A 141,713-nucleotide genomic window follows, 5' to 3' on the forward strand; every position below is an offset into this window, starting at 1 on the left:
GACTCGGGAAATCTGAAAATTAAAATACGCGTTTTATGAGGTGAAAATTAGGTGTTAACAAATACCGTACTCAGTCCCCGAATCCACTCAATCGAATACCGCATAATAATAAGTTTTTCAAGCTAGCGAAATCAAATCGGGAGATAGGATCATACTACACACTCTGTACATTAGAGTTTTTCTTAACGCTTACAACTCGAAATTAAACGCTCTCTAAACCCAGCGTGTCACACCGAAGCATCCTTGCCCGAATTGCTTACTCAATTCCTGAAATGTACACCGAACCTAACTCAGTTAACCCATCATTGTCCATTCTATCATTTCAAGTATCCATGTTTACTAACCCCTTACTCAAATCCTTAACATCACTAGTCCTCGAAGAATCATCTCTTACCTTAATTATCGAATCTGAACATCTCTAACCACTCGCACGCCAATCCTTTTTATTCAATCACATAAGCCGAGTAATAACACCATTAGTAGCGGGATCTAGCCAATTCTTTCACACAATGAATACAAGGTTCCCAACCTTAGTCCACCACTAATCTCTATTAGTCTATGATATAACTGAACATTGCAACTCATCCATAACCCTCCAGCCCACTCTACACAATACAATCACAATCGAACGTTCACATCACTAACACTTGTTTCAACGATTTCCTTTTTGCTCTTAATCTCGAAGACATCAATCAACCAACAAATGCTTAAATCCACTCGATCCTCCAAACTAATCATCCATTTAAGCTCGACAAACCACAAGCAATATCAATGCTTCTCCTCCAACCTAAGTGAACAACCTGTAACTCCTCAAGTCATTAACTTATCGCATATGCTCATAATTGAAGTCATTTCCCTCAGTCGATTACTAACTCCTCAAAGTCTACAACCCAATCAGATTTACCGACCAAATGATGTGCCCATAGCATTCACTTAATAACCAAGTAGTCCTTTAACATCAACTAACTTATATCAGGAATAACCCTAGCACTAGTCACAAACTTATCCTGGCGACCATGTCAGATACCCGTTTTTCCCTTCCCAATATCTCGAAAAATGTTCATGCCCAAGATATCCAACGAAGTCTCACTTCGCTATGCGCTTTCCACCAAAGTCTTCCTTCATGTCCTTATTGTCAACTTCTTTTCTCTATTACACGCGATCATAATATGCTGTCCACGTTCGATTTCATCACCGAGCTTACACTTGTACTCACATACCGAAGTCTAATACTCTAACGTTGCTGAATCGTCGACCTACCATTGGTCCACCAGCGTCACGCACACCGTCATAAAGCCCTAACGAAGCTGAAGTCAAACCGATCATATCATCGAGCAACCCACTATTGTCAACCCTGTAACCCTCTGAACTATCTTCTAATTTCTCACAAACTTCCATAATAAATGAGTCTAATCACGACTCCATACAACAACCGAGTCAAGTCGTGACTCCACACAGCAATCGAGTCTAGTCGCGACTCTATACAATCGGCCTTATGCCATAACTAGTGACAGAACTGAATCATGCGTCTGAATTAGGATAACACGTCTCACACCATTCCACAACACATCGTAGATCGATCGTTCGCGTAAGAATTTAAGGACGGATTTTCATCTTCTGAGGATGATCAAGATAAGAAGGTCCAGATACTAATCGGAATCGACTAGATACCAATTTGAATGAAGTCGCACGAGAGAATGAAGAATTTGAAGTTTCCTAAATGTCTTATAGCCTCTCGCAGATAAGTACGGAGCTCATCGTACCAATCCACAAGACTCTACTAGACACGCTCTTGTATTATAGACCAGGTAACCTAGCGCTCTGATACCAACTTGTCACGACCCATTTTACTAGGACGTACGGGCACCTATCGTTCCCACCGCGATAGGCGAACCCTTATCCCAATATAACCAATTTAAGTAAAGCCGGAAGAAATAAAAATAGAATAAGTCTCAAATTATTCATATAAGATAAAGTGCGGAAATACTAAATACAACCCCATAGATCTGGTCTAATTCATACAAGAGCACTAACTAAATATTACAAGTCTGAAGGATGATAAAGTCTCATAATACAACTGTCTCGAAATAAGAGTAAGCCAAGTATGTAAAGGAAAGAACATCCGGGCAGCGGCCGTCATGGTGCTCACCCTGGAATGACTCTACAACAGCCTCGCCAACCAATCATGAGGGAAAAGAGTGGAACCTGTCTAATACTCTGCATTCATAAAAGAATGCAACAAGCGTAAGTCAGTACAAAATAACGGTACTGGTAGGTATCATAGGCTGACTAAGTATAGCTAACATAATTCAGACAATAAAGCAAATAAGCAGGTAAATCAACAATTATAAGTCAAACATAATCGAAACAAAGTACACGTCATCGCCTAAATAGAACATCTAAACCCAAATGTGCCAAGTCTCAATATGTCCAATCCGAAACCAACATCACAAGTAAAACACCAAAATATCTCAATGTAATCCATGATGCAATGCAATGCAATTGCTGTGTACACATGTACTCCGGACGGAAATATCGACATCTCGGTAGCACAACCCAAGGTGACTCGCGAAGTCTAAGTGCCACCCGTCCCGAATCTTTACCCAATAGACAGACGGGACCCCGGATCTTTGCCTACGGGGGGTTCTCACCGGCACCACCCTGGGGGACCTGCGGAGTCCATGCACTCACTTAATCCACGATTCCGGAATGAACATCGGATATCAGACTCTCACGTCACTCAAGTAAAAAGAGTTTTCATCAAGTGTCAATTCACTCTATCCACGATTCCGAGACGAACATCGGATATTGGACTCTTACGTCACTCAAAATCGAGCCCACCTCATCACAGTGTTTTATCAAGTATCATCAAGGTATCAAAAGTGTATCATGAATGGATGAGAATGCGTGCAATGCATGTGTCAACATCAATAATCTAATCAATATCACAAGTACAAACATGGGTACGCCAACAATATAACCAATGTCATAAGTACCAACATGGGTACGCCAATAACATATCAAAGTCACCAGTACCAATATGGGTACGCCAATAATATATGGGTCACAAGTACCAACATGGGTACGCCAACAATATCAGTGAAGACTACACAAGTCATATAGAACTCTATCCTCGTATCGTCATCAAGCCGTAAGATACTACAATATCACAATCAAGATGGACAATAGATTCCAATATCTACTAACAACACATGGCATCAACCCAACACAATAGAACAATCAAGTCATAACACAACGGGGTGGCTAGCCCCAATCGCTCAACAAGGCCCAACCTAAGATATTATCCAACCCAACTTCACACCTGAAGGTTTACATGCTATCTCCGACAATATAATCTAAATATATGCTTCGCTATATGAAGTCTCACCAAGGGTAAGCCATAGCCTACTTGGATGGTCAACCGTAACACCAACAAATCACTCTTTTGCCTTGCCCTTCCGCTGAGCCTCAGAACCAAAGAAGTCTAGGCATAATCGAAATCTAGATTAGAAATCATGAAGAACGATGTTAATATTGCTATCATTCAATTTAGGTCAAATCCAACCCTAGAATTTGGGAAAGCGACGCCCACAAGGTCTAAACAGGGAACTCGAGGGGTAAAATATCAAATTAAACACTAAGTGATCAAAACCCATCAACCAATTGCTAAATTAAGTCAAAGATTCACCCAATTTCAAAATTTTAGTAAAACCCCCAATTTTAGGTGTAATCCCTAACTCTTAGATTCAATGATTCAATACTAATAATGGAAGATATATGATTAACAGCCTTAGATTCATCATAATCTAGCATAAACTCCATCAATTTCATCATTAATCAGCCTAGATATAAAATCTATCAAAACCCACTTTTAATCTTCCATTTCTAAGGGCTAACAAGGAAAGAAGAATCATTAAGATGATTAGAAACAATAAAATATTAAGAAGGTTAGGAAAGCTTACCACCAAGAATCTTCACCAATAATCCTCTAGAAATGCGCCCAATATGAACCACTTTCGGAATAACAATGAATGAAAAGATTTGGGGTTTTATATCATTTAAATACCCCAGTCACTGCCCGATCACTGCTTCCGCGGTCGCTCAGACCGCTTTAGCGGTCAAGCCCAATTAGCTTGGACCGCTCCAGCGGTACTGCTGCCGCGGCGCTGGTGCCGCCAAAGCGGGCACCAGACACCCGAATTCCACCCAAGTTTCACAATCCAATTCGATTTTTCAACTAATTCCCGAGGCCATCTGCTCACATACCACACACAAAAAAATACTGTACGAATGCGCCCGTGGCCTCTGAATTCCCAACGGAGGTCTCGTTGACCCCCGATACCTTAATTCCAATTTCCTAACCCAAGTCCCAAAATATATCCGAGTGCATTGGGAACCGAACTGAATATACACACAAGTTCTAAACAACCATCCGGACCTCTCGAAATAGACGGAATTCCGAAAAAGGTCTGTTTACCCAGAAGTCAACTTTGGGTCAACTCCTTTTTTCACATTAAGCTCATATTTCACAAAAAGTTGCCCGAATCCGATCTAGACACCTCGAGAAGTGTGCCAACTGTTCCATCGGGTCAAAAGTAAGCTAACCAAGCTCGAACAAAGGGCGAAAATGCCGGAAAGACTATGACGACCAAACGGGTTGTTACAACCAGCATATTGATGTCATTTCTTACTACTTGTGGAAGAAAGACAACTACGACAAGGATAGCAGTTAAAAATTCACAACCGTTAACTGTATGTTCTTCTCCAAAATTGACGAAATTCACCGTGCATATGCAAATCCGGAGGGGACCAGTAGTGTTGCCAGTTTGGAGAACGAAACATACGAGTACATTAACGGGTACAGGATACTGGCTAATGTGCCATGGCATACAGTTGATTGTGTATTCATCCCTATCAACATCAAAGAGTAAAATCACTGGATCTTGGTTGTAATGCCATTCACTGACATGTATTCTTATTTATTTATTTTGAATTCATTAAAAAACCTGTTAACCGGGCTTATGTACTATTCTTTTACGTGCAGGCATCTGTACATCTACAACTCATACCGAGCTACAGGTCATGATGCTGTTGTTAGAAGAGAAATACACAAGCTATCTACCCTATTGCCACATCATCTACATCTGTCTGGGTTTTACGAGGAAAAAAAAGCATCGCTTGGATTAACCACCCATCATACAAAGGCAAACAACAGACTGATGACTTTGAGATCATGTATGTGAACGATCTGCCACAACAAGCCTCTGGGAGCATGTATGTATTTCTCAATCATTGTTCCAATTTTTTTCAAATTTCTCAACAAATAATCAATATTTTTCATTTTTCAGGGATTGTGGTGTGTATGTGGCAGCATTTGCTGAATATTGTTATTCTGGTCGAGGCGTTCCAGGTAAAATTGATGCAAAATTACTACGTAATAGATACGGTGCATTACTATGGGAATACGGATGGCAAAAGGCTGATTTGAATGCCTTCAGTGATAATGAACTGCCGCCAAGACCAGTTAGGCCTACCATACATTACAATGTAGTTGACACAGTAGTTGTTAATTAGCCTATTAGGTTTTAATGTTGAATTGTTATTCACAGTACTGTTTGTTGACAAATTTGTACATTTTGCTGTGTTGTTTTGTTAAGAATTGACAAATAGCACTGTTTTTTCATCAATGACTTAACTAATTTCTATTACGACTATTTTTTGCCTAAGCCTGCCATGTTTATATTTATTGTTTAATGAAACAACTTCTGATGTATTTCAATGTATGTACTCAGTCTGTATTTTTGTATTTCTAATTTTATGAAACAGTTTCTGATATATTTCATTGTATTTCTGTGTATATACGCATACTGCAATTTCATATTTCTTAAACATTTCACTCATATTTCATTGTATTGTTTTAAGTTAATACGTATTTATTCCTTTAAACATCCATTAACACGGAATGGTATGCACTATTATTATGAAAATAAAGGACAAAAAATGCAGAATACAACGATTAACCAATAATTTCTTTATTTAAGATTTTTGGGAATAAGTGTTTTTAACAAATAAACGCACTTACAAACTAAACATCTACTTCTTACGGGTCTCATTAGAACGAGAACGCCTATTGTGACCAAGACGTCCACAAGGACTACAAGCATTCCTACTTTTAGCAATCACCGTCTCCATTAATGGTTTATCTCGCTTTTTCTTTGGCCTTCCTGGGGGTCTTTTGTATCTTGGTGGCAAAACAACTTCATCGCATATGTGTGTGGGAATATTCCACTCACTCTCGTCAGGGAGAGGATCCACTGGCACATCATACATCTTAATCACTGTCTTTGGTTTGAATAGGTCTGAGCAATATTCATCAGGCATAAGACTTTTACTCTTCAATACAGCCCATGCATGTAGACATGGTATCTCGTCCATTTGGAACATCCAACAACTGTATGTTTTCTTTTTAAGATCAATTATGAAACGCCTTGCCTCATCATTTATGGTGTACACATATTCAGTTGATGGTTCAACCTAATCAACAAGAAATGTGTCAGACCATAATACATTGAATATTAACAACAATAAACATATGAAATACATGGAAATATACAATTCAAACAGAATTACTTAAGTACCTTAAAAAATATACTAAAATACATTGAAATATATGTAGGCAGACTTCAACAAATAAACAGTAACATACCGTCATACGCAGAGATTTACACTCATTTATTGATAATAATTGCTGGAATGATTTTCCAAGTGTTGTGAATGTGTATGTACCATTTCTCCTATTAGTGCAATTCCAACTCCCAAACATCTTCCTCACATCTTCAAGAAAATTGAAAACAGGCAACTCTCTTTCTGCTACCATTTTTCCATTAATACATTCGGCTATATTTGAGGTCATTGTCCCTCTATTAACGGGTGAATACAGTCGAGCCCACTTTTCCCTTCCAGCATCCTCCAAGTACTCTTTTACCCGAAAATCAACCTTCTCAAGCTTCTCCATAAGCTTATCAAGCTCATCCTTTGTGTATGCTTTTGCAAGTGCATAGAATACAGGACTCAATACTTCATCATTCGACTTGTATTTCTTTGTCACATTTTTCCATAAATGCCATATGCACGCCAAATGTGGCATAGTTGGATATACTCTAGACACTGCCTTAATGATGCTCTCATGTGTCCGATACAACACACATGTTATCCCTATTCCCATAAGCTTGCTTGAACTGCTCAAAGAACCACGTCTAAGACTTATCGTTCTCTGAATATATCACATCATATGCCAATGGTAGAATGTATTTACAGTGAAATATAGCATAAAGCAATTTGAAATACATTTGTAATACAATGAAATATACCATGAAGAAGAAAAAATTGTATTTATACATGTTGGCACCTACATGCACCATCCAACGTGTTGGCTGATACGAATGTACCGTTATATATAGTTTTAAGGTGGGAACCATCTACTACCACTATTAGTCTACAACGCTCTAAGCCTTTTATGAACGCTTTAAGTGCTACAAACAAATACAAGAACTCATTTTGTTGTGATTTGTGCATTCTGACATGCGATCCAGGATATGTTTTATCCAATATGTACACATATCCCGGTAACTTCTTGTATGATTCTGCTGGTTCCCCTCTTAATTCATTCATTGCCTTTTCTGTAGCCCTCCAGGCCGTCATATAAGAAACATCAACGCCATACTCTTACCAGGTGTATATTTCCTCTTGTGGTTTGCTATTTTTGGCTTAACAACTGATGCCCCAATCAACCAACTTGTTTCTTGCCTTTGGAAATACACCTTTTCCTTCAATGGACACGTATGTTCGTCATGGAAAGATCTCACTCTAAACATTTCAGAGTTCGCAATACTTGAAGCTCAGAATTTTCAATGACAATCAGTTGACCAGCATACCAGGGTGTAACTACAAAAACCAATACAAAAATAGAACAATTAGATTGAAGTTTCAATCACATATATGATGCTAAATACATTGCCTTTATATACTAAAATGTTACATAATGGAATTAAATCATACAAATAGCGCATATTTCAATGTATTTAATCCAATACCACTGAAATATAATGTCACTAAAACAGTGTATTTCAAAGTATTTCAATGTATTTCATAGTATATTTCAATGTATTTCATAGTATTTTCAGTCTAACATACCTTATGGCATTCGACCTCTCTGTCCTGAAATTGAATCTTTTCCGAATTGCATAATTCGCCATAACATTCTTCAGAGTATCCTTATCCTGGTAAATTTGATCAACAAAAACTTCCTTCTGTTCCTTGTTCAAAATTATCAAGTTATCGTTGTTTTCAAATAAAACAACAGCCTTAGCACAATCCGACATATCCAAATCATTTGAATCAACTACATCCATAGCATGCATATAATCATTAAATCCAAGTTGAAACATATCGTATCCAACTACAGATTCACCGGATACAAAATTCTCACGATCATTATTAGTTATGCTAACACAAATCGGATACATTTCAAATCTCTTGTTTTCTCTCTTAAGCTCAACATACATCCTAACTCCCATATCATTGTGTATTTCCATTGGCATATTGTCTCCTTCAACAGCATATTTTATTGATACCGTTTTCCTGCTAATATCAACTCCTAACTGAATCTCAATAGTTTCAACCAACTCAACGTATAAACAATAATCTTTGAAGACAACTGCGTCTATTTTGTAATTAACAAAGCAATTCTGGTCGTTCCAAAAACCGGAGTGTCTGATCACAGCTATTATGCTTGACATTTTTCGTTTTGAAATAGAACAAATCTAGAAGAACAACGACTGCATTGGAAAAAAAAATCATCGTTTCAAACACAAAATATAGAATAAAAAAACAATCTCAAACAAATCATTGAAAATTTGAAACATACCTTTGTAGAATCTGAAATACAAATCTGATCGCCACTAAAATTCTACATATAAACTCGTTCGTATGTTATCGAGTGTGTGTCAACTTGCTTTTTGAATGATTTGAATGTAGAAAACAGAGCTCACAAAGATTCTTCTGTATTTGGAAGTTTTCAGATCTTCAGTGATTTTTTAATTCAAAAAGTTTTAATTGTGATAAAAGTGGAGATAGATACGTAAGTTGTTATGGAAGAACAGCCGTTACACGTGATTTATGGGAAGATTTAAATTGAATCCCAAAATCTTAAAAAAAAAAAAAATCTATTCCATAAACAGGACTTGATTTTACTCATCAGTGTCTTGCGTTTCTTGTATTTCACTATATTTCATAAAAATGAAATACACGCGTTTTAGGATAAAAACTAGCTACGCTTGGTAAATAACAATTTTGTAGCTATTTCAAGTTACAAGCTAATAAATAGTTATTTATGTAAGTTTTACGGTCATCCTCGTTTAAACATTTAAACAATTCATAATCACGTGAAGCATAATAATTAAAATCTTAACATCTGCATAAAAACATAGATCACGCGTAACTAATTATACCCCACAATTATACACTATCATATTAGAAGCCATTTAGTCATTCCATAACATTTTTAGAAGACATGAAATTTTGAAGAAACGGTTCAATGGAAGGGTTCATCTCAACATATCTTGAGTGATCCAAAGCTAGCGTAGCTCCTTGATTTCAATTGATTTTTCACGAATTTAATCTACAAGCAATTTGCCATGCCTGTGTTTCAGAATGAATCACACTCGCTATTGGAGACGAATCTAGAATTTAAACTTTATGAGTTCATATTCATATTCTATCGCCTCCATTATATTTACTAAGTTCAGAATCTATTATTTATATATATTTAATGATTTTTTAAAGGATAAAATACGCTAAACACCCCTATAATATCACTTAGTTGTAAATACACTATGCTCTTCTAAATCGAACACTTAACACCCTTATACTATGGAAATCCTACACATTCTTATTTTCTTCCTATAATAGTTAATATATGGAAAAAGTTACCCCTATCTTGATTATCATTTTCTCCTTTTAGAACAATTTCCTTTATCAGACTTTGTTCTCATAGAAAACAAAGATTTGAAATTTTCCCTCTGCTGTTACGAACTATCCTTAAAAGAGGTTGCAGTGAAGAATACGAATTTTATGAAATGGGATCTGTCTCGAAAAAGGAATAAACAAAGTTGATCAAGTGTATGCATTTAAGAGTGACAATATAAGATATATGCATTCAGAAATTACACACAAATACAGTAAGATACATTTTTTACTATAAAATACATATTCAATAATATATAAATCCACAATTAAAAAACTATACTATTTGATTTTCTCTATATAGTAACCGTTCGTTCCAATTGTTTTTCCTTTTCAAAGAGAAGTGGCATGTCTATATATCTTTTTTTTCCAAGCAAATTTATCAGGCGGCATGGCCCCTGATGTTTTATTAATAATGATCAAGTTCAACAGCAAAAATAGAAAAGAAAAAATAAAAGATGCTAACCATCTTTGAGTAAGCACACTCAAAGATAGTTTTAGACTTTGCAACCAGAAAATAACAAGTAAACTGCTCCATATCTTGAATCAAGCTGGCTGAATCTTTCTTGTCTTGATCATCAGTGATGGAATTTGTGCTTTGTCAATATTTAGTATCTTCCATCCCAAAACTGGCAGTGATTCAAAGCTAGTGTACTCAAGCTGATCCTCTATTTCAAGTGCTGCATTTGCTAGGGAATCTGGCAGTTGGTTTCCTTCTCTAACTGCGTGTCTATATATCGAATTTTAGTTGCAAGGAAAAATATTTCCCTTCTAAGATAGGTTGTGTGTTATGTCGATATCAGATAGTTGGACATCATCTGTCATTATAGAGTTTAGGGTTTAGATGGGAATGAGGATAAGGGCAATATTGTCCATATCTTGACTCTTATATGAAAGAAATAGGAATGAGTAGAATTTTCATTGTATAAGGGTGTTAAGTGTTTGATTTAAAAATACAAGTGATATATCTAAAACTGAGTGGATTGCACGGGTGTTTAATATAACTTATCCTTTTTTAACACATAATATTTAATGTAAAGCAAATTCATGGTTCAAATGAACCCATACCTTATTCATTGTCTAAGCCCTGCTAGCTACCGTTATTAAGTTACTAATGAATTTGGCCGCGCTTCGTGCAGTCCTAAATTTTTTTTCTTATTTTATGAAATAGTGTTCTTCTAATACTCGAATCTTAAATATTCAAAAAAATTTTTTTACAAATATTAAAAGTATTTTTAAATTTCTCTAAGAAGATGATCTAAGCACTGGTTTATAAAATTCATGTCAAAGGTAATTTATAAAACTTGAAGTTTCAAAAACTAAACTAAAAAGTCGAATCAAAACATAACCTAAGAAAATAAAAAATAAAAAGTTGCCTCGACAAAATAATAGCGACAGCCTAAAGAAAAAGTGTCACAACCATTTTATATTAAAAAAAGTTTCACAATAATCAAATTATAATAATAATAAAAAAAACTAAACATATGTTCCCACATAAAAACATGTTTTATCGACTAAACTCATAGTTATATATGAACTTTCTATTATATATTTTAACTCCAATAAAATGTAGGCATATCTAAAAATAAAAATTTAGTATTTAAATTCTGAAAGTGTTGTAGTAGCTCTTATATTGTAGTAATATTTGTTTTTCAATATATGTAAGTACAATACTTCTGAATCACATGCAGTGGCGGACCCAGGATTTTACACAAGCGGGTTCAATTACGACGTAATAAATGAGGATTGATAACCAATAGTTTAAGCAGCGTTAAGCAGAACAATCCTCACCCCCCCCCCCCCCCCCCCGCCACCCTTTTTTGGTTAATAATGTAATCTCAAAATAGACTTATTTTAAACTCAACCCTCAATTTTTTTTAAAACAACTTGAGAAAAAAAATTACAAAGAACCTATTACTTTTTTTTTTTTAAGAAAAACTATCTAATTAAAAGAGTTTTACTTCAACAAGAATTAAAAAATCTATTAACTCTATGTAATTTAACAAAATTCATTCATAATGACCAATTTTGTTATTTACGAACAAAAGACGATACAAAAAAGTTGTAAACTAAAAAACTAATATAAACTGATTAACTATATTAAAATAAACTATATATAATTTCAACAAATATAGTTGCATCTTTTAGCAAAAAAACTATAAAAGAGAGTATCAAAATTCATTTTATAAAATTTTAATTTCTTTAAGGTAAAATAGATTTTATATAATTATTTTTTATTGAATTTGAGTAAGAAAACAAAATATAAAAGGTGACATTGGAAAAAAAAAAGACAATATAAAGGCTAGCTAGTTGACCACCAATCAACATTAACTGACTTTTGTTGGCCAATACTTTGATCTTTGTAGCATAGCAGGAAAATTGGCCAAAAGTAACAAAATACAACATGCAGCGTGTCTAAAGAGGTTCGATCCCGCATTCTGAAGGTGTTTTTGAACCCACTTGACCGCTGCGCCAGAGCCAAGCTTTGTGTCAAGTGGATTCAAAAGGTTTCATATATTAAAATGTGATGATGATTTTCCCTACATAAACAGTAGATTTACAGACCAAGTGGGTTCAATTGAATCCACTTGGCAACACGTGGGTCCGCCCCTGATCACATGATGTACTTGTAATTTGTAAATATTATATATGTATTTATATTTTTTCCATAAACTTCTGGTTAAGAAGTGTTATGGAACAACTCTATGTTTTGGCAATATCAATAAAAAAAACCCATCTAAGTTTCAGTCATGAAACTTAGAGGCCCTTTGGAAAAAAACAAATATATGTATTTATATCAGTAGATGATATAAAAATATTCGTAGCACTTACATTACATACATAGACATTAAATTAGTCTTAAACCATGATTAGAAATCGGCATTTCAGATCTACAATGCCATTTTTCCACTTTGGTCCTAATACCTTTAGATTATATGTTGACGGTAGTATTACCACTTAAATATATCTCTATAAATTTGTGAAACGAAAAATATTAATTCAAGAAATCACATAAACATTTTCTAAGTTGATCAACATATTTATATCAATTTGAACGACTAAAATCCATAAAGAAGGAAAAACAAATGGAAGAGTAAATTTATAATAAAAAAATAGTAAAATATAAATGAAAAAAAATATCAAAATTTTAATTTCCTATATATACATATGATAGATGTAAAAATAAAATGATGCGGATTAGTATCATTAAAGGAATTTAGGGTTATAATAAGGGATATGAAAAGTTGAAGCAATAACAATTGTTTTGTTTGAGAGCATGTAGACATAATTATGCTTTCTCAATTCTCTCTCTCATTTTAATTGTTTAAAAGCAATGAAAAAAATAACTAAAATATAATGTAAATTTAGTACAACTACTCCTATAATTCAAAATAAGAATTTTCCGCCTAACAAAAGTCAGGGTTTATATTTAAATTAGCACTGTAATTACAAGCTCGTAACAAATTAAAAGAATAACAATATATACATCTATCGACTACAAAAAAAAAAAAAAAAAAAAGATACACATAATTTTTTTCTTTTTGAGCTCTTTAAGAGTTAATTCCTTTCCGTCTAATGGTGTCGCCATGCATCAGAAACTTATAGTCATTTTAAAATCAAACACAATAAGAAAATAAAAGAATTTCTACCACAATATGCCTAAAAAAAAAATCACCTTGAAAGATTCTAATTTTCAATGTCTCGTGTGATTTTCCTCAGGCTAAACCTACAACCATTTTCGCTTTGTTAAGATCAAACACAATAAGAAAATAAGAAAAATTCTACCACAATGTGCCTCGAGAAAGAAATTACCTCGAGACATTCTTATTTCCTTTTTGCAAATTTTCACTATCTCGTGTGATTTACCCGTCCGGCTGAACCTACAATTATTATCATTCACATAAAAAAGTACACAAAAATTGGATTTTCAAAAACGAAATCAATCAAATAATACATGAAAAAGCTAACTATAATATTTGTTATAGAATAATTGAAGATAGATGTGCTAAAAAGAAAATGATGTGATATGGCAAGAAAACCAATAACGGGAAAAGGGCAAAGGGCAAAGGAAATAAGAAAAGAAAACTTTCTATGCAGAGATTTTACGGTCCCAGAATTTAGGATGAGAAGAGGAGAAGAGGAAAAGTAACGTTAGTATGTAATGAGAAAATGTGCCCTAATATTGATAGTTAGCAATACAATGTGTAAATTATGAAGTAATACAAAAGAAAGAGTATTAGGTGCATTAATTATCACAAACGTATAAGATATGAAGATGGAAAGACTCCATTCTGCAATGGAAAAGCAACTTATGCAACTGAAAAGGAATTTATACAATATAATGGCCCATCATAATGTCATCGGAAAAGGGCCAAAAATACCCTCAAACTATTGAAAATTGAGTAAAAATACCCTTCATCCACCTGTCAGCCCCCAAATACCCTTATCATCCACCTATTGGGTCTAAAATACCCTTATCACCACCTATTGGGTCTAAAATACCCTTATCACTAACAGAATCTTTTCATTAAACACGTGTCATTTTTCTATTGGTTGGCTTATAAAATTAATTAAACTAATTAACTTTTGCAATATTGACCAGATATTGCCCCCCACCCCCGACCCGACCCCCCCCCCCCCCCCCCCCCCGTGAAAAAAAAAAAAAATTGAAAAAAAAGTTGACTTTTTTTTTGCATCCCACTCCGCACCCTACCCCTGCCCCGCACCCCTATCCCCTATCCCCCCCCCCCCCCGCCGCAAAAAAAAATTAATATTTTTGAAAAAAAAAGTTTTGACGTTTTTTTTTTGGGTTTTTTTAGCTGGGTGGGGAGGGGGGCGTAGGGTACGGGGTTTGAGGGGGGGGGGGGGTGCAAAAAACCCAAAAAAAACATCAAAACTTTGATTTTCAAAAATATTAATTTTTTTTGCGTCGGGGGGGGGGGGGGGGGTTAGGGGTGCGGGGGAGGTGTAGGGTGCGGGGTGGGGTGCAATTACATTAGACATTTTAATTTATCAAGACATTTCCTACGCCCCCCTCCCGTCCCAGCTGGAAAAAAAAAGTTGATTTTTTTTTTCCATCCCGCACCCTCCCCCTCCCCCCAACCCCCAAACCCCACACCCTACGCCCCCATCCCCTCCCAGCTAAAACAACCCAAAAAAAAACGTCAAAACTTTTTTTTTCAAAAATATTAATTTTTTTTTGCGTCGGGGGGGGGGGGGGTAGGGGTAGGGTGCGGGGGTGGGGGTGCAAAAAAAAGTCAATTTTTTTTTCAAATTTTTTTTTTCACGGAGGGGGGGGGGGGGTCGGGTCGGGGGGTGAGGGGCAATATCTGGTCAATATTGCAAAAGTTAATTAGTTTAATTAATTTTATAAGCCAACCAATAAAAACATGTCACGTGTTTAATGAGAATATTCTGTTAGCAATAAGGGTATTTTAGACCCAATAGGTGGATGGTAAGGGTATTTGGGGGCTGAAAGGTGGATGGAGGGTATTTTTGCTCCATATTCAATAATTTGAGGGTATTTTTGGCCCTTTTCGGTAATGTCATTTAAACTTTGTAAGCACACGCTCATTAGATGATTTTTTCATTATAATAATAATTGTGAAAAAAGAAAGAAAAAGCCAAACAAAAGGAGAAAAAGATTCTTGACCTATGAGAGGTGTCACCTCACCTCTTTTATGCCTAGTTTTATATTATAAATAGATATAAATGGATTGTGTCTCTTTTGGCTTTTCAACTTTTCCTTTTTTTCTTTTTTTTCTTTTGCCTCTAATTAATGTGTAACATGAGAAGGATATTACTTTTATTGATGATGCTACAAAATCATATCATTATGTTTTTAAAATAGAAATGTGTTCTAATATAATTAAAGTATCACAATAGTAAATCGAGTCTGAGATCTAATACTTACTCGAACAGTCTGATCCAATTTTCAAGATCCATTCAGTTAGACGCTACGTTATAATATTTGCAATTTGCTACGTGTCCAAATAGACTTGGGGTGTTTTTTTATGTCCAAGCTGTGAAGTGTCAGTACCATGTTGAGGTGTTGACCAAGTAGCTTGTCGTATTGTTGAAACGCACGTGAGTTGCATGTTTAACTCATATGGACCCCTATCCTTTTACATTGTCGAGTTTCAAATTAAACAAATTCTGACTAATAGCTGTCAAATTAGGCATTGGGTTAACTCACATCCCAAAAATTAGATAAAAGAGAGCATGATTGTCTAAATCTTATAAGGAGCCCTAGATTCTCGTCTGTTATTTATGTGGTCCGGATATTCTTTTTATCCGGAATCTCCTGTCCGGTCTGGCGCTTGCACATTCATGGACTAGGGGCATTTTTACCCCGCATCGGCCCAGGACCAATCAATTGTTCAGGGAGCATACCCCCACCCACCCCCTTTTTTTCTAAGGGACCAAATCGGATCGGGCCTGAGTCTAGATGCCCCCATTTTTTTCGGAGCCCACATCGGACCGGGCCTAGGCCTGAATATGATATCATGTCAAATTAGGCATTGGGCCTAACTCACACCCCAAAAGCTATCTCAAAAGGAGAATAATGAGCTCAGAGTTTTTGTTTGTCACTGATGTGGTATTTTCCTCTTTAATATTTAGAGATATTTTTTCTCATCATACTGATATGAAAAGAGTTGCAACTTACAATATTTTTCGTCTATTTATCAACAACATACCCAGTAAAATCCCACCAAGTGTGGTCTAGGGAGGGTAGAGTGTACGCAGACCTTATTCCTCCTACCTTTTCGTATATTTATCGAATATTAAATTTTTAATTGTAAAATATCGAATTATTTTAATCCATTTAGCTTTAAAGATTAGTGAATTGATTCTCGAGAAGCAAAAAATAACAAGTATTTTGGAACAGAAGAAGTATTTGACTGTGCATCCTTCCTGCTAATACTTCCTTTTATTTCCGTGAACAAGAGGTAAAAACTTTTGTCACCATTTGAGCCTGCACTTGATCAGTGTTTAAGGATGAAGAAGGAAGTTAACAGATACTAAATCTTTAGATGAATCATTTCTTCACCTATACTCCGCTACTCATCTCGTTTTTCTTAAAGGTAAATTCTTCCAGGATAATATAACCAAATGAAGAAGAAAGTTATCGATACATACTAGGAAAACATTAAAAACCTTTAAGCAAATGTAAATTTTTTAGCTTCGTTTTTGTTTCTAGAACAAAAAATTTGGTTTCGAATAAAACAAACGTACCTTGTCATGAAATAATACATCTATTCAGAGTAATCCTAGGCTGAACTCTATAATTTTGATCTTTTCTGAGAATTTAGCTGCTAGGAAAATTTGCACTACACAAATATCAAAGATTGTGATGGAGTGACAAGTACTCGTTCATCCCTTAATTAGAGATTTCAGGTTCGATCCTTGTTGGGTGCGGAGTTGCCTTTGTTAGAAAACGCTTTACCACCTCTTAATATGAAATTTCTCAACGCAAATCCGTATTTAGTGTCGCCAATGCCTGTACCGGACACCGGTGAAAACTAAAAAAATTCAAGTCGCAAACCGTTTCTTCTTACTTTTTGTATTTTATAATAGAATTAAAGGTAAGATTTAGAGGTAAGCCACAACCCTACATGGGCTGGTAGCATTAAATTTTTATTTTTAAAAAAAGAAAAAATAAAAGTAAGTTTTATAGAGTGGTTGTTAGATTGGCTATGTTGTATGAGGCGAAGTGTTGGGTGGTCAAGAACTCGCAGGTCTAGAAGATGAAAGTAGCTACAATGAGGATGTTGAGACGATGTTTGGGCTTACTAGGAGTGATAGGATTAGGAACGAAGATATTCGGGATAAGCTACAAGTGGCCTCCGTGGTGGACAAGATTAGGAGGCGAAACTGAGATGGTTCGGGCATGTAAAGAGGACATGCACAGATGCCCTAGTGAGGAGGTGTGAGGGTTGGCTATGATGGGTTTGAGGAGAGTCAGAGGTCGGCCAAAGAAGTATTGAGGAGAGGTGACTAGACGGGACATGGCACACCTGCGACTTACCGAAGACATGACCCTAGATGGGAGAATATGGAGGTCGAGCATTAGGTTAGAAGGTTAGTAAGTAGCCAAGCGGTGTCTAGTTTCTCTTATTAGTATTATTATTATTAGTCTCCTACTATTTTATTCTTCGATTTTATTATTACATGTTTCCTTTGATTCGAATATCGTATTATTTGTTGTTGCTACTGTTCTTTTCTCCATTATTTGCGACATGGCTTCTTCACTATAACATTTCCTTTTCTTACTGATTTTGATGTGCTTTACTTGAGACGAAGGTCTATCAGGAACAACCTCTCTATCTTCACAAGGTAGAAGTAAGACTGCATACACACCACCCTTCCCATTCCCCACTTGTGAGATTATATTGGGTATGTTATTGTTGTTGTATTAATTGAATTATTAAAGGAAAGTTTATAGTGCTAACTAAGATTAGGTAAGTGTCAACAACTTTTTGTGGCCTTAGTGAAAAAAAAAGGACTTATAGATGATTTGCTTACTATAAAAGGAGTATATTGTCAAGCTTACAATCACCTTTCAAAAACATACCCCCATAACCATATTCAAGAAGATCTCATCATCCTTTCATTATGTCTTCAACCCCAAATTCTCCAACTTCTAAGGGAAAAACTTTTAGCAATAAAATATTTGCTAGACTTCGTGTAACCATTGAATCTGATGTTCCACACATCTACAAACTTAGGCAACGTTTAGCTGCTCATCACAACATTGGTCATCTACTAAAATCCACTGAGGCCTCTATTGCCTCGGGTATATTTAACCCCAAATTTAATCCTGTTACTGCACTCATAGTCGATGTTTCACCTATTTTTTCCCCTCCTCCTCATTTTAACATTAAGACCCTCGGAGTTAAGGAAATTAACCTTAATTCTTCGTTCAAAGACGATGAATCGGACGAGTTTAAAGTTGATCACAATGGTGATATTTTTATTGCTGGATACATATTGTATTATCCGTGTTTTTCGAGTTTTTACGAGAAACCTGTCTTTAATTTCGAGAACCTTTATGTAAGAGAGTGTTATAGAGGGAAAAAGTTGGGAAAATGGATGTTTTCCGCTATGGCATTTGAGGCTACAAGAACGGGGATTTCTGCTATTAATTGGTACACTTCAGAGTGGAATAAAAGTGCTATTGAGTTTTACACTAATTTGGGTGCTAAAGTTTGTGATGATTTTAGGATGTTGACTTTGACCGGTAAGGGTCTTAAAGCATTTGATGATGATAGTAATATTTAAGTATTAATGCTTGAAAAGGAATTGTATTGCTTAGTTGAATAAGTTTTTTAATAGTGTGCCTAGCCCTTTCAGGTCCTGGTGGAATTATACTAGCTATGATGTTGTTGTAGTGTTTCTAGCCTTGATTTTACCCTAAAATAAAATGTTAGCATTTCGTTCTTTAATCCTCAACTTGCAATATGCGAGTTTGATTTATTCAAGTTGTCTTGTTACTTCTCTTTTCTTGATGTAATAGGAGTGTTTGAAAATAAGAGGCCATTTGGTTAAGCTTATAAATAACTTAAGCTGGTTTATAAGTATTTTTTAGTTTGTTTACGCATTTGGTTAGTATTTTAAATCAATCAAAAGTCATATGTTGGTCATCTAGCATATTCTTTTTTAGTTTATAAGCATTTTTTGTTTGATCCTATTTTTTACTATTTTATCCTTAATATTTATTCTAACTGTCTAGGTACCTTTCCCGAAATAAAACATTTAACTTCACTTTCTATTAGTCGTTCCTCCTTTTCATATAAGGATATTTAGATTATTTTTTTATAAAAAAAAAGGGGATATTTTTATCATTTTAACAAAATAAAAAAATAGTTCATCAATACTTTTTAACAAACACATCAATTGTTTATTATCTATTTCTGTAATTTTATCTAAACGCATAATTGCTTATTTATAAAATTAATTTCAACACTTACAAATATTTTTCAATACTTAAAACTTATAAGGTATTTATAATTAACTATCCAAAGCGACTCTTATAACTCACTATCCAAAGCGACTCTAATTTCTTTCTTTAAACAAGGAAATAGTCAATGGCTCTATTATCACGTGGAAAAGTTGTCTATTCTCATGATTATGAACGTTTCGAAGTTTTAAATGATATTGAGTTATGATGTTGAGATTCTCATAGTATTCGTATATGATGTTATGACTTCTAAATATTAAATGATAGACGATTATGCAAGGTAAAGAACGAATTGCGGCTATTGAACCTAACTTAAAAGTTAATGATTTATGGTCAAAAGTGTCAAACGGAAGGAAATATTTTTTGAATATTTTGGAAGTATTCTTAATCAACAGAGAAGATTCTTGCAAAAAAGGGGTCAAATACCCGAAGCTACACGTATCAGTATAGATCTATATATGATCGCACCCATTGATTTGGGCGATTAGATAGTCACCCTTGAATTTTCCTTGGTTGCGATTATGTAATTGCTAAGCAAATTTATCAACATTCATACAACATTGGTGTGAGAAGCTCAATCCGTCTCCAAAGGCGGAGTAAAGATTTTACGTTTATGGATTCGGAATTTTTGTTTTTAAAAGAACAGAGCACCGTGAGGTAATAACAAAAAATAGGATAAGAACATATAGAAAAATAGGAAAGGATAAACATGCAATTTTAAATAATAACCATTTCATTTTATTTTGTAAAGCATGTAATAGTTTGAGATTTAAACAAACTAAACTTATTACCTCACGGTGCTCTGTTCTTTTATTTACATATGGTTGCTTATGTTTAGGTCAGTGATTAGGATTCCCACCAGAGATAATAAGTTTAGTTTGTTTAAATCTCAAACTATTACATGCTTTACAAAATAAAATGAAATGGTTATTATTTAAAATTGCATGTTTATCCTTTCCTATTTTTCTATGTGTTCTTATCCTATTTTTTGTGAGGGAGCTTATCTTGTCCTATTTTATGTGAGGGAGCTTACAAGATGTGTACTCTTCATTATGGCATGACATTGGGAGAAAAATATTGTAAGTGTTGGGCGAAGCCATGAGGCAGAATTCGGGCTAGGCACGCGCACGACACAGGCGCAGAAGCCATGCGCACGACACATGGGCGCAGCATGAGCGCGGCATATGCACCAGGGTCATGCGCGCGACACATGCGACGGTTACGCAGTGTGTGCGGCATGTGCGACGGTTGAGGCCAATTTCTGAAGGCTTTTCCCACATGGGCGAAGTGCTCCCTTAGAATCTGTATAATGCTCCCAATGTAACTGCTGGCACATGCCAAGCACGCCCCTCCCCCTATAACTGCTTGTAACTAATGGCAGGTTTCTTTATGTAGTCTGAATTTGGCTAAGCCATGAATCAGTTTTGTAATCCTCCAAATTCGTGAGTCCTTTGTAATATCTGAGAGATAATAAAAGGTTGCCATTTGCCTGTAAACGTGTGTGTCTATTTCATTTTGTGCTAACCCAAAATTGAATCTAAGCGTCAAACGCGTGTGCGCGCGCGAAGGCTGAAGTTGGTTGTGACGCTGACTGCCGAGCAGTGGTGACATTGAAAAAATATCACCTCTGTTTCAACTGGTGTCAAAGCATGGCTAAGGTTCGCGGAACAATGGCTGGTGGAAGTAGTACGTACAATGAACAGAGGGAAAAAGTGGCAGCTTTGGAGGCGCTGGTGGGGATGGCTGAAACGCAGAGGATATGACTTCTATAATCAGTCGTATTCATGGCTTAATGACGGAACTTGCTAAGTTTCGTGAGTTGATGGTTGTACAGATGACAGGAATGGATGAATTTTGTGAAAATGCTTTGGTTCAGATCAAGGATTTCAGGAAGGCAAACGAAAATATGAACTTGGAAGTGGTGGTGCTGCAAAGGGCGTTGGCTAGTTCTGGCCTGGGCCATGATGACCACTCCAAGGTAAAAATTCTTGAGCCTGAGGCCTTTACTGGTTCAAGATCTGCAAACAAATTAGAAAATTTCTTGTGGGACATGGAACAATATTTCTCAAGTGCCCGTATTTCTGAAAATGATAAGTTAAACATCACAACCATATATTTTGCTGGTGATGCGAGATTGTGGTGGAGAACAAGGGATGCAGATGATGTGAGTGCTGGCAGTCCAAGGGTTGATACTTTCGCTAAATTAAATATGGAAATGTGTCACTAGTTCCTTCCTAGTAATGCATCTTGGATTGCTAGGGATCGGTTGAAAAGGTTGAGGTAAACGGGTTATGTTCATGACTATATCAAGGAATTCACTTCTTTGATGCTGGACATCCAAAATATGTTGGATGAAGATAAGTTGCACAACTTTATTTCAGGAATGCAAGCATGGGCCCAAAGAGAACTTAGGAGACAGAACGTGAAAAATTTCCCAAGTGCTATTGCGGCGGCATATTCGTTAGTGGATTATCGCTCAACACGAATTCCTTTTGAAACTCCTACTTCTTCTAAGTCTAAGAAGAAGGCTGAAAAGAAAGGGGAGTGGAGGAAGGAAGGGTGGAAAGATGGTGCTGACAAAGGAAAGGCTGTTGTGGATGCTGGAAATTCAAAGAACAAGAAGAATTCAGCAAATAAAGGTTGTTGGACTTGTGGTGGGCCTCACGTGACCAAGAGTTGTCCAAATCGTGAACGGGTGAATGTTATGCTTACAGGGAATTCAAACACAAATGAGGAGGGTGTTGTGGTTGCTGCTTTGGCAAACCCGCTGGGTTTACTCTTGAACAACCAGATTTCATTAGTGAACACGGCGGGGGAGTCATCAACAAATCCTCATGCTTCGTTGTTGCACATAGAAATGAACGTTGATGATAAAGTGTTAGTGGTGATGGTGGATACTAGAGCTACTCACACTTTTATTGATATCAAACATGCTACAAAATTCGGATTGAAGTTGACAAAAACTATGTCTTATATGAAAACTGTGAATCAAGTGGCCCAACTGATTGAAGGTATAGTGTATGATGTGAAGGTACTTGCTGGACCTTGGCCTGGAAAACATAGTTTGATGGTAATTTCGTTGGGAGATTTCGACATGATACTCGGAATCGACTTCTTGAAGAAAATCTGTTTCGTTCCAATGCCCCACTTGAACGGAGTTATGGTGATGTAAGACAAGATGGCGGGATTCATAAAGGTCGTTCATCCATAAGGCGAGGCAAAAAAATTAAGTAAGCACAAGAGCCCCATTATTTTTGCTATTTCTGTTGAAAAAGGCTTGAAAAAAGGTGAAGAAACCTTTCTTGCTGCTTTGGCTGAGATCAAACCGGATGTGAAAGTGGAAGTGCCTGATTGTGTGGCACAACTGTTGGGAGAGTTTAAGGATGTTATGCCGCCTGAACTACCTAAAACGTTGCCACCAAGGAGGGATATTGATCATAGGATTGAGTTGCTGCTGGCTTCTGTTGCCCCTGCACAAGCTCCTTATCGTATGGCTCCTATGGAGTTGGTTGAGTTGCGGAAACAATTGAATGATTTGCTAGAAGCGGGACTGATTTAGCCGTCAAAGGCTCCTGATGGTGCACCTATTTATTTAAAAAAAAATAGGATGGGTTAATGAGAATGTGTGCAGACTACCATGCGCTGAACAAAGTAGCTGTGCAGAACAAGTATCATGTCCCATTGGTGCAGAATCTCATGGACAGATTATGCAAGGCAAGCTGGTTCGCTAAACTGGATCTCAGGTCTGGTTATTGGCAAGTAAGGATAGCGGAGGATGATGAGTCAAAAACTATGTGTGTCACTAGATATGACTCATATGAGTTTCTTGTAATGCCGTTTGAGCTAACTAACGCCACGACTACTTTCTGTAATTTGATGAACAATATTTTATGTAACATCCCATACGTTTACATTAAGATGCGTCACGAGTTGATCAATACGGATTCAGAGGATTAACGTCGTACATGAGGTTATAGATGTAAGACCCCATAAGTTTGATGAATTTTGAAACTATTATATATAGCCTTGACGTTGTATTGTATTTTAAGTGAAACCTTTTTGTGAAAAATTGATAAATATGATTTTTTATAGCTATAATTGCTACTACTTTTTGGATATGATTTAAATCATATACATGATATTAGGTAGTTTATAAATGATATTTTATTTATTATAAGAATAGAAATTACTTTCTTATAAGAAAAATATCTTTTCCCGTTTTGAGAATAAATAGTACAAAAAATTTGTACTCTTGATATTAATTTTAAAAAATTAGCATTTGATAAACTATATTTTTTAGATGTCATAATTTTTATGAAATATTAGTGTGTGTTTATAATTTATAAGTTATTTTGTGATTTATTAATATTATATTATAAGAAGATAAGACTTTGAATAGTTTATCATTAATTTAATTATTATATTACCAGATGAGCCTTCATTTAATGTCTATGTTGCTGACACCTATTAGTAGTGGTGTCAAGCAATTGGCAAGCCCGTGAGTTTAATTTAATGATTCATCTTAAGTTATATTATTATAGTCATTAGATGTGTATATGAAAATTCTATGTTTTTCAACTTTTTTTTAATTCACGTACAGAATAAAATGGTTACCTTCTCAAAAGTTTGTTCAATTAATTCACAGAAAAAAGTTATATATTATACTCTTCCTAACTAGTTTGCTTTTTCGAGTTGTTCAATAGCCCCTTCACGCAGTTCTTCTGACTATTAGTACCATTCCTAAAGGCAAATATATTTTTCTTGTTTTTCAATCTTTTCCGCATTGAGTTTTCAGTTCGTTATTCCATTTTTGTGGTGGTACTGAATAGGTCTTTATGAAAATAGATATACTATCTATTATACAGAGATGGAGATTTAAGTGATGTATGTTTTCTCCCTCTTCAACCCAAGTACAATGCTTCGTCTACAATTTTCTACGAGCTCGCATGAGAATATAAGGTTAAACGTTTATCGGAGGGATTGACTCGTCGTAGTATTCAAAGGTTAAATCAAGGTATGTAAAGGCTATTTCTTTTTTCGCCACTACGGCACGACTTCCAATTTATTATTTCGTATGCATAAGTTGTAAAGTCTAAAAACTATACGAGCATGTCAATTCTGTGTTATTGGTTTCACAAGTCGAATAAGGGTTGTGTCATGTACGTACACAATTCTTGGACAGAGGGAGTACATCATCCTAACAATACTGAAAATTGAGCGGGGTATTTCTCAATATATACTATTGCATTTGCAAGTGTGTTGTTTGTCAGTGATCTTTTCACCATCTTTTCAAATTCTTTGGGCATCGATAATCTAGGTACCTGGATGCACATTTCGGTGAAGCCATAAAGAAAAACATAAATTTAGCAAATCTGAGGTCGGTGTGTATATATATACATATATATTCTTATCAAAAGAGAGATTAGAAGGGGTGACGCGGACACTTGAAGTGATAAAGCCGTCCTTATCCACTGTTTAGTTATCACATCTCAGTGTCATTTATGGGTGTCAAGTGGGCCGGGTCATTTTAACGTGGGCCACAGGAGGTCGGGTCGGGGCCGGGTCGGGCCGTAAGTTAAGGGCCGGGCTGGGGGCTGGGCTTGGAGAGGAAAAGGGTGTCCGACCCAGCCCACCTCGGATAGGGGCTACACCTCGGGCTAACCGGGCCCGTTAGTGGGCCGGGCCGAGTTTTAGTTAGTGAGCCGGACCGGATTTTAGTTAGTGGGCCGAGCCGGATTTTAATTATTTTAAAAAAAAATTCTAATACTAAAATTTATTAAGTTTGATACTTTAAAATCTAGTTGTTGTCAACTTTATTTTAACCATCAAGTTCCTTAAATTATATTGAAGCCGTATTTTCAATCTATAAATACCATTCATTCCTCTCCATATTATCTCACAATTCCCTACTCTCCTCTTTCTCTAAATTTCCTACTCATCTAAATGGGAACTAAATGAGAAAAATGCACATGAGTTTTGATACTAAACCAAAGTTCTTAATTTAATTATCTCATCTGATCATAAGTCCTAATGTCATGTGCAGATTGTCACACCTCCATCATCGGCGGAGACATTTGAATACGCTAAAAAATATTTAATTATTATTATATATAAAATATTTGAAACTAATAAGATTTTATTAATATTATATATATATATATATATATATATATATATATATATAACTAATAGTTTATATTATTATATATTGTATAACCTATTGAAATATTTTTGAACTTGTGTAAGCCAACAGCAAGATAGTAACTTAAAAGGGGTATTTGATTTATTTCACGCATCAGCAATTTCAGAGGCTTGTCATTTCACTAATTTTGTCAGCCTCTTATTAAGTTATAATGTCTTGTTGCTTTTGGGCACTGATCAATGTTTGTCCCTCCTTGCAGAAATTTATCTTGGAGTTGCTGCTTGTGTAGGATTAGTTTTACACAATTACATTTATAGTTGTATTTTGACTGCGTACATATTATTATTCTTGTAAATAAAATTATGACACAAATTTGAAAAGAAATTCAAAGGCTCAGTGAGCCTTTAGTTTTATTAATCGATAATTGCAAAGTCGAATTTAAACTTTTAAGCTTACAAACTTACATTTACTTTTCTTTGATTTCGTAAACTTAAACTAGAAAAAGAAATTCAATTTGACAACTCTTCAAATTTAAATCTACATATTTTTCCACCATTTTATTCAATTCTTCCATATTAACATTAGGAGGAATTGACTCAAAATTTTCATAATCGACATCTCCATACATTGGAGATGTTTGTACCGATGGATCTCCAAGTGACATTATATCTTCAAGTTGTTGGTCTTCTCTTGGATCTTGTTCTCTTCCTTGATTTCTTCGCTCTGATCTAATCCAATCTCTGAAACATACTAGAACATTCGTTGCGTTGCTGCCCAATGAGTGTCGGTTGTCTCCGAGCTGCTGTCTTCCTTGGCTAAATGCACTTTCTGATGCAACAGTTGACATTGAAACATTTAGCACATCTCTAGCCATTGTTGAAAGAACGGGAAATTGTCTTCTATTGTTCCTCCACCAATCCAGTGCATTAACTCCATCTTCGAAAGGCTCCAATGGCTGTCTCAAAACAATTGAAGCTCATCAAAGTTTGTATTACTTTGTTGAGGTGCTATTTGAGACCAAATAGATAATCTAGGACCACCCATGATAGGCACACTTTGTGCCTATCTTTTAGAAGATGAAGTTTCGTTAGAAGGACCACATGGGATAGAAGTCGGTGTAGTAATGTAGAATAATGGTTATATAATTGTTGAGCGTAATCATTTGCATCACACATAGCCTTAAGAAGGGATGGTTCCTCAGTAGTTTTAATATCTAAAGAAGTATATATAATACGGGTCAATTCTGACATATTAATATATTTAATACACGGATTTAATATAGCACCAACTAAGTAAATAGGAGGAATAGGAAAGAAATACTTTTTGAATTTAATTATCATTACAGTAACAGCATCTGTGTAACCTTCTTTAAACTTATATTCTTTAAGCAAATAAGAGATATCAGCTAGATAAGCTAAAATGTTACAAACAGTAGGATAATAAGCACCGGAAAATTCCAGAGTAGCGAAATAAAAATTTTCTAAAAAATCTACAACATTCTTAATTTTGATCCAATCAAAATCACTTAACATTAACTCGGGATATCCAGTAGAAAATTGGTTAAAAGTTGCAGTTATAGAAACTTTATATTCAACACAAGTTTTTAAGAAATCATAAGTAGAATTCCACCTAGTGTCTATTTCTTCAGGCATAAATCTTGGTCTAAGATTATTTTGCCTGCATTTATTTTTAAATTCAGCAAGTCGTTTCCTATTATTATTTCCTTGAATAAAACCAACTGCATGTCTAATTTTCTCAATCACAGGCTCAAAGAAAGAAAGACAATCTTGAACAATTTAATTTTAAATATGACAAGCACACCGGATATGAAATATTTCAGGTAAAGGTGGAGACAACTCTGATTTTAAATTGTCGATAGCAGATGTGTTGTTAGAAGCATTATCAAAGGCCATACATAAAACTTTGCTTGTAAGACCATAATATTTTGCAATGACAGTGACAGTATCAGATATGAATTGTGCAGTATGTCTACGGTCTTCGTCATATTGAAAAGCTAAAATACGTTTTTGCATATTAAAATTATCATCTATCCAATGACAAGTAACTGTTAAATAATCATTTCTATTGATAGCACGACCAAGATCCGATGTGAGAGAAACTCTACAAGGGAGATATGTTAATAAATAACGTAGATAAAACATATATTGTCCATGAAGTCTAAAAATATCAGATCTACAAGTAGTTCTAGGAATACCGCTAAACATAGGATTATAAATTTTTTGTATATAATGAATAAAAGCATCAGAAGAAGCAAAGGTGAAAGGCAAACAACCCACATCTATCATTTTCGCTAATTCTTCACAATCCTTCATTTTATTATATGATCCACTTAATTTACCGGTCTTTAGGTTCAGTTTTGTTTGGGTTAATCCCCCGGTGGCACCCTGAGCTTCTGCTATCTCTTCTTTTCAATTTGGGTGATTGTTATCCAAATGTCTAGTCAATTGACCCGTCCCCCCTTTACTACCCCCGGTGCTATGCTTATAAGGTATCTCACAAATTTTACATGCAACATAATCCGGATTATTTTCTAATCGGGCAAAATAATTCCACACTAAGCTAGTTTTTTTTCGGGCGCTAGTTTTTTTTCGGGATCCTTCAGGCAGTGGAGGACGACCCTGAGCCTCAGTTCGAGACTGAGAAATATCATTAGCGGGACTAGTGGGTGTATTATTGTCATTATCATCATCGTCTACTTGTATCTCAACTTCATTCTCATCTTCTATACCGTACGTTTCTTGTAATTCTATATAATTCATATCATGTGCACCCACACCTATGTCGCCTATTTCACTAGGTGGTGCTTGCGGAACACGAGTATAATTTCTAGCGCTAGTACTACCCCTACCGGATTTTTTCTTACCGCTACTACTACCACCGGGACATAAAGTTTTACCGATTCTTTTTAGTGGTTCCATTATGCAAATTAAACTAACGAAAATTAAAATTAAAATGCAAGAATTAAAGTACTAAATAAAGTAAGAGATGGAACGAAGGTACCAAATTCTCGGAGATAACGAAATAACAATGTGATCGTAAATTGATGAATTGAATACTTGAAGCCTTCCACTTGATCTTGTTAATTGCAAGTTTGCAAAAACAATTAAAGTAGAATACTAAAATTATAGAAATTGCTGAAAATTAAGAGGGAAAGTGAGATAAAATGAGAGGATTGTAGTAAAAAATGATGAAATGTATGAGGTATTTATAGGTGAAAAATGGGTTAAAATGTAATTTTTTAAACTTAAAGGTCAAAAATAGTTTTAAGGGGTTGAGGGGTCCTTTTTTGGGCCAACAGTTGAATTGCCAATCTTTCCGTTGGCAACGATCACTTGGCCACTTTGTTAATTCTTTGGGGGCCACCTGCCCATTATTAATTGAAAAAAAAACAAAGGAAGAGCAAACTAGTTTGAAAAAAAAATAAAGGAAGAGCTAACTAGTTTTCAAACGTTGGAAAAGGTCACTGCCCACTTTATTAATTCTGTGGGGCTCAGCTGACCAGTGACCACTTTTCATTGTCTCCATTTTCCCCAAGTTCTTACTTGAATAAGAGACACATTACATGAGTTAAAATTAAGGGTTAAGTTTTAATTAACTAAAGTAAGATTCTAACTATGGTTTGAATAATTAATAAATATTTCATATATTTGCTTCCAAAATTTTAAGAATCCCACAATTATAGCTACAGCTATTTTATTGGGATACAATGTTTTTAAAATACTTATTATTAGTAATAAATGTAGTACTTAGCTTCTTCTTTTTTATTTGAAGTGGGCCGGGCCGGGCCGGTGCCCCGGTGGGCCATCACCCGAGTTGTTGGTGAGCCGGGCTGGTGGGCTGTCCACCTTGTCCGGCCCAGCCCCCTAATAAAACCCACGTAGCCTAGCCCCTTACACCTCTTAGTGGTCTTTCCCGGCCCACTTGACACCATTGGTGTCATTGTAGTATTTTATATCGTTGATTACGTCCTCTCTAGTTACCACTAAAAAGATTATACTTGCTACTTGTAATATTATCCTTTTGAATTCTTAAAATGTGGAGGAAATCTTTAACTTATTGTTGTTGACTGATACTCATGTGATTGTTATGAATCTTGATATTGTTGCACACATGCATTCATTCGAACCTATATATTATGGATTGGGTTGCACGCCACAACATATATACATATTTGGATCGGGTTGCACACCGCAACATATATATACATATTTGGATTGGGTTGCATGCCGCAACAAGGTATATGGGCATTGTGAATCCCCCATGGGTCACGACTAGGTGGAAAGACCACTAGCGTGTGTGTGCCAAGTTAGACATATGACCATTGCATAGCATCGCATAGTATGCATTCATAATCCTTTACATTTGTCTTTAGGGCTATGCATTGTCTTCGGACCATTCATGTTGCCTTCGGGGCTATGTATTTATCGATGGGTCCTATGGACAGTCTATGAAACGAATAGTTACCATCACGAGCATTTCATATATAAATCATTGCATTGATATCACATGTTGCATCTCGTTAGCTAGGAATAGCTTACAAGTTTACAGAACATAAAGAAAGACAGGAAGTACAGAAAGAAAAAATCTAATGAATAATGATCCCAAGTACTATAGTGAATGATTCCAGAACGTCGCTCCACATAGTGACCCAAAAGATATCACCAGAAAGACAACAAAAGATTCAGGAAGACGGAAGTACAATAAGATTTATGATAAGTCCCCATAGAGAGTTACAGAGTCATCAGTTACGATTTGGTTTGATTATCTTTCAGTTACTCTTTCTCGGCTTCAGCTTTATTGTATACAATTTATGTATGACTTTCGTACTCGGTATAATCTTTCGGTACTGAATTCCCTTAGCCGGGGGCGCTGCATTTTTTTATGTTTCACATTGCAGGTTCAGGTATACCGAGTAGCAGACATGCATTCTAGATTGTACAGATGTTCAGCGAGATGGTGTAAGCACCACTTCTTTCTGGAGTTGATTCAGGTCTTGTACTTATATGTATAGAGATTATGTGTAGGTCGGGGCCCTGTCCGGACTAGGTTATGTCAGTCAGAGGTTCTTAGGGGTTTCATAAAAGTCTGTGGTTGGGTTCAGTCATGTACCGGTTTGGTATTCTGATCATATGGATAAAGCATCTTACAGTTCATGTTAAGAGATTTACAGGTCTACTACGAGATGTAGACGATTAAATGTTTACAGTAGATGACTATAGTATGTGTTACACCCCATTTTAACTGGGTTGAAGCGGAGTACAACATATTGGTGATTCCTAAATTGCTTGTTTTAAGGAGTCGCCACCTAATTAATTTTAACGGTGAATTAGGACACCTAGATATTAGCTAAGGTAAAGTTAAAACTAAACCTCCGTTAGTAGTCTGCTTAATCAGTGTGATTCTAGGTAAGGGTTCTATATTATCCTAAAGGGAAGGGGTTAGGCATCCTCTAGAATCCGTTAATTACGGTTATCCGGCCAAACTTAGGTTAATTAATTAGGGCTAAAGATGCAAATATAATATTTAAAATTCAAGAAAATAGCTTGTAAATATTGCTAAAGTTTTAAAGAAAAATATAAGAACGTTGCTTAAGATAAGAGTTAGAGAAAATATAATAATTTGCATAAAGAAAATTTTAAATGCCGTTTCGAATAAAACTTATAAAAATTGCTAAAGCTTTAAATAATAATGCTATTTAAAAATAAGACTTGCATAGAATATATAAGTAAAAAAAAACGCGAGTTTTGTGCAGTGTTTTAATAAATATTTGAAACAACTCAAAGGGTGAGATATTAATGATTCTTTTTGCGATTTAAGAGCATAAGCAAAATAAAAAATAGCTAATGTGAATTTTAAATGAAACTTATATTGTATCAATATGATGATATAGAAATGCCAAGACTTATTTTCTTTAAATATGATGGAAAAAGGATTTCCTTTCTTTTTATTAACTTTGTTAATCATGCTTAGCTAAAATGATGTGTGATTGATTCCAAATTTGAAGAGTTATTTATAAAATATACTTGAATTCATTTTTTGGCATATCCACCACATTTCTAATTTTAAGATAATAAAGAGACAAAAGGAGTCCTTTAATTTAAAACATGTGCTCGTGCTATTTGAAAAGTTAATTATTCTAATGAAAATAAATATTATAAATACTATGAAAAATTTAACAAAAAGAGAAGAAATCTTAGGTAATTAACTATTGATTTTCCTTAAGTTAACTACCATTATCCCAAAACTAAACCCACTAATTTACTAGAATTCCTCTAAGTCGAGAAACAAAAGAAAAACAAAATAGAGAGTTAGTTGCATAATACAAATTAAATGCACAAAATGAAATGAAGGAGCAAAAGGTATTAAAATGGGCCCAGCCCACTTTAGGGCTGCTGATTGGGCTACTGGTGGCAGTGGGCTCAACCCACGTTTTTTGAAAAAATGCTACATTCAAGGGGACTGCTGTTGGTGAGTTGGACACGGAGTGAGCACGTTGGGCTTTTAGCCCAACACCGAACGCGGAAGGAGGCGAGTCTCTCGGACTCGTATGCGATGGTCATGCACGAAAAATGGAAAGAAGGAGGTTAGTATACGATCAATAAGATTAAACATATAAACATACAAAATTCAAAGCAGCTCCATAAATTATATATATGTTATGTATTCCTAGGTATATTTATGGAACGAAAGAAATTCCTGTTAAGGCTCATCTAAAACAACAACGTTATAAGGATGGAAACCTACCCAAGCATGTTACAGCGGTAAAGAGAATAGAATATGCCCAGTCGAAGTGACAAAAGGCCAAACGCAATCCAAACAAAGTCAATTGAACACAGATGCAAAGGAAGCCCAATATGGCGAAAATAAGGAGACAATGCTCAAATCAAAAGATTTTACGATATAGAGGTTTGCAATTCTGAGCCCTTACGAGTGGTATTTATGTTTATACTGAATATACCGATTTTATATATATCAGGTATACAGAAAGACACAACGGGATCACAAGGGTACAACAATGAGCAATTTTGACAACGCCAAACTGACTGGATAGACAGCAGTTCAGAAACAAGGCTTCAAAAGTCATTTGACAGGTAGACATGCACACTAGATATTCTGTTACTTATTTGCAGTTTTATTATGACTACGAGGAATCAAAATAAGCATGAATTTTCCACATAAAGGGGGGCTAACAGACTAATAGGATACTAACATTTTATGGGTTTAGATCAGATTTCAAAAAGGAAACAATGCACTTCCAATCCACATGGGACAATCAAGATGAAACACCAATATTCATAGAAAGGGAAAGACATGGTCAAGTGTAAAGAAACACCATCTAAACAAACATTCAGCCAAAGATGGCACATTCAAACATATATGAGATTATCAGAGGACATGGAGTATTAGCAACTATCAAGTTTAAAACTTATCTTGGCACAGACCACTTCATGAGAATACATACAGGATTCTGGTGAGCTTTTAACACATTCAAGTACTTCATTTATTTGCAGGTTGTTTATACAGAGGTACATCCACTAAGTCTAGCATGCTTCAGGCTTCAAGTCATGAATAACCCTTTAAAGTAGACTGGACTTTAAGCTTAAACAAGATTCATGGCAAGACTACACCATCACAATGGGATTTGGGCAAGGTGTGTAGACTTCTTAATCACATACTTTCCAAAACAAATCTAACCTTTACCATAAACGTAACATACTTGAGTGCAGTGTGCTTAAGCTATTCATCAAACCATGGACATTAAAGGACAAAGATGATCAGAGATTTCAACAAGTTTCACAGGTTACCCAGTGAGTTCATAGGTGCCATGCTTTTATTATCAACTTCTAGTTTAACAGACAACAAACAGAAGCAAGCAAACATACAATTGATGAGAGCAAGCATGCAGAGTTCCATACAGGGTCATACAGATTCAGATTCCCAGGAAACACAGGTGTTTTACAGTCATGATTGAGAAAAGAGGAAAAAGTTGATACATACACACTGATTCAGAAAAGGATAAGCTGGACAATCCCAGTTTCAGTTTCAAGAAAAAAACAAACCTTCACACACAACTTAGACCAAACATCACTATTGTGATAACACATTTATTATCTTCCTAGGGAAATGAATCTCTAAACACAGGCCTGGACCAACAACCAATCCTACACTTAATATAACAGGCTGTAACAGGGAATAGGCTAGGCATTATATGAACAGCATATCAAACTGGACGATATTAATATCAACAAGTAACTAACCCCCCCCCCCCCCCAAAAAAAAACCAGTAGCTAAAAATAACTACTCATGCTGAACTACTAACATTCGTAAGTCTATTAATAACAATAGCTAATGTCTGTTAATCGTACTTAAATCATTGCTAACAGAAGATGACTAGAAATAGCAACTAATGCTCATTAATTATGCTTAAACCAATACTAAATGGAAATTAAATCAAACAAGCAACCAAACATACAACAACTACGGCATGACAGAAATTAGCAATTAAGACTAAAATAGGAGGAGAAACAACTAAAGGAAGATTTACCGACCTTCTTCAGGGGCAGCGAAGTGTGGCGAAGGTTTCGATCTAGCCTCGAACACTTCAAATATACTTCGAAATACTAAAATCCCGAATTTTATACACCCCTGAACCCAAACAGATGTCAAGGGAAGAACAGAACACAGCGATATGGATTTTGACTCGATATCGAACAATACAACGAAAAAGAATTAATATTATCTATGGGGAATTCCTGCGATTTTCCGAATTTGAAACCTAATTTCTAGGGGGTTTTTGCGGCTGAAACAAGTTGTTCTTGGGATTTCACCAATCAATAAGAAAAAACGGTTCTAGGGGGATTTCATGAATCGAAAGACCTCGTTCTTGGGGGGTTCTCCCTGATCCGAAAAAAAAATCCTCCCTTAACATGGATGATGAAACCAATATTTATAGACTAATTTTCGTTTGAATTTGAGAGGAGCGGGGACAAGAAGGAGTGGAGTGGCAGAGGAGCGTGGGGGGGGACAAGGTGTGGTGTGGTGACAGAGCGTGGGTGTAGCAGAGGGGTGGTGTCAGAGTGTCGGAGAAGGGTGCGAAACGTGGGGGTAAAGTGGGTGTGACAGAGATGTTGGGTGTGAGAGGTGAAGTGGAAGTCACGTGGTGAATGGGGGTGTTGATGACGTCGGCGACGATGGGTGGAGACGGCAGAGGTGGGGGACAGGTGAGTGGAGTGGCGACGGAGTGGATTAGCGGAGGTGGTTGGTGCGGAGGTTGGAGGCGGTGATGGACGAGGATGGTGGAGACGAAGGTGTGGTGGCGATGGGGAGGTGGAGAAGACGGCGGAGATGAAGAGGAAAGAGGGGAAGGGATGGTGGTGTAGAGGTGACGATGGAGGCGGAGAAGAGGCGACGATGAAAAATGAGAGGAAACCTAAAAGGTTTCCCCTTTTTTGGACGAAATGGGTCGGACCCAGTCCGTAAATGGACTGGGTCAAATTTTTTAGACCGGGTATTAAGAGAATGGACTAGTGAATTGAACCATGGACTAGTCTAAAATTTAAGATAAGCGATATGGGTTAATCAAAAAAATATTAGGAGTTAATCGGACCTTGATTTGGGGTCCGGTAAGTCAAAAATGCGGACCGAGTGCAAGAAATAATTTGGCTTCTAAATTTGAATAAAAGACCTATCTTGATTAGCGATGTACCAAGGGTGCTAGAATATCACTTGGTACGAAAATATGCAATTGTAAAAGACCCGGATAATAAAAATTTATGTTGTTGCAATGACCGTGTAATAATGTTTCAGCAATAAATAAAGCTATCATTTAAAGATGCACGAAAATAAAATGCGATGTGTATGCAGGGGTGGATAAAATACCGAGAAACGCGAGTCTCAATAATATTAAATAACTGTAACGAATGACTAGTGGTAATAATACTGCTAATAATAATAATACTAATAATTAACAACAACGATAATGATAAATGATGACGGTAATACTGATAATGCTGATGATAACGGTGATAAACATAATAATAGATATAATAATAATAGTAGGTAACAAATATTGACAGTTAATAACAAAATAACAATAGGAATAATGATAATAATTAATAATAATAATACTAACAATAATAATAATAATAATAATAATAATAATAATAATGACGATAACGATAATAAATAACAATTGTTGATAAAATCAATGATAATAATTAATAATAAAAAATAACGATGGTAATGATGAATAATAATTAATAACGCTGATAATAGTGATTAGTAATTAACAATAATAATAATAATAATAATGATAATGGAAATAACAAGAAATGATTAATGACAATTAGTAATAATGGTAATTTAAGAATAATAATAATAGTCGTTAACAATAATAATAATAATAATAATAATAATAATAATAATGATAATAATAATTGTAACAGAATAATGAAACGTCGTCATTGATAGGGACTAACAACTATAGTAAACATAATATATATTATTATTTATTTATTTATTATTATTATTATTTATTTATTTTTATTTTATTTTAAATATTAGAAGCGCAAATATGTATTTCGGAGGAGAGGCGGGACAAAATTGGGTGTCAACAACTTGTCCCTCTTTGCCTGATAATGATGAAAGAGTTTTCGGGCAAAGACGTTGACTTAGTAGCCTATTTTGTCCCGGCTAGAGGATTATGAAGGACTAAGGGTAAAGAAAATTACGGCCGAACTCTGGTCTCTGAATCGCCTACATATCTCGGGCTGCACGAGAATCAGGCCGTGTGTAGTTCTGGGAAGACTACGACACCTACGACTGGCAACTCACGATTTGATGCGAATCTTCGCAAAAATATTGTCCCAGTGTCGAGTTATGATGACACTGGGTATTGTGATAGACCCCTGAAAATTGATTGTGCTGGAATGTGAACGGGAATTTTGAATTTGGAGCCGAGTGTTCGAGGTAGATCTTTGACCCTTGTCGGAAGTTTGCTTATCCTTCCCGACGTATTGCCCCAGTTCGCTGCCGAAGAAATAGTTCCACGTTGCGCTAAAGCTCCTGCGAAACTTTAAACTAGATAAAATAGTTAGTAACAAATAAATATTGAAGTAAAGTGATGCAAGTGCGGTGAAATGCGGCTGCGAGCACACGCAGGGCATTTGAAAATAATAATAAGACAGGGAAGGTGCGGTGCGATGTCTTATGCAGAAATTTTTCAAAGGGCGATGCGCAGCCTTATGCGGAAACTACAAAGGGCGGTGCGCAGCCTATGCAACATGAAAGGTGGTGCACAGCCTTATGCAGAAAATTTGAAGGGCGGTGCATGGTCCAGGCAGTATATGAAAGCGATGCAAAGGGCGGTGCGTAGCCCGTGCGTCATATGAAAGGCGGTGCGCAGCCTTATGCGAAAAATTTAAAAGGGCGGTGCATGGCCATGCAAAGGGCGGTGCGCAGTTCATGCATCATATGAAAGGCGGGGCACATCCTTATGCAGAAATTTTCAAAGGGCGGTGCGCAGCCCAAAATGTCCTATTAAAGGCGGATTAGCCTAAACTGCCCTATTAAAGGCGGATTAGCCTAAACTGCCCTATTAAAGGCGGACTAGCCTAAAATGTTCAATTAAGGCGAACAAGCCTAAAGTGTCCTATTAAAGGCGGACGAGCCTAAAGTCCTATTAAAGGCAGACGGGCCTAGATGTCCTATTAAAGGCGGACGGGCCTAAATGTCCTATTAAAGGCGGACGGGCCTAAATGTGCTATTAAAGGCGGACGAGCCTAAATATCCTATTAAAGGCGGACTAGCCTGTTCAATTAAAGGCGAACAAGCCTAAAGTGTCCTATTAAAGGCGGACGAGCCTAAAGTCCTATTAAAGGCAGACGGGCCTAAATGTCCTATTAAAGGCGGACGGGCCTAAAATGTCCTATTAAAGGCGGACGGGCCTAAAGTCCTATTAAAGGCGGACGGGCCTAAACGAGGTGCTTTTGCGAACAATGATGATGTGCCTTTGCAGGGCATTTGAAAGTAATAATGTAATGCAGGTGCGGTTGCTTTTGCAGTGCGGGGCATTTTGAAAACAGTAGTGCAGTGCGGGGCATTTAAAGCAATAGTGCATGCGCATTGTATTTGAAAGCATTTATGCAAGGCATTTGAAAGCAATAGGAAATGTTTGTGCATCGACATGTTTGAAAAATCATTTGCAAGACTCAAGCATTAATTTATTGCGAATCTCGCAAATTATTGATACTCGAGAGGCATAAGAAAGATCAAACCGTTTGACGTGCAATCCTTGCAAGGCTGCGAACATTATATATTTTGGTTTCCGCAACTTGGGAACCGTGAAACAAAGCGAGCGTCCTTTCTCCCAAGTCTTCTTTTTGCCTGATGACTCTGTTGGCCATATTCTCTTTCATGTTCCTCGATGTCGCTTGTGATGATGCCCTTAAAAATTGTCCCAGTTACTCGCATAAGAGGGTGTCGTTTTGCTATGATGCCCCTTAAAACTGTCCCAGTTTCTGGTATAGGAGGATATTGAGCTTTTGCGGTGATGCCCTTAAAATTTGTCCTAGTTTCTGGTATAGGAGGATATTGAGCTTTTGCGGTGATGCCCTTAAAATTTGTCCCAGTTTCCGGTATAGAAGGATGTTGCTTTTGCGAATGACGAGACCGATCCTGACATAGGCTGCCTATGTATCCCACTAAGGGAATCAGGTCAAGCGCAGTTCAAATTACAAGGCAGAATAAAATTGAGATAGAAGACGGTGCTCGATCTTATGCTAAAATTTCAAAGGGGCGGTGCACAGCCCAAAATGTCCTATTAAAGGCGGACGAGCCTAAAAATGTCCTATTAAAGGCGGACGAGCCTAAAATGTCCTATTAAAGGCGGACGAGCCTAAAATGTCCTATTGAAGGCGGACGAGCCTAAAATGTCCTATTAAAGGCGGACGAGCCTAAAATGCAGTGCTTGATTTATGATTACTAAAATTAGTGTGGAGCGAGGAGCTTTTGCGATGCTTTATTTGTATGCGGTGAGACGAGTTTGACGCAGTGCGTAATTTGCAGCAGCAAATATTCATGACGTAATGCCGAAGATTTGGAGACCTTCTACCCTGCCAAAATTTGCGTCTAAATAAGTTCCTGCACTCAAAGAAATTCGTAAGTTTCAAATTTAATTAGTATTAAGTTGACTTTGCCCTTTGCTCTATCTGAATCTTGCAATTGCCAACTTGATACTGTGCGATATCCTTCAAAAAATAGCTAAAATATGCCCCTGCGTTACTCAAAGAAAATTTGTTAGTGTAAAATAAAATGGTTGCCTTGCATTGAACACCAAACCTTTGGCGTTGAATCTGCATTTCTCAAGGTGATGTCATTGCAACAATCTGGTGACGCTAATACATTGCTCGAGATTTCGATTCATGCTTTTGTCGAATAATGATAGGCCATTTGCAAAGCTGCCCCAGTGTTGCTTTATGGGGAAGACGGAATTTTCACTATTTTAAGACCGTGTCCGAGAATGGACTGCCTACTTATCCCGAAGGAATCAGGTCGAAAGTAGTTCATAACAAGCTTTAGCAAAAATTACAAGAAGGAAAGCTGATGGGTGGAGAATGCTAGTGACGGTAGATCCTTTCAATAGTCTTACTTAGTCCTACACTTCCTTTTCAAATGTCTCGGTGCCAATTTTGACCGATCACCGGTAACAATAATTGCATTTGCAACTGAAGGGCCATCATTGTCGTACAATTTATTTTGTTGCACACTTATCTTATCCTTTTCGATCATGTTCTGGATTTTATGCTTAAGAGCCGGGCAATTTTCTGTGTCATGACCTGGAATATTAGAGTGGTAAGCACAACTCTTGGACCAATCAAAATCTGGCGGTAGACTTTTAGGGATCCATCCTTGCTTTGGCTTCAGGAGTCCCTTGGCTTTCGTTTTCTCAAATATGCTGGTTAATGACTCTTCAAGAGGAGTAAAAGTGCGGAATTTTGCGTGCTCTGACTGTCGTAAGCTAGACTGTGCTTGATCGGTTTGATTTTGAAAGCCTCGTTGATGAAAGTATATATGATCACGCGAACATTGATAGTTCTGCCGTGATTGCGGCTGACGTGTAGACCTGACAGTTGAGTCGGTCTCTCTGTTTTTGCCTTGCAAGTTGTTGAATGTCTCGGCTTGAAAAGTTTCTTGTACTGATGAAGTGTCAACAATTTTTCCTGCTCGAATGCCCGCTTCTACTTGCTTTCCAACTTGAATTAAATCAGAAAAGTCGCGTAACCACGCACATAACAACTTTTCATAATATATGCCCTTTTGCATTTGGATGAAAGTTGAAATCAGCTCATTCTCGGGCAACGGAGGGTGTATTTTTTAAGCTTCCAATCTCCACCGGATGGCATATTCCTGAAAAGACTCATGTGGCATTCTTTCTATCTCAAGCATATCATACAGATTTGGACTAACCCCGATGTTAAATTTGAAATGTTCTACAAAGTCACGGGCCATGTCCTCCCACGTGTACCATTTGCGAAAGTCTTGTTCCGTGTACCAATCTAACGCCAACCCTGATAGGCTCTGAATGAACAATTTCATTCTTATGGCTTCATTTTGTCCAATTCCCATTAATCTGCTACAATAGTCCTTCAAGTGCGTAACAGGATTTCCTCTGCCATTAAAGGTGTTGAATTTTGGCATTTTGAATCCTGGCGGCAAATCAACATTCGGAAGCATGCACAAACTTTCATATCTTAAACTTGGGACATTTCTTGCCCGCATCTCTTCTTCGATAATTCTCCTTAAATTGTGAAGCTCTCTATTCGAGTTATTCTGATTGATTGCATTCATTTCATTTCTCAATCTCTTGTGTGGGTATACCGCTAGCTGATTTTGCTGGTTTTCTGTGAAGGGCGCTGCAAGTGCAGGCTTTTGGACATTAGGTATCAATGTGACTTGCAAAGCTTCTGGTTTAATAGAGCATCTTGGCGGTATGTTTGTAGGAGCTGGGTGAGGAGAGATAGTGAAGGAAATGTTTTGGGTAGAGCTGGAAGCTGAACTTGTGTTAGGAAGAAGGCTGAGGGTATTTCCCAAATTGACCAATACGCTTCTTTGTACTACATTCTTCTCGCTATCCTCATTTTGCGCTTGTACCAACCCCACACCGGTGTTGAATGACTCGAATCTTTTTGCCATTGTATCTCGTCCTTAATGCAGATTCGCAGCCAAAACAATGTTCAATGCCAGATAACCCGTAAAAGAAAGACACAAGAAGCTCTAGAATTTGTAGTCCGACGGTATCGTGACAGGCTGAATTGATGGCACGTAATCCTGATTTGATTCGTCTTTAATCTCGTCAACCTTCAAAAACAGGTGTATAAAGTTATAGAATTATTTTGATAAAAAAAATAAAATAAAATAAAAAATAAGGCTGAAAGCAAAGCCGCATGGCTTTTGAGGCGAGGCCACAATGGCCCTGATTGATAGACTTGATTGTTGATCTCGCGATTTTAAGTTCCTGCATCCAAAGAAAAATTCTCAGTTTGGGAGGGGGAAAGTTGATTCGTGTTGGCTCGAAGCTTGACTTTGTTGGCGCCCTATTCATCCTGTTTGTTTGGATCTTGCGGCCTCCGTTTAAAGCCTCGGTAGATGAACAGTAGTGAAACAATTGAAGGAAAGTCTTCCATTTGAAAAAATATATACGTAAGTGTATGTATGTAAGGAAAGATATATATGAAAATATATGTATACAAGTTGTAAGATATTCTTGCTAACTTTCGATTGCGACACTTCCGAGAACTTTGAAAGGTCATTTGTGTGTACTATTCTTGTCTAGTAGCCTTAATAGTGTCGATGTCCAACTTTTCTCTTGTCTAATCTTCCAAAATATGCCCCAGTTTTGATTCGTATGCTATGTTTGTGACCGAACCTTGTATAGGTTGCCTACGTATCCACCAAGGAATCAGGTCCGAACGTAGTTCGTGACGTATAAGATATTTTGGATTTTTGTTATAAAGCAACCGAACCCTATGTGGGCTGCCTACGTATCCCACCATGGGAATCAGGTCAGCGTAGTTCGGAACGCATGTGAATGGCAAAAATTCTAACCTAGTATGACCGAGTCCCTATGTGGGCTGCCTACGTATCCACCGAGGAATCAGGTCAAGCGTAGTTCGCAACTAAAGGAAAGGTTGCAAACTAGGTTGTCTAACCTAATGTCGTACTTTGATTCCTTCTTGAATTGCTAGCTTTTAGGCTTATGTTGTCACCTATCGGCTATTTCAATTTCTCGAGTGGAATCTTGTCTTGTCCCCTAGTTTTTTTGTTACTCTCTCAGGATTTGTCTATTCGTTCATGTCACAATCGTAGAGTTGGCAGATTTGATAAGTAAAGTAGAAAATAGAAGATTAAGGAAAATCCGAAATGCATTCATAGTTTTGCAATTCAAGCTTCCACAAGGTGAAGCAAAACAAACAAAATTTTGGGTACGGTTCAAGCATCAATAAAAGAAAACAAGTTCACTACATGTTCATGCCACCAAGGCTCCTGGCGAATCAGGGACGGAGTACAAGTCCAGTTCTTCAGAGTCTCTCCTGGTTCTGTACCCTGGATGGTTGGTGTCTCAGTAGTTGTTGCAGCCATCTTCACTGGCACTTGTTTTCGAATCATCCCCACAGGCGCAACGAACGTTGATGACACGCCTCTCTCCATCTTTTCCAATTGGCGTAACAGCCTCCTTCTGATTCTTAACTTTTTGATAATTATCATGTTCACGTTGGCGTTTTCGTGAGTAGGAAAAGGGATGGCGATCCATATCGGGTCGAGCTCCAGTGAGCTGGATTGTTCCTTCCTTAATCAAGGCTTCGATTTTGCTTTTGAAGCCATAGCAATCCTCAGTGGCATGCCCAGGAACTCCAGAATGATATGCGCAATGCTTGGAACTATCAAACCATTTTGGGATAGGATTGAGAATTTTCCCTTCAATAGGTTGTACCACGCCTGCCGCTTTCAGTCTTTCAAATAGCTGAGACAAAGGTTCAGCGAACTGAGTGTAATCACGGGTGTTTTTAATGACAGGGTTTGGACGGGCTCTATGTGTGGTATGTGGTCGATTTCGGTGGGTGGAAATTTGGGCAAATTGGTATGGACGTAAGTTTTGATATTGAGGTGCTCGGGGTTGGTAGTAATTTGGTTGAGTACTATAGACAGGGTAAGGGAATAGTGGAGCTTGGTAGGGTTCAACGTAATGGTAAGGGTAGAAAGGTTGTTGTGGATGGCCAAAGTATGTAAGGACTTGGTTTGGTGGGTTTAGAGGAGTAATTGTAGGTGGTGGGTTAGTGTTGGTGGGTACAGCAACGTAAGGAGTATTACCTAGTGATTGATTTGGTGGGTTGACGGGTGGTGGATCAGGAGCGGCATAGGTAGTGTAGGTTGGAGGTAAGTTGTTGTTGGTAGGTACAGTGTTTTGTGGAGGAAAATGTTCGGGGACTGGAGATTCAAGTGATGGAAAACGAGATGGGTTTGATGCGACGTCCCTAGGTTCAGGAGGTGGACTTTGGAGTGTAACAGATGAGTTGGTCATGCTTCTAACCCGATTCAGTTCTCTGCGTAGATCCTTAATCTCTTGAGTCAGGCGGGCAATATGTTCATCCCGTTGAATAGTAGTTCCATGTTCGGAAGTCTCGGGCGGATCGCTAGAGATCACGATATTTTCCACACCAGTTAAACTAGCTGCGGCCGGATCGGACATAGTAATTTCATTTCCTTGAATGGCCCAACTACGTTCAGGTAACGACGACGTCTTTGACCTTGTGATGTAAGGATGGTCGGCCATTGAGTGTCAACACGAATCAACTCTTTTTTTGGGAATAAGATAAAAGAAACATAAAGTATAAATGATGTTAGTCTCGTGAACATATCTAGGTAAAGTCATGATCATGTAAAGTCAAGTAAGACATGTAGCAAATAATTCATCAAATAAAGTCAAACAAGTATATCAAACAATAACGTGTCCTAATATGCATGTGACCTCTTTGTGCCAGAGGTAGGCCTATCGTCGTTTGAAGGGTAAAGTGTGCCATAATATGTCATCCTGTTGCTTTAATTAATTAAACGGATTCTATTTCCCCAAAATAAAGTAAAAAACATTGTGTAACATTTATTAACACATTAAATGAATACAACATGAAGTGTTTCCTAATCTGAGTAAAGTAAATACAGCTTCCTATGTCTAACTTCTAGCTCCGTTTTTGATGTCTTTGATCTTCGTCATTTGTTGTACTCCAATGCAAATCCAAACCTGTCATAGAAACGTTAGTCACCCCCTCCTTTCTAAAGTTTAATTAATTAGAGCAAATAGTCAATATTTAGGCACAGTTATCCTTCAAACATGCATATAAAGTATGATTGGTGTCACTTGGGGTCGTGAACCCGCTTGGACGTTTGGACAAAGTCATCTAATGGGCTTAATACACCAAGGATATTAAACCTCCTAGGATATGAAATGTATGCTCTTAATAAAAGGTGTTGGTTTAGCCCTATCCTAGGTTGACTAGGAGTGGGTTTACTAGACGCAAGGTTCCCGAGTGGACTACTCGAGTGAGAAGGCTACGCGGTCACCGTTATTCGGACACCCCCGCGCACGCGCCAACTCTCCTAAGATTTGGATTCTACGAAGAAATTTGCGGGTGCGCTAAGCACACCTCGCGTGTACGTGTGATAGTGTGAGATTTCCAAAAGTGGAGGAAATATGAACGGGATGCCAATTTAAGGAAAGCAGTAACATATTATTACATAGAAAATTTCTCATAATAAAGCAAATACTTAAGAGAACACAAAAGAAACAAACAAGGCAACAAATAAAAGCAAGCATAAAGAAAACAATCAAACATCCAACAATTTAATTATTAACCTAAGTGTGTTATGGTTAGAACCTAGAATCCCCAGCGGAGTCGCCAAGCTGTTACACCCCATTTTAACTGGGTTGAAGCGGAGTACAACATATTGGTGATTCCTAAATTGCTTGTTTTAAGGAGTCGCCACCTAATTAATTTTAACGGTGAATTAGGACACCTAGATATTAGCTAAGGTAAAGTTAAAACTAAACCTCCGTTAGTAGTCTGCTTAATCAGTGTGATTCTAGGTAAGGGTTCTATATTATCCTAAAGGGAAGGGGTTAGGCATCCTCTAGAATCCGTTAATTACGGTTATCCGGCCAAACTTAGGTTAATTAATTAGGGCTAAAGATGCAAATATAATATTTAAAATTCAAGAAAATAGCTTGTAAATATTGCTAAAGTTTTAAAGAAAAATATAAGAACGTTGCTTAAGATAAGAGTTAGAGAAAATATAATAATTTGCATAAAGAAAATTTTAAATGCCGTTTCGAATAAAACTTATAAAAATTGCTAAAGCTTTAAATAATAATGCTATTTAAAAATAAGACTTGCATAGAATATATAAGTAAAAAAAAACGCGAGTTTTGTGCAGTGTTTTAATAAATATTTGAAACAACTCAAAGGGTGAGATATTAATGATTCTTTTTGCGATTTAAGAGCATAAGCAAAATAAAAAATAGCTAATGTGAATTTTAAATGAAACTTATATTGTATCAATATGATGATATAGAAATGCCAAGACTTATTTTCTTTAAATATGATGGAAAAAGGATTTCCTTTCTTTTTATTAACTTTGTTAATCATGCTTAGCTAAAATGATGTGTGATTGATTCCAAATTTGAAGAGTTATTTATAAAATATACTTGAATTCATTTTTTGGCATATCCACCACATTTCTAATTTTAAGATAATAAAGAGACAAAAGGAGTCCTTTAATTTAAAACATGTGCTCGTGCTATTTGAAAAGTTAATTATTCTAATGAAAATAAATATTATAAATACTATGAAAAATTTAACAAAAAGAGAAGAAATCTTAGGTAATTAACTATTGATTTTCCTTAAGTTAACTACCATTATCCCAAAACTAAACCCACTAATTTACTAGAATTCCTCTAAGTCGAGAAACAAAAGAAAAACAAAATAGAGAGTTAGTTGCATAATACAAATTAAATGCACAAAATGAAATGAAGGAGCAAAAGGTATTAAAATGGGCCCAGCCCACTTTAGGGCTGCTGATTGGGCTACTGGTGGCAGTGGGCTCAACCCACGTTTTTTGAAAAAATGCTACATTCAAGGGGACTGCTGTTGGTGAGTTGGACACGGAGTGAGCACGTTGGGCTTTTAGCCCAACACCGAACGCGGAAGGAGGCGAGTCTCTCGGACTCGTATGCGATGGTCATGCACGAAAAATGGAAAGAAGGAGGTTAGTATACGATCAATAAGATTAAACATATAAACATACAAAATTCAAAGCAGCTCCATAAATTATATATATGTTATGTATTCCTAGGTATATTTATGGAACGAAAGAAATTCCTGTTAAGGCTCATCTAAAACAACAACGTTATAAGGATGGAAACCTACCCAAGCATGTTACAGCGGTAAAGAGAATAGAATATGCCCAGTCGAAGTGACAAAAGGCCAAACGCAATCCAAACAAAGTCAATTGAACACAGATGCAAAGGAAGCCCAATATGGCGAAAATAAGGAGACAATGCTCAAATCAAAAGATTTTACGATATAGAGGTTTGCAATTCTGAGCCCTTACGAGTGGTATTTATGTTTATACTGAATATACCGATTTTATATATATCAGGTATACAGAAAGACACAACGGGATCACAAGGGTACAACAATGAGCAATTTTGACAACGCCAAACTGACTGGATAGACAGCAGTTCAGAAACAAGGCTTCAAAAGTCATTTGACAGGTAGACATGCACACTAGATATTCTGTTACTTATTTGCAGTTTTATTATGACTACGAGGAATCAAAATAAGCATGAATTTTCCACATAAAGGGGGGCTAACAGACTAATAGGATACTAACATTTTATGGGTTTAGATCAGATTTCAAAAAGGAAACAATGCACTTCCAATCCACATGGGACAATCAAGATGAAACACCAATATTCATAGAAAGGGAAAGACATGGTCAAGTGTAAAGAAACACCATCTAAACAAACATTCAGCCAAAGATGGCACATTCAAACATATATGAGATTATCAGAGGACATGGAGTATTAGCAACTATCAAGTTTAAAACTTATCTTGGCACAGACCACTTCATGAGAATACATACAGGATTCTGGTGAGCTTTTAACACATTCAAGTACTTCATTTATTTGCAGGTTGTTTATACAGAGGTACATCCACTAAGTCTAGCATGCTTCAGGCTTCAAGTCATGAATAACCCTTTAAAGTAGACTGGACTTTAAGCTTAAACAAGATTCATGGCAAGACTACACCATCACAATGGGATTTGGGCAAGGTGTGTAGACTTCTTAATCACATACTTTCCAAAACAAATCTAACCTTTACCATAAACGTAACATACTTGAGTGCAGTGTGCTTAAGCTATTCATCAAACCATGGACATTAAAGGACAAAGATGATCAGAGATTTCAACAAGTTTCACAGGTTACCCAGTGAGTTCATAGGTGCCATGCTTTTATTATCAACTTCTAGTTTAACAGACAACAAACAGAAGCAAGCAAACATACAATTGATGAGAGCAAGCATGCAGAGTTCCATACAGGGTCATACAGATTCAGATTCCCAGGAAACACAGGTGTTTTACAGTCATGATTGAGAAAAGAGGAAAAAGTTGATACATACACACTGATTCAGAAAAGGATAAGCTGGACAATCCCAGTTTCAGTTTCAAGAAAAAAACAAACCTTCACACACAACTTAGACCAAACATCACTATTGTGATAACACATTTATTATCTTCCTAGGGAAATGAATCTCTAAACACAGGCCTGGACCAACAACCAATCCTACACTTAATATAACAGGCTGTAACAGGGAATAGGCTAGGCATTATATGAACAGCATATCAAACTGGACGATATTAATATCAACAAGTAACTAACCCCCCCCCCCCCCCCCCCAAAAAAAAACCAGTAGCTAAAAATAACTACTCATGCTGAACTACTAACATTCGTAAGTCTATTAATAACAATAGCTAATGTCTGTTAATCGTACTTAAATCATTGCTAACAGAAGATGACTAGAAATAGCAACTAATGCTCATTAATTATGCTTAAACCAATACTAAATGGAAATTAAATCAAACAAGCAACCAAACATACAACAACTACGGCATGACAGAAATTAGCAATTAAGACTAAAATAGGAGGAGAAACAACTAAAGGAAGATTTACCGACCTTCTTCAGGGGCAGCGAAGTGTGGCGAAGGTTTCGATCTAGCCTCGAACACTTCAAATATACTTCGAAATACTAAAATCCCGAATTTTATACACCCCTGAACCCAAACAGATGTCAAGGGAAGAACAGAACACAGCGATATGGATTTTGACTCGATATCGAACAATACAACGAAAAAGAATTAATATTATCTATGGGGAATTCCTGCGATTTTCCGAATTTGAAACCTAATTTCTAGGGGGTTTTTGCGGCTGAAACAAGTTGTTCTTGGGATTTCACCAATCAATAAGAAAAAACGGTTCTAGGGGGATTTCATGAATCGAAAGACCTCGTTCTTGGGGGGTTCTCCCTGATCCGAAAAAAAAATCCTCCCTTAACATGGATGATGAAACCAATATTTATAGACTAATTTTCGTTTGAATTTGAGAGGAGCAGGGACAAGAAGGAGTGGAGTGGCAGAGGAGCGTGGGGGGGGACAAGGTGTGGTGTGGTGACAGAGCGTGGGTGTAGCAGAGGGGTGGTGTCAGAGTGTCGGAGAAGGGTGCGAAACGTGGGGGTAAAGTGGGTGTGACAGAGATGTTGGGTGTGAGAGGTGAAGTGGAAGTCACGTGGTGAATGGGGGTGTTGATGACGTCGGCGACGATGGGTGGAGACGGCAGAGGTGGGGGACAGGTGAGTGGAGTGGCGACGGAGTGGATTAGCGGAGGTGGTTGGTGCGGAGGTTGGAGGCGGTGATGGACGAGGATGGTGGAGACGAAGGTGTGGTGGCGATGGGGAGGTGGAGAAGACGGCGGAGATGAAGAGGAAAGAGGGGAAGGGATGGTGGTGTAGAGGTGACGATGGAGGCGGAGAAGAGGCGACGATGAAAAATGAGAGGAAACCTAAAAGGTTTCCCCTTTTTTGGACGAAATGGGTCGGACCCAGTCCGTAAATGGACTGGGTCAAATTTTTTAGACCGGGTATTAAGAGAATGGACTAGTGAATTGAACCATGGACTAGTCTAAAATTTAAGATAAGCGATATGGGTTAATCAAAAAAATATTAGGAGTTAATCGGACCTTGATTTGGGGTCCGGTAAGTCAAAAATGCGGACCGAGTGCAAGAAATAATTTGGCTTCTAAATTTGAATAAAAGACCTATCTTGATTAGCGATGTACCAAGGGTGCTAGAATATCACTTGGTACGAAAATATGCAATTGTAAAAGACCCGGATAATAAAAATTTATGTTGTTGCAATGACCGTGTAATAATGTTTCAGCAATAAATAAAGCTATCATTTAAAGATGCACGAAAATAAAATGCGATGTGTATGCAGGGGTGGATAAAATACCGAGAAACGCGAGTCTCAATAATATTAAATAACTGTAACGAATGACTAGTGGTAATAATACTGCTAATAATAATAATACTAATAATTAACAACAACGATAATGATAAATGATGACGGTAATACTGATAATGCTGATGATAACGGTGATAAACATAATAATAGATATAATAATAATAGTAGGTAACAAATATTGACAGTTAATAACAAAATAACAATAGGAATAATGATAATAATTAATAATAATAATACTAACAATAATAATAATAATAATAATAATAATAATAATAATAATAATGACGATAACGATAATAAATAACAATTGTTGATAAAATCAATGATAATAATTAATAATAAAAAATAACGATGGTAATGATGAATAATAATTAATAACGCTGATAATAGTTATTAGTAATTAACAATAATAATAATAATAATAATGATAATGGAAATAACAAGAAATGATTAATGACAATTAGTAATAATGGTAATTTAAGAATAATAATAATAGTCGTTAACAATAATAATAATAATAATAATAATAATAATAATGATAATAATAATTGTAACAGAATAATGAAACGTCGTCATTGATAGGGACTAACAACTATAGTAAACATAATATATATTATTATTTATTTATTTTTTATTATTATTATTTATTTATTTTTATTTTATTTTAAATATTAGAAGCGCAAATATGTATTTCGGAGGAGAGGCGGGACAAAATTGGGTGTCAACAGTATGTATGTAGAATGTAGTCCGTCCCAGTGGAGACTGGGTATGACATTTTATTTGAGTACCTAGATGACTTTGTAGTAGTGTACTTAGATGACATTGTAATATATATCTACTCTTTGGATGAACATATTAAACACTTGAGCATGGTGATGTCTCGGTTGCGAGAGTACAAGCTCTATGTGAAGATGGAGAAATGCGAGTTTTCTCAACAGGAAATCAAATTCATTGGGCACTTGGTCAGTCTGAACCAAGTAAGAATGAACCCAAATAAGGTGCAGGCTATTGTTGATTGGCAGGCGCTGTGCAGTGTGAAGGACTTGAGGTCATTCCTTGGGTTGGCAAACTATTATCACAAGTTCATTGCGGGTTACTCAAAGAAGGCTGCTGTTTTGACTGATTTGCTGAAACATAATGTGGTGTAGACGTGGTTTGAAAAATATGATGGTGCATTCAATTTATTAAAGGAGGCTATTGCATCAGAACCCATTCTAAGGCTTCCTGATTTTGAGCTGCCAATTGAAGTGCATATTGATGCTTCTGACAAGGCTGTTCGAGGTGTATTGGTGCAGGAAGGTCACCCCGTGGCCTTTGAAAGCAGAAAGTTAAACGATGCAGAACAGAGATACTCTACTCATAAAAAAGATATGGTTCATGTGGTACATTGTTTGCAGACATGGCGTGTATATGGCGTGTATATCTGCTAGGGATGAAGTTTGTGGTGCGGACGAATAATGTTGCTAATACTTACTTCAAAATGCAATGCAAACTAAGTCCCAAGCAGGCCAGTTGGCAAGAATTCTTGGCAGAATATGACTTTGTGTGGTAGCATAAGCCGAGAAAGCACAATCAGGCTGCGGACGTCTTAAGTAGAAAAAAGATATTTGCTGCTATGTGTTCAATTTCTAGGTTGGAATCTGATTTTATTGAAAAAACTAGACTTTGTGCTGCAAATGACTCATTATACACTAAGTTAATGAGTCAAGTTAAAAAATGGGACGGTGTGGAGGTATTGGATCGAGGATGATCTACTTTTTTAGGGGGGGGGGGGGGGGAGGGGAATCATGGTACATCAAGGTGGTGGATTGCGTAAAGAACTGGTGAAAGAGGCGCATCACACTAGTTGGGCTGGACATCTGCGTGTTGAACGAATGTTGGCTTTACTGTCTAAGGTGTATTTCTGGCCGAAAATGGAAGATGATATAGAAGCTTATGTGAAGACTTGTCTAGTTTGGCAACTAGATAAAACTGAGTGCAAAAAGAAAGCGAGCTTGCTGCAGCCTCTTCCTATTCCTGAAAGGCCTTGGATGTCTATTTCGATGGACTTTATTAGTGAGTTTCCGAAGGTAAACGGTATGGCATCAATCATGGTGGTGGGGGACAGGTTCTCAAAATATGTTGTCTTTATTGTTGCCCTAGTGTTTGTTCGTCTGATGCTGCTGCAGATTTATTTTACAAAAATGTGGTTAAGTTCTTTGGAGTGCCAGATGATACTATCAGTGAGGGGGATACACAATTCACGGGTCGGTTCTGGACTGCATAGTTTAACATGATGGGGACTGATCTGAAATTCTCTATGGCTAACCATCCTCAAACTGATGGGCAAACCAAAAGAATAAATCACTTATTGGAGGAATATCTGAGGCATTATATGACGGCAAGTCAGCGAAATTGGGTAGACTTATTGGATACTGCACAATTTTGTTATAATTTGCATAAGTCGTCAGCAATCGAGATGAGTCTGTTTGAGTTGGTTCTAGGTGGACAGCCTGTGACTCCAATGGATGTTGCTAAGCAGAAGGCTCAGGGCAAGTGGTCTGCTGCATATCGTTACGCCAGGGATAAGCATGAGATGCTTGCAAAAGTGCAAGACAGCTTGCGCAAGGCCCAAAAACGGATGAAAAAGTATGCAGATCAACATAGAAGATCACTGTAATTCAATGTTGGTGATAAAGTGTTGTTGAAGCTTACTCCTCAAATATGGAAACAGATTACAAGTAAGAGCAGGCAGCGGGGTTTGATTCCTAAGTAATGGACCGTCTGAAGTGGTTCAAAAGGTGGGTGAAGCTGCCTGAAAGGTTGAAGTTGCATCCGTCCTTCCATGTGAGTTTTCTTAAGCCTTATTATGAAGATGTTCAGGATCCGGGCAGAAACAAAGCAAAGAGGGCGCGGCTGTGGTGCCCACACAGTTTGAAGCCAAAATTGAGAAACTATTGGATCACCGGGTACTTGGCATGGGAAAGAAGAATTAACTGACATAATTTTTTATTCATTGGAAGGGTAAACAAGAAGCTGATGCTACTTGGGAGAAGACAAGGTCATTATGTCAGTTCGACAAGCAATTGGAGGACTACCTTAAGACAACCTCGACTGGGACATGGAGTTCAACTGGTGGGAGTGGTTTGTTAGACCCCTAAGTTCGGACTTAGACGCATACGTGGGCAGTGTCAAGGGCTTGTACATTGCCCCTTGATATGGGCTTATGTGGGTGTTGAAAGCAATGTACGGGGTTGCAAGCCTATAGCATGGTGTGCAGCTAAGTCAAGGTGCTTGGGTGTTGGCAAGGCAGCTTGACGAATGTCAAAGGCACGAACACACGCATGGTACCAGGCAGGCATGCGTGCAGGCAGTGGGTCGGCTCAGACAGACATAGGTGTTGGTATGGGCTGCATGGGGCCTAGGTAGGTGGGCAAGGCAAGGAATTGGCATGGCATTTGGTGAAAAATATTCTAAGTGTTGGGCAAAGCCATGAGGCAAAATTCGGGCTAGGCACGCGCATGGCATATGCGCAGAAGGCATGCGCACAACACATGGGCGAAGCATGCGTGCGACACATGTTATGGTTATGCAGTGTCTGCAGCATGTGCAACGGTTGAGGTCAATTTTCGAAGGCTTTTCCCACATGGGCGAAGTGCTCCCTTAGAATCTGTATAATGCACCTAATATAACTGCTGGCACATGCCAAGCACGCCCCTCCCCTTGTAACTGCCCTTGGCAAGTTTCTTTATGTAGTCTGAATTTGGCTAAGGCATGAATCGGTTTGTAAGCCTCCAAATTCGTGAGTCCTTTGTAATATCTGAGAGATATAAAAGCTTGGGATGTAAACGTGTGTGTCTCTTTCATTGTGTGCTAACCCGAAATTGAATCTAAGTGTCAAATTTGTATGTGTGTGTGAAGGTTGAAGTTGGCTGTGACGCTGACTACCGAGCAGTGGTGGCGCTGGAAAAAAAATCACCTTTGTTTCAACGTATTTATGTTTCTTTTGTCGGGGTGCTGCATCTCTTCGTGGATGCACATATTGATGCTTTTTGGATAGTGTTGACCCTTGCTAGGCACCTCCCTCATCTCCCAGACATATGGTAATTGGTCCGCTACTATTCTAATAAGTACTTTGAGCCTATTTAATGTTATGTATGTAGTCAATCCTTGTCATAAAAACTACATGCTCATTGTGTGTTATATAACCTGTTAAAGACATTCATTGAAGCGTCTGTTACCAACTGATCCATACCAAGTTTTACGTCTCAATCCCAAACAAGTTAGTGTCAGCTATTTGTGTCTCCTTTTTGTAACACATTTTCTTTGTATCTCTTGCACTTTAGATTCAAGAACAGAAAAAAAAAATCATTACTGTTAAAGATATACAGGTGCAGAATTTTTTTTTTTTAAAAAGATGAAGGCAGAAAAAGAGAATGAAAGTAAAATAAGGAAAGTGAGTAGGAGTTTGGGCAGAAGGATGAGTTGGAGTATGGAAAGTGTTTAGTAATCCAATTGGAAGCATGAGGATAAGCATTAGTGTTGAGGGAGATGAAGAAGCTCTTAAGTGGGCTGCTCTGGAGAAATTACCCAATTACAATCGTTTAAGAAAGACAGTCTTTAAAACTTATGTGGAGAATGAGAATTAACACAAGGTAATCCACAGGGAAGTTGATGTTCGGAAGCTTGGTATGCATGAGCGACAAGAATTTATTGATAAACATTTCAAGGTTGCCGAGGAAGACAATGAAAAGTTCTTGCGGAAGTTCTGAAATCAGATCGACAGGTATAATATACTTGTGTCCACAGCAGTTTCTAGTCATGCATAAATTATAAAAGAATCATGCTCTCGTGTTGCTCGAACTTTTCAAAAATATTTTAGCACCTGTGTCGGATCCTCTAAAAAAGAACTATTTTTGCAGGATCCGACACACAACATGCAACATTTTTGAAGAGTCTGAGCAACATAGTTTGAAAGTGTGCTCTCTCTAGCAGTTAAGCTTTTAGATGAGATAGATCACATAATTTAGCGATGACTCCATGAATAAAATCATCAGCAATTTATTTGTAGGATCTGTCTAAATAAACTGTATCAAACGTAAAAAGAAAGGACTACAAAAAAGGACAAAACCAGAGTTATATATTCGGGTTTACCTTTGTAAATTTTGATTATGATTACTTTGTGATTGTAGATTAGGGATTGGAATTCCTACAGTAGAAGTTCGATTCGAGCTATTAACCATAGAGGCAGATTGCTATATCGGGGACAGAGCTCTTCCGAAACTACTGAATGCAGCCAGAAACATTGCTGAGTCAGCTCTGAGCTGTTTAAGGATTAGGATGGCCGAGAAAACCAAACTCACCATACTTAAACATGCTTCTGGGATTATCAAACCTTCTAGATCATACTTAAATTAGTCATGAGATGTAATACTGCTTCTAGTCATTTGTACTTCAAAATTTCACCTCCAAAATGAAACTACAGTATTCACCTGTGGATATGATCTGCTTTATTAATCTTCAATATAAGAAAAAGGCATGCAGCTTTGTCAAATTGGTAAAATATCCAACATTGACATGTGGATTAAATCTTTGTTCAAAAGGTGCATTCTATCTTAGATATATACAAGCCCTATACATAGTACTCCCTCCATCCTAATTTATGTGACACTGTTTGACTAGGCACCAAGTTTAAGAAATAAATGAGGACTTTTGAAATTTGTGGCCTAAAACAAACCATAGAAATTTATGTGGCTATAAATAATTTCTTTAAGGTAAAAAGGGAATTTTAAAATTAACTTGTTTCTAATTATTGAAAGGTGACATTCTTTTTGGAACTGAGACGAAGGGAGTAGATATATATGCAGGGGATAATGTATATACATGTTGAGCCCGTACCTACTAGTATGAAGTATGAACCACTGACTTTAACTCTTGAATCTTCATTGATCCGCAGGATGACCCTTCTATTTGGCCCACCTTCTTCTGGGGAGACAACCCTTTTGTTGGCGTTGGCTGGTAAATTAGACTATAGCTTAAAGGTCAGTTACTTGAGAGCAATGCTCATACTAATTCTGCATAATGTATTGTAATTTAATTAAACAAGTAAACTATTTATGTTACGGGACAGGTTAGAGGAGAATTCACTCACAATGGCTATGATCTTGAGGAATTTGTACCCCAGAAAACATCAGCATATATTAGACAAAATGACATTCATGTGGGAGAAATGACTGTGAAAGAGACCTTGGATTTCTCTGCTAGAAGCCAAGGGATTGGCTTCAGATATGGTACTTTTCAGTTTTATTCTTTTCAATTAAAAATTGACTCTATTATTCATACATATTATCTAGATCTTCTGGAGGAACTTGCTAGGAGGGAAAGAGAAACTGGAGTTTTCCCAGAGGCTGAAATCGATCTTTTCATGAAGATTGTCATGTTCTTTGGAAACTCATTTTTATTTTTTCAAAACTTCCTCACCCCCCCCCCCCCCCCCGGCTTGGATGTTACAATCGAATACTGTCTTTTATAATTTTTTTGATTAATTTTGTTGTTTAAACTTTAGGCAACAGCTTTGGAGGGAGTCAAAAGCAGTCTCATTACTGATTACACACTCAGGGTGAGTGAATGATTCTCTAAGTGAAATACTATGAAGATTGAAGGCATTAAAATTAGACGATGTAGACCTAACATAACATGGAGGATAAGTTATTAAAAGATCAACACTATTTCATGAATCAATTTGGATTTTGCTGATAACAAATCATGAATGCAAATGATCTATATAGGCCATACTAACTATTCGAGATTAACGTTTAGTTGTTGTAGATGTGCATTATGTTCATTTGTTGAAATTTTCTTTGTTAATCTACTTCGAGAATACAGACTCGTATGATAGTGTAAGGAGAAGCACAAGATTTAGAAAATCTCTAATATTAGAGAATCGTCAACTTACAAAAAAAAAAAAAAAAAAAAAAAAATTCAAAGAAGAAACTTCTCCTAAAAGTTGTTAAACAGAGCGGAAGATGAACTATATTTAAGTTGCAGCTGGATTTGCGCTATCTAATTTAAGAAACATGTTGCAGATTTTGGGACTTGATGTATGTCGAGAAACCATTGTTGGATATGAAATGCAGAGGCGGAGCCAGGATTTGAAGCTTGTGGGTTCGGAATTCTAATTTGCTTAAGTTACTGGGTTCTAAATTAATAATTTATACATATTCAATGAATTTTTCAAGACAAATACAGGATTTAGACCAAAGTTACTGGGTTCGGCCGAACCCCCGACTACCATGCTGGCTCCGCCCCTGATGAAATGATACGAGGCATTTCAGGTGGCCAGAAGAAGCGTCTCACCACAGGTTATTTCCATCCCCCAACAATTCACAAAGATGTTTCTTGAAATATTTTTCTAACATTCCATATACCACACAAATATCTCAGAGTACAAATCAAAATACTTGAGTTCAAATCCAAAGACAAAATACAATGGTTCTATTGACTTGCCCCGAAAAAATTGAAGTGTTGAACTACCAAATCATACCTTCAATTTGGATAATGATGAAAACTATAGCACTTTCTTGTTGGATGATCACCGTAATATGCTTATGTTTCCTAATCAGAGATTTCTGCATTCTCAAACTACTAGTGTTAGTTTCTTACTGCAACAACTCTTTTCCGTCCACTTTAAAAGCTTAAGCAACCAACTACTTCTACCCTATTTATTTGCTAGTGATAGAACCTATGGGTTCACAGTTTGATAGTTCACAACCTAAAAGTTTGCCAAAACAGTCTAGGGGACCTGATCCTTAAACTGTTTTCACAAATAATGATGGAAAGTAAATAAGGCAAGATATTTACGTGGAAAACTCCTTGCTCAGGGGATTAAAAACCACGACCTACCCCAGTAGGATTTCCAACTTTACTAAACTGAGCAACTTCAGATTATAACCTATTGCAACCTAGGAATTAAACTCTTAATCCATAACCCTCACAATACACCCATTGCAAGTGCCTTTACAATAACTCTATTGCAAAGCTCCAAGTCTTGACTACCTCTAGCCAACGACTCAACTGATACTTAGCTAACTCTAGCCAAGAAAACAAAGTTTCAAAGATTGAAATATGTCCTACTATGATGCGTCTTGACAAGCAGTGTAGCAATACAAATTAAGAACGTGGAACAAGACTTAACTATCCTAGAGACTTGGACATCTTCAGTGGCAGGAAAAACTCCCTCTGATTGTTGAGTTCTTGTTCTTGTAGGCACCTTGAGAAAGGTAGCCGCCACACTTGAGAGAAATATAGCTTTTTAGATTTCAAGTGTTAGGTTAAATAATCCCATCATGTTGTATATATATGAGGTCAAGAAATGAGCATGTGAGGAATATGTGACCGTGAAAGGGACGTTGCTTTAGTCCTTTGCTCTTTGCCCAAAGATGCAGCTACTATTCCGCTGTGGCTTTGCCCGGTCGAAACAGTACGCTTTACTTTATAGCTGTCATGGTCGTACAGTGTAGGGGACCTAATGAAGGACCTGGTCCTTGGCATGTTTGTCATATCATCAAAACTATGAAATGTCGCAACTCATCAATTTCCCCTTTTTTGATGATGACAACTTGTGCATGATATTCCCCCTTAGGACCAGGTACCCTTGCATAGTCAGCTTCAGCAACTCGTTGAGCAATGAGAGCAAGTCAACATTCTTCATCTTCTAACAACACTTGAAGAACATGTCATGTTCCCCCTGCGGATTAGACCCTTCAGCTTCACGTTGGCTATGTCTTCAAAACTCAAATGGAGACAGGTTCAACCCGATTCCATGAAAGAGAATAATCAACTATATCAATCAATCTTCCATCTTGAGACCAGGTTCCCCCTATTGATTTGGCCTTTAACAGCATGTGACCATTTTTACTTTTCAGAACAATTAGCAATTTAGCTGCCACTTAAACACAAAGAAGCATCAGTTATCCTCACTGTTATCATCAGAATTGATTTCTTAAGAGGGGTTTGGGTTACCAAAAGCCTTTTCAGGGGAAGGTGTAACAGTTGGCTTTTCACGCGGCAGTTAAGTCGTAAAAGGCTACTACGAACTCGTTGATGCTCTTTCAGACTTTATTTTTAAAAAGAGTCGCCACCTAATTTTTAGGAAATCGGTTTCGAAGGGTTTATCTGTCACGACCCATTTTGGCATAAGCCGTGCGGGCACTTACCTTTCCCACCTGGGTAAGCGAACCCTTAACCCAAAGATAAATAAAGACATCAATAATTAACTCAAGCAACGTAATAGAATAACTACGCAAGTCTCACGATATATATATATATATATATATATATATATATATATAGAAAAAGTGCAGAATAATAATAATACCCCTAGGGTCTAGACTGAATAATACAAGAGCAACTAAAGGGGACATAATACAAGTATGGGATAATAATACATAAAGTGTATATGTCTCTGAAAAGAAATAGGACATAATGATAGAGAAGTCTTCAAGGAAGCGAACGTCCATGCTCATCCTGGAAACTCGAAGATAAAGCTGAAGCGACTATTAGCCACGTGTACCGGAAGCAGATCCAACCTGATAATCTGCATTCATAAAGGAATGCAACAAGTGCAGGTCAGTACAAAACAACAGTACTGGTAGGCATCTTCGGCCGACTAAGCATAGCTAACACAATTCAGATAATAAAGCAGATAAGCAGACAAACCAACAAGTATGAATCAAATGTAATCGAATCCAAGTACACGTCATTACCTAGGTAGAGCATCTAGTCCCAAATGTGTCAAGTCTGAATATATCAAGTCTGAATCCAACATCACATGTACAACACCTCAAATTAAGCCATAGTGCAATGCAATGCAATAATATATAAATGCAATGCAATGCCATGCAAATGTTGTGTACACAGTGTACTTGTCACGCCCCAAACCATGGCCTGGGCGTAACACGGCACTCGGTGCCATACTGCATGTGACCGAGCGAACCACATGGCTTGCTGAATCATCATGAGGCATACATGAGCGAAAATATAGCATGAACGTGATGAGCTTTTATAAAAAATGAGATGTCATAATAATTTAATGAAATACTTGTTTAAATCATAAATACGGAAATAACATGAGTTGAGCCAAAGATGGCTAAACACCTTGCATGTCTAACATAACTAAACTGGCTAGTCTATGAAACCTCTAATCGTGAATCTTGACTGGAAAACGTACTTGCTGGGACAAGGCCCCCCAGCATACCTTTAAATGCATGACTAGTAAAATAAATATAACTGACTAAACCCCGAATGAGATGGGGCTCACCAATGAGCTGATACGAGCAAATCCTACTAAGCAGATGCGGCGTCCTGTAAATACGTACCTGCATCGTGAAATGCAGGCCCCCGGGCAATAAAAGGGGACGTCAACACATTGAATGTACTAGTATATAAAGCAACTGAATGAAATAACACGGGACATGAAATAACATGATAAGAACTGAAACTGAAAACCTGGACATGAATATGAGCATAAGTATATATATATATATATATATAACATAAGTAAAACATGATAAGTAGGGAGAGCATTTCATAAACCGACATGTGATATCACCACGTGGGTACGTGGAGTCTGGTACCTCGCCGGACCAGCAGAGCCCTCATACCTTGCCAGGGTATAAGGTGGTATCGTGCCTGATAGATCCATTCAGTGTAAAATTAAGGTATCGTCTTATCTGGGCGGAACGATCCTTGTCCTACGGTGGCTACGTAGTTTCAGGCTATCTGAGCCTTCTCGGTAATTTGTGCAACTCCCAAAAACATAAACATAATATAGTTGGCTAAGAAGCCCACGATTTTCGTGAATTAACTTGTACTTGTCTTGAAATCATGATTTCACGAAATAACTTGTAAACACGGTTTCATGAAATAACTTGTAAATATGGTTTCATGAAATAACTTATATTTAGTATGTATGTATCTTGTATCATAGCATGAAAGTAATTATATAATATGGTTGCATGAAAACTTGTAGACATATAGGATATTCATGAAATAATCATTCTTAGTCAAAAAAATGCATGCAAGGACCCATGGAATACAAAATATGGGTTTTCATGGATTACGGACAGATTCTCAATAATCATAATGAGTATCAAGAAAACAGTGATAGAATAATAACAATTCAAACATAATATAGTCATAGACATGGACCGAGGGTTATCATGAGCATGGTATAGAATAGAAACCCTAGTTTTGTAAAGTTTCATACTTTATGGATTAGGAGGCGTGGGGAAGAACAATGATGTTCCCACATGTAGATAGTAACTCTACATACCTTAATCGCTCCAAAACTTGAAGAAAAGTCTGAATCTTTGAAGAAGAATTCCAAAGTCTTGAATTCTTAAACCTTGGGATGGGTTTTCTTGAAAATCCTAGTTTAGGAACAAAGATTTCTTGCTTAGATTATTAGAGTACATATTAGAATTGAGTTGGAAGGGTTTACTCAAGTTAGAAAGGGATTAGGAACTTGAATTCAACCTAGAATCATGACAAAAGTTACCTTGGCAGGTTCTTGAGGTTTGGGACTTGTTCTCTATGAATTTAGGGTGATTTTTCGTGAATGGGGTGTTGGGGAAATAAACTCCAAATCTTAAATATAACTTAAAACGCGTAAATCCGACTTTTGACCCGAAACCCGACCCTTTTATGCGTTGGGTCCGCGATGCTCGTGCATCTCATGACCCTCTGCAGGTTGATAGGCAGAGAGGGGGTTTTTGTGCGATTGGCCCGCGGCGCGGGGCCATCGCACTCGCCTGAAAAAGCGACGTGTGTCGGTTTTGCACAGTATTCGGTAAAATGAACATAACCTCTTGTACACAGCTCTGTTTGGACTCTGCAATATACCGTTGGAAAGATATTGCAAAGGGCTACAACTTTCATGTTTTAAGTTTCCTCAAATTCCCAATGGATTTTCACGAAATCTGACTGGAAGGCAGACGTATCAAAAACTTAGCCGATTTTATTGAATTTTAAGTGCCTTACTATTAGCCATATTGAGATGATCATATCTCCTTGCTCCGATCTCTGATTGGCTTGGTCCTTATATCGTTAGAAAGCTATTTCTACATACTACAACTTTCATTAAGGGTGGTTTCCCAAATTCCCAACTAATCAAGGATTTATGACTGCCTGAAGTAGGCCTATCAACCATTTTCGCAAAACGTTCAAACCTTCAGTTTTTCCACTAAAACTCTAATGATATGAGTCTAAACTTAATTCCAAGATACGGGGTGTTACAGTACTTCGGACGGAAATATCGACATCTCGGTAACACAACCCAGTGTGACTCCCGAAGTCTAAGTGCCACCCGTCCCGGATCTTTGCCCACTGGGGGTTCTCACCGGCACCACTATGGGGACCCGCGGAGTCCATGCACTCACTCAATCAACGATTTTGGAACTAACATCGGATATCGGTCTTCTCACGTCACTCAAGTAAAAATCGAGCCCAGCTTATCGCAGTGTTTCATCAAGTGTCATCAGTATCCCAACAGTGTATCATGAAAATGAGAGTGTGTGCAATGCATGTATCAACATCAATAATCATGCTCAATATCACAAGTACCAACAATGGGTATGCCAAGAATATAACGGAATCACTAGTACCAAGAGGGTACGCCAATAATATAACTGAATCACAAGTACCAACAGTGGGTACGCCAACAATATATCATAATCAAGATGATAAAACAAAATCCAATATCTATCAACAACTCATGGCATCAAGCCAACACAATAGAACAATCAAATCACAATATAACGAGGTGGCTAGCCCCAAACACACAACAGGGCCAAGCTAAGGCAATATCCATCCCAACTACATACCCGAAGGTTCACATGCTTTCTCCGACGATATATTCTAGATATATGCTTCGCTATGCGAAGTCTCACAAGGGTAGGCCATAACCTACCTGGATGGTCGAACAGCAACACCAACAAATCATTTTATCGCCTTCCCCTTCCGCTGAGCCTCAGAAGCAAAGTAGTCTAGGCATATTCGAAATCTAGATTAGAAATCATGAAGAACGATACTAAAAACACGATGCGAACTCGCTCGTGGCTGACTAAAAATAGGCTGCGAATGCCTCGTAGCACCAGACACCAGAAAACTCCCCAAGTTTCACAATTCAATCCGATTTTTCGACTAATTCTCGAGGCCATCTGCTCACATACCATACACATAGACACACATAAAAACACGCTGCGAACGCGCTCGTGGCCTCGGAATTCCCAATGAAGGTCTCATTGACTGAGTCAACTCCCGATGCCTTAATTTCAATTTCCCAACCCAAGTCCCAAAATGCATCCGAGTGCATTGCGAACCGAACCAAAGATACATACAAGTTCTAAACGACCGTCCGGACTCTCGGAATTGACGAAATTCCAAAAAAGGTCCGTTTACCCCAAAGTCAACTTTGGGTCAACTCTTTTTCACTTGAAGCCTATTTTTCACAAAAGTTGCCCGAATCCGGTCTAGACACCTCGAGAAGGTGCCAACAGTCTGCTCGGGTAAAAAATGAGCTAAATAATGCTCGAAAAGGGCGAAAATGCCGAAAAGACTATAACGACCAAACGGGTCGTTACATTATTCAAATACCGTGAAAAAACCTTCGTAATCCAGAGTTCTAGGTTAGGGTTCTGATGATCCCCTGGGGAAGGTGTTAGGCACCCCAGTATTAAAGATTCATACTATACGATTGACCTTTGAATTCCAAAGTATGAGTATTTGCCTGAACTGTCTATTTTGTGTTTATCCCCGTATTTAAAGAAACTGTCATATTTTTTGTAAATTGCATATCATTTGGAAAAGAGTTTAAATATGTCCCCCTTATTTACAAGGTATCGTAGTTTTGGATTTACAATATCCGTGTATAAATAGTCTCCTTTTATATATAAGGAGCATATTTTATTTTTTCATAAACGAAGAGAAAGATGAAATTCTTGATTTTTATAGTGTTAAACTTATGTTATACTCATACTTTGGCTCGTGTCGATCCGTTTTGGTACGTTCAGTCTTACCCGGAACTTTATATTACAATTGGTTTTTATGTTAAAATAGCATTTTTTTAGGTTCAAAGAAGTATGTCTTGGCTGTATATACTCATTTTTATGGCCTTTTCCTTGGCCCAAAACTGTAATCACAGAAAAACTTTGAATCCGTTTTAATTTTCAAAGAAGAGAGAGTTGTGTATATATATTCTTTTTACCCAATTCTGGTCCCTGTTAGTTTTTTAAAAGAAGGCTTGAGCAAATTGGTCCATTTTTCTTAGAATTTAAAAAATAATACCAAGTTGGTTTTTGATTAGGGATTACTCGTGGGCTGAGGCCAAAATTTTGTTGCAAGTGGTCGTAGAAAATATCCTTTTGTACAAACCTTAAGAAAGACAAATTCGTTAAAAGGGATTTGTAATTTTATTAAGCTTCTAAAATACTTTTGTTGTCCACGATTGCTTTTACCCGTTTGGAGTTTAAAACATCAAATTCTATATAAAAAGAGTTTCACAAAATCTCATTTTTATACTTAACCTCAAAAACCGTTGAATTTGCTTGGGGTTTTGGAAATTCGTTGGGGATCTGAAGTCATCTAAACGGTATAAGCACCGTTTTCCTAAGACAGCTAATTTTAACCATATCGTTTTCCACTATAATATGAGTTTGATACAAATTACAAGTACATCAAAATCTTTAAACAAATAATGCAAATAAAATGAAATAGAATTAGACTAGGGGCGTACCCAGCCCCTAGTTAGCCATTTTCACCCATGGCTGGGCCTTCTACGTGCCTTGCTATTTGCTTTGCCTTTGCGGCCTCGATTTTTGAATTAATTTCCTATTGGGCCTTTGGCCCAATAGGTAAGCTTTGGCTGGACCCAAGTGGCATGCAAGTGAGGAGAGGGGGAACAAAAGAAAAGGGACCCTGTTAGTTTATAAACACTGAACTTACCACTAAAATAGTAAAACTACACATAATATAAAAACAAGAAAAGTACTCATATTATTCTATACTTACCTCGTTTCTCCTTGAATGGATTTGCCTTAGTTGGAGATTTTGCAATGGCATGGGGACTGAGTCCTTGCCTTATATTCTTGATGTCGCACAAGTTCCAAGGGGCTTCTAAGAACCCCAGGCATGGCTAACACCAAGAAGGCCTGGACGACCCCGAACTACCATAGTTTATCCTTAACCAGTGCACCCCAAGCAAGAGGAAAAGAGAGTATAAAACTTGGGAGTGACAACAGATTTCAAGCAAAACTCATAAGAAAACAACAACCGAGTGCCATACTCTAAAGGGAGACATTCACATCAAACATAGCAAATAGCAGCACCTAAGTATGACTAAATAATTAGCAAGTATAGAAGTAGTAAAAGAGGGGGAGGGAAATTCAGTTTCATGACTGGATGATGACAAGGATAATGCACACAACTACTTTAGAGAGAGCATAGATAATGATCAATCAAACCACAGACTTGTTAAGATAGTCCTAGAAACAAAAGGAATAAACCAGAACACTTCAGCCATATTAAAGCAAAATACATGAGAGTTTTTGGCCAAATACAAGCTTGTTTTTTTTCGGACAATCATTTGGTCTAGGACTCCTCATAAATAAATAAATAAATAAATAAAGGTTCCAAATTTCCACGCATAGACAGCCTATCCTACTTATTTGTTAAGGTTCTAAGCCACTGTCCAGAGGAAACAAAACCTGGCTATACTAGTTCAAGTGATGGCATTCACCCTATGTCAATTAAGCTCAAGATTGCACACAACCAAATCCAAAAACAAGCACAGTATCCTCAGAAAAGGGGACCTGGGAAGACCTCACACACAGCCAAGGCTCATGGCGATGTTTAAAACTTTTAGAATACACATTCAAAACTGGCATCCTTTAAACCTTATTCCTTTTTATTAACTTGAACACATCACAAACCGGTACATAAAGCAGGACCCTTGATTAATAATCTTTGGAAAAAAACTTTATTAAAAGGAGGGAAATCTCAATGGACAAGCCAACTAAACAGTATGTTAACAATTTTGATTCCTAAAAGTATTCGTTCAACATATTTTAGATTAATCCAAGGTTTTTCCCAAAGAACAGAAGGGGAAGAAGAGAAAAGCAAGAAATGAATTTACAGCCAGCATGATCACAGTTGTGGAAAACGAAGAAACCAAACACCCCATAGAGGACAAGTTTAAGCCAATAGAACAAATGGCAAGTCTCAGACATCAGTTAGATGAACAAGTTAGGGAAAGTGGACAAAGGCATATGGCCAACAACAAAGTAAATGGCAAAGCCAAGTGGACACTCAGTTTTCTCATAGGTGGACTCAGGCCCACATAACACAACCATCAACCTCCTCCCATTTTCCCTTTACACATACAACAAATTTTAAACAAATAAGGCTCAGAAAACCTACAAACCTTTCAGACAAAAAGGATTTTCAGAAAGCAAGGTGGGAATCACATAACACTCAGACTTGGCAAGTATTGACAGTAGCTTATTTGGTTCTAGGTGTATCTTCCCTTCCATGTTAGACGTGATTAGGATTTTCTCCCCTACCTGAGACCTTTATGAGTCCCAGGATCATGAGGGAAGGTCTAAGAGATAAAAGAACAAGTTTCAGGCCCCTGAAAGGGAAACAGGATAGGGTGGGGTCATCACCTCCCCATCTCCTTTTCCTGAGTCTTCTTTCAGCAAAAACGGATCCTGGGCCCCACTGGTCACTACCTCCAGTTCATGCCAAGGCTCACATTTTAAAACCCTTTCGCCCATCCTATGGCCTCACCCTAATTATCCAGTGACAACACTAGAGGTCCTGGGCAGATTCACAACCATCCAACCCTGTCATAACTTCTTTTGACAGACTCATGAAACTATAGTTCAGCTTTAAAGACTCTTTGTGACCACAGTTAGCTGTAAGTACTAAGAACAAGCCCCTCATAGACACATAGCAGACAACAACAAACTAGCTGATTTGTAAGGACCATATCTAGATTTAAAAAACAAAAGACAACATTTCATTACCTAAATTCTCTTATGAGTACTGGAGGCAGGTACATCATGAACATATAGCAAATAACAGCAAGCTAGTCTCCCTAACAACTAAAAACTAAAACCAAGATCATAAACGGGTCTTGGTCCTTAACCACACTGTAGTTCAAAAAGTCTTTCTCTCAACATCAAAGAGAGACACAACAATATCTAGAAGGGACCACACAAGGACAAGTTAAGCAAGATTTGTAACAAAGATCCCATCATCCTTCCTTCTTTTATCCTTTATCCTTACCTATTATTGTAACTAGATGACAATTTCTCAATAAAAGAAAAGGTTTTCCTGCACACAGACATGACCTATGGGCCACACACACCTGCACACACTCCTTGCCAAACTACCAACCTTTGAATCCCTTTTATGTCTCTTTTATCAGAATAGGCATTTTTTATTTTCTAAGTGAGAACAAACATAACAATTACCTCTTATTCAACCTATTAAACTAGATAATTTGCCCGCATTTTATCAGATATAGACCATCTTATAACTGCTCTAAACCTAGTTTATTACAGCAACATTTGAAACCTTTTAGAATCAAATAGATCACAACCACACACTCCACATGTGCTACTCAGAAGCTGTTTTAACAAATTCCCACACTTACCACAAACAGGGAAATCAAGACAAAAAGCAGAGCTAGGTGAAGTACCTTAGTCAAGTTAAGATCCTTCCCCTTCCCAAGATCACTTAAGACCTTTGCTTCAATTATACATTATTGTGACCCCAAGACGCCAAGTTTTATCAATTAAGTAAGACTAGGGTGAGACAACAAGAATTAGGCCAAACAAATTGCTAAGTGAAACAAGTAGAATTCCACAAAGAGCACACAATACATTTTCACTTTTTATAATCAAAATACCATTAGAGGACAAACATTGTCTGGCCAGGTCCAGCACATGACAAGCTTCAACTCTCAAACAAACAATATATTCAAGAAAAGACAAGGTGATGATCAGACTAGGTCCAATTCTTTTTAGACTTTCAATCTTTTCAACAATTACATGATCAGATGAGACAACAATAACCAGGCTAAAGTTCAACATAACAAGTTTTTTACTTTTTCTTGACACATAACCACATAAGACAAGCAATTATCAGATTGGTTTCAACATAACAAGACTTTAATTTTCCCAAGACACATAACCACCTAAGATAAGCAACAATCAGGTTGGGTTCAACAATGACAAGACTTTAACTTTCCCAAGACACATATGGTCAGGCAGGACAAACCATGATCAAGCTGGGTTCAAAATTTCAAGCTCCCAAATAACACATGATCACATAGGACACATAGGGCAGACAATGACCAGTTTTAGACAACTTACTTCAAACAGACTCCTTGACCCCTCCCTTAATTAATCTCCAGACCAAGACAACCCCCCTAAATGATCAATAATAAGACATAAAGCAAATCAGGTCATTCAAAAGAGCTTGTGACTTCAAACTAACCCCCTCATGACCCAACCTTATCACATAAGACACATAGGACTAGCCCACTTGGGGTTTCAACAGACCTATTTTGACTCTGATCAAAACATGGGACTTTCATCAGGCTAGCATATCAACTTAGACTACATCCCAGACCCTCACAACAGGGATTTGATGGTGTTTAGACAATCATGATAGAACAAAAAATACAGCAAGGACATCCAAAGTCAGATAAGACTTCTCAAACTCAGAACCATAGTCTAAGTCACACTTAAATAACTTTAGTCACAACTGAACAACCAATGGTGCAAACAGGAAAGCCAAATGGGAGTCTAAGTGAAGCAAGTTCATCAACTTAATGTTATAGTCTAGATTACATGTAAAGAAAAAAGGAACAACTAGCCACAAAGCAAGAACAGAAGTTCTGACTAAAAAGTTGAGTCAAAACAACCTATCAACTTGAAACTACCCTATAACTCACATTAAACTCCTTAAGTGATCACAATGCAAACAGAATCAAAAGGGAATCACAACAAGCATATCAGGCTTGAGCTTTGTCCTAAACCACAAATAATTACATTAACCGGGCATTGTATGGACATAAGCTGAAAAGAAAGGGAATAGACCAGCATATTGACTCAGACATCTTATCCTAAGCCACAACACACACCTTAACTAGGTATAGTGTAGACAAAATCAAGATAAAAGATGACAAGCTAATACACTAACTTAAATCCTATCACAAACCACATAGTCATACCACCTAAGCATAACACAAACAGGATCTAAGCATAAAAATCAATGAAATTACTTAAACTTGACCATAAAACCCCCAGCAACCCTATTAACTAAACAGAACATGAACAGAGTAGAATGCAATGGACAAAAATACCAACTTGAACTACACATAATATTACTGACTAAACATGACATAAGCAGAGTCTAAGTATGAAGACAATGGACAAAAATACTAACTTAAAACTTATCATAGAACCAACACAATCTTATTAACTAAACACAACATGAACAGAGTCTAAGTATGAAGGCAATTAACTAGAAATACTAACTTAAACCACACATAATATTATTGACTAAACATGACATAAATCTAAACATAAAGCATTAAACTGAAGGACTAACTTAAACTTCATCATAAAACCACACATAATCTTACTAACTATGACATAACATAAATGCAAAGTATCAAACTAAAAGGTATTTACCTTTTGTGAGTGCAACCGAAGTCAAGCGATGGATTTTGGAGGCCTTTGTGCTCCAATGCCAAACTCAAGCCACCACGACACCACACAAGCAAATAAAAGGGAAAATTTTAGAACTAATGAAAACAAACTAAAACCCTTATTTTTTTAAAACTAAAATTTTTAGACTTATGGAACTCTTAAGGCAAAAAATATAATTTTCAGCTCTTTTCATTTCCTTCCCCCTCTCTTCAAAACAATGGGGGTTTCTACTTATAGAAACCCCAGAATGCTCTTAGAACTACAATCAACGATGTGGCACTTGCAAATTTATGCAAGTCTCAGTCACAAACTCAGCATACGGTCCAGCTCTAAAGTGTAAAAATGAAATCAATGGCCTACAGGCCTCAAATCGCAATAATAATGCCAGAAAAATAAAAAAAGAAAGGGATTGTACCTTTAAGGGCCTGTTTGGCCGTTTTTCTGGTGAGAGAAGGATGAAGATTTTAATGCTTCGTCCTCTACTCCAAGTTATACGCTTATACGATGGGACAAGACCCAAAAAATAGGGCGAGTAGGTGGTGGAACAGGAGGCGGCGCTAGGGTTTTACCCCTAGCCGCCTCCTCTCTCTTTTCTTTGCCCACAGACCCTTAGGGTCATGAAAAATGACGGGTGGGAGGAGTATATACTCTCCCCCCCCCCCCCCCCTTTAAATCCCTTAATGGACCGGGTCCTGGTCCTTTGTTGGACTGGGCCTGGTCCTTCTCCCCTTTTTTATTTAAAACGCTGGGCCCATTATATGTATACATATATGTATATGCACCATGTATATTGGTATATGCATAGAGGGTCGGGGGAAAAATAAACTAATAAATAAATAAAGAAAAACTAATAATTAGTCCCTTAGAACTTAAATAATTTAAAACATGACTCATAAATAAAATAAAATCATTTTGTATATACTGGTTTTGAATTAATTAATCAGATAAAAGAAAATTAATCAACTACGCAAACACATGCAGGATCAAGATTTAAAGGGTAAAATGGTCAATTATTTTAATTACTCGGAGTGCCTTGGACAATGAAAAATGAAATAAAACTACTCATTAATCTAATTTTCCTTGATTTAATTAATTAATCAAATAATTATCCAAAAAGGGTTTTCTTGCCCCCTTTGATTAATTTTAATAAAAATATTCTTTAAATATAATCAATTTTGGCAATAGAATTAAAATTACCCTAGAGATTTCTTTATCAATTTAAAAGGGTGAAATATTATCCCAAATAATTTCATAAAAATTACCTAGACCCTTTAGGGTGCACAACTGATTTTATTTATTGTCCAAGGACTTCGAGCTCTTAAAATAAATTGCGGGAGGTCAAAAATTAGGTGTCAACAGAAGGGTCACCTAAGGGTACAACAGTAGTGGACACAACAATTTCAGTGTACACTGTTTAGTATCCTCTGAAGCATGGACTCTATCATATTTTTATCAGAAACTATTTTATCTTCACCTATCTTCCCCGTTTTGGCATCATCGAAAAGAGATTACTAACAGCATAAGCAGAGAATATCAGAAGCAACAAGACATAGATTAAGGAGAAACAATATTTAGATATCAGAGATATCTGCCACTGATAGGGCCATAGGAGTCAATACAGGCATAAACATATATAATAAAGTCCCCAAAAATATTGTCAGTATTACAGTCCAAAAAAGAAAAGACAGTAAGATTAGGAATAGAATGAGAGCAAGAATAGGGTGATCAAGAACTTGGTTTAGCGAAGAGAGAGTCAATGGGTGGCCGGTTTGTTGGAGTTGAGAGCTGCAATTAGCATGTCCACTCTAGCATCTGTTGTGTGATGTGCAGCTAATAGTTTTTCATGGAGCTCCTCAACCTTTCTCTTTAGTCTGGCATTGTCTCCTCTTAGATCAGCATTCTCGGCATTCAACACTGTACTAGGACCATGTCCTTCTATTTTTAGATTTGCATTTTCAGTCTTTACCAGAGCATTTTAAACCTTCAGCATCTCTATATCTACTAGAGCTTTGTCGTTTGCCTCAATCAATCGCAAAATAGTGAAAGTACATCCTGTTGACACCTAATTTTCACCTCATAAAACGCGTATTCTAATTTTCAAATTTCCCGAGTCCAAGACGGAGTAAGGATGACTTTTAAAAATTTAAAATCCCGAGAAAATTGAAAAAATTGATGTTTAATTATTATTCTGTGAAAATTGACAATTACAAGAAATTACGAGTTATTTATTCTCAAAATGTAAGTTAAAAAGAAAATGTGTATCCCGCTCTGTCTAAATTCGAGAAATTCAACAATTGAAACGACGTACGAATTACGGTTCATTTTTACTGCATTTTTCACCCCTTTTAAAAATTACCCGGAAATATATTAGGCTCGTTTTGAAACTAATTTTCTAAATTTGTTGAGTTTTAAAATTTTAATTAACCTAAAATAAATATTTTATTTAGTTATATATATGTTTATATCACTTAGTTATTATTTGATTTATATTAAGAGGGGGGTTTGAATTTAATTTTTAAAACTTAGGGGGGGGGGGGGAGAGAACCTATTCAAATAAAAGGGGGGGGGGGGGGGTTTAACTAAATAAACATGCCCCATCGTTTTATTTGGTTTTCCACCCAACTCCTATTCTCTCTTTGAGGAGAAATGGCTACTTGCGTTTAGGGTTTCATCGCGATTCTAATTCGGTCACTTCCATGGCCATTTTTGGTGCGATTTCATGGGGGGTTTTTGTCCCCATCGTTCTCTCTACGGATTATCAGGTTTAATTAAATATAATTCGTTATTTTTAACCTAAACTCAATTATGACTCGGGTTGTTGCTCGGGTCCTTGTGGGTTTTTGGTTGCCATGGGCGAGGTTTAAAACCTTTAGCCATCTTGTGCACCAAAGACCCCAAAAGCAAGGACCTAGGGTAAAAACCCGTTTGAATTTGGGTACAATTTTGGGGTTTCTATCCATTTTTAGTACTGTGTTACCGTCAATTTGTTATTTGTTTGTCTTATATAATGACTAGGCTTACTATTCAGTTATTCCCCTAAAATTTATGGATTTTGAATTAGGGTGTAGTACGAATTGGCTGGATTTTTTGTTTGTTTGTATGATGTGTACAATATTTGAGTGGATAATAGTACTAACTGTACAATTTTGCAACAAAAATCCCTTATCCTATATCCTAAATTTCAAAATCTTTGAATATGAGGGGAAATTCTATTTTGAGGGATCTTGCCTACCATTTTTACCCCTAGCTCACTGAATTTGCCTATAAACAGCAAGTTTTTGTTCATTATAGCCAAGATTTTTTGGATACCCTAAAAATCAAAAAAAATAAAAAATACTAAGCCTATGATCCTATATACTACAATACACAATAAAGAATACTAAGAGACACTATTCTATAACCTATACTACTTGAAATACAAAATTATTTTTTCTCTGAAAATTTGAAGAAAGGCATTAAGGATTTAGTTGGTGTTGAAGCTTGGATTTCAATCCCTCTTTTGATCAGTGTTGAAGCTTGGATTTCAATCCCTCTTTTGATCTTTAGGTTGCCCCAAATAAAGGTAAATACTATCCTGACCCTCTCTTCCTATTTTAGTTTTGATTATGCTGTGTTTAGACTTTTTTACTATTTAATTTGAAATGGCATGAATGCTTGGTCCAATGTTTAGTATTGTTTTCTGTGTTTGCTCTAAAATTTGGAGGTTACTCCAATGGTATATTTCGGTTTTCTAGACTCTATTTTAAGTTGTCTTATGTATTGAAATCTGTTTATTGAAAATTGGACTATATTTGGTATTTTGTTCTGTGTTGTTAACTGTTAGAGGGTTTATTTATGTTATAAGGATAGTGTTAGGCATTTTGGGGGGTTGTTTGTCACAGCCCAACGCGGGTCGTGCGGGCACCTACCATATTACTAACCTAATAGGCGAACCCTTGCCAATGAACCCAACCCTTAAAAAAAACATACGACCACCATCTTTAAAATTTACAAATTTTAAGTAGAAACTTCTTACATACTCTTTTCAATGCAATAAAATCCGAAATAAATCCCCGGGATCTAGTCTAGACGGGTACAAGAGCTCCTAAAATACAAGAAGACAAATAAATGACACCACCTCCGCCGGGAGTGAGATAGGCGAAGCTGTAGGGGAATATCCGATAAATCCACGCGGTGAAACTTCCGCTAAGACCTGCAACACATCTACACCCAGAAATGACGTAGCAAGAGTAGTATCAGTACAATACACGTACTGGTAAGCATCATAGGTCGACTAAGATTAGTTCACGCAATACAAAATAAAGTCAATAAGATAAGCAGGTATGTCAATGAACCTCAGGGTTTTAAATAAGGATTATTACCACCTCGCCCCCCTTACTGTTTTCACTCTCGAAGTTCATTCCTTTTATACCCAAATATAAGGTATTCTACTAAATCATAACCATTCCCTACCTTCATCCAACCTAGTAACTCTCGCTCTCCCACTCACCGTATGTTATGCTTTTACCCTTGTTGTTAAAAGAGTTCGCCTACTCACATTACTACTATAATACAATGTATCTAGGAAAATAAATCACTATCTGACAACCAACACTACACTTACCTTGTGTAACCCCTCTCCACCAGACTCTCAACAACACACATGAAATAAATGAGCAATGTTAACGACAGTAGTACACGCATGTATAACATAAAATCATGAGATGTAGTGCAATGAAAATGCAATTTAGGGCCCACACACACTGTACATTCACGCTATCTGATGCCTTTGCTCGGTAGCCATGACCTGCAGGGGGCCCATGGTGTCCATGTACCACTCGTTCTGGAATACTCCTCGGACCCGAGCACAAACCTCCGCCCTGGAACGAACCTCGGTCGCAGATTCCAAATCATATACATATCTGTAATTCATGTACTCAACTCCACGGCCACAAGGCCGGATAACACAATGCCCATACTCAGCCTTGCCTGTTACCTGTATCTCTACATAAACCATGCAGTGCAATGCACAAAACTACAAGACAAATAAATCAAAATTCCAACCCTTGATGGGCGTAATGGTAACCCAATTCAATATAATTCTTTTAATTCGGCCTCTTACTTTCAAGGAAACACCTTGTGAACGTTCCACAAAATAGGACATACAGACGGATTCACCCCCTTCAAGGGTTGCATAAAAGTAAACACGAGGTATCTCCCTAGTGACCACATCACTTCCTATTAAACTAAATCATTATTATTATATCCCTAATTATACCATATTTTGATCACATTAAACAGGTCCGTCCACCCAAACTCCGTGTTCGAAGACCTAAGCATGCATTCTCCCGTCAACTCTAAATGTATATACGATTCGCTAATCAAAGTCTAACTAAAGCAAACCATAACCTACCTCTTTGACGAACAGATATTTGATTCTCTAAGAATTTCTTGTCTGCTTAGCCTTTATCTGATTCCATGAACGATAATGTTTGTAGGGAAGGGTGGAAAAGAAATTAGAAGGGTTTTCTTTTTCTTGAGGTCCATGGTTTTTCTTTCATGTGGAACCCTAGGAGCAGCCCTTGAGAGTCTGTTGTTGAAAAGGGAGAGAAAAATACAGTAAGTACAGAAATTCAAGCTACTGTTCCGCATGGACTGTTGCGGCGGTCGCTAAGCCGCTATAGCGGTACCGCTACAATGGTCCACTGACCGCTATAGCGGTCCGCTTTATTTTCTGGCGCGAAATTTTCAAATCCTTCCGAAATTGATTTTTTCCACTCTTAACTCTTAAAACACATCATGGAGCTTATTATTTACAATCCTTGACCTAGATTGGGCATGGTTTTGCGAACAATTAAATAACGACCGGACAGATCGTTACATTGTTAATGGACATTAGTGTTTAAAAAGGGTTTGAAATAAGGAGAAAGGTTTGTTTTAGCTCATAGGTTACTTTTATACTGATAAATTTGAGAATGGCTTTATCTTCCACCTTGCTTGTTTTGACTATTTTAGATTATGAAGATTTTAGTCCTTGAGGCTACTTTAGTTCATTTGAGTTTATTAATTTTGAATGCCATGATTTTAAGCAAGGTATATATTGTTGAGGGTATGCCTCATAGTTGGTTGCCAATGACTTTGTCTAAAAACTATTTCGAGAACTTAAAAGTGAAACTGGGTCCTTGTATCGATTGTTGATAACTGGAATCTAGGCTAATGAGGTCTTGAAATTAAAAACTGAGATGTGTTGCTTGTTTTTTTTTTTTACATAAAATTTGACCAAGAGATTACTTGAATCTCTGTAGACCTATTTCATTTGTGTTTGAGCTTGTTTCTATCTTTAAAGACTGAATTATGTTCAAAAGATTGCAAGAGATAGCTTTTCAAAAGACCTGCCAATCTGTAGACCTTTAAAACTTGAACCTCTGATTTTTCTACCTGTAACTGAATAACTATTAAGGTTACAAAAGGGATTTTTGAGTTCTTGTGTCTGCCTTGCTCACCTACATATATTTCATCCCTTTTGGTCTTGTATGCATACAAATCACCTGTTTTGGGAACTGTTAGAGGAACAAATAAAAAAGGGAAGAAGAACTTACTCTCTTGTTTAAGAAAGTGAAAATTGGAAAGCTGAGACTATGATTGTGTTTGTAACTCTTCTGTGACTTGTCTTTTTTTTTTTTTTTGATTGCCTAGGCTATTGTGTAATGTGATCTGTAAGCTCACTCTGATTAGGTAGCTTTGAAATACCCTTTGGTTACCTGATCATATAGAGGTTAAAGTTAAAGAAGGCCAAGATTTAACCTTAAAAGGAAGTTTGAAATTAAGTGTAGTAAATATTCAAGTCCCTCTGTCTTTCTTTTCCTATGTCTAATCCTGCAACTTGCATATCTGGTTCCTTGAACATTATTTGCCTATATTGCTTATAAAGATATCAATGTGTGACCTAGGAGAAGTAACATGAACCTTTCCTGACAATTTTGTGGATACTGAGCCATCTATTCTTTGTGCATTTGTCTTTAGTTGTATGCTTGGCATAGACAACCATGTGTTCATTACTTGCATTGTTGGACCATACCAATTTTCTGAGGGTAGTTTATAACCAGATTATCTTTTAAGAGTTTAATTTAAACTTGCAAGACTTGTAACACTGAATGTAGTGCTAAACTGAAATCATGCTTAGGTGATCTCGTTTGTACCTAACTTGCTTGTAAAATTAGCACTTGACCTTATTGGTTTGTTTGAAATTAAGTCTTGTCTAGTGAATCACCTCCTGCACCTAGGAAAATTCCATGAACTTTTTTCTTTGTGTCTCAGTTTTTGGAATTCTTGAAATCTGTCACCCCTCCCACCTGAAGTTCCTTTCCACTTCTGATTTGCTTATGACTTACAGACTGTTTGTCTTGTCTCATATTGGCTATTTGTTTATTCATGTTGGTTTGCGGCTTGTGACTGACATTTTACATTTGGAATTGTTTAAAGACTAGTTGGTCCTCTCTACTCAATATGATCACTTAAATAAACTAGGTGTGGGAATCTAAATCAAGACTAAAGCTATTGCTTGCTTCTTTTTGTGACTCACCTCTCTTTTGTCTTTTGCTTGTGAAATCTAAGATTGCTTCATATGTGTCCCCCTCCCCTATTGGCCTTAAAAACTGAACCATACTAGGACTTGAAAGTTGGTTTAAGACCAAACTCTTCCTTCAGAATTCTGCCTAAGTATCGGAGTTTGTGATAATTGCTATGGTTTGAATCCACATTTCAGCTCATATCATTACTTTAGACTGAGTTTGATCCAAATTTACTTGTTTGAAGTCACTAGGAACCTATTTTAAAGGCTGAGGGACTGAAAATGATAAATGAGTAGACTAAAATAAAAACACTTGTAACTTGAAAGAAACTTGGTAAGGATGATGTAAGTTTAAAAAAGTATGAAGATGCTTTTCCTGTTTGTTGATTAGCTTGGTTGTTCCTTGATCCTACCTTTTTGACAAACTGATCTGAGAATGTAACTGAGTTGAAAGCCATTATTTTGTAAACTTGCAAATGTTTTTTCTATGGAACTGCTTATATACTAAAATGGCCTTTGATATTGATTAAGACCTTTGGGATCAAATGTTGGAGCTTAAACTAGAATTCAAGGACTTAGGGAGCATTAGGGACCTGTGCTTTGAATCTGATTGGTATCTAGATTTATTGAAACTAAAACTGACATAGAAATGACTTTCAATATTAAGAACTGCCCCCCGCCCTCCCCCCCCCCCCCCCCCCCCCGCCCCCCTGACCCCTGGTGAGTAGTGAATGGGTTCAAAAAGGTATTCTAACACTGGGTTTTGGTTTTTTGATTGGCCTAAAACTGAAACCTTGACTAGATCATTCATTACCCTGTCTATATTAACTGTTGATCTCCTAAAAAGAACTAGAAATTAAAATCTTGAATATGATGATTATGGCATCTGCCTTGTCTCGTATCATTCATATGTCTGTACTGCTTCCCCTGGTTGTGACATTTGTTGTTGTTGCTTGCTTAGCCATCTTGAAGTTGTCATGCTCCTTTGTCCATGCCATCGCTGTCTTCTGAGTTATGACATTTGATATGCTTTGCATTGTCTGCCCTGGCATTACTTAAAACTACTTAATTTTCTTCTTTTGTTGTCTGTTAAATGATTTTGTGACACCCTTGTTCTGTGTTTTTGCCTAGTTTTAGAATTGGTTTGTTTTGCCTTATTTAGTAGTTAAAACATGAAGTTGAAAATTGTAGGATTACTGGGTAGATTTAAAAGGGTTGGAGTGATTTAAGTAAGTTGTTTGAGGGTTAATATCAGTCGAATATATATTTGTATATTGAGGTATATAAATGGTATGCCCTTTCATGAGTTTTACTCTCTATTTCTGTGAGTATACCAGTGGTATATCATGTATACCATGACCTGACACTTAGAAAAAATTGAAAGAAACGGGCCTTGGGCCTGCTGCTGATGTTCAGGGCCTGTTGCTTTTAGGCCCTTCTTATTTGAGATAGCTACTGTTTGTGATTCATTGTATATTGGGCTAGGCCCATGAAATGTTGTAAATTCATTTTTTGGCTATGTAATAGTTGTAGGCTTTAATTTTATTGTTCAAGTTTAATTTGTGGATATATTCTAATATTGTGTATATTTGTTTGTGTCCTTGTCCACCCAAACCCGTTGGTGGGCCCCAACAAGGCCCACAAACGTATCTAGATCGAGTCAACCCAATTTGGAGCAAAATGGAGCATACGTTGGACTTAAGACGAACCTGATTGCATAAATATTTCTCTTTGGGCTTGGTCGGCCCAAATTCCCTATCTACCTTTAATTATGTAGTTTAAAATTATTATTTGTGCAATTATCATGCCTATTGGAACCCTTAATAGATTGTCATATTCTTAAAGTCGCTAAAAACGAATTGGTTACAAATTAAGACTAGTTTTTGAGGCATTAAAATACAAACTTGAGGCTGATTTGGACAAAAGGACTAGAACTGCCAATTTGCGTGAAATTAAGGACTAATCTGAATATCTGATAACTTATGGACTTATGATATATGGGCTGGTTTAAACCATTATTCAAATTTGTGGGACTAGTTATAATTGATGGACTTAAGTTAAAAGATAAAACTTGGCTCAAACTCATAAAAAGATAAATAAAAAATGGACTATATATATATATGTAAAATACTATATAGACTATAATAATATACCTAACCTATTTTCTTAAAACTATTTTCCTATACTTTAACCGTTTTTCAAAAACTATTTTTGGGTGGACTTACGTAGAGTCCTACTTAGGCTAAGAGCCTTCGGGTATTAGCCTAAGTGTTCTAGTCTGATACCCTAAGACGCCCAATTTTGGGCAAAATTCTACCACTTTTGATTCTTGAAAAGAGGTATTTTTGCATGAAACACTAATTTTTATTTTCAGAAGTATGAAATACAAACTATTTTTATCACAACCAGTTTAATATCAATTTAGACACACTATTAGAACCCGTAGGTAAACCGCCATTGAGCAGATCCTTAATACCGGGGTGCCTAACACCTTCCCTGGGGGATCATCAGAACCCTTACCTCGACTTTGTGTAGATTAGACTTCTTTTAAAATAATCATAAAATAATTGTTTTAAATGAACCCTTTTCGACTCGGTTTATCCTAATTTCCTAAAAATTAGGGGGCGATTCTAAAAATAAGTCCATTTGGAGTACCATTATGTAGAAGTATATTTTTGCCGTTTTCCCAGTACGATTGACAACCGTACTTCCCCGGGACACTTTCCTTTTTAAATGAGGCAAGTGCAAACACGAATCGAAAAAAATAGAACTTTTACACATCCCGCTTCTTTTTTCTTAGGTATGATTTCACATTCTTCTAACGTACCCAGAGAAAACATCTGTTTCTTGATTCCTTTGGTGGCATTTCCCAGAGTAACCTTGAAGTGTTTAAACATTTTTGTCAGTAAGAATCCATTGAGGAGTCCATGTACACCGTCTTTAGTATTAACCACCTTCACCATGTGTTCGATCATAAGAGAAGGCAGACTGACTCTGTTTCCAACATCCAAAATTTCCATGAGGACCAGGTCCTTCTTAGAAGCGATGCATATTTTCTCTTTTCGGGGTAACCGTACTTTTTTGACGAGTTCAAAAAGAAGCTGATAGGTAGGTTTCATATGTTTTTTGTATAGGGTATCAGTGGCTATCTCTTCACCAAACCTGACTATCAGACTTTTGAATTCGTCAGAGGCCTTGTCCTCCCCAAGCTTTTTCACACCTTCAGCGGGTACTCCCAAGATCTCACCAAGCTGAGTCTCATCCAAAGTAAAATCAACCTTTCCAACTTTGCACACTAGAATGTTGTCATTGGTGTATTACAGGTTCACAAAAAATCAGCAATCTCTTCCTTATATGCTAGAGAATGGCCTTCAAGAAGATTATCCCATCCTTGAACTCTCAGAATTTCCAATAGCTCAACCATTCCTTGGTGCCCTTCCACCTCTGAATCAAGCACTCTGTCTAGTAATACGCTCTGTCCCCTTAGATTTTCTAATCTTAGCAATTATTTCTCCCTTTTTGAACTTCTCTGTTTGGAAGAACAAAGTTCCTTATCCCTGCATGACTTTGTTCTTTTTGAGGTTCCAACGTCTTCCTTTTCATGTGCTTTTCTTTTCTTAATGGTCTTTTGTACCTTTTCCCTTTCAACACCGTCTTTATCTTCTACATCAATTTCCACTCTTGCCTTTTCTATGTCAGCAGCAGGTTTTTTCTTACCCTTAGAATTTCATTTTATCAGAGAGAGATTTCCTCCTCTTCCTTTTCTTGAATTTCATCCACATTTGCCACAGTGTAATGACCCGTTTGGTCGTTATAGCCCTTTCGGTATTTTCGCCCTTTCTCGAGCAGTGATTAGCTTATTTTGACCCGAGGGAACTGTTGGCACACTTCCGGAGGCGTCTAGACCGGGATTCGGGCAACTTTTGTGAAATATGGGCTTAAAGTGAAAACGAGTTGACCCAAACTTGACTCGGTCAAGGAGCGATCCGTTAGGAATTCCGAGACCATGGGCGCGTTCGTAGCGTGTTTTTATGTGTGTATGTGTATGGTATGTGAGCAGATGGCCTCAGGAACTAATCGAAAAATCATATCAAATGGTGAAACTTGGGAAAAATTACTGGTGTCTGGTGTCTGTTGTCCACTGTAGCGGCACCGCTGCAGCGGCATTGTAGCGGTGTGGTTGCCGCTACAGCGGTAAGAGGAGTACTGGCCTCAACCGCTGTAGCGGTCTGCCCAGCCGCTGGGGCGGTACTGCTAGGGTGGTTTCTCGACCGCTGGGCGACGAGCAGTGTTATAAGTTTAAAACCCGAAAACTCTAGTCATTATTTTTATTTCGACTTGAGAGGTTTGTGGAGGCGAATTAGAGGGTTTTCAAGTGATTCCTTCCCTAAGATAACATTCCTACTTTATTATGTTTCATTAACCTCTCTTAATCCTCTAGCATAATCTAGAACCTATAGAATCTAATGGGTCTTCAAATGGGTTCTTGAGGTAAGTTCTACATCATTTTTGGTTCCTAGAATCTACCTAAATAGTAAGATTAATGTTGAATATGCTTGAATATGTTGGGAACAAACTAGCTAGATTCCTATTTTCCATAAAAAGGCTTAAGATCAAAAGAAGTGTTTTTATGGGTTTCATGTGAAGAAGGGTTAAAAACGAAATTGATTCTTAGATGATGTTTAATGACGAAATTATTGTTGTTCATGGTAGATAATGTCATATCTATGATTGTTAATCATTAATCTTCGATTCTAGAGTTTATTTTCATGAATTAAAGTTAGGGTTCTTAGACCCAAATTTGGGGGTTTTCATAATAATGATGATTTCGAGAATTAATTGAGTATTCCTATGATTAAAGTAATGGGTTTTGTCCTTTTGGTATTGAATTTGGTATTTTGGTCATAAAATTCACGTTTTGCCCTTGCGGAGTGTTTTTCCTAAATTAAGGGTTGGAATTTGACTCGAATAGAAAGTAGTCAATATGGGTATCATTGTTCATAGTTTCTTACATAGAATTCATATGTGATATAGTTTGATTATTTGGAGACGCTTCGAAAGACAAGGCAACGTGTGGGTTCGTGGCACCTGTTCGGCCATGAGGTAGGTTATGACTTCCCTTCAGTAGACTCCGGTTAGTTTCCTATATTTTTGTATTAGAAGGAACGGCGAATGCATGTGTAGGAAATCAGAGATTTTGGGATGGAATCCTAGGATGGTATTGTTGTGTGACTTGTTTGTTCGGGCTTATGGCCTGTAGATTCATTAGGTTGTTTGATGTGTTTTTTCTTGAATATCGATGGATTTATGTGACTTGGGAGTAGCAGACGAAATTTATTTTTGTGCCTAATGATGAAAATATATATATATATATATATATATATATATATATATATATAAGTGATTACTTATGTTATGCCATTAATAGTGAATCTAGTGGATAAATGGGACAAAATGTACCAACGATTGTGATTGAGTCCTAAATGAGTTGTGACGAAGGATTTTGAGTTTAGGGTGAGATTCTTATTCTAAGCTAATAGGCTGATTTAAGGAAGTGGTAATAATGTATATCGATTGATTGACCTATTGTGTGTTGGGACTAGCCACCATGTTGTGTTGTGTTTGACTATTCTATTGTGTTGGCTTGATGCCATGAGTTGTTGATAGAGATTAGATCCTGTTATCCGTCTTAGTTTGGATATATTATTGGCATACCCACTGTGGTATTTGTGGTTCGGATATATTATTGGCATACCCACTGTTGATATTGTGATGTAGATACATTATTGGCATACCCACTGTTGGTATTGTGATGTAGATACATTGTTGGCGTACCCCATTGTTGGTACCTGTGATATTGAGCTTGAGGTTAATACACGCATAGCATGCATTCTCATTCATTCATAATGTGTGGTTGATACCCGGTGATGATCCAGTATCGTTGATTGAATGAAACAAATATTTGATAAACTCTTTTACTTGAGTGATTATGAGAAGGCTGATGTCCGATGATCAATTCCGGAATCGTTGATTGTGTGAAACTGATATTCGATAAAACTCTTTTACTTGAGTAATTGTGAGATGACAGATGTCCGATGATCCATTCCGGCATCGTTGTTTCATGGCCGATTCCGATGATATTTTCAAAATCTTTATTAGTGCATGGACTCTGCGGGTCCCCCAGAGTGGTGCCGGTGAGAACCCCCCGTGGGCAAAGATCCGAGGTTCCGTCTGTCTGTTGGGCAAAGATCCGGGACGGGTGGAACTTAGACTTCGAGAATCATGCTGGGTTGTACTACCGAGACGTCGTTATTTCCGTCCGGAGTATATGTGTACACCTCATTTGCATGGCATTGCATTGCATTCATACACTGTTGCATTGCATTGCATTCATACACTATTGCAGTGCATTGCATAGAATTAATACACTATTGCATCACATTGCATTATGATTGATTTTGAGATATTGGTGTTGTACTTGTGGTGTTGGATTCGGACTTGATATATTCAGACTTGGCACATTTGGGATTAGATGTTTTACTTAGGCAATGACGTGTACTTGGATCTGAATTTATTTATTGAACTTGTTGAAGTATCCCATAGACCGTTCGTAAGATTAGTTATATGGTTGGTCTCTATGTGATGTAGGGTAACGGGTGTCTCGATAATGAGTTGACTATTAGACTGAAACGAACGATTTAATGATATGTGTGTTTCGAGATTATTGTGAGATTGACTGGTGATTATTAGAGTGAAATTAATGCTTAAGGGTATTGATGTACAGTGTGTGGTAGATAAACGTCTGACTTGACTGGGTTGTTATCATGTTTATCTGTGAATTCTTTTATTGATATGTGTTACTAACCATTGTCGGCCTATGATACTTACTCAGTACTCGTGGATTGTACTGATATTGCACTTGCTACACCCTTTTTGGGGTGTAGGTTGTTTCAGATGGTTGATTGTGATACGAAGCGGGAATGCTCCCATTTTATTCCGGGATGGAGGTTAAGTCTCAGAATATAGTGGAAATCGGAATTCATTTAGTCACTATTGTACTAGTCTAGACCAGGTCATGGGAAAATGAATTGCGTCTGTAATCGTGTATTTGTTGTAATCATATGAATACTTGAGTTTATTAAATATATATTATGATGTTCTGTTGTTATTTCTAAATATCTATTGGTTTAAATGAATCATCTTTATTTAATTGATGTGTATTCAATGAGAGGGTTTGCCTACCGAGGTGGAAAAGGCAGGTGCCCGCGTGATCCTGAAATGGGTCGTGACACAAAACTTCTTTGTCCCTTAGTTGACTCAACTCAGCAGTTTTTTACCAGTTTCTTTTTCTTCTTTGTACTCTGCTTACTCTTGGACTGTGAGGCAAGTCCTCCAGTCTTTGGTCTGGAAGGGGATGGACTTTCGATATGCTAAGAAGAAGTCTTCTTCTGTTTAGTAGATTTACTCTTTCCCAACTTTCCTTTCTTGAATGTTTTTGCGGTACCATGTCCCTTAGCAGATACTTTATCAGAACCAGATCCCTTTACTGATGACTTCTTCTAAGGAATGACAATAGTAGATAGAGGCGTAGCATCCAAGATCTCCTCATTGGAACCAGGTACCTTCCCATGTACTTGAGAATTCACTTCTTTATCATTTCTTTGCTTTTCTTGCAGGTCTGCAGACACACACTCCTCTCCTACATTGACACATCTACTTACAGCATTTGTTATGTTGCCAACAAGATTTGCACTACCCAAGGATTTGTTCAAGTTTCCACCTTCTACCAAGACTTCAGGTGTAACCTCATCTCGAGTTTCCATATTTTTAATGCTTTCATCAACATTATCAGCAATTTGGGATACACCCAGTGTCCCCTTACACTTAGTGTTTTCTGATTAATGTACTCATCTACATTTACTTTTGAGTCTAAGAGATTTGGATTACCTGAGTTTATTGCTGCTTCATTCGATTTTTCTAAAACTCTCTCACCTTCTTTGGTTGAATCTTAGCTAGTTATCTCCACTCCATCATCCTTTTCAACTACTTCCTTAGTAAGCCCGAAGAGTTTGGAGGTAGTGACAGCATTGGCACTGATGTCGGAAATGGGTTTGTCAGACTGAGAAGGGTTTGTGGATTCAAGGGCACAATGTTGTGATTTTTTCTCCTTTTGAGTTTTAGAGGGACCAGGAACAGTTGATTTAGAAGTAGAGCATATTTGGTTTTGTTCATGGGAATTTTGGGTTTCTGACTCGAATACAGAGGACGAATGGTCAGTTAGAAAAGGGGCTTGAGAGGATGGATGTGTAGGGATGGCCTCAGTAGCATTTGAAGGGGTTGAATCTTGGTTAGCCATGGCAAGGTTTTGAGTATGAAGAGGTGATGTTGGAGGAATAGGAAAGGGTTTTGATCGAAAAAGAATTGTGAAGGGATGAGAGAGAAAGCATTTCGGTTTAAATATCAATGAGAAACCCCCTTTTGATTAGTCAAAAGAAGGTTATTAGATCAACGGGGGTCGGGCTTGGAGAATGTGAATTGATGAGATGAATTTTGAAAAGGCGAGAGAAAGGACTGACAAGGCATTCAACGACATTAATGAGGTATGTAGATGCTCGAAAAGACTATTAACCTGAGCTAGAGGGACCAGGTCCCTTGGCATTTGAGGTTGCTTAGGCAGAGAAGTCTATGAAATACAATGTCTCCAATGCTTGTATTGTCTTGATGTGGTCATGTAAGCACACCTATTATCTCAACATAGCCAATTATTGAGGAAATGTAAGTGATTTAGGACAATCTCAGTTCCAGTTGGTTTCTCTCAGGATGCCCTCTGCTTGATGCTTTAAGAAGGGTGTAAGCACTATGATTCTCCATCTTTCATGACTTTGGATGACTTGACCTTTTCTACACATCTTACCTTAGAAGAGACTGATCCATATTGTTGTGACTGTTGCTACTCATGTGCTCAATTTTCTATGGCTCGGAGCAACACTCCAAATGGTAGCAAATTCATTTCAGCTCCAAACAGGATAGATTTAAGCCATCTACATTGAAGTCATTTTCAGAGAAGGATGATAAGACCAGGTCCTTTACCTTTAAAGATATTTCTGAAACCTTTTAATTATCAACGAGAGAAACTCCATTTTGAACCTTGATAGACGTCAGAGGTCTCAGTACCCTTCATCCAAACCATTGAATACGTTTGAATTAATAAGCAAGAATCCTTTCTTTTTAATGACAAAGAGTTGTCACTTTCTTGGATTCAACTCCCTGAGTACCAGATCCCTTGAAGAAGTTGATTAACTGAGAAGTACCTACCCATCTCTGTACTAAGTGACAATGCTTTTGACGTTTTCATTTACAGCACCGAGAAGGATCAAGTATCCATTTGTGAAAGATCTTAGGATTAACTTCCCATCAGTTGACACTTTCCTCTCACTTGTAGCTAAATTCTTCAGTCTTGGTGCACGATTTCACAAAGGAGTATCTTGCAATTTTGTTCATATAAAAAATGTCATTTCCTTTATTCTTGACACTGACACACTTCGGTGTTTTAAGGCTTTGAGTGAGAGACTATCCATTTCTTCGATCTTATGCTCCGAGCAGTCAGCATTTCCACTGCCTTCTCTCACTCCAGCTTTTTATTTTGATCACTTGTTGACCCTAGGAACCAAAAGCAGTTTGGATCCCAAGTAATAATAGAATGGATAAACTTGATCTTTGTTTACCCATCCTTGCCATTTACCCGTCTTCTTCTAGGGACCGGGTCCTTTGCCTCTTGGTTTGTTTTCAAACACCTCCCTTCTACTCTGTTCAGCCCGAGCTCTTGCTTTGCCCCATGTCCTATAATAACCAGTGTGGTCAGAATGAAAGTAACTCCAGTTTTCATACCCAGATCTGCATTTGCCCTGAGAATTGTGTGGGATTTTGGCTGTTTCCGTACAAATGCTCTGTTTCACATCGTCACTAGCACGGACTCGAGTAGCTTCACCAAAAGGCCATGTCCAAAGATATGACATCTCAAGATCTGTCTTTTTCTGCTTTACTTTCTCCTGAAGTAGCTTATTCTTTGCAAGCTCAACAATGAGATTTGCCTTGGCCTTTTCAAGTTCTTTCTCAATCCTAAGGTGAATCTCACAGATCTCCTGTTTTAGACTAGGAGAGGGAGTTTTTAAGGCATTATCTCTGATCTCTCACTTAACTTGTTTCTTTGGATTTACTGTGGACGTAGTTCCGTTGTTTCTATTTTTCTTGAACATATCTGCCCAGCCAGGATATATACTAATCAAGAGATCTGCAAGAGATATCAACCTTTTCTAAGAGTAGCAGTCCAAATCCTTTGAGTGTCAACAAAAATTACCTTTTTGTCAGGAATTTGGTCTTCCCTTTTTACTTCTTCATTGCCATTTTTAGCAACAGATCTTGCCTTGAGTGTAAATGTAGATTTAAGTTCATTGTCAACACTCATCATAGATGTATCACCTTGTTCATTTTTAGACATGCTGACGAAGTCTTTTCTGGTCGACATGGCGTCCTTCACAAGGCGGTCAGCATCATTTCTTTTGTTGGCATTTTTTATAGAGACCTAATTCCATGCAGCTTTATCTTCATGGTGATTTTTATAAAGCTTCTGTATATGAAGAGAGCATTCCTCTGAGAGATGTTCAAGCTTTCCGCATTTGTGGCAACAATTATTTTCTTTACAATTCATGCTGGATCTTCCTTTCTTTGGGATCCCACTATTTCTTCAAGCCATATCTTGGAATCTTTGAGTGAAAAACTCCATGTCGATGTCGTCACTTCCTGAGTCATCTGTCTTTGACTCTCCTCTCTCAAGATCTTGAATAGGCTCGCTGTCCTTCATTTCTATAACCCCTCACACTCTTGCCCTCCACCACTTATAATATTCTCCATTGAATCTTGGTGGTCTTGTGTTAGATTCTTCCTTCTCTAGGTTTAAAGAACTAGTCATGAAGAAGATCCTTTCTAGATGTTAACCTTTTAGAAAGCACCCACTCTGATACCAATTGATAGAACCTATGGGTTCATAGTTTGCTAGTTCACAACCTGAAAGCTTGCCAAAACAGTCTAGGGGACCTGGACCCTAAACTGTTTTCACAGATAATGATGGAAAGTAAATAAGGCAAGATATTTACGTGAAAAACTCCTTGCTCAAGGGATTAAAAACCATGACCTACTCCAGTAGGATTTCCAATTTCACTAAACTGAGCAACTTCAGACTACAACCTACTGCAACCTAGGAATTAAACTCTTAATCCCTAACCCTCACAATACACCCATTGCAAGCGCCTTTACAATAACTCTATTGCAAAGCTCCAAGTCTTGACTACCTCTAGCTAACGACTCAACTAATACTTAGCTAACTCTAGCCAAGAAAACAAAGTTACAAAGATTGAAATCTGTCCTACTATGATGCTTCTTGACAAGCAGTGTAGGAATCCAAATTAAGAACATGGAACAAGACTCAACTATCCTAGAGACTTGGACATCTTCAGTGGCAGGAAAAACTCCCTCTGATTGTTGAGATCTTGTTCTTGTAGGCACCTTGAGAAAGGTAGCCGCCACACTTGAGAGAAATATAGCTTTTTAGATTTTGCAAGTGTTAGGTTAAATAATCCCAACATGTTGTATATATATGAGGTCAAGCAATGAGCATGTGAGGAACATGTGACCATGAAAGGGACGTTGCTTTAGTCCTTTGCTCTTTGCCCAATGATGCAGCTACTGTTCTGCAGTGGCTCTGCCCGATCAAAACAGTACGCTTTACTTTACAGTTGTCATGATCGTACAGTGCAGGGGACCTGATGAAGGACCTGGTCCTTGGTATGTTTGTCGTATCATCAAAACTATGAAATATCGCAACTCATCAGCTAGCCTTGAAGTAAAGTGATAACAAAATAAAATTCAAGTCTCCATTAATCCAACCGTGCATGGTTGTGAAATAAATGTGAGTTTTATAAAGAGAGACTACTGAACGAATTCCTTTCTTCCTAACATATACATGTTATCACGACTAGCCAAGACCTCTCATCAAACTAGGAGAGTATACATGGAATTAGCTGTATGGAGTGTCCAACGCAGTAAAAAGGTATAAGTAGATTGTAATTTGTGAACTTAAAAATAGGTGATAAATAAGCACACTAAAATTTACAGGTGATGAGTTAGTGAGCCATTGATATTAGTAATTGGACACTGTAAATATCAAGTTTAATATCTCATCCTAATTAGATTTACCTAAAAGAAAGTACAGAATTAGAATAACCATTTATCAACGGTGCAAAAAGAGTGATCAAAAGATCATACAGGATAAGCAAATGTATAAGGAAATTGCACAAAAGTAGATATAATCTCTCAAAAAAGAATATAGTCACTGGTTTATAGCAATGGGCTAATAGTTTAATTTGAGCTTGATGCAGGGGAAATGATTGTTGGGCCAACAGTGCAGGGGAAATGATTGTTGGGCCAACAGAAACACTTTCATGGATGAGATATCTACTGGACTAGACAGCTCAACGACATTTCAGATGGTGAAATGTTTACAACACATAGTACATCTCACAGATGCCACCATCTTGATATCCCTCCTTCAGCCGGCTCCTGAGACATTTGATCTCTTTGACGATATCATTCTCTTATCAGAAGGCCAGATTGTTTATCAGGGCCCTCGTGAACATGTCCTTGAGTTCTTTGAAAGCTGTGGTTTTAAATGTCCACAGAGAAAAGGTGTTGCTGACTTTTTGCAAGAGGTAATCATGGAATAGGAATATCAACATACATCTCTATGAAAGCCTAAGGGTGTGTTTGGTATATGAAAAAATATTTTCCACGGAAAATGTTTACTTGGAAAACAAGTGGGTTTCTCACTTATTTTCTAGTGTTTGGTAAGTAAGCAAAAGAATATAATTCCAAAAGCATTTACATATAATCCTGCAAAACTCTGTGGGGGTGGGATCGGGGGGAGCTACACTATACCAAGGGTGTTCAACCGAACACCCTTCGCCGGAAAATTATGTCGGGTTTATAGGTCAAATTTTGTAATATTTGCATATATACTACAAATTGAAAACCCTTGGAACATCCAAATAGCGTGGCTCAGTGGCAAAGGGTGTTCAATGTTGGTCTCATTTCGCGGGTTCATACTTATACTATTGGATTTCGTCAAATAGGATTCAAGTCAAAGGCAAATGTATAGGGTCATTTGCACGATTGCCTTCAAAGGCACTCGTCTTTAATTTTTGCCCCCTCAAATTGTTGGTCTTTAATTTTTGTCCTTCGCCTAATAACCCGAGGTTCTGGGTTCGAATCCCGGCTCAGTCATAAAAAAAAAAAATCGCAAGGCAGAGGTTTGCCTTAAGACAAACTTTTGCCTTAAGGCAGACTTTTTCCAAAGCTCTATCTTACGATTTTTTATCTTTTTTTTGCATTTTTGACAGAGCGGGGGTTCGAACCCGGAACCCATGAATTTTTAGGTGAAATACAAAAATTAAAGACCAACAATTTGAGGGACAAAAATTAAAGACTAGTGCCTTTGAAGGACATTCCGTGCAAAAAAAATGAACGTATACGGCCACTGCCGAGTCCATTCCATTTTTCACCCCTAACGTATGTCCTCTTTTGTGATTTGCTCCCTGTCCTATTTTCTTTTATGATTCGCACATGTTACATCCCGTATTTTTGGACTAGGAAATTGAATCATCCAACATGAGCAAATTTACCCGAGCCCGAAGGATTTGGTCATATTCAAGCATGCAAATTAAGAGCTCGGTGTATAAAAGGATGAAGTCCCGAAATGATTTAAGACGGTAAAGAGTGACAACGATGATTGGAAATAATATTTTATGTGTGGCAAATGAGGCCATGAACTAGTGACATATCACAGGAGTATAAACTGAGTATATGAGGTGTGCTAAAAATGATTATTATTTAAGTGAATTGAGATCAAAAAATTAATTACATGTGTAATTGATTAAATTTTGAACTAGTGAGAGATCAAGTAATTAAATTAGGGATGAGGGGTTAGTGCCATGTGGACACCACCTGGCAGCAACTTGTGACTAAGCCATTTTAGTACTTAGGAGGTGGCATCTTTAGGAGGTTATTAGTAATTCTTAAAGAGGGCCCACTGTCCACTAAGATGAACTAGAATATTTCACCATAAGTGAGATATGTCTTGAAAGGAATATGATGACCAGTAGTAAAAACATATATAGGAACGTGTATTTCCTTTGTGAGGAGGCGAAAATAATTACTTTTTCAATGTAAGATACAAAGAGCTATTATGAAGCATGTTCCTTGCCAGCAACATATGCAAATATATATTCACAACAACATATGGACTGAACCTATATACTGCCATGTTATTCAATTTTGTATCGGGTTTTACTCACCGCTTCAATCTAGTTGTTCCGTTTGGTCGTGTCATTGAACCCGGACTTTCTTCAAAGTGAATTAAGATGGAAGAAGAGTAGTTCTTGAAATAAGGTAAGAAATCCTTTCTCCTAGATATATTTGAGTTATTCGAGTCGTATCTACGTTGCTAGATGAAAGAAATATGAAAGTTATATCGGAAATCGAATAAATTGTTGTTGTTATCGTGTGGGCTATTTGGTGATTGTTATGAGTTACTTTGTGGGCTAGAATATCATGGGGATTGGTTGTAGTTGTAGCTGTTGTTGTTTTTGTTGCTGTTATACTATGTATATACGAAAATAAAGAAGTGTATACAAGCATTGGTATACGAATGTATATTGGGCTGTTTTGGAAGTGATTTGAGAATGGATTTAATTCTATTTGGATATGTATTTGTTGATATTGTTGTTGTTGGTATTGTGATTGATATTTTGGCTAAGTTGGAATCACGAGGATTATTAAGTTTTTAGGGAAGATGCTGCCCGAATATCGTTAGATTCCTAAGTAATTAAGGATTGGTTTGAAAGAGTATCCTAATTTGATTATTGGCATATTTGGTATTGTTTGTAGATTGGTGAAGCCCGCGACCTAAGTTATGGCTAGCTTGAGAAGTGACAAGGTATGTTAAAGCTATTCCCTTTTCTTCTTTTGGCATGATCTTTACGATACGAACGAACGACAAATATATAAACCCCAAAAGTGACTTCTACTCTTAGACACGTTAGGGGAATTATGACTTGACCGTAAATGCTACCTTGTTATATATTTTTCATGTCTATGATCCTGACAGCTTTACTTATTGAACATTACTGCTTCATAACGACACTTGATATCCTTATGTCCTTACATCTTATCAAAAGATTCCATAATGATTTTATGAGCCTCATATGCATTCATTTATATATATATATATATATATATTCATTATGTTACTGACACCGAGCCGCGCTATCGTCGGCCGGGTATGGCACATAGATGTGCAACCACTGATCAGTTGGCTATTCACACCGAGTCCTGATCCAGGCCGGGTACGTTATACACACCGAGTCCCACTAGGGCCGGGTACGTTATATAGATATGATGGTAATAAAAGCCTATGGATACTTATGCATTGATAAATGGTTTTATATGAAAACATGCATGATTCTTGCCTTCGGGGCTATTTACATTTCTAGTCATTGCCTTCGGGGCTACTTACATTGTTATTCTTTGCCTTCGGGGCTATTCATATTACAGGTTGCTTCTCGTACTTTCATTATGACGTATATCTCACTCTTTATGATTACTGCTGCCTTACATACTCAGTACATTGTTCATACTGACGTCCCTTTGCCTGGGGACGCTGTGTTTCATGCCACACAGCCCCATATTGCTTTGCAGGAAAGTTATACAGGAGTTTGACTATAGGATTTCCCAGGCTATCAGCTGGATTGGTAAACTCCATTTTGCTCGGAGTGATGCCGCGTCGAGGTATTTCCTTATGAGTTGAGTCATATGCATTATGGGTATGTCGGTGCCCTGTCCCAGCTTAGGTTTTGATATCATATCTTACGTTAGAGACTTTTGCAGACAGAGTCATGTATACAGTATGTCAGTCTTGTAATCGGCTATGTAAGCCGATTTGTCATTATGTATTACTTTACAGATTTCATATGATTACAGATTTTACTTGATTTAAGAAAGACGAAAAGAATGTTTTTGAAAGGCTTTCATTATGCATTTCATTTCATGATTTAAGAGTTTAGTGAGATTATGAGTATAACGAAAACCAGCGGGATCTCTCGGCTCTAAGTAAGGGTCGGGTGCCCATCATGCCCTATCAGGATTGGGGTGTGACACAGCACCCTAACCTCTTTATTCTCTTGCAAAATGATGAAACCACTCTTTCTTAAAATTTTCCATGAGGGCAAATTTGGAATACAAATACTAAAAAAGAAATGGCACAAAATAAAAATAAAAAGAGCTCAATGGGTAATGCAAGATAACCTTGATGGTGCAAAGTAGAACGATCGTTATGACCTCTTTGATATTTCAGGAAGGACATTGAGGTTAACGTACGAGATCTGAACCAGTGTGTTAAAATTTGGACTGCAAAATCTGTGAGATCCATTGTCATACTGTTAGCATTTGTGTGTGAGCAAGAATTGCCTGCTTATACGGTATAGCAAAAAACGGTCTTGTCTGGAACATGGGCACTCAACAGAAATAATGTAGGGAAAGATAATACCAGCCATTTTAACTCAAAGTAGGTTAAAGATTAGTTATGTATAAAAGCAAACATCGATATAAGTAATCTTGCATATGCCATTAAAAATGAATCTGGAGTGGTTTACCGGACCTTCTATGGATTCGATACTTGCCTGCTAAATCTTTGAAAATCATGTCACTTTAATTTGAACCTTGTTGCTAGCTAGTTCCCCTTTTATATTCCTCATAACTGTGTAATAGAAGAAGGAACTTCAACTTCGATTGGCATTCTTCATAAAATTCAACGGAGATTTGTGCTGGTAGTATAAGCCATTTTTATCCACTCTGAGAATTGCAAATCTATATTGAGGCTCATGACACAATAAGTGTGCAAGAAACAAATAATAAGATAATCTAAGTTTTTATTGAAAAAAAAAAAAAAGATAATCTAAGTTTGTTCATTGTCTACATTTCTTCCACCAAACCTTCGAGTAAAAGAAAAAAGAGAGGAAAATTTTATCCCCCGCTGAGTCCAGATCTTCTTGTTCTTCACTGATCAATTTGGAAGCTTAAAATGAGAAAACTACAATGTCTATATATCGTCTTTCTTGAATGGGCTTACGTTGTTGTTAAGAATTTTTCCAATGAGCAGTTCAAGCTGCCTGACTTGAGTTCTCTATCTCTACTGAATTGCGTGGCATTATCTTTTTTTTTCTTTTAATAATTTTGTGCCATTTCTTTTTAAGTATTTGTATTTCAATATTACCCTCGTGAAAAATTTAGAAAAAGAATGGCTTCGTGATTTTGCAAGAAAACAAAGAGGTTAGGGTGCAAATCATAAAAAATAAAAAAAAATAAAAAAAAAACTAAGGATAGTGTCCAAATCACAAAAGAGGACATACGTTAGGGTGCAAAACGCAACGGACTCGCCACTGCCCAATAGCCCAATACCTTCTTTACTTCATTTTTCTCTTAAGTATATTTGTAAACTATTAGTCTTAAAATGTAATAACAAATGTGTATATTTGTGATTTAGTTCAATGCAAACTCTAATTATAATAAAGATGGTCGTGATTCCATTAATATATATTACTATTAATTTTTATATGTATATACTTGAAAGTATGTCAACTAAATTTATAAAAAAAAAAATTAAACTTATTACTAATGTTTTTCCCTCACGCGAAGTGCTGATAGTTTTAGTAATTTTATTTAAAAATAAAGTGTTTCATTTGCTTTTTTACTTCAAAAGTTTGTTTAAAATCTCATCGTCTCCACCGGTCAAACGCTATCGTGATGGTTTCCTCTTTCGTTCCTCTCTCTGTTTCTCTTTTTATTCTCCTTTGTTATTTACATTCCAACTTTTTTATTTTACTTGAGTTTGGTTATTTTTTTTTATTGGACTTTCTTGAGTGATTTTCTCTGCTCAACTATAATTTCAGAGAAAACCAAAATACATTTCGTACTTAGTGATGGATTATGTTTTGAGGACAAACTAGCATTCAAAATGGTAAAGCTAAATTTTATATAGTTCGATTTAAATTTTTGGTGCACCCACTCATTAAAAAAATAATTTACTATATAAGTTTGAACACCCTTAACTAAATTATTGGCTCCGCCACTGGGTGGGATGGGGAGGGAAGTGGGGGTTCTGGTGTGGCGAGGGTGCAATGGTCAAGGGGTGGGGCTTGGGGAGTTGGGTAGGTAGGAGGAGATAATAAACTTAAAATGTTTTTTATGGAATTTGTTTTCTCTATTTCCATTAGAAAAGTACTTTTTTCATTTTTAAAAAATTTGTTTTTTTAGAAAAAATGTTTTCTAAAACATTTTGACCAACCAAATAATGAAAAATTGAAAAATGATTTCTTCCATGACAAATATATATATACTTCCAGTAGAAAGCAATGGGTACGTCTGCACCGTGCATCGGCCTCATGAGTTCAGTAGACTGATGTTTTTGGACCTTGAAGCCCCAATAATTTTCTTCTTTTGAATTTTCTGTGTTAAAAAAAAAAAAGAAGAATCTAACGTTTAGATCTGCAATTAGGTCACATCAAGAAAGGACCAAGAGCAATACTGGGCAGATAGCAGCAAGCCATACAAGTACATTCCATTAACTGAATTTGGAAAAAGATTCAACCGCTTCCATGTGGGCTTCTGGCTAGAAAATGAACTCTCAATTCCTTATGAAAGATCAAGAAGTCATAAAGCAGCTCTAGTGTTCAAAAAGTACAGAGTCTCAAGACTAGAGCTATTAAAGGCCAACTTCGACAAGGAATGGCTTTTGATCAAGAGAAATTCTTTTGTCTATATTTTCAAGACTGTCCAAATAATTATTGTTGCAATAATTGCATCAACAGTGTTCTTGAGGAGTAATATACACATTAGGAATGAAGATGATGGTTGTATCTATGTTGGTGCGTTATCATTTCGAATGATCGTTAATATGTTCAATGGTTATTCTGAACTCTCACTTACCATACAGAGGCTTCCTGTGTTCTACAAGTATAGGGACCACCTCTTCTATCCACCTTGGGCTTTCACTCTACCAAATTTTCTCCTGAAAGTACCAGTAACTGTGTTTGAGTCCTGTTGTAAGGACTGCCACCATATATTATACCATAGGCTTTGCCCCTGAAGCTAGCAGGTAATTCAGCATTCATTTCGAACACCTTTCTATGCTTGAAATTTGAATCTAGGTCGCAAATGTACAACAACAACATGTTCGGTGTGATCCCACAAGTGTGGTCTGGGGAGGGTGGTGTGTACGCAAAATTTACCCCAACCTTTGAGGGGTAGACAAATTGTTTTCAATAGACCCTCGACTCAAGAAAAACATTTCACAAAACAGGTTTGAAAAAAAATACAAGAATAAAGAAGCTGAGATGATAATATTAAAGAAAAAAATATTAACAGCGGAATAGTAAGGATAACCAATGTAAATGGTTGCAAATTTATTGTACTAAATTATTGCATTGATTGCACAGAAGACAGATAAAGCATGAAGAAAATACACAACAATGAGAGTCTTTACTCAAGTCTTTGCTGTCTTTAAAGTCGTAGGTAGCTGAGTTTTGGAATTAATTGTGCTGCTATTCTTTCTTTGCTCAGGTTCTTCAAGCAATTATTGTTGATATTCTTGATCCAACAAATGGCTACTGGATTATTTAGACTCATAGCATGAGTTTGTAGAAAGGTGGTTATTGCACATACTGGTGGATCTCTCACTCTCCTTCTGGTGGTCCTATTGGGTGGTTTTATCCTCCCTAAAGGTTAGTTCAAAAAGACGAAATGCGGTACATGCAAATAATGGTACCTGTTAAACAAGTCATGCATAGTACAGAAACAATAAACCAGTAGAACTAATCCACACATAAGCAAATAAATTGTTAGATAGCAAAGATGAAAGACAAAATGAAAGAGGAGGCAAAAGTAATTGTAAATCCGGAGCGTCAATCGTCATTAACTTTATGACCTATTTCTCAAGCTTCTTCACCTTATTGATTCACTGATAAAACATTGGCTACTTATGACAGGATCCATTCCGATCTGGTGGAGATGGGGTTCTTGGATTTCACCTTTTTCCTATGGGTTCAATGCCCTCACTGTAAATAAGATGGTTGCTCCAAGGTGGATGAGCAAATTGGTATGTTCTGACTACCTTTGCCTGTTCACTTTGATTTTGCCATATTATAAAGCAAAACTATACATAACTCACAAGATAGTCAATATAGAGAAAGTAAACTTCATTCACCATATGTACATAATTCACAGGCCTCAGACAACACAACAAGGTTGGGCGTGCAAGTGATGAAAAACTTTGACGTCTTCCCTGAAAAAAGATGGTTTTGGATAGGCACTGGTGCACTACTGGGGTTCACAATTCTCTTTAACATTCTTTTCACTTTCGCCTTAATGTACCTCAATCGTGAGTTCTTAATTCTCTTTAACATTCTTTTCACTTTCGCCTTAATGTACCTCAATCGTGAGTTCTTACTCCTTTAAAAGGAATAAAATAGTTTTTTCCCATTCAGTTCACAATCTAAGCCTATTAAATGCTATGTTCATCATAACAGTTACAGGGAAGCCACAAGCTATTATATCAAAAAGGCAAGCAAGGAATATGGAAGCAGATCAAGAAGAAGGCAAGGAATCCCTGAGACTTATAACAAATGGAAATAACTCAAGTAAGATGATGAGCTCAATGATGAACATTATCTCTTTTGCGATATGAATATTAATTATAATTACTATGCTTGGCAGGAGAAATGAATTTCTGGTGTATGAGTAATCGTGCTGACTCCAACGGCGTTCACTTAAATGTAGACGCATGGCTCAACGATGCAAATGGTGTTTCTGCAAAGAAAGGAATGATTATGCCGTTTACCCCTATGGCAATGTCCTTCGACAATGTGAATTATTTTGTAAAGATGCCACCTGTAAGAGGCACATTATGCCTGCATATTGTCCTTAAACACTGCATTAAATTATACTCCCTTGTACCAAACACTCTTTTCTTTTTAGTCTGTTCCAAAAAGAATGACACCTTTCCTATTTAGTAGTAATAATTTAACTTCAAACTTCTCATTTTACCCTTAATGAGATAATTTATAGCCACTCAAATATATCTGACTTATTTTAGACTACAAGCTTAAAAAGTCTTCTTTTCTTTCTTAAACTCCGTGCCCAACCAAACACCTTCACATAAATGGGATGCAGGGAGTATTTAAGATATACACAGCTCGAGCTGTGTAACCGAACTAATTAAATTTTGGTTATCACTTTTTTCAGGAAATGAAGGACCAAGCAGTGTCTGAGGACAAACTCCAATTACTTCGTGGAGTAACTGGTGCGTTTGGTCCAGGAGTCTGACTGCAGTAATGGGAGTCAGTGGAGCAATGAAGACTACACTGATGGATGTTCTAGCAGGACGAAAAAACAGGTGGTTATATTGAAGGCGACATAAGGATATCCGGTTTTCCAAAGAAGCAAGGAACCTTTGCTAGAGTTTCAGGATATTGTGAACAAACTGATACACACTCACCTCAAGTAACTGTCCAAGAATCATTGACATTTTCAGCTTTCCTCCGGCTTCCTAAAGAAGTCAGCAATGAGGATAAGATGGTAAGAGACTAATATCTGCTTAAATTACAATAATTTTATAATGTAAATACTAAAACGATGTTCTTCTAAAAACTTTTCCAGATTTTTGTGGATGAATAATGGATTTGGTTGAGCTAGACAATCTCAAGGATGCAATCGTGGGGCTTCCAGGAGTTACTGGTTTGTCAGCAGAACAGAGAAAGAGATTGAGCGTAGCAGTTGAGCTTGTTGCTAATCCTTCGATTATATTCATGGACGAACCAACTTCCGGTCTGGATGCAAGGGCAGCAGCTATTGTTGTGAGAACTGTTAGAAACACAGGGGATACTGGGAGAACTGTTGTGTGTACAATTCACCAACCAAGTATTGATACTTTTGAAGAAGTCGATGAGGTAAACACAAGAACTTGTGAAAACCATAAGATTGTAACTCCACTCTCTCTAATATGTTCTTTTATGTTGTGGATCAGCTGCTACTTATGAAAAAGGAGGACAACTGATCTACGCTGGGCCATTAGGTCAGCCTTCTCAGAAAATTATTGAGTATTTTGAGGTACTTAAGTATAATGTGATGTATATCAAATCACTAAAGAACCCCCTCATTTTGTCCTACTAATTCAACCACATATGCAGACAATTCCAGCTGTTCAAATCCGACTAGGATTTGATTTTGCTGAATACTACAACTCATCAACTTCATAGCAGTAAGTCAAAATGAGCACACTGCTAAATGTACTTGCCACATTCAAAATAAATTATCTAACATGATAAGTGTGGTTGTATTCAGACGAACAAAAGCTCTTGTCAAAGAGTTAAGCACACCTCCTCCAGGAGCCAAAGACCCCTATCTTCCTACACAGTATTCTCAGTCCACATGGGGGCAGTTCAAATCCTGTTTATGGAAAGAATGGTGGACTCACTAGAGAAGTCCAAACTATAATCTTGTTAGATTTTTCATTAGTGTGGCTGCAGCACTCATGCTTAGAACAATTTTCTGGAAAGTTGGCAGTAAACGGTCCGTTTCCAATTTATAGCTAACAAAAGACTCTTTTGAAAGGGCTAAAAGGTGACTAATTACATCTTTATATTGTTTATGTGGTACAGAGAAACTACAAGTGATTTAATGACAATCATTGGGGCAATGTACACTGTACACAGCTGTTCAGTTCGTTGGAATCAACAATTGTTCGACTGTACAGGCAATTGTAGCCGTTGGAAGAACCGTCATTTATCGAGAAGGAGCTGCTGGGATGTACTCAGCATTACCATATGCTATGGGCCTATGGCACAGGTAACCTATGTTAAACTAAATTGAAATTCATAAACTCTCAATCTTCTAATACCAAACATTTTAATAAGGAAAGATGCATAGGGACTATCTTCTAAGTAGTACGTAAATATTGGAGCATATTACCTTATTAAATTTCACAAATCAATTTCATTTATTTGGATTGCAGGTCATTTCTGAAATACCTTACATTATTGTCCAAACGACATACTATACTCTTATAGTGTACACAATGGTGGCCTTTGAGTAATCTCTTCTCAGGTTTCTTCATCCCCAGACCAGTTATAAGTTTAATCATTCTCACAAGTTCAATTATCATGTTAATCTTTAACCTAACCACAATACTAATTCATCTTGTTAACATTTCAGAGAATTCCAAAGTGGTGGATTTGGTATTACTGGATTTGCCCAGTGGCGTGGACCGTCTATGGGTGCCTTTTTTTACCCCGATTTTGGATAACCAATTAAATTTATAAGTGAGTATAGGATATGTGCTTGGCTCTTGATGTGTATTAGATAGAGAAAATATTTATGTGAGGGTTCTTCAATAAAACGGCTAATGATGACAATTCACTATGAATATAAACGTTTATGAACAATGTTGAATACTTGATGGAAGAAACACAATATAAATGGAAACAAGTATCCTTGGCCGGATTAGATATTGAGAGAGAGATTGCATATATGTTTTTCTATTACAAGTGTTCTTGGAAAATGAAGAAGTCAACTCTTACAAAGGAGGGGGATATGCCCTATTTATAGTGTGACATCCATGGGTTTCATCCAATATGAATTAATAAAATAATAATAATAAGGACAGCTCTGCACGGATTTGGTGGGATTAGACTGACGGCGCCGTTTGACACACGCATGGTGGGTAGTTGACCATGACAGGACGCTACTAGCACGTGGCTCGCGTGTAACGGCCACGCGGACCAACGGCTACTGGGACCAACAGCCGTACGGGCCAACGGCTATACGGACCAACGGCCACAAATGCTCGGGTCACCGGGCTTGGTCGTTCCAATGACGAAGAAGGCAGATCAGTCGGTCCCCTCGCTCCACCAGTTTGCCTCGCATCCGGTTTTTACCGTATACAGAAAGCCCCACACTTCCCGGATCTCCGATCTATCGGGAGTAACGGGGAGTGGATAACTTCTGAAACCGGTGGCCCTGTCAGCTCGTCGTTACCTTCTTATTTCTTCGTTTTGAATGTTTGCCATTATTTTTGTCATGATCCTTGGTCCGTTTTAGGACAGGTCGACTCATAGTCGTTAATTCACCGTGCCCGTGGGACTTATCCGATGCTTCATAAGTTCAGATGTCTCCGAATTACAATAGGCATTTTCTTTAGGGTCGGTATTTTTTCAACCTTGGCAAAGTTTTTGATGTAGCAGTCCTCGTTTTGGGGGGAATTTGTCGAGCTTTGGCTTGGGTCATTGTGACCTTGTCGCCTTTGTCAAATTTCGGGCACAATCCTCGATATAGAGTATGTGAGTGGGCCAGTGCTGGAATACGGCGGTTACCATCGGGGCGAAGTCCTTTTAACAGAAAGACACCCAAGATTTTGTTATACCAGCTTTTGATAACTTTGCGTTTGCAAAATGTTTGTACATATGAGAATTTTAATTCCTTCTACCTTTGCTGTAGCAAATATACGACGGGACACGATTCGTTACGATCGTTTGGTCCTTACATCGAAGGCTATGGCCGGTGACCGGGCCTTAGTTTTGCCGTAGGAAATGCTAAATGGGACACGATTCATTATGATCGTTTGGTCCTTACATCGAAGGCTATGGCCGGTGACCGGGCCTTAGTTTTGCCGTAGCAAATGCTAAATGGAACACGATTCATTATGATCGTTTGGTCCTTACATCGAAGGCTATGGCCGGTGACCGGGCCTTAGTTTTGCCGTAGCAAATGCTAAATGGGACACGATTCATTATGATCGGTTGGTCCTTACATCGAAGGCTATGGCCGGTGACCAGGCCTTAGTTTTGCCGTAGCAAATGCTAAATGGGACACGATTCATTATGATCGGTTGGTCCTTACATCGAAGGCTATGGCCGGTGACCAGGCCTTAGTTTTGCCGTACCAAATGCTAAATGGGACACGATTCATTATGATCGTTTGGTCCTTACACCGAAACCTAATACAGAAGGTCCGATCTTGATTTTGCCGTAGCAAATATTGGGGGGACACGATTCATTTTGATCGTTTGGTCCTTACACCGAAACCTAATGCAGAAGGTCCGGTCTTGATTTTGCCGTAGCAAATATTGGGGGGACACGATTCATTTTAATCGTTCGGTCCTTACACCGAAACCTAATGCAGAAGGTCCGGTCTTGATTTGTTGAGCTCCTCCGTTCTCCATTAACCGGGGTAAACCTCGATGTGGGTATAAGTCCCCTAGTGCTTATCCGAGCTGCAAGATCAGGCGAGCGCTATCAAGCCCCCACTCGTAGGCCGTGACCCAGAGTTCCCGGTCGTTTGTCCTTATTTTTGTTAAGTAACACGTTGTACTTGTTGCCTCATTAAAAACTTTGTCGAAAAACCCATTTTGGGACAAAACCGTACTAAGGAAAAGAGTGCAACACGCGTTTTCAGACCTAGATCCTAACTTTATCCGGTACTTGACTTCCTGCAAAAATAAAAAGGTTAAACATGAGGTGTCCATACCTTAGCAGTAATATCCCTTCAAATGAGCCACGTTCCGGTTGTTGCACAATCGCTGCCCGTCCACGGATTCCAGCTGATACGATCCTTTGCCCGTTACCTCAGTTATCTTGTACGGTCTTTCCCAGTTCGTACCCAGTTTTCCTCCGTTAGGATTCTTGGTGCTCAAGGTATCTTTTCGAAGCACCAAGTCCCCAACTTAGAAATGTCAAAAATTGGCTCTCCGATTGTAGTACCTTTCCATTCTCTGCTTCTGGGCTGCAATACGGACCAACGCGTTTTCGCGAAGTTCATCCGTGAGATTGAGTTTCACAGCCGTGGCCTCTTCGTTTGACTCCTCGGTGGTATACCTGAACCGGGGACTCGGCCCGTTTATCACCCCCGCCCGGAGAAATGACTCGGGCCATCCCTTGATTTTTCCGACCTGAAGCTTGGTTTTCGAGAGTATGGCCGATACCTTTCCCTCGATGGTCCGGCCTCCGGTTCGTAATTCTTCCGTGATCTCTCCGAGCTTTTGTTCATTTTTACAAGCCCCGGGGGAAGCTCGAGTTGGTCATCCTCTATCCGAATTTTTGACTCGTATCGGTTATGTACATCCTCCCACGTCACAGCCTCGTATTCCAGCAAGCTTTCCTTTAATTTGAACGAAGTCGTCGAGCTCCGAACATTGAGCCCCTTTGTGAAAGCTTGTGCGGCCCATTCCTCCGGAACCGGGGGGAGCTCCATTCGTTCCCTTTGGAACCGGTTGACAAATTCACGCAATAGCTCCTCGTCTCTTTGGGCTATACGGAAAATATCCGCCTTTCGAGTCTGCACCTTTTTGGCTCCGGCGTGTGCTTTTATGAAGGCATCGACGAGCATTTCGAAAAAAGTGATTGAATGTTCGGGAAGATGATCGTACCAAGTCAATGCTCCTTTTGACAGAGTTTCCCCGAACCTTTTCAGCAACACGGATTCGATTTCATCCTCTTCCATATCATTGCCTTTTATAGCACAGGCGTATGAGGTCACGTGTTCGTGAGGGTCCGTTGTGCCGTCATATTTTTGGATATCCGGCATTTTGAACCTCTTCGGGATCAATTTCGGAGCTGCACTCGGAGGAAAAGGCCTTTGGATGTACCTCTTTGAATCCGGCCCTTTCAAAATAGGCGGAGCCCCCGGGATTTGATCCACCCGAGAGTTGTATGTCTCCATCCTTTTTTCGGTCGAGTCCACCCGCTTCGCCAACGTTTCGAGCATTCTCATAACCTCGGTGGATGGACCAGCTCCGGAGCCATGGCTTTCAACCATCCGTGCCTCATCTCTTCTGGGTTCAGCAACACTCTTCACCTTTTCCGGGGTCGTTTTATCTCTTCCGTTTTGCAGATGGGCTATTGCGATTCCCTGTTCGGCAATCGCCGCTCTCTGTTCCTACAACATTTCAAAAATTAAACACAAGTCAATATTATCATTCGGTGTATCCGGTTCTTTCCGGACTTGTGTCCCGGACAAAGTAATTGAATTGTTAGTATTTAAAGGGTCAGTGGGGTTTGGCAATCCTCGTGGCCCCCTGCCTTCATTTTCGGCCACGATCTCGTTGTTGTTGACGTGACCAGATTGCCCACTGTTAGCCATTTGGTCCGTTTTTTCAGAGACGGACAGTAGATGTTTCTGATTTTGATGGGTAAGATAGAGATCAAGATCAAAGACCACTATTATCCTAGCCCCACGGTGGGCGCCAAACTGTTTACCCCGATTTTGGATAACCAATTAAATTTATAAGTGAGTATAGGATATGTGTTTGGATCTTGATGTGTATTAGATAGAGAAAATATGTATGTGAGGGTTCTTCAATAAAACGGCTAATGATGACAATTCACTATGAATATAAACGTTTATGAACAATGTTGAATACTTGATGGAAGAAACACAATATAAATGGAAACAAGTATCCTTGGCCGGATTAGATATTGAGAGAGAGATTGCATATATGTTTTTCTATTACAAGTGTTCTTGGAAAATGAAGAAGCCAACCCTTACAAAGGAGGGGGATATGCCCTATTTATAGTGTGACTTCCATGGGTTTCATCCAATATGAATTAATAAAATAATAATAATAATAATAATAAGGACAGCTCTGCACGGATTTGGTGGGATTAGACTGACGGCGCCGTCTGACACACGCATGGTGGGTAGTTGACCATGACAGGACGCTACTGGCACGTGGCTCGCGTGTAACGGCCACGCGGACCAACGGCTATACGGATCAACGGCCATAAATGCTCGGGTCACCGGCTTGGTCGTTCCAATGACGAAGAAGGCAGATCTGTCGATCCCCTCGCTCCACCGGCTTGCCTCGCATCCGGTTTTTACTGTATACAGCCTTGTCTCACAGTATGGTTCTGTGGAGGATACCATAAAAGTTCCAGGAATATCTATTGACCCTAAGATTAAAGACTACATCATAGATCATTTTGGATATAATCCGAACTTCATAGAACCAGTTGCCATTGTATTGGTTGCTTTTGGTTACTTTTGCATTTTTGTATTCTTACTGCATTAAGACACTGAACTTCCAGAGAGGTAGATAGATCTTAATAGTTACAATGGCTTGTTATTATTATCATAGGTAACCATCGTCTCACAGGAGAGTATGGTAATTGTTACATATTATGCTAAAAGCATAGGATGTAAAGAGCAACCAACAAAGTTGTCCACCTCTATTTGTATGTACATTTGGAAGTTCTGTAAATAACTACTTCTATGGCATTTATAGAAGATTATGGTACAGTCAGACCTCTTAGACCTCTCTATAACAGTCATCCTTTATAACACATTTCACGATAACAGTTGAGTTTTTTTTAGAACTGATTTTCATATTATGTTATGTTATATTATATGTTCTTTATAATAACATTTCGCTATAGCAGCCAAAAAATTATCCCGGCAAACGACCCTATTATAGAAGGTTTGACTGTATTCATCTCAAGCCTTGTTTAATCACGTACTAAAAGTTGTAACTTCGGTCTGTTCCTTGAGAACTCCACCTATGTGAGTTCCGCAAAGTATAGCTTATCTCCAATCCGGGTAAAGAGGGTTGCGGTTATTTGAATAGCCACATTATGATGAATACTCTAAATATGAGGATTCATATAGTCCGTCCATCCAACTAGTTTGATATTGAGGTGTAAAGTACCGATAAAATCTACATCTAGAGGACAATTTATAAACTGTAAATTCCGATCTACTTTTTCTTGCAAAGAAATGTCACCAATTCACCAACATTTTTTGTGTGTGCGCAGTGTGTATATATCCACTAAATATGTTCTGTACAAGTCACATGTAGGTAACCAATATTCAAAGTATATTTGTCAAAATCGAGACAAATATAACCCGACATGAAAGTGGAAGCTATCCCTTCTGTCAATCTTTATCTCTTCATTTCTTTTGATTGGCAAGGGAAACGAGTTGAACGAACTGTCAAGATTGCCACCTAGGCTGAAGGATTTAGATTAAGGTAATATAATCATACAACAAATCAGCCGTCACCAGAGTAACCAACTAGCCAAACAATTATAAAACCAGTTAAAGGAAATCATTTAATATTAGGGTTTCAAATTGCATTTAACGATGACATGTCGCCTCAGTTTGATCCCTATCACCCTAACTCAGAGCAGAAAGAATCAATTCAAAAGCTCAAGGCGCAACTTATAATGCAAATGAAATTATGCAACAACAACAACCTACCAGTGTAACCCAACGAGTGCGGTCTGGAGAAGTTAGAGTGTACATAAACCTTACCCTTATCTTGGGAAGTTAGAGAGGTTGTTTCTGATAGACCCTTAGCTCAAGGAAAAATAATTCAGAGCAGGTCGGAAAAAGAAATAATAGCGGAAGTGAAAAATAAAATTATGCAACATTAGAGCAAATTCAACATTCCATGCAAAGTACCACTATACCCGGCTAATCTGTGATAACGAGTGCTAGATCAGTATCAATATATGTATATAGATTGATACATACTACTAGTTGTTTACACTAGTATTAAGCAATACCTGATTGAAGAGTTGTCAAAAGCCAGCAACTTTCATCCCTAAAAAGCTTAAACGAAGCTTTCAATGAAATAATTTGGTTCTCTTAGTGATCCTGCCATTGAATTCTAATATTACTCATGTTTTCAATAATGGAAACTATGACTTTGGGTAAGGGTGAAAATCATTTACACTCTCAACTTTACTTTAAAAATTAAAGTCCCCCTCAACTTTGAATAATAGACATTCTCCTCCCATTATCCTAATTAACTTTTTAAAATACCTATTTTACCCTTACATTATCAACTTTTGTCTTCTTGTTTTACTTCTTTAAAATCATGATGTTTTTCATTTTTAAATTTATGTAACAAATTTCTTATAAACTATTAAAAAAAAATTATCTAGGCGAAGAAAAAAAAATGTGAAATACTAATAGAGTATATAAGTTAATGATATTCTATAATAAAATAAATTAGCAGTCTAAACAAAAAATTAAATTTATTAAAAATAATCAAAACTTCACTATTTATATAGAAAAATAACAAGTCATAATAACTTTATAAAATATTGTTTTTATGCAGGTAATGCAAAAACAATTAAAAATAGAGGCGAATTTTTGAAATTTATCTATTTATACTGTAAATAAATTTTATTATAATTTGAGAAATATTCCATTAGTGACAATCAAAACTTGTTTATTTATATAAACAATAAGAGAATAAGGACTCGTTTGGCCATAAGAATTATTCGCTTTTTCCCGGATTTTTTTTTCACTTTTTTCAAAAATTAGTGTTTGGCCATGAAAATTTCAAATACAACTTCAACTTGTTTTTCAAGTTTTTCACAACCAAAACAAGTACATTTCAACAAAAAAATAAAATTTAAAAAAATATGGCCAAACACAACTACAACTCCAACGCCAACTCCAAAATTCCAAAAAAAAAAAGTGAAAAAGTTTTTGGTTTCTATGGCCAAACCCCTGCTAAGAGAGATGTGAAACTAGATTAAATAAGAATTCGTAAAAGTATTATTCTACTTATAATGTTAATGAACTTAAATAAGAATTTATAAATAACTAGACTAAATAAAAATATTATATATAATATAAAACTGACACTACTAAAAAAAGGGGAAAAATTGACGACGAAAACCGACGGACCGCGTCGGTTTTTTTAATGAAACCGATGGGAAACCGACCCTTTACGGTTCGTCGATTTTCATAGCCTCGCTGTTTGGAAACCGACGGACCACGTCGGTTTTTTCCGACAAACTGCGTCGGTTACGTGGTCTGTCGGGTTTTATCCAATAATTTTAAAAAATAAAAAAAACCGACGGACTGAGTCGGTTTTTTTAATTTCTAATTTTTGATCTTATATAAAAATATTATATATATTATGAAAAAATCGACGCACTGCGTCGGTTTTTTATTTAAATTTTTTATTTTAAATAAAAAATCGACACAGTGCGTCGGTTTTTTCATAAAATTTAAGAATTAATTTCCAGAAAATCGATGGACTGAGTCGGTTTTCCGTCGGTTTTCTGGAAAATTTACAAAATTAATTTCCAGAAAACCGACGGACTGCGTCGGTTTTCTGGAAAATTTCCAGCATGCAATTCATGCATTTTCTGCAGCCACACCTGCACAGAAACCAGTACCAAAAGCTACTCAAAACTAGCATTAAAATGCTCCAAATCAATTCTAAAAGAGCTACAACACATAAAATCACCCTAAGTAATAATAAAACACATCAAACACTATCTAAACACATCAAATATGATCTAAATAGACCTTCAAAGTTCAGAAATATTTAAATGTCCAACCAAAAGTACCATTAACTAGTTTTAACATAAGTCCATTATTAAATCCAAACTACTACAACTGATCATCCGGTGTCCGGGCTACGTAATCACCGTCATCATCATCTACTGGGTCGGAGGGGGGGAGGGGGGGGGGGGGGGGGGGAGAAGGGGGCACACCAAATTGTCCACATGCAATGTGGCTTTTAACTTATGCCATGAGCGATTCAAGGCTCGCTTTCATAGTGTTACTTTCCTCAACTCTTTTTGCCTCAGTCTCAGCTAATTTCCTATTAAGTTCAGCAATTTGCTGTGCCATAGCTGCGACCTGAACACCATCAACTCCCTCGTCTTGTCGAGAAGACCCTTCACCTCGCAATCCTGACCGAAGGCGACTTAAGTTGTTCCTTGGGCCTAGACCGTACGTTCTACCCTTTTGTACTCCCCCAACTGCTCTACACCAAAAATCTATCTCTAATTCCGGTGGAGGACGGCTCGGATGCTCAGGGGTGAGTTTGGTTGTACTGGTACACATCATCCATAAATTGCGTCTGTATATTAAAAAATGAAACTTAGTATATAACGAATATATCATAATTAAACTTATATATAATTACTTAAATAATAAAATTATCACTTACATAGGAATTACGAGCCCTGTCCTCAACCCATACAGTCGGATCCGACTCCTGCTTCTTCTTTTTTGTGTGGGTCTTTAGGAATAGCTGATCCTGAGTTGGCATCTGTCCCGTAGCTTTTTTCTGCAAAAAAAAAAAAAAAGTTAAACATAAAATTAATAACTCAATAATGATATATTGATCGTAAGTAACTTTAAAAGTATAAAATTACTTACCATTGTCCTAGCCACGTGCCCCTGACTTCTTGCACCCACAGTGTGCAAAGAGCCACCTTTCTGGGATGCACGGGCAGCCTTTGCCTGCTCAGACTTGGCGATAAACTCAGGAGTTCGCCAATATGCCATAAGTTTCTCCCACTGTTCAGCGTTTAGCCACTGGGGCATCTTCATATGCCTTCTAGCCCTCGAAAACCAATCAGACAACCTTGCACTCCCCTTCCTCTCAAAGTTTGCAGCAACCCTATCATTGTCCATTGGATCCCATGTACAATACATCTGCAAATCAAATAGCTAATGTTAGATGATTTATATAAAAGTAAATTCAAGTTATGAAATGTATAATAAGATGCATACGTTAAACTCTCTAAACATGGCCTGTCGAGTATCATATGGGATTTCACCTCATGAAGTATAAAAATGGTCGCCATAAAGCCTCCGAACAACATCCAGCAAGACTTTTGTAGTGTCGTGATTTGGATAGAACCTGCAGTTAAAAAATTTAATGCATATTAGATTAAGATGAAAAAAAAAACTTTAGGAAAACTTAATAAAAGACAATCTTACCCAACTCCCTCAGGCATGATGAAAATCCGACCCATCGCATCTCTATCTCCCGGATGTAAACCATGATATATCGGTGCCTATATAGGAGCCGGTGCAGGTGCAGGAGCAGGAGCAGGTGCAGGTGCAGGAGGACGAAGATGGGTCTGAGACAGGCTGGATGGCAGTGACTCAGGCTCAGAGCTGCTATCTCTAAGGCGCAAATTAGATACACTTGGAGGTGTACCATTTGGAGAAGGAGAAGGAGAAGGAGACAAAGTGGCCGATGTGCTAGGATATCTGCCACGTGGTAGGCAATACATAGGTATAGGTATAGAAGTAGGATAGGTAAATGATGCCGGCTGAGATGGTGCCGGCTGAAAGACCCACTGACCAGACTGGGCCTGCATAGAAGAGCCAGGCATAAAAAAAGGAGGTGGAGTAGACTACATAAGTGGAGCAGACGGAATGGACTGACTACTAGTAGCTGTAGCATCTATAGGTCTCTTATCTTTTCTCTTACTAGTACCTCCAGCTCTACCTCTACCTCGACCTCTACCTCTACCTTGATCACTACCACCTGATGACATCTGCATACATAAAATTAATAACTCAATAATGATATATTGATCGTAGGTAAAAATTTAACAAGTATAGAATTGTGGTATTATCAAGTATAGAATAAACTAACATGCAACTAGTTATCCTCCCACTCATGCTCGCTTGTTTCATTTTCATCAGATGATTCTTCCTCATCGCTTGTTTCAGGTCCATCAGTCGTTTCTTCCTCAACATTTTCTATGATAGTTATATCATTTTCATCAACTTCTTCTAATATGTGTTGAGGATGTTCCAAACTATTTTCTAACTATGTGTCAATCGTTTGATGAACAACTGGTACATCATTTTGATACGCCACATCTAATGCATTATCGACCTCAATCCTCCCTACAGGCTTAGTCTTTATAACCACCCACCAATCAGCCTTATCCCTACGCAAAGGATATGGAGCATAATACACTTGCTTAGCATTTTGTGCAATTATAAAGGGATCATAGCGATTGTATTGTCTTGTGTATTTGACTTCAATTACGTTATGTTGACGATTCACCCTTGTACCTCTTTGGCTTGGATCAAACCACTTGCACCGAAATAATGCTATCATCTTCTTAAGGTAACCTGGATACTTAAGTTGTATGATCTCCTGCAGCACACCGTAATAATCAACAGTTACACTGCTACCATTAGCATCGCCTTTAATGCACACTCCACTATTATTCTTCTTCTTATATTGAGAAACTTCTTCGGTTTGAAACTTGTAGCCATTAACAATGTACTTATTCATTGTCCTAACTTCATTGCCTGGTCCAAGAGCTATATCTTTCACAAATCCTATATGATAAACCTAGATAATAAGGAGGAAAATTAAAATTCAATAACTTCCAATGGGAAAACATAGAATATATGGCTTCATCGCCCTCAAGTTCTACGAAGTAACTGTTCGACATATGCAAGATTTTCATTAGTTTCACCCTTATCAGTTACCCATTTAATTCAGTAACATAATTCGACACTCACCGAATATATACTTGAATTTCAGGGCAATTGAGCAAAACATGTGTCACAGCTGATTGCCTCTCTATACTACTCAGGGTTCGTTTTAGAGGCGTTTTAGAACCTCGTCTTGGTTGATTAAAGATGGACATTGGTGGGTAGTTAGGATCAACCCCATCCTCATCATTACGGTTGGGCCTATTTCTCATACACGACACTTGCTCTCCGAAATAATATGAACAGAAATTCACTGTTTCCTTTGCAAGATACGCTTCACAAATAGATCCTTCAATGTTAGATCTCTGCTTAGCCAATTTTTTGCATTTGCCAATAGTCGATGTTATAGCCCGTATTTTGTACGTTCGGATATTTCGAGATAGTCGTGGTAAGTTAAGGGCAAGACCATTTTCAAAAATTATTTTAATGTATAAGTTGTTATGAATATTATTAGTATAGAAATATGGAGAAAGGCTAAGGGTAAAAAGGAAAATTCGCAAAATGGTTCATGGTAATATTGTGGAAGGCTAGGGGCAAAATGGGAATTTCACAAAAAAGTTCAAGAGAGCTCTTGGAGAACCCCTTGGCCGTGTGACATATGTATATATATATATATATACATGGAAGGGTGATGACAAAAATAAAATAATTAGTCATCTTTTATTTTAATGTTTAAGAATCTTCAAGAAAAGGGTCATGTGTTCACTTGGTATTGGAAGGAGATATATATATATATGTAGAGAGATGACCAAAGTAAGACCATTATTCATCTTTACCATTCAAGAAATTTCAAGAATAAAACATAAGAGACCATTCGGCCACCATGGCCAAAATTTGAGTCCATGAAATTGATCAAGAAAAAATATTTTCTTCTAGTATTCCAAGCAAGTTGGAGGCCCTAATTAACATGGAGTGGTTGTTGGAACAAGAAAATCATTCATTCTTGCAAGGCACAACTCTAGCCAAGTTGAAGAACTAGGTGGAAAAGGTAAGGTTCAATCCTCTTTTATATGTTATGGATGGTTTGTATATGTTATAGAGTGAAGAAATGGATGAAATTCATGAAAGTGTGGATAATATGTTGTAGCCGTGCAAGTAGGGGCTTGGCCGAATATGTGTTGTGTTGTGTAGATATGATGAATTGATTTTTATTTAGTAATTTGATTGTTGTTGTTGTGAATTCCATAATAAAAATGAAAGTTTGATGGCTTGAAGTGAAGTTGTAATCGTTTGTGGATTATGGAAGATGCTAATGTGATATTAGTATGGTTTCTTATGATTATAAGAATGAATGATATTGCTAAAGTATAGATTGTTGATGTATTTTATGAATTTGGAAGAAAGGAAACGTGTTGTTAGTGTTCTTGTGGAATTTGGAAGGTTTCGGGTGAAGTAGCATGTCGGTCAGGTTGTTTGGAATATTATGTGAATTGTTTGAAGTATTCTTGAATTTTGCTTGTAAGGTCTTGGGCGAGTACTTGAATGTGAGATCATTGGTATTGGCTTGATTTCATGCGATTGAATTGAATATAAATGAAATGCCGTTGAATTGTGCGACAAGAGTTGTTAATGTTAGAATGTTTTTCGAAATAATTGTTGAAGTTGGAGATATGATTGTTGGTATTGTTGTTGATAATTTGGCCGAGTTGAATTCTCGGATTGTTGTTGATAAATTGGCCGAGTTAGATTCTCGGGGATGATGTGTTTACAGGGGAAATGCTGCCAAAATTTCGGCAGATTATAAGTGAAGTTGTTTGAGAAGCTAAGGCAAGTGAATGACAATGAATCTAATGATTATGTAAAATCTTCTTGAATGTAGAATAGCAAGCTTGGATAAATAAACGTAGCTAATAAGGTGTGGCACAGGTATGTAAGGCTTACCCTTTCTTTCTTTTGGCATGTCCTAGAGCTCAGTAAGGTATGACATGACACGCACCTTGGGGTAACTCTACTCTTTGATTCCGAGCTTGGTTATGATGCTTATTCTCTTTTGTCATGAGCATGCTTCATATGGTTGAGTCTATTGTATGATTAATAAATGAATAAGCTACTTCATATGGTTTTGATATGTATCCATGATTCCGAAGCCCCGTTTGATATGTTTCCGAGTTTGTCTATGATTCTTATTCACTTTTGATATGAGTACGCTCGATATAGTTGAGCTTATTATATGATTGAATAACGAGATGAGCATAAAGAATCCTGTTTCTAAATGAGTTCTGTAAGTTTTAATGTCCCTAACTTTCGTAAAAGATCTTGGATTTTCTTTGAAACGTTCGTAAAAGTTTTGTAGTAAAAATGTCCGTAACTTTCTCATACTAAACCGGATTGACTTGAAACGTGTCTATGATCCTTCAATTGTCGGTAAGAGTATGTCTCTATCGAGTCTTGATTTATGTGCATATGGTTTCGCACTACTCTGTTCGAGCAAGTCTCAGTATGTCCTTCGCTGCGTCCCGGGCCAGGGTATGTTCTCGTGCGTACTTCTCTGCATTGTTCACTGCGTCCCTCTCACTTGCGGGCCGGGGCATGTTATATATGATATGATGACGGGGTGGTGGCCAGGATGGCATATGATGACTCTATTCACCACGTCCCGCAAAAGAGGGTCGGGGCACGTTACATGCATATGTGATACATGACATTGGCATACATGATTTCATTCATCGCGTCCCTCAATGGAGGGTCGGGGCACGTTATATGCAAATATGATATATAATGATGACATACATGATTCCATTCACCGCGTCCCTCAAATGGAGGGTCGGGGCACGTTATATGCAAATATGATATATAATGATGACATACATGATTCCATTCACCGCGTCCCTCAATGGAGGGCCGGGGCACGTTATATGCATATATAATATATGGTAATGACATACATGAATTTACTCACCGCGTCCCTCACTAGAGGGCCGGGGCACGTTATATGATACATGATATACGATGATGGTATACATGATTTTCATTTGAAAAGGCAAGTGCTTTGATGTTTAAAAGTTCATACTTGATTCTGGTAAACCTGTGTTTCAGCTATGATTCTCTTTTACTGTGATACTTACCTTACATGCTCAGTACATTTTCCGTACTGACCCCCTTTCTTCGGGGGCTGCGTTTCATGTCGCGCAGGTACACCCGGATGAGTAGAAGCCAATATAGAAGATGTTCCAGCGGCGTTGGCAAGCTCCATTTGCTCCTGGAGTGCTGTCGAGTCAGAGTATATGTGCTATGATGTCTGATTAATGTTAGAGACTTTGCAGACAGAGTCGTGGGTATTGGTTGTCAATTCTGTAAGCGGCTCCATCAGCCGATGTGTCATTTTGTGTTATGATATAAGTTCTATATGATTACTGACTTTGTTTGATTTGAAAGCAACGAAAAAGAATATTTCTGAAAGTTGTACTATGCATTTCATCTTTATTTGATTTAAAAAGTCCAAAAGATTATGTATGTAATAAGAGTCAGCGGGTTCGCTCGGCTCCGAATATGGGGTCGGGTGCCCATCACACCTTAGTAAGGTTAGGGTGTGACAGTCCTGCACACATGTTTAATATCAATAGGAACAGTAATTAGTTAACAAAATACTGTTAAAGAAAGAGGTAGTAAGTTTGGTTACTTACCTCTCGAAAGGATACATCCACCTAGTTTGAACCGGGCCTCCAAGGCGCCTCTTGTACAAGATGAATGGGAAGATGTTCCATCACATCAAAAAATCCACATGGAAAGATCTTCTCGAGCTTAGTTGTAATGACTGGTATATTTTGTTCAATTCTTTGAAGGTTTTGTACCGTCAAAGTGTTAGAACATAAATCCTTGAAGAACAAACTTATCTCTGTGATTGGTTTCCATATTCTTTCCGATAGGCGGCTAAATGCAATAGGAATCAAAGTTTCCATGAAAACATAGCAATCATGACTTTTCATACCAATCAATTTTCCTTCATTCATATCAGCACGCTTGTCAAAATTAGACGCATACCCCTCTGGCATCCGCAAATTCTTAACCCATTGACAAATCTGTCGTTTCTCCTCCAAAGTGAATGAAAAACTAGCCTTGGGCTTGAACACTTTATTATTCGCTAACTCTTGCAAGTTCAATTTAAGGCGCCTACAATATTCCTTTAGGTCCAATCTAGCTTTTGGGTTATCTTTTGTCTTGCCTTTAACATCCATAACAGTGTTGAACAAATTATCAAATTAATTTTTTTCAATATGCATCACATCAAGATTAGGCCGTAGAAGATTATCCTTCCAATACGGTAACTCCCAGAATATGCTCTGTTTAGTCCAATTATGTTCAACACCATAACTAGGCAGTCTATAAGGGGAAACTTCTATGACCTTAGGCAAGTGACAAACCCTCCCCTAAATTTCTTCTCCTGACAATGTTCGAGGTGGGGGATCATTTTCAGTTTTATTCTTTCTAAATGCTTGTTTCATTTTCCTGAATTGGTGATCCATAGGCAAGAATTGACGATGACAATCAAACCATGAATTTTTGTGGCCATGTTTTAAAGTGAAAGCTTTACTAGTTTCCATGCAATGAGGACAAGCAAGCTTTCCAGCAGTCATCCAACCAGACAAAATCCCATACGCAGGAAAATCGTTAATAGTCCACATCAAAGAAGCACGCATATTGAAATTGCTCTTAGTTGATATATCATATGTCACTACACCTTCACACCATAATTGTTTTAACTTATCAATCAAAGGTTGTAGATAGACATCAATCAAAACTTTTGGATTACGAGGACCAGGGAAAACACAATTTAGGAACATATAGGGACTTGTCATACACATCTCAGGCGGTAGATTATATGGAGTAAAAAATACAGGCCAACAAGAATAGGGTGCAGTCGAAACAGAGTATGGTGTGAAACCATCCGCACACAAACCTAAACGAATGTTTCTTGGTTCACTAGCAAAATCAGGATAAGTTCTATCAAAATGTTTCCACGCTTCTCCATCCGATGGATGACACATAACACCAGGTGGCCTTCTATTTTCGCTGTGCCATCTCATGTGAGGAGCAGAACTCGGCGATGCAAACAACCTCTTTAACTTAGGTATAATAGGTAAATAATGCATCGCCTTAATTGGAACCGTCTTCCCACTAGGTGTCCGCTTATAACGCGCATGTCCACACATTTTACATTCATTTAAATCAGCATCTTGCTTATAGAACAACATACAACCGTTTGGACAACAATGAATGCTATCATACGACAATCCTAATTTGGAAACCAATCTCTTTGCTTCATAGTAACTCTTAGGTATGTCGAATTCCGGACTAACTAGTTCCCCTACAAGCTTAATCATTGAGTCCATAGCAGCTTCAGTAACAGTCCAATCTGATTTGATGTTAATCATTCTAACTGCAACAGACAACTTAGAATGCTGACTCCCTACCCAAAGTGGACGACTAGCCTCTTCTAATTCTTGATAGAAGCGCATTGCTTCTTTATTAGGAGGTTCCTCAAAATTTTGCTCAGGTTCAAACCCAGACTGTACGCCAAAAGCATCATTAACCATATCATTAACTCTATCATATTGGACATGACTATATTCCTGCGACACACTACTTTCACCGACAACCATATTGTAAAATATACTATTGACCCCATCAGTCTCTCCATGATCAGTCCAAACATAATATTTCTGCTTAAACCCACGACTATATAAATGAACCCTAATCTCTTCTGGTTTCAAATACTTCATACACCGGCAATGAGAACAAGGACACTTAATTGTCATTGCATGTGTGATAAACCCATCAACACCTTCAACAAATTCATCATGTACACCCACACGATTACTATTATTCATATTATACATCCACATACAATCCATCTACAAAAATATACCCACAAATTATTGAGGTTATAGAAATATATTATAACTTAAGAATTCTAACTTAAAATATAACTTAAGAAAACACTATCCCAACCACTTATAACTTTGAATTCTCAATAACAATTCTAACTTTAATAATTTATAAATTCTAACTTTAATATAATTTTGAAAAGCACAATCCCAACCAATTCTAACTTTGAATTTTCAATAACAATTCTAACTTTAATAACTTATGGATTCTAACTTTAATTCTAAAAATTGAAAAGTAAATCTAGTCAAATAAAGTCTACATTTTAGTTTTGAGGTTATAGAAATATTATAACTTAATAATTCTAACTTTGAAAAGCACAATTCCAACCAATTCTAAAAATTGAAAAGTAAATCTAGAGAAATAAAATCTACATTTTAGTATTGAGGTTATAGAAATACGATAACTCAACAATTGTAACTTTGAAAAGCACAATCTCAACCAATTCTAATTTGGAATTATCAATAACAATTCTAATAACTTATGGAATTCTAACAAAAAGCACAATCCAACAAAAAAAAAAAAACTAGTCAAATAATTAAAGTATACATTTTTGCACATATTCAACATCAATAATATTACAAAGAATGATAACTAAGCTAACACAAATACATTGACAAAGAACATGAAATATAGCACAATCTCAAGCCAAAAAAAAAAAAAAAGATGACAACTAAACTAGTCAAATAAAGTTTACATTTTTTTCACAAATTCAACATTAATAACATTGCAAATGATGTTTAACAAAGCTAAATAGATTAGCATTAGGCCTAAAATCTACAAATAAAACTAAAATTGAAAGAATTTTAAAAGCCCTAATTTAAGAGAAACTAACCTCAATTAATTAACTTCAAAACGGGTCTGGGGTTGGTGGGGACGGGTTGTGCATACGGCGGCGCTGGGCGGAGGGGAGGGGGCGACGGGTAGCTAGGGTTTGAGGGGAATGGGAGTTTAATTGGGAAGAGGAGAAGAAATGGGTATGAAAACCCGTCTGGAATGTTTTTAAAGAAAAACCGACGGACAAAACCGACCCTATCCGTCGGTTTCCTAAAAAAAAAATCTTATTATTTTTTTTTAAACAAATTGAATTGCATATTATTTAAAATATTTTTAAAAATAAAACCGACGTCGTCCGTTGGTTTTATATTAATTATTATTTTATTTTTTTAATAAAACCGACGTGGGACGTCGGTTTTTTTTTTTTTTTGCGGATATATATTTTCAAAATTCTGCCAAAAAAATCGACATCGTCCGTCATTTTTCTAATTAAAATAATTTTAAAAAAAATAGAAATGTAAAATATCGACGCAGGGAGTCGATTTTCCGTCGGTTTTGTCCGTCAATTTTTGGCAGTTTTTTAGTAGTGTGATTACATAAATGAAGGATTGAAAGAAACAAGAGTGAAATAGTCATCGCATAGGATAAAGGGGGAAGCATGTCTACTGTTCAAAGTTGATGGGAAACTTTAATTTTTAAAGTAAAATTGGGGGGTGAAAATCATTTTCACCCCTTTGGGTAATTCGGAAACGAAATGGGTGGTGCATTGATTTGTCAGGTCACGTGGATAAAATGAACAGAATTAAGGGATATGTATATGTTGATAGTATAAGCATATACCTATATTAAACTTTTTTCAAAAGGTAAAAGGTTAAATATGACTCTGTTCCCTTGAAGTAAAGGCTAACAATGAGGGCAAATTTATTTGAAAAGTGTAATGAAGGTTAAATATGGTCCGGTCCTTTCTCGGATTCCGCGCAAATAGGGAGCTTAGTGCACCGGCCTGTCCTTAATGGAGGTTAAATATAAATTATTTTTAGAAAAATTTACTTGTCATAGCTATCTCTAAGACTTATTAGTATAATAACTACTTTATTCTTTATTTAATTCTCATAGCTTTATTTTTCCAAAATGACATTCCATAACTGGTCCAGTAAGTTTCAAAATACATATACCTCTCTCTATTCTCCCTCACTACACATTTCAAATTTTTCATCTTCTCCAAACCCTAACAAAAATCTCTCTCCTCTTCTTCCCCTCCCCGTCGCCTCTCACCCCTCTCTTTCTCTCTCTCCGTTGCCTCTCCTCACCAATTTGTTCAAGAATTTAAAAGAAAGAACAAGAAGGACATCACTGGTAACCCGAGAGCTCTTAGAGGATTGAGGACAGCTTGTGAAAGGGCGAAAAGAACTCTTTCCTCCACTGCCCAGACAACAATTGAAATCGATTCCCTATATGAGGGAGTTGACTTCTATACGAACATTACTCATGCCAAATTTGAGGAGTTGAACATGGATTTTTTCAGGAAGTGTATGGAGCCCGTTGAGAAACGTTTGAGGGATGCCAAGATGGACAAGAGCACTGTACATGATGTTGTTCTTGTTGGTGGATCTACTCGAATTCCCAAGGTTCAACAACTATTGCAAGACTTCTTTAACGGGAAGGAGCTTTGCAAGAGCATCAACCCAGATGAAGATGTTGCCTATGGTGCTGCTGTGCAAGCTACCATTCCTTCGCCGCCCAAAAAGAGAATGGAGAGCTAAAACATGTTTTATTACAATGTTAATAGTTTCTTTGAATTGTATTTCGCTGTATTTCAATCGATTCATCTTTTTTTAGTGTAAATATAGTGAATGTTTCAAATATAAAGTCTGTTTTACTCCACTTTATTTTCACAATTTTTATATTTCGTTGTATTTCAATGTATTCATCTTTTTTTGGTGTAAATATAATGAATGTTCCGATGGGACATTTGTAAACAATGATATATAGCCGCTGGGACATTTGTATTTCGTTGTATTTCAAAATGACGAAATACAGCCGCTGGTGTATTTATGTATTTCTAAAAGTTTAGAATAGAGTAATTTAGAAAGAGAAACGTAAGTTGTTATGAAACTTCAGCCGTTATGCGTGATACATGGTTGATTTAATTTGACTTACAATTTTAAATAAAAGAAGAGAATATGTTCCATAAATAAAGCATATTTTTATTCTGTCGGATATTGTATTTCAAAAACGCGAACTTTGGCGGATTTTGTATTTCCTTGTATTTCTGTATATTTCAAAAACGTAAAATACCATCGAATACAACAAAACTAGTTACGGTTTGTAAATATAAAAAAAATAGTTATAAATTGTTAGAAGCTATTAAAAAATAATTATTTATTTAAGTTTCGCTTATTTTTAAGGCAGAGGGTTAAATTTGACCCATTTCCCTATAAAGAATGCAATCTTTCAGAGGTATATGTTTAAAGTGCAGCAAACGCTTCTGAAGTTAATTTAAAGGGGTTAAATTTACAAAAATTCAAAGACTTTGACTATACCTTAAATTGAGATCCTGAAATCCATTTTTTTGCGCGGATTGTTCTTCTTTTAGGGTGGTCTTTAATTTATGTCCCTCATATTGCTGGTCTTTAATTTTTGTCCTTCGCTTAAAAAGGCGGCTGAAAATACCTCGAGGTTTTGGGTTCAAACCCCCGCTCAGTCAAAAATAAAAAATCGCAAAGCAAGACTTTTGCAAAAAGTCTGCCATCTCCGGCATAGGTTCTATGTAACTTCGCCCAATAGACATAGGTTTCTATGAACCTATGCCATGCGAAAATATTATTATTTTGGACTCTACTAGGTTTCGAACCCAGAACCTCGAAATATTTTCGGTTACCTTTTTAAGCGAAGGACAAAAATTAAAAATCAGCGAATTGAGGGGCAAAAATTAAAAACCAGCGAATTGAGGGACAAAAATTAAAAACCAGTCTGTATGAAGAACAATTGTGCAAATTTGACTATTTGTACCTTTTGGCCCTATAACAACTTAGCTAGGTCGCCAATTAAAATTCTAAACTCATTAATATTACAACGGAGAGTTGTGGATGCAGAGGTACTTCACAATAACTTGAAATTTTAGATCCAACGTTGTTATTAGTGCAGCTGCCAAAATGAGCTTCGCCCCGAGACCAGTCCAACCCAATCTGGTGAATGGATAAGGCTGAGCTAAGGCTTCTCAACCCATTTTAAATCGTGAAACTTATATAAACAGCTATCTTTTATAAGCTCCTAACAATATATAGCTACAAGTTTGGAAATTATAAGTCGTAGCTATCTTTTATGTGGTTTCGATTGTGTTTCATTGTTTTGAAATACAGTGAATACAAAATAGTCAAAACAAAGTGGAATAAAAATAGGCTCTATATTTGAAACATTCACTGTATTTACACCAAAAAAAAAGATGAATACATTCAAATCCTTTCAAAAAAATACATTGTATTCGGGTGTACACAATTTCTACTTCGAAATACAGAAATACAAGCGAATACAAAAACATACACTCTATACAAAAAAATGCAAGTGAAAATACAAAATACCACTGTATTTATACCAAAAAAAAAAGATGAATACATTCAAATCCTTTTAAGAAATACACTGTATTCGAGTGTATTTGATTATTTAAATACACATTTTCTCCTTCGAAATATAGAAATACAAGCGAATATAAAAAAATACACTCTTAAGTATACTAAAAAATGGAGAATACAGTCAAATCCGTTGGATCTTCGAAGAAAAATTAAAAAATACACTCTATGTACACTAAAAAAAAAATGAAGAATACAATCAAATCTAGTCGAATGTCTGGTGAAAATACGAAATACACTTTAGATCTGAAATGGGACGGAAAGACGGTGTTAGACTTGGTGAACGAGTTGAGGTTGTTGAATCTGAGCTGGCGGATCTCCGGTTGTGAATCTGAGCGGCAGGATGTGGTGGTGAACGGATTGAGGTCCTTGAATATGAGCCGTCGGATCTCCGGTTGAGGATCAAAAGGTAAATATAAACCAATTGAAACGGAAATACGAAAAAGGAAGAAAACGCATCAGAGATTCTGATTTCTAATGTAAACAAAATTTCATCTTTCTCCACAAGGAAGTATGGTGTATTAACAATCGTGACTTGCGCTTAAATATACATCAATAAGTGGGTGAATTGATAATCCAAAAACAAAATATCTAAACCAGAGAAAAACAAAGCTTAAGCCGTCGGGGACCGGAGCATCGGGACACAGACGATTGGGAACATCGGGGAGTCAATGATTGACAATGAAGTGGTGCCATCTTCTCTAGCAGAGATTGCTCCTATTCTTCGTGTGAACGGAGAGGCGTGAGATCTCACAGATCTGGGGGGGTGAGGAGACGGAACGGAGAGAGAGAAAGAGAGGGGTGATGGACATGATAGATTTGGGAGGTGAGAAAAAATCAATTGAAAAGAGAAACTTGTGAAATACAATACAATAGTTATGATGTATAATTTAAAAAAATATTTTAGCTATAAAAAATAAATAAAATGAAATGTAGTTATTATTCATAAATAGGTTTTAGAGATAGCTATGACAAGTATATTTTTCTTTTAAATATGTGGCTATTAAGCCAAGCCCCAATCCGCCCTGCTGCCTCATGTAGCCAGCAAAAATTAAATTAAATAATTAATTAATTTAACATAAAAATATAAAAATAAAATAAGATGAAGGAAAACCAAAAAAATCACAAATGAGCGTAACAAGGTCAGGAGTTCTTTTGGAATCGGTTTTTTTCTATTATAAGAATTTAAATTATTAGCTAGTCCTGCACACAACTTTAGGGTTCCCTTACCTCAACCGCGCTTTTTATTTGAAGTTTGTATGCATGGAACTAACATAACTCTGTGTTACTGTGTATTTAATCAATATTATGATGAATTAAGAACGATACATTTTTTTTCCACACAAAATTTTTGTACTTACCTCAACTCATTTGGTAAATGTGTAAGTGTGTATACACTAAAAATACTAAAATTGATGCATCATCGAGTTTCCGATATTGCAGTATAACTAGGAATATATACATGTTGTTTGGATGGTTGTTACCTATTATATTATATCGTATTGTTATTTTAAATATAATGTTTGTTATGACTGTTATTTAAACTTTATTGTATCGTATCGTTAAATCCATCGTCATATAACGATGAAAATTCTCATTTGATGTAATGATCGATTTGGTGTGATCGCGAAATTAGCTTTTTTGTTTCTATATTTTGACGTTGCTTATTATTTAACAATCCTATTTTATGCTTTCCCCTACTTTTTTTTTTCATATAATAACTCTACCCCTTAACCTACTTTCTGTTTAATATTGTAAGTTAATTCTTCATATTGTTGATGTGTTTCATTATATAACAACGAAAAATTATACAATCTATCCAAATGTTATTTTATCAAAATAATAGAACACGGTACAATACAATGCGTTATAAAACTACGTGTAACAACCATTTAAACAAGATGGCAAATGTGATGACTTTAATAAATTATTAGGTAAATAAGTTTTTAAACTCTTTTTATTCTTTAATCTTTAACAATTAAAATGATAATAAACTTAATTCACATCTAATACTTCGAAGTTGTTCTTTCTATCGCATACTTAATATTAAAAAAAAGAAAAGTGTAGGACCAGCCCACGAGCCATCCTACGGCTTGCTTAAAGTTGGGCTGGGCTAGCGTTGTTTTTAGAGGCAACTTACACAAATAACTATACTTTGGGTTTTTTTTTAAGCATAGCTACACTTTTGCTAATTACATTTATAGCTACAGTAACGTGTATTCAAATTCGGTTGTATTTCAATTCGACTGTATTTCGCTCTATTCAATTTAGATGTATTTAATTCAACTGTATTCATTCGTAACTACTTTTACACTGTATTCAACCTATTGTATTTAAATTCGATTGTATTCAAACAACTAAATGCAAAAAAACATAGGGATATTCAGCTATATTCAAAATTCACTGTATTCATTTGTATACAAAAAAAATCTCTTACGAAATATAGGCAAAAAATACATAAAGAAACGTCTATTTTACACTAAAAAAATAACGAATACACTCAGATCTGAGATACAAGAAATAAAATACGCTCAGATCTGAGATACAAAAAATAAAATACGCTCAGATCTGAGATACAAGAAATAAAATACACTTAGCTCTGAGATATAACAAATAAAATACACTCAGATCTGAGACACAACAAATAATATACACTTAGATATAAGAAAATACACTTAGATCTGAGAAACTTTGGTCGATTAGCCATGGATTCCGGCCATAGAAGATGACTGCGGTGGAGGAGAAATGAGTGGTTAGAGAAGATGACGGCGGAGATCTGGGTGGTGGAGAAATGAGAGGCTAAAGAAGACCCCGGCAAACTCGTCGCCGCGATCGACGAACGGACTCCATGTTGAAGTCACACGGACTGGAGCCATGTTTTGATTGTGCTTCCTCAAGAAAATCAAATCCTTCACAAAAAAATTTAGAAACAATCCTTCACAAAAAAAATTTAGAAACACACTTCAAAAAAAGGGAAAAAACATAGACCAAAATGTAAAAAAACAACAACATTGCACCAAAGAAATGTGGAGGAAGGCGACGCGCAACCATTGTCACCGCCCGTAAAAGTGGTGGAGGAAACTGTCTCCGTCGTTGTAACTTCGATTGTCGGTGAAATTGAAACCAAAAGTCAAAGAGATAAATTTTAAGAAAAGTTGAGGAGTAGGAAAAATTGTAAATACACAAATTTGATGTGAATTGTAATTAGCTATTCAAAGTTAGTTATGTATTGTAATTATTTTAAACTATAGCTACTAATAATAAATACCTAGTAAATGTTAGTTACACCATGTCCTTTTTTAAGGCTCTTTCAAATGAAAGGTTAGGCTATTGAAGTCTCTGGTCCGCTAGGGACCAACCCATTTTAATAGTAAAAATTTCAGGGAGCACGCTATCTTGGTCGCGCTATTTAAGTAATATTCACTTAAGTACCCATTGCTTCTTCTCGCTTCCTTTTGTTCACGCAAATTTCAACCCCTTTTTACATGTAGTTCAGTCATGTATGCACGACTAAAGCGCTAACATACTTGAAAAAATTAAAAGGGTGTTAAATGAGTTTGTTAGATTTGTCATGTTTTTGACAAATTGATGATTGTGTTTGTTCTTTATGATATATGGAACTTACGTTTCAACTTTGAGCTTATTTAGAGTAGATTTGGGTGTTGAATTGTGTGTTAGATTGTTGAAGTTTGAACAACAAATTATTATTTTTTGTTAGACGCACTTGTCTGAAATTTCAGCCTGTCTGTATATGTATTTCAGTCATGTATGACTGAGGTGCAAACATACATGAAAAAATTATTTATGACAAAAGATTCAGAAACACACATGACTGAAATTTTAGCCTATTTTTACATGTACTTCAATAATGTACGACTGAAGATCAGGCATATGAAAAATTCTAACATATATGATTGAAATTTTAACCAATTTTTACACTCACCTCAGTAAAAAATGTCTAAACTTTACCTTGAAAAGCCATACCAAACATCAGGCGAAAACGTCTGATGTTTGGCTTTCACAAGGCCACACTTTCAGACGCAAATGTGCCTGAAGCGAATAAACTTGCAAAAAACAATTACGAAGCGAGCACAAGTTAAATGACACCCACAAGCGGATATTTGCGCACTTCAGCCGTTTTAACAGCTCTAGTTATGGACTTGTGGTGACACGGACAGGGTTATCTTTGAAACTACTTGCAATATTCAACATATTATGAGGCCCACCAAATTGAGCTGGTGGGGGCGATTAAACTCTTTTTTTTTTTTGCACGAATTTCCCTTCAAAGGCGATGGTCTTTAATTATTGCCCCTCAAGTTTCTGTTCTTTAATTTTTGCTCTTCGCTTAAAAAGTGGCCGAAAAGATCCAAAATATTGGGTTTCAACCCACACTCATTAAAAAAAAAATCGCAAGGCAGGGTTTTGCGAAAATTCTGCCAGAATTTACCTTAAAATTGTGCCTTATAAGGCAGAATTCTGTCTTAAGACAAAAGTTTGTCTTGCGAAATTTTGCAAGACAATTTTTTTTTTTACTCTGTTGGAATTCCACAAAGTTAGGCCTTAAGCCTAATTTTGCTACGAAACTTTGTCTTGCGGGTTTTTTTTTGTTGACTGAGCCGGTATTCGAACCCAAAACCTCGCGGTATTTTAGGCGAAGGACAAAAATTAAAGACCAGCAATTTGAGGGATAAAATTAAAGACCACCCCTGAATAAGGACAATCGTGCAAATTGCCCGATTAAACCCATTTTACTAAACAAAACAGTCACATTGTTGTTGGTCTAAAACAAGAAAAATGATGAGCCACTTCTTCTCAAGAGTCAATATTATAATCTAGTAAATAAAAGCTTTTTGATGGATGTCTCTTTTGATAGAAACAAGTGGAAATCTATACAAGAGTTTCCTGAATTTTCACATCTATAATAAGACTTTACACCTAAAACTAAAATAGAATGAATTATTATTGCTCCTAGGATTCAGCAGGTAGGAATTTCTTTGCTCAAGCGACATCATTGATGTGTTATTGATAGATAATGATCTAAATACTATTTGGATGCACACATCTAATGAAGACAAGAAAAATCATTTGGGCAAGATCTGAGTGCAGATTGGAGGAAGGTGTAGTGGTGTACCAATATCAAGGTCCAAAGAAGAAATATTTTCAAACTTGTGAAGTGTTACATTCGTCTCAAATTATCTGTCGTCGTTTCTAAAAGTAATTATCTCAAATTTATTTGTCATTTTAGAAGTTAAAGGCATAATCAATTATTTTTTCTTCATTTTACCCTTAGTAGAATTTAGTCATTAATGGAGATGACACATAAATTGAGTAAACATTTAATGGAGAGAGATTGTAACTAAGACATAAATAAGGGTAAAGTAGGTCAAATACACCTCCTAATTAATATTTTTTGAGGGGCGTGTAAAATAAAAAAGCGATAGATAATTTGAGACGGAGGGAGTACATGCAACACTTTAGTTGTTTCTTTTCCATTTTTTCCAGTCTTTTTTACTCCTTCCGTCCCAAAATATATGGTATACTTTCTTTTTTAGTTTCCCCGAAAAGAATATTATTCTTCCTTATTTAGACATAACTAGTATTCATACCCATGCGATGTGCGGAGAATATCAATAGACCAATCTTAAATAATTGTGATTTTGCTTGCTTAATCACTGTAGAAAAATCTAACCCTACCCCCCCCCCCCCCCCCCCCCCAAAAAAAAAATTAGAATGTATCATTTTTATTTCTATTGTTGGTAGCTTTTATATTTTACTACCTCAGGTATGTGATCTTATCAATAAATAGCGTTTTTTTCATCATAGTTTCTTTATAAAAAATTCTCATCTCAAACTTAGATAGTCTATCCTTTAATAAAGAATTAGTTTTAGTATAAGAAAAACTAATTCTAGCTAATAAACTAATACTTGTATCTAATTTAATATCAAATCAAATTTAATTGCTTCAATTTTTAAGATTTCATTCTTGTGGAGATCATTTATTAATTTTTCTAAGTCAATTGCTAGTATCTTTCTACACGTAAAAAATAAAGTAAAGGCTGTTAAAATGATTCTCCATGCTTTTTAAGTTAGAAAAAGAAGGAAATTTTGACATCTAATTTTTATAACCACTATATTCCACAAATATTATTTTCAATTCCATACACCCTTTCTTCTGTCTAGGCGATTGTTCACCCGTTCCAATCCATGTTAATATCCATTAATTAAAATTTATGTTAATATTTAAGTTTTTCCAAATTATTACTCCTATATTAATTTATATTTACTAATTATTATTTTTTATTTTTCAATTAAATAAAAAACATACTACACTCAATTTAAAAAAAATTATATGTCATTGATAAGAAGTATATGTTCTGTATTTATATAGATATCCTTGCGTTTCTTGTCGAAAATCTGAGATCTACTTCAACTTCTTTATTATCTCCTTTTCTAAGCTGGTGATGTTAGTGTTAAATTTATGAAGAGACTTGAGAATCGATCTCATTAAATAGTGTATTGAGAACGTTTTGTGAATTATATGTATTCAACAACTCCTTGAAAATCTGAAAACAAACAAAAGCGAAAGTTCAAAAACACATTAAAAGAAAAAGTATGCAAGAATACATGAGTACAAAGCAAGCTTTAAAAATAAAGGTAAAAAAAGAGCATAACCGGAGGTTGATTGGTAATTATCAACTTGTGTCGACATAAATTTATAAGGAAATTCGAATGACAAACCAACTTGAAGAGCATAAATAGAAATTGCAAGTATTGTAAATTGAAAAACATATATATCAAATATAAATCTTTTATCCAATATAAAGATCTTCGAATTTACACACATCTTTTCATTAAGAGCGGAATTTAGAGCATCACACCTGCCATCGACATATACTTGAATAATGATTGTATGTGGGATAAGGCATTATTACCCCCCCCCCCTGAACTATACCGGAAGTTGCTACGACACACCTTACCTTTCCCTGGGTCCTATTACCCCCCTAAACTTATTTAAAACAGAATATTTACCCTCTTAAGTGCTGACATGGCAAGGAGTGTGTGTTTCACTCTCTTTGAGAGAGTGAGAAACATACAAAACGGGAAAACTTAATTTTTTTCTTAAAAATCTGTATTTTCATAAAATATGAAAAACTGAATTGTTTTTTAAAAAATATGAAAAATCCTTTTTTTTTAGAAAATAAATCTGGAAAACTGAGTCCTCTTATTAAAAAAATTTGGACATTTTTAATTTGGAAAACTGATTATTGTTTTCTATATATGAAAATAAATCTAGTTATCCAAATTTAGTTTTAAAAAACGGGTTTTCCACATTTTAAAAAAATAATTAATTTTTCCAAAATTTTATAAAAATTCAATTTAGGGGGGTAAATATTCTGTTTTAAATAAGCTTAGGGGGTAATAGGACCCATGAAAAGGTAAGGTGTGTCGTAGCAACTTCGGGTATAATTCGGGGGGATAATAGTGCCTTATTCTATTGTATGTAGACAAAATAAAGCATATGGCTACATATTCAACTGCAAAATGGAAGAGACAAAATCACTTTTTTAATTAATTGCTAAAGAAAATATTCAAAATGCAAATAATCCTATATTTTGTAGCCATATTTTTATAATTGTGTTTGATCTGGCGTTTGTATTAACTTTTTGGAATTGTAAACTATTATAATAGAGAGAGGAAGGAGCCAAAGGATGTGTTGATCTTTAATGATTCAAAATTATGATAAGGATTCAAATTTAAAAATCAAATCTGAAAATCTTTTCGAAAAACTTTCGATTAAGTGTTCATTAGTGGACTTCCTCTTTTAAAAAATCGAACTCCAACTCTAATTTTAAACAATGATCATTATCTCATTGATATATGTAATATCATTGCTGTAATTATTTAGAAGTATTAATTCAATAAAGCTAACATGTTTTTCATATACCATTAAAATATTTATAAATAATCAATTTATAAAATATTAACAATAACTATATTTTAATTGAATAGAACTATTTTTTCATCATAGCTGGTCTAATTGACATATTTTAAATAATAAAAAAATTATTTTAAAATAACAAAGCTTTCAACGTCTTCAACAATCTTATAGTAAATTACACCGAGAAAATTGAACTGAAACCATAAATGAAATAATCATTGTAATATTCTTTCTACAGTATCACTAATGGTAATGCATATATTTATTCCAAAACTAATGTAAATTAACTAATGAGAAGACCACATAGACAATATAAACGGGAGAAAATATTTTGTTTTCTTAAATGAAAATAAAAATGTGCATTGTCAGAAAAATTAATTCTACATATAAAAAGAATATACCATCTTCTCTACCTGTCTCATCTCCTTTTGTTAGATCTTCTATCCCGAAAGAGAACAGTACCTTAGTTGCCTCTTGTTGTGTTCTTGTACCTCTACTTCAATATAATTATTTTTTTTATCAGGATATAAGAAATAGACCATCATTCAAACTTATGAAAACATTAAAAGAAGAGTACATTTGTTTACCGTGGGAGAGAGAACAACATATTAATATACATATGGTCATAAATAATTGATAATTTCCTAATCAAATGAACTTACCATTGCTGCATGACTGCATATAGGAGGAGTGAGAAAAAGATTAACGGAAGAAGTTTCTTTGAATTTGAGACTATGACAATCCACCTGCACAGAAAAAGCTAAACAAAGGTCAATCAATTGTAAGAAAATAATTCTTCAACTCAATTCAAATAATAAATATGATGTTGAAAAAATTGTGGGATTGACAATGATCTAGGGGATTAAATAAGAGAAGGGAGAATAATAGATTTTATTTTTTAAACAAATTCAATTTTTTCTATCTCTCAATTCAAAATTCAAATTCATAAGCCTTTATATTCAAATCCACTTACAATACTATATGTATATCCAACGCTAGTATCCATCCTCGAACAACTTGCCGGTTTGTTTATTTTATTGGCTAAGATCTTTTGAAATTGATTTTTTCCTAATTAGATAAGATAAGTACAATATGTAGATAAAATCACAATAGGAGTAAGTAAGTGGTTTAGGGTAAAAAATGGTTTAGACGGATAAGGAGAAAGACCAAAAGAAAATATAACGGTTTGCTGATACAATTAAATAGTGGATTTGGTTTGATTATGAATTCAAAATAGTTCATTAGTTTTATGTAAATTTTTAGTGAATCTTATTGATAATATTTTGTTATAAGATCTTTAGCTTTACATTCAAATTTGAAAACTCTATATTTTTGGTATTTAAGGTGTTTTTAATATTTGTTCTATCACGACAAATTTGCATGATTATGCACACTAATCCACTAATTAAATAATAGATATTAATCTCATAAAATCATAAAGAATTGTCAATTTTGCTTCTGCTAGTTAACTATGCTCAAAGGAAAAAAACAAAAAAGAAGTTGCTAAACATGAAGAATCTACATATACTCATATTCATATTCAAAGTTATCTTTATATATAATTAGTTAGAAGCAAGAGTAGGAGTAGGCATAGTATATATCTACGGAAAATATCTCCATCTTTATCTTAATTTCCATTCATTATTTTTACTTTTCATTTTTGTCTTGAAAAATTAATATAACTTCTTAATCATGCCTATGTTATAAATTTTAGGTTTAAACATTAGAATATATTTATCTTCAACTATATTTTAGGTTTAGACATTAGAATATATTTATCTTCAAATCCAAAGTTTAATCTTCTAATTCAAATTTAAAAGTTCTATCCAAAAATTCAGAAGCTTTATCATACAAATCAAACTCAATTCGGTTTCAGATTTTGAGTAGATTCGAAAACTACTCTAATCTTGAAATTGAATTTTATTTTTTTACAAAAATTCTTTATAAAATTCTTATTAACTTTGTCCTAATTCACATTAACTTTGTCTTAAAATTGCCAAGTGGCTTGTTAGTAGGTTGTCACTTGGCTTAACCACATTACTTGTACCTCTCCTATTTTATATACTAATATTCGTACCCGCGCGATGCGCAGCGAGTATCAAAGAAAACTAATCATAGAAAATTATTATCTTATTGTTTTCATACAATAAAAACAATTATTATCTACGTAATAAATCTTATACTCTAATAATAACTATTATACTCTAAGAAGTTACTTGTTAAAAGTAGGCAAATATTTTGAGCGAAGTATGAATAATAACTCATCCCCCTTTTTTTCCCTCAATAAATAACATCATCTAATCCCCCAGCCCACTCCACCCACACCCCACCCCCACCCAAATTGCATGATGTCTCAACATGCAAAACTAAATTTGAGAAGGCTTTTTTGTAGCGAAGTAATAAGAGGTTTTGAGAAAATAATTAATATATAAATTGAGTTTTCGATTAAGAATTTTTTGAATCATTTTAATCCTAAAATAAAGTTTTGACTTAGGTTAAATTAAGATTACGTTGAAGAAGTTGTCAATATAGCAAGGTGAAAAAAATGAAGTGGGTGTATTGAATAAAATAACTTACCTGGATTTGGTGCAGATTATTTTACACTGATCTAGCCACTTTGCTTGTGCGATTAACTTCACCATGACACACACTCTCCTATGATATCTATATTTTATATAAGGATTAATTAGTAATATAGTTAAACCATATTAACTATTCGAGTATTTTGTACTGATAATATGTTAGTATTAAAACACCAAATGTCAAATGAATTCTGAAACCCACAAATAGACTTTGAGAATCAATCTTTAGCATTTAAAATTATTTTTCCCATAGAAATTTCCTTAACCTGCTAATATTGATTGTTCTCTTCAATAAATAACAAAGTCAATTAAAATTGGATGTTAAAATCACTACTGGTATAAAATAAGCTTGATTTAATTAAGGGTCTCATTTAAGTTGCATATAAGAAAACAATAGCATCAATAATAATCGCACAAGTCAAAAGTTATAGCGAATTTTTTAGCATTCTTTGAGTATTTAACTCACTATCTATATATTGAATATTTTTTGCTAATGATAACAGTTGTATTTTCTAATATTGATATTAGTTCAGTAAATTAGAGAATAAAGACAACTGACAGGAAATGGCTTACTTTATAATTTGTAAAAGGCTTTTTCAGCGCTCTTCTCTTCATAAATATCTTGTCAACGCTTCTTCCTGCATCATTACATAATAAAGATCTTTATTGACCCCTTGTTCTTTAGATTTACAGTTTCAAGCTAATGCAGTTAAACTACATAAACGCAATTTCTAAATGAAGAAAAAAAAGATGAAATTTACGTGCATACGATGATATCTACCTTTGCATGAAAGCCACAAATAGTTAGTATTAGAGCAGTCGTCATCATCTTCCTCTTCATGTAGGGTAATCTAGCTTCCATGAGATTTTAAATTAACGCAAAATAGGATTCAATAACAATAACAACAACATGTCCGGTGTAATCCCACAAGTGGGATCTGGGAGACTAAAGTATACGCAGACCTTGCCCTAATTTTGATCGGCGAGTTCCTACAACCAAACACAATACATATAATTTATCATAACTGTTACACCCCGGAAATTTCCCGTTAACGTACAATGAATAGATTAACTATCACGCCCCAAAACCCACCCTAGACGTGACCGGCATCCGACGTCATGAACAACATCGGAAGAACCTAAACGATACAATAATGACACTTGAACCTGCCAGGTTCAACATTCGCCTCCAACAGTTTATAAAGTAAATGTAACAAATCATGAACATATAAATTAAATCAGCGGAAGTCTTTATTCACCAAATACTTAGTCAAACGTAATGACGTGCCCGAGAGTTAATCAATAACTCAACAACTACCCACAAGAACGTATACTATGGAGCTTCTAAGATAATGAGCAATGTCTAAATTATCGGGACGCAGCCCGAAACTAAAAGACGAAAAGTAAAGATAGAATGGTGCCCCACGAACAATCATGTGGGCTCACTGAATAGTCTCGAAAGCAGCAAGTTCTCTTAAGTCGTAGGCGTATCACGAACCTGCTCTTCAATGATACCTAACATACCATAAAAAACAACAATGGTATGCCTGAGTACTGGGTACTCAGTGAGTGTCTAAGGGGCAATAGTTAACAAAACAAGATATAGTGAATAAAATCAATAAAATGATATCAATGAAAATAACAGTTCAAACCCAGGAATAAAGTGAGTCAGCAACATTAAAGAGTCATCAAAGAACCCAACAATGACATACACATTAACTTAACTCCTTACCATTTACCAGGCCAAGTATTTCACTTACGAATTCAATATCACCACAAGCCACTCACAGACAACAGGATACGAAACAAGCCACTCATAGGCAAACTAATCAATCAATCGATACTCCGGTTTAGGAAACCACGGAGGCTAATCGTCCTCTGGACTAGCACAGCAATAGATACTCCGGGCTAGGAAGCAACGGAGGCTAATCGTCCTCTGGACTAGCACAGCAATAGATACTCCGGGCTAGGAAGCAACGGAGGCTAATCGTCCTCTGGACTAGCACAGCAATAGATACTCCGGTCTAGGAAGATACGGAGGCTAATCGTCCTCTGGACTAGCACAACAATACTCGTATCGATACGTTAGGATCCATAACAGCTAATCGTCCTCTGGATTAGCACAGCTTGCCCATACAGGCCCAAACACCAACAAAATACAAATCATGGCATATTACCGACTCATCAATCATGGCTTAGAGCCGAATCTCACTTCTCAAGTCATCATCCCAAAAATGGAGGCATTTCAAGTCATAACCGATTTAGAATCTTATTCAAATCTCTTATTCAATTTCAAGTTCAAGAAACCCATTCAACAACAAAGTAAGTTTAAGGTCCAACCTTTAGAAGATTAAGTTCAATCATACAATAATGGGAAAAGCGAGTTTCACAAAGTAGTATAGTTCGTATAAAGTTCGATGCGGGCTTGACCCTACACACGCATGACCATGTCTAAAAGAAATCATCTTTAGTTCCAGAATAAATTCCACCAAACAAGAGTTATAACTTAAACAAACAATCAAGGAAGGATTCTCAAATACAATCCATGCTTTCACAATATAAGCATACTTCACAAGTAGACATAGTTGAAAAGATGATTTTTGGGATATAGACATACTTCAAGGAAGATTTTGGGAAAATCTAGACATACATGAAAAGATGAATTTTGAAATATAGAAATACAAAACACCTTCATAGTCAAAAGGATTTTCTAAAGAGATATACAAATCACAACCAAAGAGTTCGTAAAAAAACCGATAGAAAGAGTATGTTCAAAAGAGACATACCTTAATTTGTTAAACAAGGTTTAACAAATCACTTTTCTAATAAAGAACACCCAAACCCTAGCTTGAATCACTTTGGGAAGAATTATGTTGCAAACCCTAGGTTTTGGTCATAAAATCATGTTAGAAAGAGATTAGGAACTTGAATTCAACCTAGAATCATGGTAACACTTACCTTGTATGGTTCTTGAGGCTTGGGACTTGTTCTTATTGACTTTAGGGTAATTTTTCGTGAATGGGGTGCTGGGGAAATAAACCCCAAACCTTAAATATAACTAAAAACGCGTAACCCGAAATTTTGACCCGAATCTGACCCGATTCGCGATGGGTCCGCCATGCGGGACCATCGCGTAATGTTCTGCATCTCAATACTCAGACTTGCGCGATCGGCCCGCGATGCGGGGCCATCGCACGCGCCTCCACGCGCCTGAAAAGGCGGCGTGTGTCGGTTCTGCACAGTGTTCGGTAAAATGGACATAACTTCCTATACATAGCTCTGTTCAGGACTCATAATATACCGTTGAAAAGATATTTCAAAGAGCGACAACTTTCATGAAGGAAGGTTTTCCAAAGTCTCAATACATTTTCACGAAAATCGTCCAGAAGACAGACCTACCAAAACTTAGGCGAATTTAAGAAGCCTTAAGAACTTCACTAGTTGGTTTGCCTTCAAAACGACCATCTTCCACCCGAATTCATCAAGAATGGATTCATATAGATATAATATCATCTTAATAATACATTTTTACACATTCACACCTAGTTCAAGTTTACGGGGTGTTACATTAACGAAGGGCACGACGTATACGATGTTTTAATAAGTAAGAAATAACATTTGATGACCCTAATTAAGATTTCAAAGATATTCGAGGTAGGGGGAGAAAGTTTGCCAAGGGAAGGTAAGGCATACGATATGTATCGGAAAGGATTTACGAGTAACAAGTTAATGATGTTTTAGAGAAGAGTTATAATTCCCCTTAGATTGTTAATGAAGTGTTAAACAAGTGCTAAGAAGGTTCCCTGAGGATTTGAGATCAACCGAAGTGACGAGAACAAAATCGGAGAAAAGATAGATTATACGACCAATTATACAGTCCGTATAATGTTATACGGTCCGTATAATGGTCCGCAGAATCATCACCGTGAAGGTCCCTCACTGATGGGATTATACGGTCACTTATACGGACCGTATAATGTGCCGTATAATGGTCACAGAAGCGAGATGTAGGGGTGTTCATGGTTCGGTTTGGGTCGGTTATTGGTTAAAACCATAACCAAACCAATTTAGTCGGTTTTTAAATGTCTAAAACCATAACCAAACCAAGTAAAATAATAACCACCGGTTTGGTTATTGTCGGTTTGGTTCGGTTTATGACTAGCCGTGACAATTCAAATATTCTCTCTCTACATTCTTCAAATTTCTTATGAAACTCTTTTTTCCTCATAGCCCACAAGGGTGAACTTTGCTGCATATTGAGGGAAAGACACGTTGTTGGCAAATCAGGTGGACCAAACTTGCAACGCAGTTTAGATTCAAAAGAACAAGTCAAACAGAGGTTTCAAAATACAAACAACCCTTATGCTTACGACTTATTAGAGTTGAGTTTGGATTGTTGGACATATTCTTTTAAGACATGGGCCTTAAAAATAAGTAGACCAAAATTAAATTAATAATTAAAAGGTATAAAATATCTTTAATTATTTATAAAAATCTAATATTATACATATAAATAATTATAAATTTTATGTATATAATTATCGGTTTGGTTCGGTTATTTATTCGGTTATTTTTTACTATAACCATAACCAAACCAAATATTATCGGTTTTTCAAATTTAAAACCAAACCAAACCAAACTAAACCAAATGTCGGTTATTTTATTCGGTTTGGTTAAATTTTCGGTTTGGTTTTGGTTTTAACCAAAACTGTGAACAGCCCTAGCGAGATGTTGATGAGGTGATTTCACGGTCACTTATCACTACAACAAATTCGATTATTAGGGACAAATAATTTCGTCACTTATAAGTCATATTTCGTCACCAAAAATCTTGTGTGACGAAAAAAATTTCGTCAATCATTCGTCCCTAAAAGTGGGTCGCTAAAAGTGTACAAGACAACTTAATGTTTCGTCGCTAAATAAAGTTTATTAACTACGAAATCCTCCTTTCGTCCCCAAATGCATAGTATTTGTGACGAACATATTTGTCATAAAAAGGATAAATTTTCGTAGTTGATAGTGTGTTTTTGTCACTAAAGAGGCTATTAACACCGACGAAACTACCTTGTCACTAACTATGTAGTTTGTTCAGTGACGATATCAATTGTCTCAAAAGATATATGTATTTTGTAGCTAAAATAATGTAATTTCGTCACTAAAGACTACCTTTTATATACAAAAAATGTTTCATCCCTAAATGTATAGAGATTAGTGACAGATTTGTTGTTATACACAAAGTTTACAATTTTGTAGTTAAATCTATCATCTCGTCACTAATAGTATTGCTTTTGCTGACAAAATAAATTGTCACTGTAAATTGTCATGATTAGTGACAATTACTGTTACACCTCGGAAAAATCTTCCGTTGGTACGCAAGTGAATGAACTAGCGAAATACGAGTATCGGGTTAATGATGACTTAAGGGCATTTTGGGAAAGAGTTATAACGTCCCTTAGATTAGTATTGAAGTGTTAAACAAGTGTTAAGAAGGTTCCATGAGGATCGGAGATCAAACGTAGTGGCGAAACTAAGTTCAGTGACTGATGAGTTCTACGGCTCATTATACGGACCGTATAATGTTATACGGACCGTATAGTGGACCGTAAAACCATCACAATGAAGGTTGGTTGCTGGTGGAATTTTACGGTCAGTTATACGGACCGTATAAAATTTATACGGACCGTATAACGAACCGTCGAATGGTCACAGTGAAAGGTTGCTCACTGGTAACGTTTTACGGTCAGTTATACGGACCGTAAAACTGTTTTACGGACCGTATAACGGACCGTAAAACTGTTTTACGGACCGTATAACGGACCGTCAAGTAGTCACAGTGAAGGGGTGCTGGGCAGACCCATTTCACGGTCTATTATACGGACCGTATAACCATTATACAGACCGTATAATGGACCGTATAATGGAACCCGACAGTTCGGTGATGATTTAATAAATAAAGACCAAGTTCATGAAAATTATTTCCACATTTCCTCTCTCTCTCTAAAACATCTCTCTACAACTTTTGTACAAGTTTTCAAGGGTATTAATCCATCAACCACATTAAACAAGTAAATCCAAGGTAGAAACCCATCAAGGATCATCTAAAGTCAAGAAACCCAAATGGAGAAAAACTAGGGTTTTACTCAAAGTGGAGTATTATCAACAAAAGCTTGTCCCTACAACTTCTAAGGTAAGATTCATGATTTTTATACGATGTTTACGGTATTGGGGAATTAAAATGCATGGATTGTAGAAAACATGGTCCACTAGGACATGAATGATGAATAGTGACGTTTTTGAGACATAGTTTGAATTGAATCATGATTGTTGTTGTATTGTGATATGAGTGTGTTATAAATGACGTTAAGATCATGAAATAGACATTGTATATGGATGAACGAAGTTGGGTGTTGTGACCATAAATAGGGACAAATGGAAGTGAATTGAGAATGTGGATAATGTAGATGATTAATGGCCATGGAAATGATATTATAAATGTGTTGTTGACGTTTGGGGTTGAATTATGATATGGACAAATGTTGTATAGATAAAGGAGATGCTGTCCAATTTTCTCTAGTTCTAGCCATGTGCACTAGTTATCGATACTAATGATAGTATGGCCTTAATGAAGATAGAAACGTGAGCATCGAAGGAGTACGTGCAAGTGTAGAATAATTCGACAAAGAGGTATGTAAGGCTAACCCTTCTTTCATAAGGCATGGTTCTTTGGCCAAACTCCTAATCCCTCTATATGAGCATGTTGACTACAAATGTTTCACATTCCGAGCTCATAAGCTCACTATCCTTGATTGGTACTACGAATGCGCTACGCACCTCAGGTGACGAGTAAGACTACGATATAGAAGTAACAATAACGATAATGATAGTAATGATGATGGTGATAATAATGATGCTAAAGGTGCCTACGGGCTGTTATACTCATACGTACCTATGAAGGGCTATAATGAAACCCCGAGCTTATAACGCCGGGTAGAATATATGTGTATGAATATGTATAGAATATGTATACGATTACGAAACGCGCGCACACATCTGCAGATGGTACGGATAACCCTGAAGCCTTGGTAGGGCCAGGTATGAGTAACATTGAGCCTTGGTTGGCCAAGTATGTATATGAAATACTGATCCAATGAGGTCGGGTACGCTATGTAAATGCCATGTATACGAAAGGACTATGTATGTATATATTATGTAAAAGAATGTGATGAGACTATGTATAAGAATACGAATGAGGACATGTACACTAATACGAGCACAAGCATGGTACGAGTTTTATTATGGGGCACGAATGACGATGTGAGTAAGTAAGCGACATGATGATGATGATATTATTGTCTCCCCTCCTATGCTATTCCATATATTGTTCATTATGTTGTATATCAATGTTAATCATGCTTTACATACTCAGTACATTCTTCGTACTGACGTCCTTTTGTTTGTGGACGCTGCGTCATGCCCGCAGGTGCACAGGGAGACAGACTTGACCCATAGCTGCCTATTTGAAGATTTCATAGAGAGCTCCATTTCCTTCGGAGCCATATCTTTTGGGTACTCATTCTTTTGTGTATATAATTATGGGCATAGCGGGGTCCTGTCCCGCTCATGATATGTCATACTCTTAGAGGCTCGTAGTCATGTGTATGTGGGTAGAGATGTTTGGCCATGTCGGCCTATGTTTTGTATATCTTTTGTTGGCCTCGTCGGCCTTGTATATTTGACATGGCATAGATGCCCATGATATGTTAATTGATGATGGTCGTCCAATGGGACTAGCTTGATTAATGATTTAAAATGCATGAAATGAATTATGGTTCACCTAGATGTTATGATATGCATGATAAGGGGGTGCCCGGGTGGGGTAGCACCGGGTGCTCGTCGTGGCCCCCTAGTCGGGTCGTGACAATTACAATTGTCATAACATAAAGCATTAATTCGTATCCAATAAGGAGGAGGATACTTGGACAAATATATTTTTGTCACTAAATGTAGTCAACTTATGACGAACTAATTTGTTTCGTGACGAAAATATATTTGTCTAGAAAAATTTAGTTTAGTCGTCGCCAAAAATTAATCCTTTAATGACAAAATATTTGTCACTAATTATAGACATTCGATGACGTTTAATTATTTTGTAGATATTAATTTTTAAAATAGAATTGCATAAATTGAAAATAAAATAATAAAACATACCAGATAATAATACAATTCACCCATGATCATACAATTAAGAACAACTAAAATTGTACTGAGATCATATCTCTTTATAAACCCCTAAACAAAAGTAAAATTGTCTAATAACAAGAAAAGCCAACTGAATTATACTAAATATTACTCCTAAACTAAGACAGACAATGCAGTTTCTTCCAAAGTACCAATCCAACTGAAATATACGAAATATTACTCCTAAAATAAGACAAATAGTGCAAGTTTTTTCCAAAATACTAATAATGTGGTGACTCTCAGCTTGCAATCAGTCTTGATTCAATTCCCACATTTAATACCTGCGGAAAAGAGAGAAAAGACAATTAAGAGTAGCTTTAAAGTGCAGCGGTTGAAGAATTCAAATCCCAAATCCAAAGCTAAATAGAGTTCATCATCAGAAGGGTTTATCAATTTGGAACAATATCATGCTGCAACACTATAAATAAGATGATATCCAGAATGCTTTGTAAGCAGGCTGAGATGCCAGTATAAAAACCAGAAAAGAGAAGTCCATTATGCCAAAATTGATATAGAAATCGCTGATGTATATTTGAATGACGCCAGGAATATACAGTGACCAACCATGCATGAGCCAGTTACAGATAAGAGCATTTGTTTATAAATTGAAGTGTTACTCAAACTGCCAGGACTGCATACTAAGTCGCGGCCAACAACCCAAAAAATTAAAAAGAAAAAAACTGGCAGCCAACAATAGTACTACAAATGACAAGAAATGAGAACTAGCTTGAACAAGAAACCACTAAGCATCCCAAACCAAAAGCACAGTCAAATAGAAAACATCTCTCTTAATGAAATAGAGAAACTGAATGAAACAAAACTCATGCTGATAAAATGGCTGTTAGATGGCTGCTAGAATTAACACATGGGATCAGACACGTAGGACTCTAATTGATATATATAACAAAAGAACTATAATAGAACTTGTCATGTAAAGTTGTGAGGTAAAACTTAATAGATACCATTGACTCTGGTATCTAATAAGGTTTACGACCCACCCTTAGTGATATTTATTTTTTCATTTTGTATCTTTTCTATTTCATTTTTTAATTTGAATTTTTACATTAGAATTGGATTCTGTTTGATTATATTTGATTGTATTCATCCGACAGAATCTAAATAGGATTAGAAAGAGAACTTCTTTTTATTA

The 141,713-nt window shown here is 36.7% G+C and overlaps 2 protein-coding genes and 1 pseudogene across 2 annotated transcripts; all 3 read left to right on the forward strand.

Annotated features, from left to right (window-relative positions):
• The first annotated feature begins 18,624 nt into the window (after positions 1-18,624).
• On the forward strand, positions 18,625-19,344 carry LOC132602382 (GCN5-related N-acetyltransferase 8-like). Its single transcript, XM_060315255.1, has one exon. It carries the CDS (start codon positions 18,640-18,642, stop codon positions 19,303-19,305), a length of 666 nt encoding a protein of 221 aa, XP_060171238.1. The 5' UTR covers positions 18,625-18,639; the 3' UTR covers positions 19,306-19,344.
• Positions 19,345-54,171: 34,827 nt separating this feature from the next.
• Positions 54,172-105,379, forward strand: LOC132601703 (ABC transporter G family member 35-like; annotated as a pseudogene).
• Positions 105,380-119,440: 14,061 nt separating this feature from the next.
• Positions 119,441-119,938, forward strand: LOC132601704 (heat shock cognate 70 kDa protein 2-like; the record flags this gene model as incomplete). The annotated part of the gene is made up of 1 exon (XM_060314772.1): positions 119,441-119,938. A coding segment is annotated over one exon (498 nt), but the record flags the coding sequence as incomplete, so codon positions are not given.
• Between the last annotated feature and the right edge of the window lie 21,775 nt (positions 119,939-141,713).

This window comes from Lycium barbarum, chromosome 7 (assembly GCF_019175385.1).
Source record: "Lycium barbarum isolate Lr01 chromosome 7, ASM1917538v2, whole genome shotgun sequence".
NCBI classification, from domain to species: Eukaryota; Viridiplantae; Streptophyta; class Magnoliopsida; order Solanales; family Solanaceae; genus Lycium; species Lycium barbarum.

Bases quoted from the DNA above. Each gene is read 5' to 3' on its own strand.
- LOC132602382 (XM_060315255.1), top strand. From the start codon at position 18,640: ATGTCTTCAACCCCAAATTCTCCAACTTCTAAGGGAAAAACTTTTAGC.